This window comes from Lacerta agilis, chromosome 2 (genome assembly GCF_009819535.1).
Source record: "Lacerta agilis isolate rLacAgi1 chromosome 2, rLacAgi1.pri, whole genome shotgun sequence".
Classification (NCBI taxonomy): domain Eukaryota; kingdom Metazoa; phylum Chordata; class Lepidosauria; order Squamata; family Lacertidae; genus Lacerta; species Lacerta agilis.
In genome coordinates, this window is record NC_046313.1 from 81,525,663 (window position 1) to 81,650,532 (window position 124,870).

General features: G+C 43.6%; 2 protein-coding genes across 10 annotated transcripts; one reads left to right on the top strand and one right to left on the bottom strand.

The window, feature by feature from the left end:
• Window positions 1-19,092: 19,092 nt before the first annotated feature.
• On the top strand, window positions 19,093-105,470 carry MGLL (monoglyceride lipase). Of its 9 annotated transcripts, none has more exons than XM_033141046.1 (9): window positions 19,094-19,299; window positions 20,993-21,131; window positions 50,395-50,501; window positions 86,075-86,211; window positions 91,740-91,850; window positions 94,563-94,652; window positions 102,192-102,407; window positions 104,362-104,406; window positions 104,942-105,470. In XM_033141046.1, the coding sequence occupies exons 2-9, from the start codon at window positions 21,007-21,009 to the stop codon at window positions 105,023-105,025; spliced, it is 915 nt and encodes a 304-aa protein (XP_032996937.1). In that variant the 5' UTR covers window positions 19,094-19,299; window positions 20,993-21,006; the 3' UTR covers window positions 105,026-105,470. The 9 variants fall into 9 exon arrangements, with proteins under 9 accessions (XP_032996944.1, XP_032996937.1, XP_032996941.1 ...); XM_033141047.1 differs by lacking the exon at window positions 19,094-19,299 and adding an exon at window positions 19,617-19,817; XM_033141044.1 differs by lacking the exon at window positions 19,094-19,299 and adding an exon at window positions 19,907-20,379.
• Window positions 105,471-117,005: 11,535 nt separating this feature from the next.
• LOC117041828 (testis-expressed protein 11-like) lies at window positions 117,006-119,865 on the bottom strand. The gene has a single exon (XM_033141054.1). The coding sequence runs from the start codon at window positions 119,858-119,860 to the stop codon at window positions 117,101-117,103; it is 2,760 nt and encodes a 919-aa protein (XP_032996945.1). The 5' UTR covers window positions 119,861-119,865; the 3' UTR covers window positions 117,006-117,100.
• Window positions 119,866-124,870: the final 5,005 nt, after the last annotated feature.

The following is a 124,870-nucleotide window of genomic DNA, read 5'->3' on the forward strand; positions in this document are numbered from 1 at the left end:
TCTGTTAATTTTGCCAGTTCTGCATATTCCATTGACGCTGCATGTTTAAAGTGTGCCACCCCCAAGAAACCTGGGAATTTCAGTTTGTTAAGGGGGATGGGAATTGTAGCTCTGTGAGGTATAAACTACAATTCCCAGCATTCTTGTGGTGTGTTTGTGTGCTTTAAATGTTTTTGAATGTATGGTGTGTAGGAGAAACTGTGCTATAACATTAAGAACTCTGCCAGGGAGTTGCATAAAGCTTTGTTTAATAAACCTGTTGTTACTAACTTCAGTGAGGAGCCTTAGTAAAGGTTCCACAGACAATGGCAGCTTCCCTCTCAGCTGCTTTGCTTATGTAACTTTGTACTGACCATGGTGTGTGGGGAGTCTTGAGAATAAGAAAATGTTGGCATGGGGATCAATTTATGACTGAAGATTAAAGAGCTATTCTTAACTGAAGATTAAGCTTTAAAGATCAGCTCTGAGTAAGAAGGAAAACTGAAAAGTTCTTTAGACTTGTGGAATTAGCTATGCAGACATGAAATTTAATTTTTCTCCCTTGGTTCTCAGAGGTACAGATCAAGAATACACCCAATGAGATTAAGGAACCAAATGCATGAAGAGGTTTTAATTTACACCATCCGGATCACTTTTGTTGTGCCACTGAAAATGACTTTCCATATCTAAATTTTGACCTATTTTTAACTAGCAATTTAATAATAATATAGAATGAGGTACTTACACTTTTTCTTTAAAAGGATAAGCAATTCTCATAATATTGAAACATATACTTTTCTTTCTTTTTGCCATTGGTTCACCGTAAACATTTCTCAGAACTGAAATCTGTTTCTTTTTCAAGATTTACCATTCTAACTAGGCTTGTTATCTTAACGGACTCTCAACAATAACTCTTCAGTTGTTTTAGCTCACTGTGTGTCTTGTGTTTTCCTTTTACGCACACACAAAATGAGGTAACGAAAAGGAAAAGGGAAAATATTTGCAGATTTGTCTTTCCTCATGCCAAATTTATATGTCTTACACTGTATTTCATTTTTTAAAAATACCTGTATTTTTTAAAGTAAATAAATAAAAGTTAAAGGTTAAAAGTTAAAGTTAAACCTTTTTTCTTGCTAGAAACTGGATTTATTTATTTGCTAGAAACTAGAAACAACAAAGACTGGGAAATTTAGAGTATTTTGGCACACTCAAGGGTTTATGCCTCAAACTGTTAATGAACCAGTGGTTACATTCTTACTTTACTCAATATATTTGCTTAATCATGCTTCCTTTGGGTGTGAGATGTATTTGGAAATGCTCTTGGAAAGACCGGGATCATGCTCATGCATGCTGAGACTTGGTAGTTGGTTGGACCCTAAATTTTCAAATCCAGCACTTGACTCATTTCAGATACAACATATGTTCCATTAAAAGTTCTCTTTGAAAAGATACAGGATCACCTTCAGGCATTTTGGGAGCTAATGGATGGACACTGAGTTTTCACATCCAATTTTGGCATTGCTTCAGAAGCAATTTACAATATAACACTGTCTCAAAACAAACGTAAGTGATCTGTAGAAAACACAACCTGAAGAAAGAGACAATGCACATACTTTTGTAAACAAATAAAATCTTTAATAAAAATTATTTTAAAAAACTTCTGGAAAACAGCCTAGACTCAGAAAAAGAATCCTGGGAACTTGTTAAGGGGGCTGGGAATTGTAGCTCTTGTGTTCCTAGGGTCTTCAAAGATTTGAGACCCATAAGCAAGTAGTAGCATAAAATTTGCAAATGGTAACCAATGAAGTTGCAGGCCCACATTACTCCTCTTGGAAATCAGCTACGCCGCCTCTCAACATTTATAAACTATGCAATATGGGAAGGTTTCAGCCACATTTTTACCATTGTTGAGGGTTTGTCATCTTTATATTATGCAGATGTTGCCTTAGCAGAAGAAAAGTCCCGCTTCCTGGCTGGGAGAAACAGAAGGGACATAATTATGTTATGATGAGTTGGAAAAGAACGCATAGAAAAATTGGAATGCAAAGCATGATGGATGGTACTTTTGTCAATTGGGAAGGCAGCGTGAGAGAGCCAGGCTGCACAATAATAAACCTTCCTCCACAATTCTGTCCACTTTGGCTGCTGAAATGCGGCAATGTGCCACCCAGCAAAGAATTACAGTTTCTTTCTCTCTCTCTCTCTTTTGTTATATTAGTTATGTGGGGCTTATAAAGTAGGTTATGTTGTCATCATCACCAGTAATAAAAAAGGAAACGAAGCATTAAAAAGGCACTTTTCTGAAAGGCAGGGCTATAAATACTTGAGAGAATTTATATTTATCCATATGAATTTGATATTACAAAGATAATCTGCTTCTTTTGTGGACAAGTGAATAGTATGCTATCCCTGGAGTCTAGGGGGTTTAATTCAAGATTTAGTCTTCATTGGTGGCATGACGACCCTTGCCCCCTTGACAAAGCTACTGCCATTTTCCAGTTCCCAGGCTCCATTTTGGGAGACCACAGATAACGCACAGTTAGTTAATTAGTCCTGCTTATGTATTTTGTTTGTTAACCTATCTTTAGAACATACAGAAATTATGGGCGCATTTTAATGTGTAGTGCTAATTGATGTGACAAAGTTATATTAGAGTATTATCAGAAATAAGAAATAAAACACTGAAATTATTGCTTAACTGCGGCATGCAACAAAATTATCGTTTTTGGTTGGCCCCATGGAGCTTGTCAACTCTCATGCACTGCACACCCTTTATGGCTGCCACAGGGTCTTGCGTAGGAGACACTAACCCAGGGTATTGCTGCCGTAGTGTATGAAGGGCTCAGGAGCCATGCAGTCAGTGCCATACTGATATGCCTTGAAAGAATTACTAGAGAAGTGTGTGGAGCCCTGGTGGGAAATTATACCCAAGCGAAGCAATGAATACATGTATGGGGAAGTGGTCGAGTATCTGCTTTGCATGCCAAAGCTCCCAGGTTCAATTCCCATCATCTCAAGTTGTGGCTCAGAGAGACTTCCTGTCTCAAACTTTGGACAGACACTGCCAGTCAGTTTAGACAATACTGAGCTTGATAAGCCAACAATTGGTTGCTTCCTATGTTGCTATATTTCCTGTGTCACTGTCACAAATAATAATTGGTTTTGCTACTTTTTATACTACACTTTTTCTACCGCCCCTCCCATAAAATGTTAGATATTTATGTGCTATCATCAGTTACTACCTACCCGCCCTTCACCATAATGGCCCAGGGCAAGTTACAACAATGTAGAAACACAATATAAAAATTGGTTTGAACAATTTTCAATCAGAAGTCAAGCAGCTGGTTCTTTCAAAATAGGTGCCAATGGACAAGGTGAAGAGGTACATTTTCAGCATACTCTTATGTAGTTGATGCAGTATTGTGCCTAAATATTCTATTTATTGATTGCCATTTTCACCTCACCCTTGCTCAAAAGGTGCTCTGCATAAAATCACTGAGTAGGTGCCATGGCTGAGGGGAGATATAACCCAGCCTCCACATAAGCTTTGTACAAGCATATCAGGGTGACTGTTGAATAAACAGGGGTCATTACTCTGGAGCAGCTCCCCAGCACTCTTTAACTTAATCGCAAAATTGCCCATAAGCTTCAGAATGTAGAGTGAAAATCTGGTGACATATTGCAGCTTCTCCTGTGGGGGAAAAAGCCTTTAAAACCCCCAACGTTTCCTTCCCACAACTATCTCAACAGCAGGGAAGGCTGGGGCAGCCTGAAAGGGGGGGGGACCCTCCCCTTCTCAAGTTAACAGAGCTGGAATAGCACTTTGCTGTAGAGAAGGAGTTGTGCCATTGTCTCGCTGCTCCACTCACCCACCCAATCTTCCGGAGGATTAACTGCCGGAAGATGGAAAGAAAGCCTGGCCAGAAGGAAGACAATGGCTTGGCTTTTTCTGTGAAACTAGCATGGATGTTCAACAAAACTCTTGTGGGCCTGCCATGCTGCCAATGGCTGGGTCCTTTCGGCTAAAAACATACACAAAATTCAGTGTTGTTTTATCTGCTTATAGAATTAGACTGATAGACAGGGGCGTACCCAGGATCAAAACTAGGGGGGGGCAAGCCATGGTCGCCCCCCCCCCGTTTTCCCAGAGTTGTCGACCTTTTGGCTGGCGGGGTGGCATGACATGGGCCCAGGACTCCCGTGATGCAGGGGGCAATAACCAGAGGCGTAGTAAGGTTAGGTGCAGGGGCGTCTTAAGCATATCCGGCGCCGGAGTACAAAGATCCCTCCGGAGGGCCCCTCCCATTTCCCACATGATACATTCAACACACATTTAAAGCACATGATTTCACCCAGAGAATCCTGGAAACTGTAGCTTCCCACTCACAGAGCTACAGTTCCCAGGATTCTCTAGAGGAAGTCACGTGCTTTAAATGTGTGGTCTACTCTAGAACTGGCGTCAGCGGCTGAACATCTGCTTGACATGCGGAAGGTCCCTGGTTCGGTCCCTGACATATCCAGGTATGCTGGAATAGGACTGCATAAAAATCCCAGAGGGCTGTTGTCAGTCAGTGTAGACACTATGGAGCTAGGTAGGCCAGTGATACAACTCTGGTTAAGTTATCCCTCTATAAAAGTAATATTTCATTTCCTCAGGTCATGTGTCCCTTGTTAAACTGGCAGAAAAGGAGGGGCCCCACCCATTTTTTGCACCTGTCCTGCCCACCACTAGTATGCCACCCCTGAGAAATGGCCCTTCATGGAAAAGGTTACCCATTCCTGGTTTAAACTACCTTTTATGAGTAGCTTCTAGCTTCATTCCAGAATTACAGTATCTGATGTTTACATAAACATTTTGGAAACAGATTTGTCAGGGGTTGGCTTCATAATTTCTCAAACTTTTTGGAGTCCTCTGTCCATAGGAAGCCCAAGTGAGCCAGTAGCATTTGCTCAAGTTTGCTTGGTATTCTTCTTCCTCACTTACTGGAAAATTAAGTGTCTTCCTTGTATTTTTGAAGTAAAAGGTAAAAGGTAAAGGACCCCTGGACAGATTAAGTCCAGTCAATGGCGACTATGGGGTTGTGGCGCTCATCTTGCTCTATAGGCCGAGGGAGCCAGTGTTTGTCCGCAGACAGCTTCCGGGTCATGTGGCCAGCATGACTAAGCCGCTTCTGGCGAACCAGAGCAGTGCACAGAAACACTGTTTACCTATTTAACTACTTGCACTTTGACGTGTTTTCGAACCGCTAGGTTGGCAGGAGCATGAAAAAAAAATGGATTAAGCAAATAAGAGAGCCAGGGAAGTATAGCAGTTAAGAATGTTGGGCTAGGTTGGACCTGAGGGAGGCCCAGGTTCAAATCCCCACTCAGCCAAGAAGCTCATTGCATGACCTTGGACCAGTTGTCCTCTCTCAACCTTGCCAACCTTGCCAAGTTGTTACAAAGATGAAAATAAAATCATGTTTACTTCCTTGGACACCTTGGGGAAAATGGAGGAGTATAAATGTAGTAAATAAAGAAAACAAGCAAGCAAACAAACAAACAAATATGGACTGTGTTACTGGAAAGGTACTTTTCCCCAAGTCAAACCATCTAGCTCAGTACTGCATACACTGACTGGCAGCAGCTCTCCAGTGTTTCAGGCAGGGGAGATTCTTAGCCGTACATGCAGATGCCAGGGAGGAAAACTTGGGTGCAAGGTGTTCTAACCACTTAAGGGGATGACCCTCCCCTTAAGACATAGATACATTGGGAGCCACATTATGCAAAATCAAACTCTTGGTCCATCTAGCTCAGTATTGCCCACACTGACTGGCAGTGGCTCTTCAGGAGTCTTTCCCACTTCCCAGCCCTAACTGGAGATGCCAGAGATTGAACCTGGGACCTTCTGCATCAAAGCAGATGCTCTGCCACAGAGCTATGACTCTGCCCCCTGCTTTATTTGCAGATTAAATAAATAGCTGGAATGTTGGGAATTAGAAAAAATGAAACAACCAGTTATTCCCAGCCTAGCTGGTGGGGGGGGGCACTCCAGCCATGCTTAGGGCCATTTGCCCCTCTACCCGCCTTACCCAACTCCCCCTTCCCTACCTGGCTGACTGGGGAGTGGGCTCCACTCTGCCAAGGGGGGATGCCACAGAGGTTGGCACCCTCTTCCAACAAAGCCAAGTTTGCTCATCTAGTCTTCTCTTGTTTCCCCCACCTGGCATGGACCTGGGCTGGGAGGGATGAGATGGAGCTTTACTTCCCTCCTTCCCCTCCCTCTTTGATTCCAGGTTGTTGGGAGGGGGGTGTTTCCCCCAATGCATTGCCTTTTTAACCCTTCTCTGGCCCCTTCAGCCACAGAATCCTATGAAGGTCACTATGTAGCATCTTGGTCAATGCTGAGGTTCATGGACAGGAATTTTGAAGTCGTTTTTTATATCTTGCAAACCCCGTTCTTCCCTGTTATGCCTTGTTCCTGCCCCGCCACTGTTCCACCCGTTTTGCCTTTTTCCAGGTCCAAAAGGATCTATGAGTTGGCAATTGCCTGAAATGGTCTCCGGCTGTACAGTTTCACAATATGAGTATTTATTATCATCGCCAGCCCACCTTTTATTATTTTCACAATATGAGTATTTATTATCATCGCCAGCCCACCTGGGAAATCCTTCCCAGGAAAGTAACATTTTTAAATGCATTGAGAAATTCATTTTAAAAAATTAAAAAATTCCTTCCAGTAGCACCTTAGAGACCAATTAAGTTTGTTCTTGGTATGAGCTTTCGTGTGCATGCACACTTCTTCAGATACACTGAAAAAGAAGTCACCAGACTTGAATGCAAACTTGATAAAGACTTGAAGGCAGGAAAGTGGAAAACAAAGGGTTAAATGCTGCTGGGCAAAACAGCAACTAAGGAACGGGGAGAAGCCACAACAAGGAGGGTCTTAACAACAAGGTGGTTTTAACACAGCAAAAGGCAGGGAGGGGCTGAACAACAGTAATTGCTAGCGGCAGGTAAAAGGACGCTGCGAAACACCAACCCAGGAGATATTTTTGCTAGCGGTAGAAAAGCAGGGATTTTAAACAGCTCAGAAAAAGGGGGACAGAGGGAAACACCAACTTCAGAGCAGTAAAGTAACTTTAAAAGGGGCGAACCAGAGGAGTTGGGGTGAAGGAATGACAGACAACACAACGCCAGGAACAGGCAAGCCCTCCAAACGTGTTAATATTCCCAGAACAGCGGGAGGGAGGGAGGGAGGGAGGCGTGAGAGGGAAGAGCAAAGCCTGACGCAGGGGCAAAAGCCAGCCCGCCGCTGTGAGCGCGCTCCTCCTTGCCTCCGGGACAGGAGCTGCCTTGGGCAAGGGGGGGGGGCAAAGGGAGGAACTTGGGCGGCAGGGACAGCAGCCTCCTTCTCCGCTCCTCTCCTCCTGCCCCGCTTCTTCCTCAGCCTAAATGGAAGCGCCGGGCAGCCCGGGATGCGGCTCCTCTTGCCCGGCGCCGATCATTTTTGCTTCTGGGGGGGGGGCAGCTGGCTTCTAGGGGGGGGCAGCTGCCCCCTCCTGCCCCCCCTTCGGTACGCCCATGCTGATAGATGTTCTTGCCAGTCCTGGGACTACGTAGTGCAGGCCACGTTACAAATGAAATATGTTTTGAAAAACCGCTGTGGCTAATGAAATGATTGACAGCCTCTCCAGTATTCACAGGGCTCCCACCATGGCAACTGGGGAAATGTCATCAAAGAACAGATCTGTTGAACATGTTGTCTGTATCCACAATGAGGAGATTAAGATCTCCCTCCAGGCACTTCATTTAAGTCCTCCTCTGCTCCAGGAAACGGGTGCTGCTCCCTCTCACAGCAGTTGTGACAGCGGGGCAGAGAGGACTGTGACAGTGACATCAGAGGCGAGTCGAAACCCGTTGATGGGGAAGGAAACAATAAACGGCACATGACAGAGGAGGTTTCTAAGAAGCAAAGGTTGTTCAAAGGTGTCAGTGGATACCCTTGGCAAATGAAGTCATTATTACTCTGCCCTCTAGTGCTCAAAGCTACAGTAAGTATTTGCCTTGTTTCCCTATGCTGTACTAAATGCTCTGTAGCACATCTGTTGTCGTTGTTCAGTCGTTCAGTCGTGTCCGACTCTTCGTGACCCCATGGACCAGAGCACGCCAGGCATGCCTATCTTTCACTGCCTCCCGCAGTTTGGCCAAACTCATGTTAGTAGCTTCGAGAACACTGTCCAACCATCTCATCCTCTGTCGTCCCCTTCTCCTTGTGCCCTCCATCTTTCCCAACATCAGGGTCTTTTCTAGGGAGTCTTCTCTTCTCGTGAGGTGGCCAAAGTACTGGAGCCTCAACTTCAGGATCTGTCCTTCCAGTGAGCACTCAGGGCTGATTTCTTTAAGGATAGATAAGTTTGATCTTTTTGCAGTCCATGGGACTCTCAAGAGTCTCCTCCAGCACCATAATTCAAAAGCATCAATTTTTCGGCGATCAGCCTTCTTTATGGTCCAGCTCTCACTTCCGTACATTACTACTGGGAAAACCATAGCTTTAACTATACGGACCTTTGTCAGCAAGGTGATGTCTCTGCTTTTTAAGATGCTGTCTATATTCCTTTTAAAGTGGTACGTACAGGATTCCCATGCAAATTCAGTTGGGGGCGGGAGGAAATGCAAAGCATATTACCGTATTTTTCCGTGTATAAGACGCCCCCATGTATAAGATGACCCATATTTTTAAAACCAAAATTAAGAAATTAAATTGTTTAGCTTTTTGGGGGGGGGGGTCACTTCCGCCAATCGCTCAACTGCCTGCCTGCCACTGCTAATCGCTTGCCACAGCCACTGCTGATCACACACCTCGCTGGAGTCTCCAGTTGTCTGCCCGCTCACTGCCACCAACAGCCCACCCACCCACTTGCTGCAGCCGCCAATCGCCTGCCCAATTGCCACAGCCAATCGCCAGCAGGCCTTCCCGCAGCCACCAATCACCTGCCCAACTGCTGCTGCCAATCTTCTGCTTGCTGCTGCCATTAATCGCACACACCCCCTCTGCATTCACTATCCGTGTATAAGACGACACCCAATTTTTGCCTTTTTTTAATAAAAAAAGCAAAAAGCATTGTCTGATACACAGAAAAATATGGTGTATCTTCTTGCCCCAGTGTGGTTCCGGCTTCTAAAATATTTATTTATATAAATATAAATATAAATATAAATATAAATATTTAAATGAACATAATTATTTATATTAGACCATTTAGAATGCAATATCAAAGATTCTTCAGAAGTTTATTTTGAACACAACCCACCAAGAAGTCCTCCCGTATAACCCTCATTGAAAGGAGTGGAAGCTACATAAGAGCACATGCTCAACATTGCATAGTTCCTATTATTATTATTATTATTAACCAAAAATCACAGGGCGGTTCCTCTCATAAAAATACAAAATGAGAACACAAAATACATAATAAAGCAAACACAAACCAATAACCCCCCCCCAACACATTTAAAAACCATAGAATGTTAATCAGCCAAAGGTCTGGTTATGGCGAAATGCCTAAATATATGCAATGAAGGTGCCAAGTGAGTTTCCCGGGTGAACTTATTTCACAAGCGGGGAGCCACTGAATCAAAGGCCCATTCTTGTGTTTCCACCCTCCAGATCTCTTGTGTAGGAGGCACACAAAGAAGGGCCTTAGATGATGGGTCCAGGGCTGTTCATATGGAGACAGGTGGTCCTTGTAGTATTGTGGTCCTGAATTGGGATTATGCAATTAAATGGCGATTACGCAAGCAAATTTGGCAGTTAGAGCCACTCCCATTCATTTCGATGGAGCATGCACACAAGGCCTTTCCAGCGGATGGTGTCCTTTAATACAACAAAATATAACATTGGATGGGGGAGATATGATAAACCATTGCCAAAACTTTTACAGGAAGGAAAATATTTATTACAACATATCAATGCTAAAAAAAAAAAAGAATTAGGAAGCTGTGAGAATGCCTTATGGGCATAGTTTGTTTGTTTTTAATGCTTACACGAAGGGTACCATTGTGGCATACTGGCATGAGGCATGGAAAGGACTTGACTGTATGATTCATGCAGTGTATTTGGACAGTGATGCCGATATTTTGTCTCTTATTCCCCTTCTGTTCCTGGCAGTCACAGTGCAAAAGGGAATTGGTTGGATATCAGCACTGGCCACCCAATCTGCACAACCAACTTTCTGACTTCATAAGGGATGGAAATTATGTCTGCTTCAGAGATGCTTTCCATGTGTTCCCCTTGCTTCTGGTTTAGTGCCATAATGATAGTGTGGAACATAGCCATGTAGACATGTCATTAGACCCCCAGTAAGAGCTTTACCATTAGCTTTATTATCTTTAGGGTCAGCTACACCCTGGTAGAGATCCCGTACTACATGTGTTTCTTGCTTAAGTATAAGGCCTTGCTTATTCACTGTATGCTGTAGCCAAGGACCACCCAGCATCTGTTTAAGATAAATGTCACATGCACCTTTGTCAAGGACCACCCAACTGTAGATAAATGCTGCCTGTGCTCATGATTCTTAAAGTGTTAACTAGACTAACTTATGAGGTGTAAGTAGACTTTTTCAAGGCCAGATGCTTTTTAAGGATGCTCTGTCTAGAGCGCCTGTTCACACATCAGCCTCTTCAGAGCCAATACAGATTTGCTCTGTAGCCATTTGTATGTGTTGATTTATAGGAATGATAGGATCCGAGAGTAGCTCCTATCTCTCTACAAGTTGTTTTTTTCTCTAGGAATTAATTATATTATATTATATTATATTATATTATATTATATTATATTATATTATATTATATTTATATTATAATATCCCAGAGACCTTTCTTTGCAAGAATCCAGAGCATCTCATGGACATTCATGGATTCCACATATTTGTGTAGCCTTTGGTATTGAACAAGAGTGAGAGGTAGCAATAACACAAAGAGCCCCTCCAGACACCGTTTTTATTGTGCTTTACCGATGATTTGTGATCACGATGGTAGTGGGCCAATTATATGTGATCCCACCATCAATGCTGTTTATGCCTGCAAAAGTTTTGCAGCAATCATACTACTTCATTTCCAATCAGTGCATTTAAGTTCCTGTTTACATCTTGCATGTTTTTATACCACAAGTGATCCAGTTTATTTTTTTGACCAGCTTCTGTTGTGCTGTAGCACAAGAGTGTCCTTCCAGATGGCAATAATGTGGTAACACTGGCGAATCATTGCAGAACTAATAAAGCCAAATGATGTGCCCATTATAAACCCACCACTAATGCACTGTCATTGCACTGTTGACATGTTGCAGAATATACAGTAACCACAAAAAACCACCAGTCTAGTGTGGCCCAAAATCCAACACAGTGGTTTTCAGTGCTTTTCGACATTATCTTCTGGGGCCAAATCATCTGACGCACACACAAAAATGTGTTTGTGAATATGCAGGGTAGGCTAAATGTTGACATTTTTCCAGCCTGTACCCATGCTTTGTGCTACAGCTCCCGGCATCCATCCTTGGGTATCAAGCATCATATCACTTCCAGAAACCTGGTCCTCTCCTTAATGTCCAATCTCTCCCAGGAGACTGGTTAATGACTTCTCTGCCATTTATAAGCAGGTCACCTGGATCATGTGAGCATTTTGGATGTCCCTTTCTCAAGCCACTTTGCATGTTATTGGAGCGCTCTGTGTGTGGGATTTCCCACACACATGCAAATTCCTCTTGTTCATGCTTCTTTGGCTGCTGTTCTCTCTAGCAGTTTCCTGATACCTTAACTTAGAGACATGGCTCGTTCTTATTGTTTCTTTGTCCTATGAGTATTTCCCAGATTAGACATTAATACTGCTTCTTGCATCATTTTCCCCTACACATCTCCATTGTCATCATCAGTGAAGCAGATCTTCATGCGCCTATTCAGCAGAATTGCAAATGGCTTGGCACATGCATCTGATTAAATCTTCTTCACAAATCAAATTACCCTTCTGCAATTAAAGAGGTTGCTGCAGTGAAGTGGAGCAGAAAGATCTTATAAATTCTATTTACCTGTGGATGCCAAAATGAAGTAATCCTTTGCAAATCCTGCTGGGAATGTGTAGTGGCAGACACAACACTGTCTTCTCACTCCCCACCCCCCACCCCCTTTATGGTCTTTCTCTCTCTCATCAGTCTGTACTTCCCTCACTCATTTCTACTTCTTTCCTCCATTGTTCTCACAACACCTACTATATACGCTGATCTAATTATATGCAGTTGATTTCTTTCCTCTATTAAAAGGAAACCACCACCACCCCAAACACCCCTGGCATCATTTACCCTCTTAACAACACACCAGCCTGGGTTCATTGCATTCATGCAAATGTAGTGGGAGTGAGATGTGCTGTTTGTACGCATGGGGAGTTTGATTCTACACGATGCAGCGCAGCCAGTACAGTTTCTTCCAGCAAAGCACTTAAGCACCTGCCTAACACACACAGAAGACGCAAGTGGTCCCATTTGCATTATACATGCCTTTTAAGTAAATGGCAATGTTGGGTACTTAGCTGGGTTAGGCAGGAGTTCTCTCATATTCAAGTAAGATCACGCTCACAGCAAACCAAGCCCCTTTGATACACACAATACTTTTTCTACAGTTACTCTCTGAATTTGAGAAGGCAGCCACCAAGCCTGATGTACACAGAATCGTACTCTGCCTCCCCCTGTTTTTGCTTCTAGTTAATCCAAATAAATACCATCTCCAAGTTCCAAGCTCACAATTGCTAAAAGCATTTATAATCAGACAGCAGTAATGTGCATTTTATGTGATTGATTGGTTTTTATTTTTAGCTCATCTTTCCTGCAAGGAGCAACTTGGGATGGTGGGCATGGTTCTCTCCCCCCCCCCCCAAGTTGTTATGGGGATTAAATGAGGAATAGGAGAACCATATATTCCACCATAGGCTCCTTGGGAGAAAAGGGTAGGAGATAAATGCAGTGAAGCAAGCAAGCAAGCAAATGTTATATTTGCAACAATCCTGGGGCTCAAACCCACGACCCTGAGCTTAAGAGTTTCATACTTTACCAACTGACATATTCTTTGAAAATAAATCTTTACTTGTCAGGTTGGCAACAGTTGAACAACAAATATTCTTGTATATTCCCATATATGAATACAATGCGTTTCTCTCCCCTGAGTCAAAGAGAGGGTTTAGTCCTTTTGTTTTCAAAACTCCTTCATAGCATGCGTAAGTTATTTATCCATAACTTGACTGTCCTGTCCTGACAAACTCCTCCAGAAAGCGTCTGCTTGAAGTCACCACACTCCCATGTTCTCAGTCAAAGAATCAACTAACAGAATAACCAACCAACTGCCAACTGCCACCTCCTTTCCCCAGAAGAAGAAGAAGAAGAAGAAGAAGAAGAAGAAGAAGAAGAAGAAGAAGAAGAAGAAGAGTTTGGATTTGATATCCTGCTTTTCACTACCCGAAGGAGTCTCAACATTCTCCTTTCCCTTCCTCCCCCATAACAAACACTCTGTGAGGTGAGTGGGGCTGAGAGACTTCAGAGAAGTATGACTAGCCCAAGGTCATCCAGCAGCTGCATGTGGAGGAGCGGAGACGCGAACCCGGTTTCTCAGATAACGAGTCTACCGCTCTTAACCACTACACCACACTGGCTCTCAGTAGCATTTATTCTTTGTGAAATACATTTGCAATGAAAATACAATATGTTACTAACAGTCCAGAGGAAGGTAGCCAGGATAATGATGGCTCTATACACAGGCTTTACTAAGTTGAGAACCTTGGCACTGAGAACACAAAAGAAGTCCCTTGAAACGCTGTGCTATTGTTACAGACTCCTCCACCTCCAAGCATTCATCCCCCTCCTGGGATTTCCCTGGAACACAACCCCCCTGCTTCTTACCCCTCCCCATTGTCGCCCCGCCCTGCCCCCTGCCCTAGTGTGAGCCTGGAGGATGGCGATGGGAAACAGTTGGAAGAGGTGGGTTTGTTAGAAGGTAAAGGGGTGACATGATAGCTTTCTTCAAGAACATAAGAACAGGCCTGCTGGATCAGGTCAGCACCCCATCTAGTCCAGCGTCCTTTTCTCTCAGTGGGCCAACCAGAATTAAACAATTGCATTATGAGGTAAGCAAGCAAAATTACAACATAAATTAAGCACAAGTAATCGTCTTTAGCTAGGATAGAGGTGACTAGCCTTTTGGGGGCCAAGGGTCACATTGACTCATGGTGGACCCTCTGGGAGTTGCACATCAACATGGGTTTTTGAAAGCACACATTTTTGGGGGTGGGAAGAAAAAGCTTTTGGAATAACAGACTCGCAGCAAGCGATCTGTGGGAGTAGACAGTTGTTATTTTAAAGGATAACTTTCGGGAGCCCTTCAGGGACCTCCCAAAATACTTTTAGTATCACAGTGGGGTTACTGTGGGGGCACTCAGGAAAGAAAGAAAAATGGATGGGCTTGGAGAGCCACAAATATACCAGTACCTTTTGGCATCATGGGGTGGGATGGGGGCATGGAAACAGTCTTTTTTTTCCCTTAGCATCATTAAAAAAAAATTGTGGGTGTCTTGCAAACCATACAAACTTTGGGGGCATACGTGGGCCGTGGGTTAGCCATCCCTGTGCTAGGGCTTCAAAGATGGAGAGATGAATATACCTAATGTTGGTTGCCAACTCATCTTTTCAATATGAATATTAAGGGCTATCACACCCGAAGTACCGTATTTTTCGCTCCTGTGATGTACCATTAGAAAGTATTTGCAATACCCAAATATAGCAGTCCATTCCATAGACAGAAATGGAAGGGATTCGAAGTGGGGGGAAAGAAAGGGCTCCAACCCTTCATTACTTGACAGGGAAATTACAAGTTCTTGTAATTGTCTCATGAGTAAGCCTGTGTGTGATATGTGTCCAGGAAATAGGCAAAAAGTATTTATTCCTTGTACATATCTCAGAGGCCAATGTGGCTACTTTTATTTCTTACTTCCTGTTTTGTGGAAGATGATGAGAAAGAGAAGGTGATTTTATTCATGTAGCAAGTATAGCCACTCCCCCCCCTCTCCGCTCCCCGGTGTAATGTAACATTGCCAGAAAGAGGAATGACATTTCCATTATGACTCAATGGAAACTGTCATGTGGTGAACTCCCTTTGGGGAACCAAACCTTTATGTATACCAACAAGCAAACATGACCCTGCTAGAACAATTATATGCAAACATGCCATTTGTTCAAGGCTGCAACTGAAAATGTTGCTGGCTTTAGCATGTGTGCTTCTGCAAAGTCCTTAGCGAGATGCAGCAACGGGGTCGCCTGCCTCTGGCTGCTCCCATAGAGGCAGATCTCCTTGGAATTCTCAGCAAGCAGCCATGGCTTTCCAAGATATCTATATTTTGACATGACCTTGCACAGTTGGGATCCCTTGCTCCTTCACTGTGGAATTTCCTCAGGTGGCCTTTCTTATTTCAGGATCTAAACCAGGATGAACAGCAGACCGCCAGCCAGCTGCTACTCATTAATTTCTCCTACAGTTGTGTCAGAGTAGAAGAGATGTGTCTGCAATGGCATTAATCCAAACTATGCAGAGGGTGATTCTGCATTCCTTGCATAGCCAGGGCTACTGAGGAAGAAATGGGAAATAGGTATCATAGAATTGTAGGGTTGGAAGGGCCCCCGAGGATCATCTAGTGCAACCCCCTGCAATTCAGGAATATGCAAGTGGCCCATAAGAGGATCGAACCCGAGACCTTGGCATTTTATTAGAATACGGGCTAACCTAGGATGTAGGAAGCTGCCATTGTTCCATTTAGCTCAGTCTTGTCTGCATTAACTGGCAGTGGATCTCCAGGGTTTCAGGCACAGATTTTTCCTAGTCTTACCTAGAGACCCCGAGGATTGAGCCTGGGAATGTCTGCATGCAAAGCATGGGTTCTACTATTGAGCTATGGCCCTTTATCCTAACATGGGAGGGTTTTTGTACATATTGGCATGCATTACATTTTCATTTTATTTTCATTTTAGCACTGCAGGTACCAAACATACAGTAAGCAAATAACATCTTCTGTTTAAATGTAAGTCTCGTCCAGGGCACTCTCCACTTCTATTGGTGTGCTGTCTTTTCACTTCCTGCATTTTTCAGCATCAGAGTAGCTTAATTTTGACCTTGGCAGTTGTGTATTCCAGAAGCTCATAAATGGAACCAAACCAAAACCTCCTTACATAATTTTGGGGATGTTCAGAAGGGGTGGGCCTTTACAATTACTTTGGAATGATCTCTGAAGAATTTCCCCAATGGAAGGTGATGGCATGTTAGCCTACTCTGTTGATGTTTTATCTGTGTGGAAAGTTATACTAAACAGAATGTAATTGAACTGTGTTTAGACGTGTCTTGGCAGAATCATATGAGAAAAAGCAAAGGCTGGCTGAATGAGTGTCAATAAACTACAGTTGAATCATGACAAGATGGAGGTGCTGTGGGTATGTCCTGGTTATGTCCAGGGAGATGGTGTTCAGCCTATTTTTTATGAGGTTGCACTCCCCTGACACAGCAAGCTTGCAGTTTAGAAGTGCTCCTGAATCCTCATTTTAATAATGCACATCAGCCTGAAGAATTCTTTACAGCCCAACAGCTTGCTTCTATCATTTCCTTGCTTGTTTTGTGTGAATAATGCTATCCATCTCCTTTGGTTGATATGTATTTCTTCTGCAGAACCAATACATAATAAAGCTCTGATCCCTTTGTTTTGAAAATGTGAGCAGCGGCATTTTGTATTTGTGAAGCATCCTTGAAAACAGACAAGACATTCTGTGGCATCTAAAGGCATTGATTAGCTTTTTGGATTACAGGAAATGGCATAATATGAAGGCAACATTTCAAAATCCCAACAGAGTCTGTTGGGATTAGGAAAATCTGGCGCATGCTCTAAAAGATTCACTTGTTTGACTTGTTTGTTACTATTCCATTAGATCACTTGAGTGATCAAGTGAATCACTTGAGAGAATGTAGATTTCATGAGCCAGAAGTGTTCGGATCCAGCTGGAGCCTTAGGATTTTAGCAGTTCAAAAATCACTGAAATAATGCAGCAGTTTTGAAGCAAAGAGAGAGTCTAGGCCTCATAAGAAGTAGAAGGCAGTGGACTATTTTAAGGGTACAATCTAACAGAAACTGAGCACTTTATATACCACTGTTTTTCATGGGAGAGTTTTAAACATGTACATGAAGCCTTAATTAAATCAAGAAGTAACTTTGGCTCTTAAAGTCAAAGTTAATTGCCATAAATAACTTTTTCACTCAATTTGTTCGTAATAAAGTTCACCTACATTTTTATTATAGTTATCTGACCACAAAGTGCTAAATGCATCCTGAGTTAAATTGCCTGTGTTGGATACTTAGTTTATGTTATTGAACTATTTCTTAATTTATTTTGCAGGGACATAATCAGTACATTCTGAGACCCAGCCAGATGGGCGGGGTACAAATAATAAATTATTATTATTATTATTATTATTATTATTATTATTATTATTATTATAGGTCCAATTGGATATATATTGTATTGTGTTTTAAAATAGGCTGCACTGAACAATGAGCACAACTCATAAAGGATGCTCACTGTATTCTACAAGGACTTCACTTTCTAGGATGAAGAGCAATGCTTTAAAGAAAATGGCATCTCCCATTGCATCTGTTATGCCAACGTGGTGCCCTTCAGGTATTCTGGATTAAAACTCCCATTAGCCCCAGCTAGCCAGATGGTTGGGGATGGACGGTGGGAGCTGTAGTCCCAAGCACCTATATCTTGGGATTATATGTTCTGAGGTTGAAGTTTGTGATTTGAATGTATATTTATTTATTAACGACACTTGTATGCCACCATATAACATAAAAATTTCTGGGCGACTCCCTGGGCTTTTAATTTTTTTAGTGGACTCAGAGACCATTAATAGTAGCAGCATTTAAGCAGCCTTTGTACACTGTATTCTACATAGATCAACTCAATAATTCTGAATAGTATATCAGAACAAGCATATGAAGCTACTTTCATGTAGCTGGATTTTTGGTCCTTTAACTACCTGTAACAACTGGCTTGCTGTTTTTTCTTTTGTATGCCATGCATAACCTCACCATTATTATTATTATTATTATTATTAATTATTATTATACACATTACAGCCCTGGGGCTGAGGTCACCTAAAGTGTTTATCGCTGAGGCAGCATTTGAACAGGAAACTTTCCAAAGCTTACACTCATACTCCATACAATTCTGACTATCCTCTACAGTCAGGCCCATGTATTCAGAATGCAAAACAAAACGAAGCTTAAATATTCAGAGTCCCTAATCCTGGAAGGGTGAATAAAGAAGCGATTTTATTCACGCATGTTGTATATAACATTAACCAAATTTTCATCTTCCTCATAACTTGAAAACTATAAAGGCATGGGGGGGGGAATTCACACGTGACTTTGACATGTGAGCCAATCCAGTGCAGCAATTTTAATCAAAATCTTAAATGTTGTAGTGAAGTTGTTAAAAAAAAAACACATACCAAAAAACACACACGTAGTGACCTGTCGTAGGGCAACCCCCGTGAAGATGATAACAATGGTTGCCCAGGCCTTGTTGCTGGTAGCGAAGAGCCCCGCCATTACAGTTCAAGCTGCAGCCCCCACCTCCCAAAAAAGCTTCTGGGTCCGCCACCGAGAGGGGCCCAGGCCTTCTGCCCTCAGAACCACCGCCAAGTGGCACCACCTGTCCACTGGCAGCAGCAGCCTTCCTCGCTTTACCCCTCGGGCGGAGGTGCTTGGTAGGTATGCGGAGGTGGAGGCCTTATTAGTTCCTCCTCGAGAGGCGCCACCAAGGAGGAATAGCAACAAGCTGCCCTCCTTGACACCTGGTCTGTACCCAACAAGGCGATGCCCTAAGATTCTGGGTTAGCCGGTGCGGGGGAGGAGGAGGAAGAAGGGCTCTGCCCACGCGCCCCAGGGGAGTCACCCGGCCCCAGGCGTGGCAAAGCAGGCCAGGTCTCCCGCGCGTGGCCACCAGTGAGAAGATCTCTCGCAGCAAGGCGCGGGGGAGGTGGGGAAGAGCTCCTTCTGACACCGCCGCTCCTCCTCCTCCTCCCCCTGTGCGCCTGCCTGCCCTACCAGAAAGGGAAGGCGTTTATTTCCTCGGCCTTAGAATAAACCCCTCGGGCGCCTCCGCCGCTTTGTAAGGTCTACCTGCCTGCGAACGGAGCGAGCGGCTCCGCGCCTGGCACCACCCCCGGCAAGCGGCAACCCGGCGAGCGCGGCGCGTCTCGGCACCTGGTAACGAAGCCCTCTCCCCTCGCCCGCCAGTCACAATCCCCGCCTCCATCGCCAGCCGCCGCGAAAGGCAACGCGCGCGCCTCGGCGGAGTTGCGGATCGTGTCCTCTCGCGGCGGGCGCCTGCTTGGATCCGAATCTGCTCCTTGCTCGCTGCCGCTCCGCACACGGGCTTATTTAGAAAGCGGATCTCCCCGTTGCCTTTCCTAAAGCCCTAAAACACACAAGCGGAGGGCGTATGGGGGGGGGGGCGAGGTTGCTTGCTTTTCAAATGCAGTAACCCGGTGGCTCTAATACCCGGGGTGTTTGGAGCAGATCTTGCGGAAAGGTCTGGGCAGGAGGGACCCCAGGAATTTTCCAACCGGGGTCGCAGCAGTAAAGACATCTCTCTCCTCCCCCTTCCATCTCTTCCCTTTCCCTGCTTCCCTCGACCTCGTATTGGCAGCAAAGTTTGAAAGCAACCTGCAGCCGGCCCCGCCTGGGAACTTTCAGTTTAACCGGTCCATGGCTGAATGTTCAAGGTGCCTTTGATGTTTGTGTACGAGCGCGTGTGCGTGTGCTAGTGGAGAGAGAGCAAGAGAGCAGCTTCTGGGAAACGGGACTGTTGCTTGCTTGCTTGCTTGCTTGCTTCCCCCCCCCCCGCTACACTTTATCACCCACCTTCTTCCTCCCACCAGCCCACACGCGCGATTTGCTTAAGAAGAACGGCGCGGGGTGGGGGAGTGTTGAAATTAGCAAGAAGTGGTAAATTGATTAAGACCAGTTTCCTCCTGCGAGAGAGAGCGCGAGAGAGCGATTGCAAAGAGGAGCACGGGAGGGGGAAGAGCTAGAGCGAGAACCGTTCGCAGGCAGCCCAGCCCCTGTAGAGCACAGGAGCTTGCAAAGGAGGGGTGGGAAGTGAGCATTGCTGCTGGTAGCGGCTCAGTTAGCTGCCGTTTGCAACGGCGAAGAATTGATCTAGCCACTAGCGGGGTGCTGGTTGTTAGGCGGGGTGTTTCTGCGGCTCCTCGGCGACGTGCAAAGCGCTCTCCTTGATTGCATTTGACTTGCAATGCCGGCAAACCGTGCACAGGATGAAATCAGGTTTGTTACGACGTTCTGTATGGGGTTTTCTTTTACCCTCCCTTCCCTCACATGTCAGAAAGGATCATAGCAACGAGGCAGTGTCAGTCACCTCATCACAGTGTCTCTTGTGCCGTTCTTTGGAGATATGTGTGTTGTTGTTGTTTTTTAAAAAAGAGAGATGATGAATCTTTTATGCAGCTGGCTTCTTGTATCCATACAGGAGCTTCACAATTTGCACTTGATTGCAGCTAAAATCTTTTTTGTGTGTGTAAGATCTGCTTCCCTAAACTGATGGAAAATAAACACAGATGGGAGATGAGGAGGAGGGGGGGAACTACAAGCCATAATGAGGCAGTGTGGTTGGGTGCTCTTTCTCCTTTCTACCCTTTGAGCATTTTCTTCCTGCAAAAAGAAAATGTGAGTCTTCGGTCTGCAGAGCAGTTGCGTGGAGCAGAAGAAATCCGACCTATGTTTGTGCATCTTTGGAAAGTGGAAGAGGTTTACTTGGATAGTGCAAGTTGATTTATGGATTACTCTCTTCCGTGTATGGTATTCATAGATTCCTTTGCATGCAGACTCTTTCCAGCAATTATGCTTAAAAGTGTGTATTTCCTTTTTCCACACCTTGTAGGTCACTCTTCTAGAATGCCAGAGGAAAGTTCCCCACGGAAGACTCCCCAGAATGTCCCATATCGGGACCTTCCTCATTTGGTCAACGCTGATGGGCAGTACCTTTTCTGCAGATACTGGAAGCCATCCACCCCACCAAGGTGAGCGCTGCAAAGTGGAGCATTTCTTGTGTGTGAATAAATAAGACACCTTTCATTCAGCTTCACTTCTGTTTGTTCTGCTGTACAGAGAGTAGCACAAAGAATGTGCTCTTCGTCAAACAGATCCTTGCCCCAAGCAACTTCACTGCAAAGGCTGTAACACCCTTGATCCTTCAGTGTTTGTGATGGAGTAATGTTGCATGTTGAAATATTGCACTAATATAACTATTGGTAAGCCCATCTTGAGTAAGGAATTGCATGCTGCTGCGGTAAGGGAGGAGCTGTCTATTAATCATTCAACCTCCTACTCATTAGAATAGGCCTTAAAAGCAACTCACATGAGTAAGGCTTGGAAGATTGGGGCAGTTCTGTTTCTTAACCCAGCAAAACCAAATGCCGTGAGAAAAACCAACATGTAAATAAATATGTTAATCAAACACTGTTGCGTTTCAGAGCTGTGCGAAGGTTCAGGTTGCTCAGTCCTTCCCAATATTTTAGGGCAAGTAAGTAAAAACTTCAGAGCCAAGTTAAAATGGTTATACATCTCAGTTCAATGGCAAGGGTGCCCACATGTTGCATGATTATTTACTTTTCCTAATGGTAGCTGTGTACTGAGATGACTCTTTAGCTTTGCCATAGGGTTCTACTGGAACTCAAGAGCCCTGAAGATATGTTCAAATAGTAGTCAAAATTACCAAATAATCAGTCATTAGATAATCCCCTTTTCATAATCCCCTACAGAATAATGACTTTTTGGATATGGTTCTTCAGGAAGCATGAATATTGCATTCTAGATGGACTTGTCATGTGGATTTTCCTCATTTTTGTTATTTCTGTCCTTTTTCTCTATTGAAGCTGGCTTGTTGAATATAAATGCCAGCTCTAGCAATGGAGGAGAGTTACATATAGAAAAGAGTGAGACTATTGTTCTGCTCTTTGTCTTTTCTGCAGGCCAACAGGATAAGCTCTGTTTATTTTTGCATTGCAAGGCAAGAAAACATATTTGGAAAATGGTTACCCAAGGAACAGTAGGGAATTCAGCTTTCCTGTCTCTGGATTTTGTAGCTATCCAACTACAGTAGTAAAGCTTTGCATGATGTGACACCTGGCTGAAGAAAGGAACATAAAACTTCCATATTGTTTAAGAGCAATGATCCATCTTCTAGACTATGAACTTGTCTCCAGCAGCACTCCTAGAAAATGGGAAGAGCAGCAATGGGGCAAGCACGAAGTAATTGATCTTCTAGGTGATCTTTCCCATTAGCTTTTGAACCTATGAGGGTCATTGGCTAGTGTTTTCCTGTGAGCTTAAGAGAGAGGTTACAAGGCTCAGTGGACTATTGATCTGACAGTGGACATTTTATGTTTCTCCTGCCTTCAGTTATTTAGCATATAAAACTTGTGAACTGCTGAAGTTTGGGGATACTAAAGCAGTTCTTTGAATAAAAAGGACTCTCCTGATTCTTCTCATAAGCTGCTGTCTTTAGTGCATTGTATGCCATATCATTCATGAAAAGCATCTATTAGCGTAATTTTGTCATCGTTCAAGGCCTACCTTAAGCTTTCAACCTTTCACCTAGAACAAAACCTGTAGAATCCTTGTGCTTTGTTGTTTACAACATGGAGAAGCCACCCTCCGAAATAGTACTCTTGTATCATTTCAAATGAATTGCTTTAGTAGCTTGCACCTGAGCTTCTTTTGTTTTTGCAACTTGTAAGTCATTTTAGAGGCTATATCCTAAGTCCTCCCAGGGTCAGTGGACAAACCTTACAAGATTTGGAGTTGTCTGTAAAGCATCTACGTTGGCCAGACTTTAACTACATGATCCATGCGGCAGCTCTCCCAAACCTGAGGGTAACTTACTGGCACTGCTTGCAACAGGAGTTCTGGCATCATCCTTAAAGATTTCCTCTACTGAACAAATTCAGAATCAAAACAAGCTTCTTCTGTGAAACCAGCCTGTCACGTATTATAATGCTAATTAATCATTAACTGCCCACAGTGTTCTTCAGTGAGTTGCAGAATTGCGTTCCCCTTTCATGTTTAATTTCTTAGCAAATTAGTGGTGCTCACATGAGGCTTTGATCAAGAAATGAAAGGATGGCAAAGCAGTGAAAGTTAGAACTTGGCATTTTGTTCCTCCTGGTAGCTTGGTGTCTGCACACACTAAGTGGTTAATTGAGAGCAAGATTGCCCTAGTTTTGTGACAACAAAGTAAGCAGGATCAGGGCTGCTCACTTACAAGTGGCTCTTAAGTGTGTGGAGCCGTTTATTTTTTAGCCTCTGATGTATTGTGGGGTATGTGTGAGAGAGGGGGAAATTGTAGGTTGCTGAATAATAATTTATCAGCTGCATCCCGACTTTCATGGGACAGTCTTGAAATACTAGGATAATTGGAGAAAACGCATTCCTGGACACTTTCTGAAGCATCCTTTATTTCCCTGCTTCTTCTTTAGAAGCACTACGGCTTTTGTCTAATTATTAATGATAAACTATAATAATACTGAGGAGCCTTGGGTCGTTTTACTGTTCTGTTAATCTGATGAGGGTTCAAACCCAGAAGGAAGACAGTATTATTTTGTGACTGTTTTGTTTTGTTTGTTTGTTTTACCTTGATCCTATTGAGTATAGGGTTGGACTAAGTGTTCATGAGAAAAAACTCTAGAACTTGCTAGGTAGGTTTCAGAACATTTTTCTGTGACATGACAGCTTTTGAATCTTTAAAGCGGCACTTGCTTCACACATACATCTCCCCTTGTGAATATAAAATGAGAAAGCCACCACATGTCAACTTCCCCAACTTGACACACATACATAGAAATGTTAAGTCTCATGAAGTTTAGGATAGAATTCCATGTAGTGTTACGGCAAGTGTTCCAGTGGTGCAAGGATTTTTCCTTGCACAAGAGAATGCTCTCCCTCTTTCCCCTCCTGCGTTCCTCAAATCTGTTTTCTGGGGGTTCCCCAAACCTCTGGAGCAAAGGGAAGAAAGGAGAGGAAGGGAAGTGATATACTGGGTGCAAGGTGCAGGTGAATATGTCTGGATCTGTGCGGAATTGTGTTTCATCCAGTTGGTCCACGTGCCTGTGGCCTGTCTTGAGTGAAATGCTGACTTACTACCTGTACCTCCCCATCTCCCACTATATGAAGTATACAAACCCAGGAGGCAACAATCACAGTGAAAAATACAACTTTGCTTTGAAGGTGGTGATCACCAGGCCGTAGGCTCTAAGGTAGACTAGAAGTTTTCACTTAGGATGTGGGTGTGGTTTTTTGCTTTCACTGCTCAGGTATATTGACAGGGCGATGCAGATGTCTTTCCAATTGTAGAAGCTGTTCAACTTGTTGGACTAGATTTGTGGGAAATATGTCAAAATCCTTTTGAAATGTTTACGTTGCAGTCTGTTTGGTGTGTAATCTGGGTTGGTTCATTTAGCCCTGTTTCATTTCTCATAATGAGAGAAACACTGTTGGTTTTAATTAAAGCAGCGCACAAATCGCTCTCAGGAAAGTAGGTACAATTATCCAATATAATTGAAGCTATAACTACACAGTGAAATAACAAGTTTGAGGTAGTTCAGCATGTTTTGGAAGTTCAGGTAATCATTAATGCAGAAAATAGTAAACTCTTCCTAGGGGTGGCTGGATTGAGGGGGAGGAAAAAGCACACTCCCTTACTATAGGTTTTTCAATATTAGTTAAGCCTAGTAATTTCCAATAAAGGCTTAGAAAACCCCTCGCTTGCCACATGTAGGGAAATATACACCTCACATTACAATAAAATACCTCTTCTCCCCCTCTCCCGTTCATCTTGTTGCATTTGGTATTCTGGTCTTCCAGAAAATCAGGTCAAATCAGTTAGGCACTTCATAAATAGCTACAGTTTTTGGTGACTGTTTATGACTCCATAAAATCGTCTGAGTCTCCTGAGTTAAAAAACTATGCATACTTTTTCTGAAAATATGGGCCAGCCGCTTTTCATGTTTAATCCCCTAACTGAATCATATATAGTACAGTTTTTAAAAAAAGTCTTTGGGAAATGATTTTCCCTTTGAACACAAGCACACACCATTCAAGGTAGAGGCCTACTCTGGGCCTTTGGCTTTTAGCTTCAGGTGTAGTAGTAGAGCAACTGAGCAAATTTCCATTTCTTATGTCAGACATGGAAACCAACCACCAGGCATTGGAGTGAATCATTGTGTAAGGGCTCATTGGTCATTCTAAAGAAGCAAAGGCCAATATCCTTTTTTGACCTAAGCTTTTGAAGTATTGTACTTGACAGCTATTGATATTTGGAAGTATTCCTTTTTTTGCCATTGTTTCCATTGTTTACCTTGTTCACCCTGAAACCCTTATTTCTTCTAACTGGGTTAGGCTTCTTTTACTATTTATTATTGTCTGTTCAGGTTTCTAGCCCCTAAGTGTTTGATACGCAGGGTTAGGGAGAGCACCGTTTAATCCTCCTGTGTTGTGACGTTGCTGTCTTACACTGTTTTGCTTGCTGAGCAGTAAGAATAATAATTTCATTATTTATATGCCGTACAATCTGACTAGGTTGCCCCAGCCACTCTGGGTGGCTCCCAACAAAATATTAAAACACAATAAAACATCAACTTGATATATGACATTTTATTGTACGTGTGTGTGTGTGTGTGTGTTTCATAGAATCATTTGTTTGTGTTTGCATGCGTGTTTAATCTCTTTGGGGGACTTTGGTTTTAAAAAGCAGTATATAAATAAATGGTAATAACAATATAACCACTTCCGTAGTCAGAGGAGAAGAGTGTGCTGTTGATACTTTGAAGGCCGTGCATTGCACTTAGGGCAGTGCCTGAACTCACCTGGTGAATTGTCCGTCAAAAGAGACTACCCATTTCTTATGTAACTTGCTTATGTTATTAGAGAAAGGGGTCTTTTTAAACATACGATCTTTGAATAGCTACTGTCTGCCTGACGTTTCTGCGGGTAAATGAGCAATTTCTGGTTCGCCTACAAATCTCTTGTAAAGATAACTGTCTTTCCTTCAGACCTAAAGCCAGGGGGTGGTGGCAGCATTTAGGAGGGTAGGATTGGCTCCTGGCCCAACACGTCCCAATGAGTTCAATGGGACTTGCTCCCTATTAAGTGTAGATAGGGTTGCTATCTGAGTATCCCTTGTCTCCTACCATCTATTAATTGAAGATGAGATAATGAGCTTGTGTTGGATCAATGCCAGTGTTAGTGAAGCCTTGAAAATAGGGAGATACAAAAGGTTTTTAGCATCTGGAAAGACCAAGGTGTTTACATATGCTGTTATTTATTATTCAATCCAGTTAGATTTCTTCCTAATGTGTTTAATCTGAAATACTGTAGTATACTATGTAAAATTGTTGTGATAGGCTACTAACATGAGTTTGGCCAAACTGCGAGAGGCAGTGAAGGATAGGCGTGCCTGGCGTACTCTGGGTCCATGGGGTCACGAAAGAGTCGGACACGACTGAACGACACTGAACAACAAACAACAAGTTATGTGTTTTGGGAGTAGTACATAATTGCAGGCAGGGGGAGACTTAGCACTGGCAATCAGCACCCCAATCCATCTATATCTCAATGTCATGAGTAGCTTTCAGTCTTCCTTCTTTCCCAGGGAGTCATCTTATCTATTCAGCTCCTCGCAGTGTTGCTGCATTCCTCTGCACCATGGCGACTGCCTTGTTAATTTTCACTGGGACACCCTTTATGATGTTTTTCCTCACGATGGAAAAAAACCCCAGCTTCAAAATAAGAAGATATTTTTTAAAAAAATACAGAAGTCCTGCTTCTCATCTCACTGTTGATGCTCAAACAGGCCTCATTAGTGCGATAATTTTTTTCCAGTTGCCACAAGAATGCTCCATAAAAACAAATCTGTCTTTGTTTTGCAGTGGGAAAACCCATGAAAGAAGGCAACAAGCTGGGTCCATGAATCATGGTTAATGGCACCATGAAGATGACTTGGAACACAGGTCTCTAGCATGACAGACACTGGGAAGTGGGGGAATCCTTGCAGGCAGTCTCCACTTACGGATGCTTCTGCAGGGGCTGTGTCTTCATGATCACAGAAATCACCCCAGGACCAAACGTCAGTCATATAGAATGGTTTGTCTAGAACCATGATCAGATGTAGCAGTTTCGTTTTTTAAATTGTCTTCCCCCCCCACCCCAAAAAAATGCCCCGACAGATGGTATATGTAATGATATGGCATCATTCTCACTGGGCCCTTGTAAGGAAGAAATAATGCTAATGATTGCTGACTGAAGCAGTGGCAATTTTGTTGTTGTTAAGAAAAGAAAGGAAAAGAAAAGAAAAGAAAGAAAAAGAAAAGAAAAGACAAAGAAAGAAAAGTGATCACTAGACTAGAATCTTCTGCTTCACCTTCTTTTCTAAAGCTAACCACCCCCCCCAAATAATAATAATAATAGTCACATTTCTATACCACCTTGTTCTGAGGATCACAGAGCAGTTTACAATAAAAAAGCAAAGCTGCTTATGCAAGCTGCTGCCATTCAGTGTAGACAGTACAGTGGTACCTAGGGTTACATACGCTTCAGGTTACAGACTCCGATAACCCAGAAATAATGCTTCAGGTTAAGAATTTTGCTTCAGGATAAGAACAGAAATTGTGCTCTGGCGGCGCAGCAGCAGTGGGAGGTCCCATTAGCTAAAGTGGTGCTTCAGGTTAATAACAGTTTCAGGTTAAGAACGGACCTCCAGAACGAATTAAGTACTTAACCAGAGGTACCACTGTACTGAGCTGGCTGGACCAATGGGCTGACTCAGTACAAGGCAGCTTCCTGGGTTCCTAATGGAAAACTGGTTAGAAACAAAAAAGATGCAGCCCTTTTTTCTGCCTTTCACTCGGCAAGAATGCCAAACAAGCATCTGGTGGAAATTTTGACCTAGTGCCTTCTTATTTGCTTTATTTGTTTATTATTTGCTTACAGTATTTATAGGTTGTCCTATAACAAAGCTGTCATAGTGGCTAGCAAGAAATAAAACATTTTAAAATTAATCAGCAATGAAACTTGATGTAAAGCTTGGTCCTGATCTGGCTCCCTCCCCACCAGGTATTCGTTAACAATAAAATAAAACTAAAGGCTTGCAGAACTTCATGCTTAGTGTGGCCCTTAGATTTCTGTCCCCATGGAGAACGCTCGCAAAGGGACCTCATACAAGTGGAGGGACAAAGGGCTGGGAACAGGTCCTACTTTCTCCTGCCTTTTCTGTATCCACCCACTGTGAGTGTTTGTAGTTCTCAGCTTGTCTCTTTACTAATAAGGAAAGCAGCAATCCTTTGTGGGCACAGTGTTACAGGGGTTGAACAGGGAAGACGGAGGTGACTATATATAGTGTAGATTTTCAGATGCAGATACCTTTTTTTTTTTTTTAAGGACCAAATCCCAAATAAAAGATACAAGCTAGAGGCTGATTTCCCAGCAAGGGGGAAATGAACAGCCCACATACAAAAAGAGCTGAACTTCAGTAAATTTTCCTCTAGGAAGGTTTGCTGCCAAGTGACTCCAAATGTTACTTCCACTTTTCGGCTGGAAATTACTGCATGATGATACTGATCAAGTAATTGAAGGAAATGTACCACATTTTAAGTATAGGCCAAGAGCTCATGCTTGCTTGGGGTTTGTCCTAATACTTGTAGTAAATCCATTTGTAGAAAGATTTTGCACTCCGTTAATGCATATAGATGGTGACAGCCAGATAAGGAGAAGGTGCCAGATGAAAACAAATTGCATGGTTTAAAGATAAGAATGATTAGTAACCTCTTTTAAAGAAAGTCCCTGATCTAGTGAAATACAGAGGTGAGTACTATATATCTCTTAAGTTTTTCCCCCGCGGTTCGGAGGCTCCAAGGGTGCAAAATATGGTCCTTTCTAAAAATGGTGAGCAAATGTAATTTTCCGGTCTGTCAGTGCTTTTAGCCAGTTTGTGGGCTGCAAGGGAATATTTTAATAACGTTCCTCCGTTGTTATTCAGTGCAAGGTTTTAGACTTGTCTGTCAAACCTGTGCAGAGACATAGTTTCTTCGTTGTGCCATGCCAAAAGGGGAAAAAGGTATTGGGGAAGCAGTAAGTAATTAAACTTTAGAGAGATCAGTATCTCACTGACCTAGTACAGTGGTACCTCGGGTTAAGAACTTAATTTGTTTTGGAGGTCTGTTCTTAACCTGAAACTGTTCTTAACCTGAGGCACCACTTTAGCTAATGGGGCCTCCCGCTGCTGCCATGCCACTGCCGCACAATTTCTGTTCTCATCCTGAAGCAGAGTTCTTAACCTGAGATACTATTTCTGGGTTAGCGGGGTCTGTAACCTGAAACGTCTGTAACCCAAGGTACCACTGTAGTACATATGGAATAGTTAAACTTCAAATTAAGAATTCTGCTTTGTGCTGTCCATTTATAAACAATAGATGACAGGTCAGCATTGAATTTAGAAAGGCCATGCATTTATAAAATCCTTTGGATTGTAAACAAGCATGTTTTTATCTTTACTATGAGAGCCTCCAGACACAAAGGGTAACATGCTTACCTATGATGGGTGCAGTGCTGTCGGAATACGTTTCACGGATCCGCCATGGATTCATATTTATTTGGTTATTTTGTGAGTTTTTCGAGGTCTACTTTTGGTATAATTGCGCGCAAAAGCGAAAGTGAAAGCATGAATGAATAGTGTGGTTCACTTATGAGATTAATCCGCCTTTATTTTATAGTTCCGGTTATGTTCAAAGTTGTTAATGAGCGTTAAACTTGCTTCCCGCCTTTTTGGAGGGCAGCAACAGTAATGTTATTGGTTGAGGCATTAATGATGATGTCACGTTTGTTCCCTAATAAAAGGCAGAGGCACCCCGCTTAGGCACGTTCGTTCGTGCTTTCGTTTCGCTTTAGTTGGGTTTTAGTTGAAGTCAAGTTTAGTTTAAGGGATTAGGAGCGGGCTGGACGGGTTGGATGGGTTTTTCTTTAGTTAGAGTTAGATCGCGGAAGATTATTCGGTTTTAGTTTCAGATAGGTTCTTTTAGGTTAGCCTAGGGTTAGGCCCGCGGAAGATATTTCGGTTTTAGTTTATTTAGTTAGCCTCGCGGAAGATTGGGCGCGCAGGGTCTTTAAGCTTAGGAGAACTTAGCTTAGGGGACGAGCCTACGCGGGTTCTGCCGAAGCCACTAAAGATACAACCGGTGTCTGTCTTCCTTTGGGGTTAAAGGGGGAGTAAAGTAAAATTTTTAATTTCTTTAATTTGGTCCGTCTATTCAGAGTAGGTATATATTTTATTTCACGAGGCAACTTTTCATTAAAGAAGGCACTTAGGAACCTCACACACATCAGAGTCTTCAATTGGCTTACTCATCATCCTTCAGACTGTGAGGCTTGGCCGGCGACGTGCTCAAAAGCACGCGGAACGCTGGCCGCCTTTTCCCCGCAATGGTACCCGTGCATAAACCAGTCCAAGGCCGGTGCCCGAGGAGCTCCAGCACCCAAACCCCGACAAGTGGTGCCCTCTCTGAGGCAAAGCGTAGTCGAAAGTCGCTTCCACGAAGACCTCCGGTTAAAGAGGCAACATATCGGAAGTGCTCGGAAACAGACATTGAGAGGTGAGTATAACGGCCCGGTTTATCCAGGATTTCGTTGCAGTAGCGCGAATCCACCGCTTGCCAAAGTACTGTAAATAGAAATTGCGCGCGTGTATTTGCCCCAAGGGTCCCCGGGTTAGAGCGGCAAGGAGTTTAGTGTAAGCCTACGGGCAGGGTAAGGTCTTCCCAAAGCCTACGGGTGGGAAGGGTTCTGGCAAAAGCCTACGGGTGCCAGGTTTTCGGTCAAAGCCTACGGGTAGGGCCGGTGTCTCCCGAAAAAGCCTACGGGGGGGAGGGAAAGGTTTCTCTGGCTAAAGCTACGGTTGCCAGTTGTTTCGGTCAAAGCCTACGGGTAGGGCCGGTAGCCCCCTAGTAGAAGCCACGGGTGGGGGTGGAGGTTTTCTGGCTAAAGCCTACGGTGCCAGGTTTTTCGGTCAAAGCCACGGGTAGGGACCGTGGTCCCCTAGTAGAAGCCTACGGGTGGGGGAGGAAAAGTTTTGGAAAAGTGCTAAAAATGGGCTCCTCACTCTCAACTGCTCAAGTTAAATTTTGTGAAGATTTATTGTACCTTTTGAAAAGAAATGGTCACCCTGTCTCTGAATCAGAAGTAGAGCTTTTAGTTAAAACTATTGGGGAAATCTGCCCTGTGGTCCCTAAGGAGGGAACGAAAGATTTAGCTTCATGGGAAAGGATCGGGTTAGAATTTATGGCCAACCCGAAAATCGGAATTCCTGTACAATTAGTATGGAGCAAAGTAAGAAACGCTTTCAACAAATCGCTCCAGAAATGTTTTGCTTAATGGAACAGTGAATTTAGGAAATACTGCTTTTAATAGTGCCCCCTGTGCTGCCGCTTGCGGTTGTGCCATTTTCGGCCCCCTCGCAGCAGCCAGTTCAGGCCCCGTTGTCGTACACGCACTCGCCCTTGTCCAATTTGTCGTTGCCAGATTCATTGCCGCCTGTGCCGGTGCAGCAGACGCCGTCGGCCTTTCAAGCCCCGCCGCGGACTGCCCCAACCGCCAGTCGCTCAGCAGTCATCGCAGGCCTTTTACCAGCCAGCGGATCTCAAGTCAGCAGCAGCCGCGGGACCTCGCTCCAAGCAACGGTCCCGCTTCCTCCATCGCAAGCCGCGCTTTTGCCAGCGATCCAGCAGCAGCAGCAGCAAGCAGCCTTTTTGCCAGCAAACCCTGCTGCCCTGCAGGCCGCGCTCAAGCCAGCAGCTCCAGTTTTGCAGCAAGCTGATTTCAATCAACAGCAATCCAAGCTTCAATGCAAGCAGCACAACAGCAATTTACCAACCCTTCAGCACCTCCGATGCCAATGCAGATTCCAAGACAAGAACAAAGCCAAACAATGATGATCCAGATGCAAGGACTTGCAGTACAAAGCCAACAACCTTATGCTCCACTCCAAGTCAGCATCTTGTCTTCATACCAACTTCAAGTCAGCCATCTTGTCTTCATCCAACTTCAAGTCAGCCATCTTGTCTTCATCCAACTTCAAGTCAGCCATCTTGTCTTCATAGTCAGCCAATCTTCAAGGCATCAGATGTCAAAAACTCTTTAGCGCCATCTAGTGGCTCATCACTTGGAAAGCATCAGAAGATTTAAACTCACTGATGCCACCTACAGATCCAACAGCAATGCAACCATCTGCAGAACTCAAGCTTTGGAAGCAACTTTGGGACAAATAGACTTTAGTGCTGATCCAATGCACATCTTTCCAGTGATTCGTGCCAATGGAGGACAACCTGCAAGATATCAAGCCATTCCTTTTGAAACACTACGTGAATTGCGAAAAGCCATACGCGAAAATGGACTTCAAGCTCCTTATACTAGAAGTTACTTGAAGGACTGTCCACTAGTAGACTTCTGCCATCTGATTGGAAGTTGATACTTCGCACCTTCCTGTCGCCTACAGATGCTCTTCTGTGCCTGCAAGAGTGGAAAGAAGTAAGCAGCCAGACGTGCAACGCCACTCGCCACAGAAGATATGCTCACAGGATCAGGACATTACTCCAATCTCAATCAACAGCTAGCCATACCTGATGCTGCACTCGTCACCATAGCAGACATCGTAGTCAAAGCTTGGCGCAGATTACCCAATCGCACAGATGCCAGCTCAGTATCAGGATTCGCTGCAGTTAGGCAAGGTCCAAAAGAGCCTTATGGGGACTTCGTGGATCGCCTGATTGTTGCAGTGGAACGCCAGATAGAAGATCGTCATGCCAGAAACATGCTGACAAAACAACTTGCCTTTGAAAATGCCAATGATGACTGCAAGAATGCCCTAACAGCAGTTGCAGCTCGTCCAGATGCCACATTGACTGAGATGCTACGCGTCTGCCAGAATGTTGGTACCCACTCCTACAAAGCACAGCTCTTGGCAGCTGCGGTACAGATGCCACGTCAAGACAGCTCTACGCCAGTCAAGAAGTGCTATGGGTGTGGAGGCGATGGGCATTTCAGGTCGCAGTGCACAGCAACACCAAGGCCTTCTGCCAAGCCACCAGAGAGATGTCCCATCTGTCAAAAAGGATTTCATTGGGCGAACGATTGTCGTTTGAATCCACAAAATACATCACCTACCTCATCTCCAGTTCAGGGAAACGGTTTCTGCGGGCCGCGCCCGGCCCCCGGTAAACAATAGGGTGCAAGCTCAAGAACATCATGAAGGTCAACCATCCCAGAAAGGTGAACAACGCTACTCCTTATCCAGGTCATCAGGAAAAAAGAGTGATCCAGAGAGATATCTACTCTTCAGATGTCCAGAGAAAAGATGTGACCTCATCAAACATTCAGGTTCCAGAGGTTTCATCATCTGCCTTACCTATTCAAAGGGTTCCAGTAGGAGAACACAGCATTCAGTTCACCTTCTGCTAACCGCCCTTCAGTTCCTGCCTGATGTAACCCCCGCTTCACAACAAGCAATCACAGTCAAGTCTCTGATCGCAGAATTGCCTTCAACGTTGATGAAAACATTCTACTGAGGTCAACCTCGCAGCACCTGAGCTTTACTCACCTTTGAGTCAAGGTCAATCTGTCATTGAAGGACATTTGCCCTTGATGAAACAGCAATATCCAGGTAGCAACCCAGCTGATGATCACTTTCCATGTGGCCAAAGAATGCAAGTGAGTGAGACAGCTCCCTCTTGTGGAAGCTTAACAATCACTCCAGTAACAATGGTCCACACCTTTTGTGTCGCCTCCAGCTTTTAAGCTCAGCCCGCCCACAAACCAAACAATTATCCATGAACAACAACTTCGACTGCCTTGTGTCAAAGAAGAAGTTCCATCTCTGCCAGTTTGAGGCACGACTGACTGAATGCCAACAGGTTCAACAGCCATCAGCAACTCTTACCAACGGAAGAACCTCAAGTTTGCCAACTCAACGCAAAGCAGCTTCAAAGTTGCCAACTTCAGCAGTGCAAAAAACCTGAATGCCAAAAAGATGTCTTACACAACACTGCCAATGAAGAACAAGAAGCTTCTTCTGTCCCAGGTCTATACACTCTTCTTAACAGAGGACTGTTACTTTTCAAATCCAATGGTTTGGCTCAGCAATTGCCAACATCCATTCGTGGTCCATTCCCAGACACTTCAATTTGCCTTATTCTGCCTAGGATGGATCGCCTCCCTGCCACAGTCACACTGACTGCAGGGCCTAGTTCGAATCACAGATTCATCGCAGTTGCTGATTCCAGGATTTTCAACTGTTCCTTGTGTCCTAACAAAAGGTTTAGAAATTGCCAGACTCTATTTGCTTACTTTCTACGCCTACAGCTCCTGTAGACTCCTTTACCTCCTCAGGCAGCCAATGGCGCTAATCAAGATTACAGAAGAACGCCCTCATCTCGTCTTAGAAATGGGTGGACGAAAGATCAAGGGTCTTCTTGATACAGGCGCAGACGTCACAGTGATTGCCAGAAAAGATTGGCCTGACCAGTGGGCAACGACTGTCACCCAGGAAGTCTTCGGAGTCGGAGGTTTCGAACCCGCCCACCAGAGCGTACATCCGATTACCTTCCAGTCAGACTCAGGCTCCATGGTGCAGCTCCGTCCACTTGTTATGGATGTGCCTATCACCCTTTGGGGTAGAGACTTATTGTCTAAAGCAAGAACTGTTGTCCATACGCATTTTTGATGTGGGCCTTTGCATCAGCGCCAGTACATGCTCTTCCACTCACATGGAAGGAAGGACCCCTGTATGGGTCGACCAATGGGCGCTGACGTCAGAAAAGCTCGCTGCAGCAGAGGCCCTAATCAAAGAGCTGCTACACCAGGATCGTGTGCAACCCTCTAATAGCCCTTGGAACACTCCAATCTTCGTCATCAAGAAGAAAAGTGGAAAATGGCGTTTGCTTCAAGACCTGAGAAAGCATCAACGAAAGAATTGTTCCAATGGGTCCCCTTCAATGTGGACTTCCTAACCCTAACCTCATTCCTAGAAACCATCAGCTTGCAATCATCGATCTCAAAGATTGTTTCTTTACCATCCCACTGGCACCTGCAGATCAAGAAAAGTTCGCTTTCACTCTACCTGTGTTAAATAACACCAGACCAGCTTCCAGATACTCTTGGAAGGTACTCCCTCAAGGAATGGTGAATTCACCGACTCTCTGCCAGAACTTTGTGGATAAAGCATTACAGCCTTTCAGAGCACAATATCCAGCCTTATAAGGTTTGTCATTACATGGATGACATCTTGATCCATGGAGAAAAGGTCTCAGAGCATCATATTGAGCATCTTACGCGCATCCTGAACTCTTTTGGGCTTTGTATTGCCCCAGAAAAGGTACAGCGCACTGCTCCATTTCATTACTTGGGTCACAGACTGCTTCAAGATACAGCCCTGCCAGAGATGCCGAGCATAGTCATTCCAGAATCCTTACCTTAACACAATTGCAGCATCTCTTGGGACAGATAAACTGGGCTCGAAGTCTCTAGCAGTCCAACATCTGAACTCTCGCCATGTTTTCTGCTCTTAAGGGACATACATCTCCTCAGATGTTATTCCATGCACCTCTGAGATGCGTCTTGCTTTACAAGGGGTAAACACAAAACTGCACCAAATAGCTGTAGATCGTGTGCCAACAGCTAACTGCGCTCTTTCATGTGCTATCTTCACTACACCAAGATTGCCGACAGCAGCCTTATACGTTCCGGATACTTCCTCAAAGGTGGCAATCGTGGAGTGGATTCATCTTTCGCACACGCCTCAAAGGAATGTGTACCCAGTATGGACGCTGTTGCTGATCTCCTTGTTAAGTGCAGAGGCCGTGCAATTCGCCTGAGTGGAAATGATCTGCTTTCCATCTACCTTCCTTTCTCTCAAGAACAAGTGCTAACTTGATTCAGTTTTCAGATAGTTTCCAGATTGCTATTGCAGATTTTGTCGGTTTCATTCTTGTATAATCCTCCTAAGGACAAAAGATTCACTTTGTTGCAACAAGTAATTATCACCTTTCATCCATGTTGGTGCTTCAACCCTATTCCCACTGCAAAAACTCTGTTCACAGATGGCTCCTCTTCCTATGGTGTCCTTGCATGGCGGGAGGATGGACAATGGAAAACTGTGTTTACAGAGAAACAACTTTCAGCACAAAGATCGGAAACTGGCAGCAGTGATTCTCGCTTTCAAACTTTCACTACAGAAGCATTCAACCTCGTTGTAGATTCTCAGTATGTATATAGACTGTTATCATCGCTTCCAGTTGCTTATCTGTCTCCGTCCATGGACGAAAATCTCTTTAATTTGTTCGCGCAGCTTCAAGAACTATTACAGAAACGTTCATTTCCCTTTTTTGCTGCACATTTGCGCTCTCATTCTAACCTTCCAGGATTCCTGGTGGAAGGAAATGCAGTAGCAGACGCTGCCCTCAGGACTCTAGCTTTCTCCTTGTTCGACAATCCTGTGACAAGCCATGAAACTTTCCACCAATCAGCAAAGGTTCTACACAAGACCTTCAACATTCCAATGTCACAAGCAAGGGACATTATTTCATGCTGCCCTTCGTGCTCCAAGTCTCCTATCTGCTTGCCATTTGATGCTGTAAATCCTCGAGGTACGGAGGCGAATCAGCTGTGGCAGATGGATGTGACACATGTCCCAGCCCTTGCTCCAATGTCTAAGCTGCATGTCACAGTGGACACCTTTTCAGGTTTCATTTGGGCTACAGCACTGAAGGGAGAAACTGCGAGGCACGTCATACAGCACTGCATGAGAACCTTTGCCGTTATGGGAAAACCTCAAGCCATTAAAACAGATAATGGTCCGGCCTATGCTTCTCAGGCCTTTAGTGACTTTTGTGTGCAGTGGAACATTTCCCTATCTCATGGGATTCCGTTTAATTCGACAGGCCAAGCTCTCATTGAAAGGAACACACCTCACTTTCAAAACTCTGCTCCATAAACAGACTGCAGGACGTCACCTTCCAGCTTCGGAGATCCCTTTGGCAGTTGCAAAGGTGCTGTTCACCTTAAATTTTCTTCTCTTCCCACATAACAACCTCATTCCCCAGTGGATCTCCACTTCAAGAAAGAAGAACAGCTTCCTCGACCTTTGGTCTCTTATCGCCTCTTGCCTGACATCGAATGGCGAGGACCAGTTTCCACTTATCACTTGGGGTCGTGGGTATGCTGCAGTTGCCCTTGAAGAAAAGGCTGTTTGGGTGCCTGCCAGGTGGTGTGCGCCCTTGGAGAGCTAAGGAACCAAGTTGAGAATATCCACCTCGTTGTTGACTGCACTAGTTTCCAGTGTCAAATGCAGCAACTCTTCAACTATCCTACTGCCTAGGCCTTTTGTTTGCCTCTGGGCGGCCTCTGGTTCCTGGCTGCCTGGATTTGTTCCAGTTACTCTCTTACCCGCATTCACTAGCAGATCACCTTGATTTGCTTGCTTAAACCTCCTTTCTTCTACAGGTATCGTTGTTTCTTAAGAACTTTATGTTTCAGAACTTTCTGAGCTCCATGAACTTTTCCTGAGTTCCAGGACTATTTCGTCTACATGGTCGTGTGTAGTCGGAGAAGAAGACGACCGGCAAACTCATTCATCGTCTTCATCCTCCTCTCCAACACCATTTTGCAGTTCTAAACCTGTCTTATACTTTATATTGTACTTGTAAAAAAATTGCATATTTACCTTTGTATGCTTCTTGAATATCCGCCTCGCATGTTACATGTGTTTTCCTTATAGCTTGGTAATTAATGATATGGATGTTTATATATACAAAGCTTTTCTTAGATAAAGCCTCGTTATACATGTCATGACCTAATCCATATATCATTACTAAAAAAAGAAAAAAAGGAAAATAATAAGATACCTCCTAATTCATGACATCCTATTCCGAATCCCTTAATCATATCAGTCACTTTATTATCTGATCCTTTACGCCTATTACACAATATCTCCCTTTATTCCTTCTATCCATTTGTCTATCAGTTATTATTCTATCCTTCTCCCTTGTGACTTCCACTTGTCCTCCTCCCAGATTCCATTTAACACTTCTTTATACTACACTAATATTCATTGTAATCTTCCATTTCTTCACCATTCCATTAACACTTTTCCTTTTAATCCCGATACAGAATGTCTAAAAATGGAGCCAGCACTTCACAGTGGGGCATTGCTTTTTGATGTATTCTCCAAATTTTCCCCAGTCTTGTTGGAATTTTTGATCATTGTGTCCTCTAATTTTATCTGTTAATTTAGCCAGATCAATATAGTTGAATAATTTTTCTTGCCATTCTTTAATTCCCGGCAGATCTTTCTTTTTCCAATATTGAGCTATTAAAGTTCTGGCCGCGGCAGTGGCATAATGAAAAAGTTTTACATCCTGTTTATTTATTTCTCCATTCAGAATTCCCAATAGAAGTGCTTCGGGGTTTTTCTTTATATTGTATTTCATCATTTTTTTAATTTCCTCTAAGACCTGGTCAAAAATTTTGAATCACCTCACAGTGCCACCACATATGTATAAAGGTCCCCACTTCCTTTTGGCACTTCCAACAAGAGTTGCTCTTCCTTTATATTTCTATGTATTTTACTTGGCGTCATGTACCACCTGTAGAACATCTTAATTAGGTTTTCCCTGATCCCTTGTGCCGCCGTAATTTCCACGATTCTTTCCACAGCCCTTCCCATTTTTCAAGTTCCGATTGTCTTCCCTAGATCTTTTGCCCACTTGATCATGGTTTCCTTGACCATCTCATCTTTGACTTCCCACTCCAGTAATACATTATACATATTAGATATTAGTTTACATCTATCTGCAAGAGGTGTTTTTCTAATAAGGAAGGTTCATTAAGAATCCTTTTTGCATCTTGTCCTTATTAAATTTGCTATTTATTTGGTGGTATTGTATCCATCCAGTTAAGAGGTGTTTGATGTCGTTATATTCTTTTATCTTCAAGTTTCCATCCCGCTGTTCTGTTAGTTCTTTGTATGTGCCCCAATGTCCTTTTGAATTATTTTTTTAATTGTGATTATTTCAATTGGGGATATCCATTTAGGTGTTTTGGGTTCTTTTCTGAAAGCTTTTCTGAATGGTTTCCATTTAGAGTGTCACCAATTTTGATGATATGGAAATGTTTATGTAGGTCTAAAACATTGTCTTTGTGCAGTTCTAGTCATAGACATATTCATGCATATATGTTTTATTTCAATGATCCTAAATCTCCTCGTTGTGCTTGCAAAAGTTGTAATTCAAATGTGGTAACATTATATACTTTATTTGAAATGATTTCCTTTGGTCAAAGTATTGGTCATTCTCGGATTTGTTCAAGATATATGTCAAGTCTGGTGGCGTCCTACCCTCTTGGTACCCCTTTTTCTTTGAAAAAATCCCCCTCTATATGCTACCTTTGGCAGTAAACCAGGTTCCCAGCTTTTCCCTTTCACCTTGTTTCCTGCTGTTCATGGGAGACCCTTATGTAGCTGGTTTAAATCCCATCTCGTTTTGCTGGAAACCCTTGCGTAGATGGCTTAAATCCTTCTCATGGCTGGGAGACCTTTACTTGGGTGGTTTAAATCCCAACTCACGGCTGGAAAGCCGTTACTTAGGTGGCTTAAATCCCCTCTCTGGAATCGGACCCTAGTTCCCCGTTACCTGTGGTCGCTGTGGTAAGTCCAGAATCTAAAGTTCCCTCGATTCTGTAGCCTCAGAGCCACAACCCTTTCCGTTACCTTATCCATTTTTCCTCAGTTTTCCAAATAAAAATAAAAAAAAATGGGGGAGGGGTCTGGGTAGGCTATGTAGCCCCAGCTCTAGTTATATTTTAATTTTGGGTCCCGGATCGGGACCTCTCTTATGTTTGGGCAGTCGTTATCCGTTATTTTTAATTTTGGACCTGTATCAGGTCCTCTCTTGTGTTTGGGGAGTAATTTGTTGTTTTACGCTGCACGCGAAAATATATATGCTTATGAGGCGATTTGTTGTGTTACATTACATATTGAAGTATTTATATATGCCTAAAAGGTTTACAGTGTATCGGATCGATCACTTTTTATGTTCGGCTAGTGGTTTGTTATTTTCATGACTTTGTTGCTACATTATTGTACAAGTATTTCCTCCTATGAAGGGATGGATGTTGATGGTATTGCTGGTGTTTATATCACAGTCTTGATGTAGACTTTGGCGTGGACACTGTCGGCATTGTCGACGTTTGCCTTTTCATGTCAAGGCTTATATCAAAACAAATGGTAATGTTTGTGTCAGATAAATGCTTATGATATCTCTAACCTTCTTTTTTATATAACTAAATCAAAATAATTTAATTTAAAACAAAAAAAGAAAGATGATATGTCGGAATACGTTTCACGGATCCGCCATGGATTCATATTTATTTGGTTATTTTGTGAGTTTTTCGAGGTCTACTTTTGGTATAATTGCGCGCAAAAGCGAAAGTGAAAGCATGAATGAATAGTGTGGTTCACTTATGAGATTAATCCGCCTTTATTTTATAGTTCCGGTTATGTTCAAAGTTGTTAATGAGCGTTAAACTTGCTTCCCGCCTTTTTGGAGGGCAGCAACAGTAATGTTATTGGTTGAGGCATTAATGATGATGTCACGTTTGTTCCCTAATAAAAGGCAGAGGCACCCCGCTTAGGCACGTTCGTTCGTGCATTCTTTCCGTTTCGCTTTAGTTGGGTTTTAGTTGAAGTCAAGTTTAGTTTAAGGGATTAGGAGCGGGCTGGACGGGTTGGATGGGTTTTTCTTTAGTTAGAGTTAGATCGCGGAAGATTATTCGGTTTTAGTTTCAGATAGGTTCTTTTAGGTTAGCCTAGGGTTAGGCCCGCGGAAGATATTTCGGTTTTAGTTTATTTAGTTAGCCTCGCGGAAGATTGGGCGCGCAGGGTCTTTAAGCTTAGGAGAACTTAGCTTAGGGGACGAGCCTACGCGGGTTCTGCCGAAGCCACTAAAGATACAACCGGTGTCTGTCTTCCTTTGGGGTTAAAGGGGGGAGTAAAGTAAAATTTTTAATTTCTTTAATTTGGTCCGTCTATTCAGAGTCAGGGTATATATTTTATTTCACGAGGCAACTTTTCATTAAAGAAGGCAATTAGGAACTCACACACCATCAGAGTCTTCAATTGGCTTACTCATCATCCTTCAGACTGTGAGGCTTGGCCGGCGACCGTGCTCAAAAGCACGCGGAACGCTGGCCGCTTTCCCCGCAACTGGTACCTCGTGCATAACCAGTCCAAGGCCGTGCACGAGGAGCTCCAGCACCCAAACCCCGACACAGTGCCATTGCACTCTGGGCGGCTCACAGCATATATCAGAACATAATAAAAACATCAATTCTTAAAAACTTCCCTAAATAGGGCTGCCTTCAGATGTCTTCTAAAATTCAGATAGTTATTTATTTCCTTGACATCTGAAGGGAGGGCGTTCCACAGGGAGGGTGTCACTACCGAGAAGGCCCTCTGCCTGGTTCCCTGTAACCTCACTTCTCGTGGTGAGGGAACCACCAGAAGGCCCTCGGCGCTGGACCTTAGTGTCCGGGCTGGACAATGGGGGTGGAGACACTCCTTTAAGAATACTGGGCCGAGGCAGCTGCAAGTAAATTCCCTTATTCCGAATAGGATTCCTCGCAATAAAAGGGAAAAGTTGACAGCTATGCCTAAGAGTCTTGATTTTTGCTGCTATTATTAACCTGGATAGAATTCTCAAAGCTATTGGAGAGTAAATAAAACAATATTAGAAACAAGAGAGACAAAAATATGATCTAGTTCAACACCCTGTACCAAGCAGAACCACCCCTTCTCAGATCAGCGTGTTCAATCCACAGTATGCTGCAGGCAGAGACAGAAGTATCACAGAAAGCTTCTTCCAGAGCATGTGGTGGCTGCAGAATGCTCAACAGGTACAAGTAAAATCCCCCTCCCAACATTTTGCTGTACCTTATTTACAGGCCTTCCTTCTCCCACTTCAGCTTCTGCCATTTCCTGCACACACATCCTTCTCTGTTGTCCTTCCTCGTGTTTAAGGGAGACCCTGGAAAGCCTAAGAACAACAGTCTTGGGTCAGACTGAGGACGCATCTAGTGCATCCTGGCTGTAAGCCAATCCCTGTGGCATCACATCGTTCTTTAGCCTTGGTGGGACTAGTAAAAACAAGCAGAAATTATACCATGTTTGCAGATGGAGAGCTGTACATTCATAGACAAAGACCATGCAGTAGGAAAGTTTTGGGAAGGGCGGCAGCTCAGTGGTGGAGCTCAGGCTTTGCATGCGAAGTTTCCTGGGATCAGTCCCTTGCACCTCCAAACTAGACTGCTTGGAGCAGCTCACAGAACTGAACTATTTAGACCGATGCTCTGACTAGGTATAAGGTAGTTTTCCACATCTACACTGTATGATGGGTGTGGGGACCCCTTGGCCCTCCACATGTTGCAGAACTACAACTCCCATCAGCCCCAGCAAGCATGGCCACTCACCAGGGATGATGGGGACTGTAGTTCAGCAACATCTGGAGGGGCAAAGGTTTGCTGCTGTATGATAGACATGGCATAACGGCTACAGTCCACATAGCAGGAGCAGGGAACCTGGTGCTCTACAGATGACGTTGGACTACAGTCCCATCATCTCTGGCCACTCTGCCGACTGGCTTGTGAGAATTGGAGTCCAACAACATCTGGGACGTTCCCCATTCACAGTACCTGCCATAGAATCATAGAATTGTGGAGTTGGAAGGAACCACGAGGGTCATATAGTCCAACCCCGTGTCATGTAGGGTTAGGCTGCGAACATGTACTTTTAATTTATGTCAGTAAGATGTACATGTGCAGAAAATTCACAACTAAGCGTGTTTCCCCCCTGAAATTTTAACAACGCTGTGTGCGCATCCTTCCACATATTTCCCATTTTAAATTACTGGGATATATATGCATATAACTGTGGTAGTATAATCATTACTATTACTTCCATAATTACTGTCATTTTCACCACTGCATCCTCATTGTAAAGAAGCTGTAGGATACAGCACAGGCAGGGTTAAAATTAGATGAGTTCATAGGATGTTGAGGCTTCTGCGCAGTGCCTTTTTAAATGTGCTATAATTTTTCTGCCTTCGATGAAAGAGAACACCCATAAAGCACAGCTCTCCTATAAATGAATAACAGCTTGAGGCTTATGTGAGAGTCGTTATTTTGGCATTGTTGTAGGTGTGCATGTATGTTTTGGTTCAGCAGTTGCCAGCTATGCTACAAATGAGGATTGATTTCCTTTTCTGTTTTCAGTTTGGGTGCAGAAATGAATTCCAATGTTCCCTGATTTTTGATCACATATTTGGGGACTTCTCCCATCTCACTGGCTGCTTGGTCTAGCTTAGTTCTGCCCATCTATTGGAAACTCTTAGTGCTCTTAGTTTCCCCTCCTAGAATAATGAACATAGGGTAAAAGGTTACAGAATTGTTTGTGTAACCTCAGTGCAGTGCTCCATGTCAAGAACCAGTTTAAGATAATACAGTATTCATCTGTTTGTTTGTTCAATTTGCATTCCTCCCTTCATCAGTTCCATTGAACCAAGGGCGTATTACATCTTAACACACTGTAAAATAACAAAACAATTATAAAATTGCAGCTCACCATCGCTAGTAGGCAGTGGAGTGTTTACTCAGTTCCCCCTGCTGTGCCCAAAAACCTGGGCAAAAGGGTGTGTTTTTTGGCAGTGCCAAAAATCAGCAACAATTATTTCTGCCTTATCTCAAGGTGGAGGGGATACCATGACTGAATTGTTGCCTCAGACATGGTCTTCTCTTGCGCCGTTATGCCATGGGCCTCCCTTCGCAGTAGGTCAGAAGGGACCGTGAGACATCCAGCTCAGGAAATCCATTTTCTTTTGGACACTTAACTCTCTCCATTTCTGCCTGATATGCATGCAGCCATTGTTAACCCTTTAAAAGTAATCTGTGCTGAAGATCTGAGAGAATTTCAAGTAAATAATTATACATGCATACACTATGATACCACTAGCAGTTTGAACCTAAATACAGTTATGTAAAAATAAAGTCCTACTGAATTTGACAAATTTATTGTTCTGACAAAGATCTTAACAAATCTACTTTTGGTATGTATGTATGTATGTATATATGTATGTATATACCGTGCTACCTTGGTTTACGAACTTAATCCTCTCTGGAAGTCCGTTCTCAAACCAAAGCATTCTTAACCCAAGGCGTGCTTTCCCATAGCAGTGGGGGACTCAGTTTACAAATGGAACACACTCAATAGGAAGGGGAACGTTCTGCTTCTAAGGCAAAGTTCACAAACCAAAACACCTACTTCCAGGTTGGCAGCATTCTTAATCCAAGTTGTTCATAAACGAAGTTGTTCTTAAACCAAGGCACCACTGTATATATTTATTTAACAGGATTTCCATACTGTTCAATCATCAAAGCCTCTAAGTGGTTTACATAAATTTTTAAGTGTTTTACATAATTTAGGTATCTTTAAAAATATTATTCTGCTGTGGATAGCCCAATTTATTTGTCAGGTTTTAAGGATTGTTGATCAGACGAGTTAACTGTAAATCAGCTGTGGACTAACATAGCATCTAGCATAAGCAAGATTAACTGCCAAATCTGTTGCACCCTTTAAAACAACGTGAAACCATGACTCAGCCCTTAAAGCACATGTTCTTCTAACAGTTGACTTAGCAGAATTGTTGTATGTTGTATTTCAGAGTTAATTTTTTAATGTTACTTTTCACGTGTCAGAATATGCACATATACAGGGTGAGTCTTTTAAAAGAGGCCCTGTGGAACATGTGTACTCTGTATCCACGGGGCATCTTTTAAAGGACTCACCCTGTATATGTACGTCTGTTAAATATGGAAGGCTGAATGAAAGGAACGTGTTTTTAAGACCCCGGGCTTATGCTTCTCTGTGACACTAAAGTATTTCCTCATGTCATACCCCCTTTCTCAGCAGAGTCGCAGAATGTAGCTGGGCAGTCAGTGCTGAAATACAGGTTTTTCATACATTAGCGTGCTTATTCTCTATGCAGTTTTAAAAGGCACAACTGCCTTTCTCTTTGGAAAGAAATCAATACTTGAAATTTGATTCATGTCACATAGGATTTCAAGATTGTGATTCGGCTGTACCACTGTGGGAAACATTCAGTATTTATGGCCACATACATTGCTGGTTTATGTAGTGCTAAAGCTGTTTTATGGCCCCAGATACCACTAGTTCATATTTACTAAGCTGTTCATACTGCTTTAAGTTAGCTCTGGAAAACTCCAGACTTGGAGAAATACGAATGCAGAGGTAGAAAAAAAAATTGATCTTGGGTAGTCCCATACTCGAGATATTATGAATCTTGCACTTTGCTATGCACAGTTGAACCTCTTAATTCAATAAGATTTAGCTTAAGCTGTAGCTGGGTACAGGATGGCTGCCTGAATATGTCACATCTCAATTGGAAGCATTCCACTTTTTCCAGCTGCAAGTAATTTTGAAGCCTGCCCTACCTCCCTTTACCAGTTTTTCAGAATCTCAGATGTTTATCCCTTTGTCCTTCTGCACTCTCACTCCAGGTAGACAGATAGTGCTTTATTGACTGTATGGTGCCTTTCACAGTGAGCAGAGTTTGAAATGCATAGTCCAGCTATTTGGAGCTGAGCAGCTCTGTGATCTGGGCAATTGGGAATGCTAAATAGAAAGATGTCGTATCGCCCATTTTCTTTAACAAATCATTATTGGGAAATTTTGGTTTGTGGCTTTTGTTTAGGAAAGCTTGTAATTTGAGCCTGAGCTCCTATTCAGATGTTGACATAGCAATCTGGTTGCTACTGCAGAACTGTTCCACTGTGGCTGGTTCCCACACAATGTAAGGAATAGCCAATAACGTGTAGATTCTTCCCACAACAATGTCATCCCTCCATCCTTGCTGATGTAGAAGGTGCTCGCATGACTCGGTGGGACAATGTGATCAAAATACACATTTATTGGCTTGGGAGCCAATAGGAAGTGAGAATCTCTGAGCTCACAATCTTGCCTTAAAGAATTGGGTCCAGATTGGCTTCTGCAGAGAACCCACACTCTCACAAGTTACAATGCGAGTTTGCTTCAGAGTCAATCCCCAGTTTCTATTAGCTGATTTCCACACACACACCCCAACATCATCTTTCTGTAGGGATTTAAATTTCAAGTGTTCACTCTGCGTGTGTCAGCAGTGCTATTTTAAAACTGGTCTAGTTATTGCGCTGAAACCTTTCAAGTAAAAGAGGTTCTGTAATTTTCCTCACACACCCTAACATATTCATAAGCTTAAATGATAAGCGCTCTGGCCTAGCACGGCCCCCTTCCCACCAACAGACTAGTTCATTAATATCCCTGTTCTAGGCATGGATTGTGCACATATATTGTTAGAAAGGGATCAAAAGGAAAACAATCATTATTATAATAATACATGCATATCAGTCTATGCTATGGCTGGAGGATAGTTGCCATCAGCTATGAAATTTAAATGAAACCTCCAGAAACAGAGGCATTATAAATTGCTGAGGGCAAACACTTGGTGAGTGGCGAGGAAAGGGACTGTTGCCTTCATGTCCTACTTTTAAGCTTCTCAGAGGTATTTCCGTAACGTTTATGGACTAAAAAAACGATAGCAAATCCTGCTTTGTATTTGCTTGTGTTGTTTCCATTCCTGACTTCAGATGAAAGTGCAAATGGTGGCAATTTCGCTTCCCATTGGAATGCTTCAACATGCATACTCTTGTCTTAGGAGGAGTTATTAAGGTGAATTAAGCATCCTTATTATTTCTTCTGGAGAATATTTGAATTATCCCTGATAAATAGAGTGGTATATAAATTCAATTAATAAGAATAAGAATAATAGTTTCTACACAATCCAGTTCTTCCGACAGAATCCTGTGGGCGACAGCGATGGAAAAAGGTGAATGCCATGCTAGGGATCATTAGGAAATGGACTGCCAGTAAACCTGCCAATATCATAACACAGTTATGGAAATCTCTGGTGTGACTGCATTTAGAATGCTGTGCGTAGTTCCGATTGCCTCAGCTCAGAAAGGATATTGTAGAATAAGAAAAGGCTCAGAAAAGCGCAATCAAATTGATCAAGAGAGAGGCAGCAACTCTCCTGTGAGGAAGTATTTCAGCATTTGGGTTTTTTTTTTGTTTTAGTTTAGAGAAAAGGCAACTAAGAAGGGGACATGATAAAGGTGTATAAAAGCACATGTGGTGTGGTAAAAAGGCATTGAGAAAAGCTTTTCTATCCTTGAATGTTGGAGTATTCAGGACAAACAAATTAAATTACTTCTTCACGCAGTGGATAGTTAAACTATGGAATTTGCTTCCACGAAGGGTAGTGGTGGTCACCAAGGTTTTAAATGAGGATTAGACAAATTCATGGAGGATAGAGCTGTCAATGACTGCAAGCCATAATCACTATGTTCTACCTCCATGGTCAAAAGCAGCATGTCCCCGAATGCCAGTTGCTGGGGATGCAGGTGCGTAGAGTCCCATTGCACTCACATCCTTTTTTCAGACTCTCTAGTCTATAGGAACCTGCTTGGCCACTGTGAGAACAGGATGTTGGACTAGGTGGGCCTTAGCCCTGATCCAGCAAGGCTGTTCTTATGTAATTCACTTAGGTTTGTGTAGGTTCACCACCTAACTTAAGGATCCGTGTTAATATTTTGGATAGCCTGATAGAATTTTTAAAACTTCCTCTCTTTCAGTTTAGGAACTTTTCTGCCTGGTTCCCTATGTGAAATTGTTGATTCCCATAGGGAACTGGCAAGTTACAAGCCAAGTATAAGTGCACTTGGCAAGGCTTTAAGACAGCCAATTTTTTTATTGCTCCCTTCTCTTTGGCCTATAGCAGTGGGTTGAACTGCCAACCATCTCTCTTAGTGCTGTGGGTAAAAAATACCTGTTGATTTTGCCAGATCTGTTGCAAGAGTGCCAAGAACAAGCCCAGCCAGCTCCCTATCCACCCCCAGTGATTTGGCAATCTGAAAATTGCACCACAAGGTGACTCTCCCTCCTTTCCCTTTTTAGTGTTACAGTAAGTCCTCAAGATAGAGTGTTATTAGTGGTGGTGATGGGGAGAGATAGAAAACTCACAATTATACCATTGTGGGGATCCTTTCTCACACTAAGCCAAGCACCACTTAATTGTATTGCTTATTTGAAATTCTGACAACCGCGTCATCTTGCTGCTAATACTACAGCCATGGTGTGTTATATAAAACACCTGTGCGATGTTAGTCACGTTGCTTGGTTCAGCAGAATGCCGTCCTACTCACTTGCTCAAACTTAGGCATGTTGTTGGCATATCAGTCATAAATCCATTTACTCCATTGGATTCAGTGGAATTTGTTTCCAAGCCAGCATGCTTAAAACTGCAGTCTTTAGGATTTGCTGACTCCTGGCCACGTTTGTTGTTTTAATCCAGTTTGTAGAAATTGCAGGTCATTCATGCAGAGCCAGTTTTCAGCTGTGCAGAGAGCTATTTTGGCTCTGTTATTTATATGAGGGGTTTTTTTGGGGGGGTTTTTTTTAAAGGATGTGCAAGAGAAGCCTTTCATGCTGCCTATGCTGGTTTCTTCTTGGAACGTGTCAATTTCAGAGTTTCTTGCTAACAGAATTGTAGCATCTGGAGATGAAAATAACTGCAAAAGAAGCACTGTGGTTATTGGGGTCTTGCAGTGTCCAAACGATGGGTGTGTTTCTTTGGCTGTTCTGTAGGCCTGAGCAGTCATGATGAACACAGCCCAGCAGTGGCCTGAGAGGTGCTTAGCAACTGCCTGTTGTTGTTTTTAAAGTCTTGGGCATGCCTAACAAAAAACTCAGGAGCCACCAAATGTGGCTAGTGGTCTGCATTCAGTTTGGTGGGTAACAAACTGTGCAGGCCTGCTTTATAGTGTTTACATTTCCCCAGATGTTTCGAATGGATGGAGGGCTACTGTACTGCAGCAACCAATGAAAAGAGAAAATTAAGTTTGTGATCAGTAAGCTCTCATGAGTCATGAAGCAGTTGTGTCACCACTCAGGGAAATTTTAACAACCATTTCCAATACACTAATATCCCCTGTGGGGTCAAGATACCCAAGAGGGTGGTGTTTTTGAATACTTTGGGATGTAACAGATTTCTTAAATCCACTTCGATCTGGATTCAGGCCCGAGTGTGGCACTAAAGCTGCTGTGTTTGCACCAGTGGGTTAACTCCTTTGGGAGAAAGATGGGGGAACATAACCCTGTTGATTCTCCTTGCCCTCTCAGCGGTTTTTGATACTGTGAACCATGGAATTTTGCTTGTTCTCTTAGCAATTTTTGTCTACGGTGTCATCCTGGACTGGTTCTGTGGCTAACATGGGCATGGTAACATAGTGATTCTGTTCCTACCTGTGGGGTTGGTTTCAGAAAGAAGCAGCATGGTTCTGTCTTACCTCTCATCTACCACTCTATGCTTTTTAATGAAGCAGTTTTGGCAGACCATCAAAGGGTTTGGAGTGGGGCATCATCAGCATGCTAAGCTCAGTGTACATTCAGCTCTGTTTCTCTGTCATTGGAGGCAGGTGAGGCTGGGCAAGTGCTGAACCAATGTTCAGTAGTCGGCTGGATGAGGGCCAATAAACATGAGGGGCTGCACTTAAAAGGCTATGGGCAGAATTCAGCTAATGAATCCTGTCAGCGGAAGCCCACGCAAATCCTTCTTGTGCAATAGGACGTTCCCCTCTTTCCCCGGGTGATCCTCAAACACCCTGAATTTGACTCACAGTGGGTCAGGAGAGCCCCTAAAACAGCATGTTGGGGGAGATGAGGGGATCTTTCCATCCAGCAAACTGAAATGTAATAACAGAACGATCGGCTTAATTCCATTCCATCCTATATCTCCAGTTCCTACATGCCATGTTATCAGTTGCATTTATGTTATGTATAATTTTAATTTGTAAACTGTCTTGAGATGGATTGTAATAGGCAGTATTAATATTTTTATATATGAATAAATAAATCAGGAGGCAGGAGGAGAGCCCCTGATTATGATCTCAGTAAATGGATGGGCTGGTATGGAAGAAGGCAGTCCAGTAATTATCTGGGTCCCAGGGCTTTAAATGCTTCAAAACAGCATTTGTAAATAACAATACTGAAGCTTTTAAATCTTGCTCTTTCTACTTTGATGCTCCATTTAGGGGCCTGGTGTTCGTTGCTCACGGTGCTGGAGAACACTGCTGTCGCTATGATGACTTGGCCCAGATGTTGACGGGAATCAACTTTTTTGTATTTGCCCATGACCATGGTGAGTGCCATTGAAAGAACTGTGTGCGGTTGAGATAGCAAAAGGCATGAAGTAAAATGCTCTTCGGTGCTTAGAAACAGAGACAGTGAATTAATTCTAAGCAATGGTAAGACAGCTGATGTGGCTCCACCCATCTGCATTATTTTGTCTGAGTGCCAAATGAATGTGTAATGCAGTTGCTTACACCCAAAATGTTGAGATCATCAAATATGAGGATTGATTGGAATGCTGTTTACATTGTAACCTTGACTTGAGATTGTGTGTGTGTGTGGTGGGGAGGGAGGGTGAAATAAGGAGAACGTGTTCTAGTAACATTGGTGCTCAAGCAATGTGGTCCCAGAGTATGAAGGCACATGAGGTCACTGAAACTAGGGAGGTCTAGGTCTGGTCAGTGCCTGACCAGGTAACCAACTGGGAACCACATGTACAGTGCCTTGGCTTCCATGACAGGAGAAAGATGAGATATAAACACAACAAAAAAGTTTTGGTGTATTACACACTTGGGTTCTTTAGCTTAGATATGAAGGTTTCAGTTTTTGTTGAATTTTGCCCTTCATTCTGGTTGCCTCTGCTATACCATAATTCCAACTATTCTGGGAATTATGGGGACATCTGTGGAAGGAAAATGTTTATGTTTTTGTTGTAAGGACATGCGAAGAGCCATGCTGGATCATACCGAAGTTCCACCTAATCCAGCATCCTGTTTTTCATAGGCAGCAGTCAGAGTCCTCTTCTGGGAATCTCACAAGCAGGGCATCTCCCTGGTTATTGCTCTCCAGTAACTACAGTTCAGAGGCATATTGCTTCTGGACCTTGGAGATTCCATAGCATTGCCATGGCCAATAACCATTGTTAGAACTGTCCTTGCTTGGATCTATCCTCCATGAAATAGACCTATCCTTGTCCTTAAAATGCATTGTAGCCCTCAGTTGCATAAAAGCCTTTCTGAGTAGCTTAGATGCAGTGGGAAGGAAACTTTGAAGAAACAGAAGGATCTTTCTCCTGAGCAGAAGTGGGCCTTCTTCAGGCCTGCCAAGTCTACTTTGTTTTTACTACAACCCCAAGATCTACCTATAAGAGCCAGGGGCAAATTCCATACAGTTTGAATTAAAGCACAGGGTGTCTGTCTTCACACACATTTGAAGTCTAAAATTTTCTTTTCAGTACAGAAAGGAGCTCATAATCCTGTCACACACAAGTCCACTCCTGGTTGGCTTTCTTCATTTCAGCAGTGCAGTTTAGGCAGTGGTGGGGAACAACTTTATTGCTTCCATTGTTAAACAGTTTAGAGTCAGAGACCTTTGCCAATCTGCCAGAAAATTCTGCTTTCCTGTCTGTCCCCACTTGCTATGAAGCCATCTTGTCTTCAAGAAAACAAAACAAAACTTTGTAAAACTTTTAGATGTTTCTCTCCTCCCCCCGCCCCATCCCAAGTGACAATATTATTAAGGATTTTCTTCCACACACCCAAATTTTGCTTCCTTCCAAAGGCAGAACAAAGTTCTTCCATTTGACTTGTTAATTAGAACAGGCAATTGAGGACAAGTGGGTTAGAGCCAACATCTGTAGTGTGCTCTCCCATTTTAAATTCACACAAGAAGAGTGACCCTACTTCACTTTGCTCCATTTGCTCCATTCTCTCCACCCTCCCAACACTTAATTTTTTTCTGACAGACCCCACTGTTTTCTGGGAAAATTCTCATCTGTTTCTGCAGGTTTAAGGAAGGCACATGGATTGCCATGTCCCCATGTTTGTCTTCCCAAGAAACCCCAATTATTTCATTAGGCAGCCTTATGCTGAAGCCATGCAGCTTGAGCAATTAAGTTCATAATTCCCCCTAATGACCATCTGGGAGTGTGCACTTGAGCTGCATCCAGGGTTGAATATATCTCTTCTTCCCCCACCCAACCCATGTTAATGACACTTAATGGTGGCTATTATGCTTTGAAAGGTACACACATTCTGTTTCCTGATCCATCAGGAACCTACAGGGAGAAATGCCTTGCAAAGCCTTTGTTTGGTCTCTGCTACTCTTTTGTCTCTCACTACAAGAAGAGCAAGGCATGAGGGCTGCATTGTAGGGTTTTGCCACTGCATATATTGTCCATTCATCTCTTCAGTCACAAGGACTTGAAACTTGCTTGATTTAGTTTTTATTCTCTGGTATTTGCAAGACTCTGGCAATATTCAGTCAATCGTACAAAGAGATTTTTCAAGCCTCAGAGCTCTTCATGGAGACCAGAAATGGACAGTGACTGAGGGCCAAACTCAAAAACACACACAGAGAGATTAATGTAGCCCAGCCACAACCCCCAAGAAAACTGCAAACAAGCTAGGAAATGAAATGTTTGTAAAATGAACTTCTCAGATGTTGCACAACTAAATATATAACATTTTATAGTCACACAAAAAATAAGTACCTTCTTGTGGAACCAAATGGAGGGGAGGAGCGATGGCACACACCTGGCCTCCTGTGCCTTTTCAGCAAGGACGGGTGGTGGAGAGGTTGGCATTGTGCGAATACACTGGCTGCTAATCTGGTGAGCCCCCTGGTGTGTCCACAGTGCTGACCTCCCCATTTACTTGCCCCTCTTCCTTCTGGTATGCTGTAGTGATGCTGCTGCTGGAAAGCAAAGTGTGTTCCTCCTGTCCTGCTGGCTGCCTGCCTTAATATATGAAGCATTGACAAATAGGTATGCTAATGTATGACAAACACCAATGTATAGCAAATACTAGTTAATCTATAACAAATACCAAACATGTTTTGACCAAGCATATAAGCATTTCTCTCTTTGTCCATTGTTCATACATCAAGGTTCGTACATGTTTGCAGTTACAAAGCTTAATATATTTAGTTGCACGGTATTTGAGGAGTTCTTTTTCATACAGTTCGTTTCCCAACTTGAGGGCCAAACTGCACATTATGCTAAAAGTATTTTTTTAAACTAACATGGCTAGAAAAGAATCAGCCATGGGGGTGAATTGGGACCATGGCATAGGTGGGAGAGGGCTCAGCTCTTCTTGCAGTTTTCCTGTCAAAAGTCACCCCCCCCCAAAGGTGTAACACCTGGGGGAACAAATAGGCGCTTTGGGGTGTGATTTCCATCCCAGAAAAAACAGCAACATGAAAACCCTCTGCACCATGTTGTTGTAAAGAAAGTAATGTGGCCAGTTTTATGATATACCATATTGGCCTGAATATAAGCCACACTTTCCCCCCAAATTCTGACCGTGAAAAGTTAAAGTGCGGCTTATATTCATGACCTTACGGTATGCAGCCAGGAGCACAGCGAAGTAGCGCCCACCCCATGCGTAATTCTCCATCCCCTCCCCTAAGGCCGGGAAGGGGAAAGGTTGCCAGCAACACAGCGCGGCTCCCCACCCCAACCCCCGGATGCAGCCAGGAGCAGCGAGGAAGGGAGCAACTTATATTTGGGTTTTTTTCTTTTCCCCCTCCAATTTTAAAGCTGCAGCTTATATTTGGGTCCTGCTTATATTCGGGCCAATACGGTACTAAGGACTGTAAATCAGCTTTTATGTTATTGTACTGGAAGTTCTGTACTGTATTGTTGTTTGTGTGTGTCCTTCCTTTCCATTAGCTGTATTTTTAAGATTCATTTCAAAATAGAATTATGGTACACAAAATGTATTATTTGGCCCTGGCCTTGTTTAGTCTATTAATGGAGACAACTCTTGTGAAAATAATAATAATAATAATAATAATAATAATAATAATAATATCATCTTGAACAGGTTCTCAGTGAAGCTGATGCTGAGGTATCTGACCTAGTTTGTCAGGAGCTGGCAACAGCCACCTGTCAAACTCCTTGTTTCACTATGCAGTAACTCATTGTATGCCCATGCTAACCTCTTACATTGTTCAGCTGTTCACATCATGCCCAATAGGTTATCAGAAGGTGATGAAAGTTCATACTAATGAGAGATCCAAAATCTATTCATGGAATATAGTCCATGGTAGGCCTTTCGTGATGTTAGATAAAAGGGCATTGTATGGATGGATTTCCAACGTTTTTGCGCCTGCACAATTGATAATATTTGTAGCTCGAAAGAAGAGCTGCTGAGTTGCTTGTCAGGCCACGTGTGACTTTAGGGGAAGGACTGTAAGTTAGTGGCAGAACATATACTTTGTACTCAAAACACCCCACGTTCAACCCCACCATCTCCAGGAATGACTGGGAGGAGATGCAACAACTGGAGGATGTGGGACCATTTGTTCTGTGTCTTTGTGAAGGTGTTGAAATATGTGTATACCAGTATTCTGGGCTGGGACCATAACAATTGTAAGTGTCTTACCATGTTGACTGGGCCTGCTGGGTGTATCACTACTTTGATTGGCTGCATCCACGTAGGTTACAAATGTTTTGGCTCCTGTGGAGTTCTGCTGTGTGAAACCAATTTCATGCCTTCTAAATGGGAACTGTAGACATGCTTGCACCCAGGCCATTTGTTTTGAGTGCCAGGTCTTCAGAAGCCTTCATCCTTTGAGTTTGGGGCTGTAGTTAGTACTCTACATTTTGTGCTTTTGGTTCTTCATCTTCTTCAGTTTGAGACACATACACCCCCAGGATGTATAGTATATGTTTAAACCCAAAAGAGATGAGTGCTTCGGAGGAAATACTTCAGAGAAAATGGCACATCTGGAAACTGTGGAGGGTGCAGAATAGAAGCAAAGAGGCTTCTGTGGCACTGCATGATGAGGGCTGTGCTCCCTCCGTATCTCTTGAATGTCTTTTATGCTGGAGAATAATGAATAGCTTTTTTAGCCACAGATGCTTTAAAAACACACACTCAAAAATCCCTTTGAGTTTCCAAAATAATCCATTAACAGTTTGCACCTGGTAAAGCTATTCCATTCAGTTAGATTATGTGAGTCAGAACACATTATCAAGGCATTAGAGTCTTGGAGATGTTTTTGGATGTGTCACCAAAGGGTTCTGTGTAGTAACATCGCCCCACCCCCCCACCCCATATTGAAAAGTCATGCAGAGGAAAGTGGATCAAGATTGCTTCATTTTGTCACGTATGTGCTTCACAGTATTTTTAGATTTATTTTAAAACACACGGATACAACTAGGAGGAACCACTGTTTTCTTCACTTGTGCAGTATTTTATAATGTGCTTTCCCAATATCTGGGTTTCTTTCGAGGTTCACTGCAGTCGGCAAAGTTAATGTTGCCTGGATGACATTGTTCCTCACTTCCATATGTTCAAATATTTGGATTTATTTGAAGTTGAGCCTTAAGTGTGAATTTATTCATTGTTTCTTTTCTACATTCTTGCAGTCCTTACATGACTGATCTAGTCTCTTAATATTCTTTCACAGTTTGAGGGCTGGTTTTATACAAAGGCGTGTAAGTGGTGCATTTCATGAGAGGCAACAAGAGGAAGGGGGGAGTAGGGGCCATTTTGAGCTAGAGGTCGGAGGGACAAGGGTTAAGCTGTTCATCTCAAGCTCAAGGCCTCCTGAGACTGCTTTTGGTCTGATTATTAATCACTCTGAAAGATAAGGGTGATTTGGGAGAAACCTCAAATGGTTTGATTGAGGCTATTTTCTGCTGTATGCTCATGGGGGTGGTAGAGAGTTGATGAAAGACCCCAGGTGAGAGATAGGGAAATACTGGTGTCCTAGGTTGAGAGGTTGGGAGGAGAAAGGAAAGATATCAGGTGAGAGCTGGGGGGGGGGGCTACTCTCTTCTTTGGGAGGTAAGGGCTAAAAATTCATTTTAAGAGAAGACTCCATATTCTACTTATTTTATTTGTATTTTTTAGCCACTATTTTATTGTATTATAAAACAACTTTAATAGGGATCTCATTGATGAAACAACAACAAGATGTGTATGCCCAGGGAACGATACACATTAACTGTGTATCCTTTCTTGTTTGTCCACTGTGGGCAATGCTTATCAATTTTGACTGGATAATTGATTTCAGTAACCTTGTAGCCTGCTTCACAACTTTGAAAACTTCCGAATTGGAAACAAGCATTTTAAAAACAAATAATGTGGTTTTCTCTCAGCTATCGGCAGCTGCTCCTTCATGACAGCCACATGGAATTTAGCGTTGTGAAAGGCCCAGCATCTGTTTGGCTCTTAATAATAGCAGGTAATCAATAATGAAACATAACCAGATGCTTCTTGGCTCCTTCTCATGAAGGGGTCTGGCCATGGGGTGTTAAAATGCCAGAAGTTTCCATCAAGTGGGAAGATGCTGTCGTATGTGTCCATTCCTAACAGCTCCCTTTAGAGCAGGGGTGAGGGAACTCCTTAGACCAAGAGACCAAATGTGGCTTCCAGGCCTCTTTCCCCCCTGGCCTTTGGGATTCTCCTCATGTTTCACCTTTTCCCCAGACCACAACCCTCACTGGCCCTTCTTTGCTCCCTCCTTGATAATTTTTACCTAGTGACTCCTGGCTGCCTGGAGAAAGGAGAGAAAGGGCTGTGTGAGTGTGTGTGTAGAACTGTACAAAGTGCAAATTTTACATTTGTTGTCCTGCCCACTTTTGCCTCTGGCCTCATCTCCCACTGCCATGTGGCCCCTCAAAGGTTGCCCAAGGGAAAGGGCTGAAAAAGATTCCTCATCCTTGGTTTAGACGTTGATCCTGAGGTGCTTCATCTATTCAAGGCTGAGCAAAAAAATAGATGGGGCAGGCCAGGCTTTGCAGCATTGCATATTCCTTTACAATACTGAGGACCAGAAGATAAATGTTGTTTTCCATTCGCTTGTAAGGTCAGATCAAAGGAAAAAGGAAAGGCTGTTTCTTTCCTATTATTCAGAAGTCTTTTAAGATGTTTGCGACTGAAGTGCACATTTCTTTCCTCCTGAGAGTCCCCATTCTAACCATGGTGTTTTGCATTCCCCAGGAAAGAGCCCTGTCATTAACAAAGGCTTTACTGTTCTGTTCTGTTTCATGAAAAGCAGGAGCAGTAGGAATTGTACATTTTAAAATATTTGGGATTCTTCTGCAGGGGCAGGGTTTTGATCTCAAGGCCTTTCAAGGTCCATTGTTGCAGAAAGCAGAGAAACCTTTTAGTGGTGTATGCTGGTGTGCAGCATTTGAAAGGGATGATTTACAAGAAGAAATTGAAATGGAGTACGTTTGTTCTTGTTGGGGGTGAGGGGAAGGAAAGAAGTATGGCTAGATATGCTGTTACTGAAGAGTTTTTGGAGAGATTTGTTTCTGGTATAGTGGGGTTGGTTTGTGGCAAAAAAAAGGAAAGGAAAGGAAAGTGGGGAAAAGAAGATAATTGTGTCCAAAAATGTTATAGGAAAGACATTGTCTAGTAGTTTCCCAGTAGAGTTGGTTCTCCGCTGTCCAGAACTCATTCATCCAAGAAGGCATTCATTAAAGCACACTGTTGTTTTTTAATCCAGGAGTAATTAATCCAAAATAAACATTTTCCTCTGGTTCTCTTTGTACATGCTAAGTGTGAGGTGGTCTACCTGCCGCAAGTTCCTTGAGAATTATAATGGTGGGTGAGGAATGAGCACATGGGGCAACTGTGCCATTGAATGAAGGCAACCTCTTAGCATTAAAATCAAATAAACTAAGGGTACAACAGAATGAACATTGTGGGCAATAGCTTTGTGCCCCAGTTGGCTCCTTATTGTCAAACCCTTTCAGCTAAATTCCCCATCTAAACAAAAGTGTAGTAAGGCATGAATCTTTCTAGAGGCCTAGTTAGCATAGCTGTGTTGCTTGTACATAATAAAATATATAGAATACAATGAGATGACGCCTATTCCTTCCATTGTTGACCACAGAAATCCATGTGCTCATTCAGTCATTGCAGCCCTGCTACTTATGTGAACTTAAGTTCACATAACTTCTTAACAGACCAAAGACCTGTCTAGTGCAGCATTCTGTTCCCCCAGTCGCCAACTTTTGGAAAGCCCACAAGCAAGATACAAGTACTATAGTCCTTGCTGTGATAACTCTCTTGATTCTGGAGGTAGCCATCATGACTTGTAACTACTGATAGGTTCATCTTCCATGAATGTATCTAATCCACTTTCAAAGCTGCCCAATTTGAGGGCAGTCACCACAAAGTGACATTGTGAATTCCATAGTTTAACTATGTGCTGTGTGAAGAGGTATTTCCATTTGTCTGTCCTAAATCTCCCACTTTTCAGTTTTATTGAGCAGTACTTTTAATTCTTGGCTTAGCTCAGGAAAATCTGACCATCTCCAGCTTCACAGACCTTGCTTGGTTTTGTATATACTACTGGCGGCAGCTGCTGTTCTTATATCCTGCAAGCTCTGATTGAATTGCATTGCACAGAACCCATTAAGGAAACCAGACCTTTGGTCCTTTGGATTAGATGTTGCAAACACCATCATAAAAAGGTGAAGATACAAAATTACCATTCAAATTAGACGTGCTCTGACCTTCCTCTACATCTTTTTACGATCTTTGGGGCTAGATGGGGATGCTAAGACATGACTAAAGCCTTGTTTCATGCCCTGCATCACAGCAGGGTGGATTAATGAAGTAATAATGTTATCCTCAGTTCCTACAGCTATTAGGAATTCAGAACAGGAAGCTCCTAAACCTAAGCTGTAGTAATTAGAATATTTTACCAGCAACGAAAGCTTTTAGATAGGTAATTTCACAAGCATCTTGGTTGTTTTATGGGAGCTCTGGAAGCTGTGATGACCTATTGGGAATTCTCACCCGCATCTCATCTACCTTCATGAAGAAGCAGGGGGTAGGAGGAGAAGCAATTATAAACATTCCCCTTCTTCTGAGGCTGATGACAGAGCGGGGGATCAGAAATAATTTCAACCACCAATCTACTATGTCACCTGGGGGGGGGACACATAATCCCCATCCCCACCCTAATCAATCTTTTAACTTCTGAAATGAGATTGGGCCATTAAACTGCCAATGATTATGTTTTTCCTCCCCACCCCAACCCTTTTAAAGTCTTCATTTTCACCTTCCAGCCAAAGCATTTCAAAGGACACTTCTTTATGTTGCATTGCACTGTATAATACATTTCCTGCCAAGAAGAGCTAGAGACAGAAGGTCCCTCTACAATAACCAGGAACAAAATCCCATGAAAGGCTAGCAGATGACTCTACAGATTGCAGATAACTTGGTTGTGGTTTTCCAAACAATTTCACAAATTCAAGCACTCAAGTTATGATCACTCAGCAAAGCTCTGATACCTACTCGAGCTTGGGTGTTAAATCTAAAGAGAGAGCAGTATTCAGCTGCCACAGAAGTTCCCACTTATGCAGCTGGACTTTCCCCCCTCTCCTTCCACCACACCACCCCCAAATCTGCTCTAGGCAGTTGTGGGAACCCTTAGAATAGATTTAGCAAGCAGGGGGGGGGGAGTCCATTGTGGAAGCAGAAATCCTTGCAACTGGCAAAATGCCTGGTTTCATGCCCAGTTTTTGCACCCCAGTTGGAGGTAACTCTTGTTACAGTAGTTCCACTCCTACATGCAAGGTTGCTACCAGAAAGTAGTACTTCAGGATTGTTGCTTGGCTTCGTGGCTTTAGGGCTGTTGGGTTCCACAAAGCTCCATTCTGCCCCTAAGCTATTTAACATCTATATGAAACTATTGAGCACTGCCATCTGGCGATTTGGAGCATGGCACCATCAGTTCTACCCAATGCTTCCCCCCCAAAAAATGTTTCAGGGTACTCTCATTTTGACTTAAGAAAATCAGCATTTTTTTAGTTCAAATTGGGAAAAATAAATACAGTAATTGGACAAAAGTACAAAGGTTCACAAAATGTTTAGGGGTGTGTGTACCCCCAGAAAAAAGCCACAGGTTCTACCTCTCCATTTCATCAGAATCCAGAGAGGCTTTGAAGAGGTTGGGCAGGTGTCTGGAGGCTGTGATGGATTGGATGGGGCACAACAAACCGAGGCTGAATCCTGATAAGACAGAAGTACTATGGTTGATTGGTTTACGGATTTGGGAAATACAGTAGATGCACAACCTGTTCTGGGAGGGGATACACTTTTCCTGAAGGAACAGCTTCATAATTTGGAAGTATTCCTGGATTCCAATTTTTCACGGGAGTATCAAATGGCTTCTTTGACTAGGAGTGCTTATGCGCACCTTAGGTGGATTCTCCAACTATGGCCATTCCTGGGACCAAGCTAACCTGGCCTCAGTTGTCCATGTTCTGGTGACCTCCTGTTTGGTTTCCTGTAATACACTGTATGTGACGCTGCCCTTGAAGATGATCTGGAGGCTGCAGCTAGTGCAAGATACGGCTGCTAGGTTGGTAAGTGGGGCAGCCCAATGGGACCATGTGTCACCAGCCCTGAAGGCACTGCAGTGGCTGCTAGTGAGCCTTAATTCAAGGTGTTAGTACTAGCAAACAAAGCCCTAAATGGCTTGGGACCCAAGTACCTAAAAAGGCGCCTTCCCCAGTATCAACCATCCCAGATCCTGTGATCAGCAAGTGAGGTGTACTTGGTGATGCCACCACTGACATGGACCCATGACAGGGGCTTTTCAGTGGTAGTTCCTCGTTTGTGGAATGTCCTCCCTGGTGAGGTGAGCCTACCTCCCTCAGTATTAACTTTCAGGAAGAGCTTGAAAACACTGCTGTTTACCCAGGCATTTGAGATCACTGCATGAGACGGTGTTTTGACTGTAACTGTTTTACACTTTCCAGCTGCAACTGTTTTTAAGAGTGCTTTTTAAAAGTTGCTTCATTGAGAGGGTGTGATATTAATTAATTAAGGCTACATTGAATACAACCCAGATTGTAAGGGAAGGGATAGCTAAATTGGCCTCACTTCTGTCCAGCCCAATGCAGAATAGATTTGTGGACCCATTGACACAATAAAACTGCAGGTAATACGAAGTAAGAACTTCTAACGACTTCCCTGCGTCCTTTTAAACATTAAGTGCCTTGATTTCAAAATTCAGTCTGCTGCTCAAAAGGCAGCCAGCAGGAAGAGCGTAGGATGGCTGAGGGCCAAACTACACATGACTTCAGTTGTGCAGGTCTCCTTTTAAGTGCAAGTCTCTTGGTTTATTTACATGAATTGCCAGCACAATGACTCTGATCTGTTTTGGGACCCTAGCATTGAAGTCTTTAGTCCTTGCTATGGACTTAGTCCAGGTTGGGCCTCCCACAGTTTTGATTTGCATAGAGAAAAAAGCTCCTACTGAATCAAATTGAGGTCCCACCCCCCCTTCAGTGCAAATTGCAGGTGCAAAGGGCCTGTTCAGGATCAGTTCCACAAAAGAGGTAAAGAGTTAAAGCCCATGCACCCCATCCAGGTGTACCAGTCTGGATCAGGACCCCCACTCTGGTAATTTTTGTGAAAGTAAAATAAACCCCCTGCACTTAAAAAGCAGCTACACAGTTCAGGTGACACAGAGTTATGGCCCTGAATTTGCTACAGCAGCTGAAATGAAGAGGCCGACTGGTATGGAATGCAGTTGGAACGACTTCTCTCAGTCAACATGGATGGGAGCAGCCTTCAAACGTAAAGCTAGGGGAGAGCCAGCATAAGATGCATTTTGATCAAGACACAACATTTAAACGAAGAAGACTTTGTTGGCAGTTTGTCAAGAGCCTCAGGCTGTACCTCGCAAACTTCAAAAGGAGACCCTTTGGGCTTTTCCTTTGGAGAATGTCAAGCAGATGACAGCCACCCTTGTCTTTGGAGTACGTCTTTGTGATTCCACAGTGGTGTGCCTCTGTCCTGACCCCGGGTATTTTTCCATCCCCCTTTTTTCCAGTTACAGGGAAGTTGAATGTTGTTGGTTCTTCACTTTGCCCAGTGAAAGAAGCTGCATTAGTCTTGGAGGCAAAATCACCTGCAGTTTCTTCCGCTCTGAAAGATGCATCCTACACAGACAAGTGTGCCTTTTTCTCACTGTGTGTAATGCTCCCAGGAGGCTCAATGGAGCAACATTGTCAAGCCAAGAAACAGCTGGACCACACAGAACTAAAAATAAAAAGACAATGAAGCTGCACATACAGCCTGTGCAGCTGACTATGGAATGAATTCTCCAAAGACATTGAAGCTAGGAGTATTGACTTACTCGGCATGTCTTAGCTCCCCTCCATTATTTTTGGCACCAAGCTGAGTATTTAGTCCAAGTTCCCAGCTGTAACTACTGGATCAAGCAAGCCTTTTATCCTCTCACCTAACTTAGAGAATGTATGGATTTTTGACATACTCCCACCTACCATTTGACATTTCAGAGATGAAAATAGGAATACTCCTAGAACATGTAAAAGATGGATGCAGAGGATTGATGGCCTAGGAAGAAAGAGTCAGTATTTGGATGTCATTCATTCCACATTTTCAAGTGGACTAACATAGTTCACAGTTACAAATGGTCTGGAAGAAAATTCATAATCAGATTGTGCACCTTGAATTTGTATGCTGGTGTTTTGATTTATTTAAAAAAAGGGGGAATGCGGAGAAAAGCACACAAAATGCTTATGTTAAGGAGGAAATGCATGCAAAAAATGTAGAGGAAAGTGCATGCAGGTCCTGCTGACCACATGCTTGCTGTCCAAAAATTCAGTCATCTGCAGGGAAAGAATTACTGTATGCCGGAACCTTGATATACACTGCAGATTCAGATATCCAAACCACCAACCTCCATAATTCCTTGTTTGTTTGTGCCTCACTGGTCAGTGACATCCATTTTCAGGCAAAAACCACAGAGAGAGGGAGTGGGGAGCAAGTCCCACATTAGAAATATTTCCATAGGAAATACCAGTAATGGAAATCGTGGGCTTGTTATATGAACAATTTCCAGGGAACACCTTGTGTTTAGTAAGCGGGACTTGTGTGTGCTAACAAAAACTCCTACATTTAAAACTCACCTCCTCCCCATGGTTAAAAAAAAACACCAAAGAAAATGGGATGGAATGGATCTAGGATTGAAGACATATGGAGCTGAAATAGGCTGATCCATCCATCCTCTGCTCTGAGCACATCTATCAGTGTGCCTTCATGCTTGGACGAATTCTTCTCCCTAAAAGGAGTGCTATTGTGAGATTCTGGTTTGGAAGTGATAAATGGGCAATATTCCAAAATGAGAAAAGAGCTCCTGTAATACTTCTTACTTTCAGAATAAATGTAATCAAATAGAATGGACAAAACAAAATAAAAAATTCCTTCCAGTAGCAGCTTAGAGACCAACTAAGTTTGTTCTTGGTATGAACTTTCGTGTGCATGCACACTTCTTCAGATAAAGCTATCTGAAGAAGTGTGCATGCACAAAAAGCTCATACCAAGAACAAACTTAGAATGGCACATCTATCATTCAAAGAAAATACATTTTGATCAGCACAAACACTTTATTATGCCAGCAGGGTAAAAAAGGAGCCAGCACCTCAAGAAATTCAAGAACAACAAGATGGGAAACAATCTAATTTATTCTGTTGTTATAAAATAATTGAAACAATAACATTGGTTATCCCCAGGATGCCTATAAGGAAATCATTGCTGACATGAGCAAATGGTGGTCTGTTGGAATGGATACGTCCACATTAAAGTTAGGTCCAAAGCTTCTTTTTATTGCTGCAACTGCTATATATTGGGAAGCATCTGGAAAGGTTGTTTCAAACTCAGGTACCGCAGATTAGATTTTTGCTGAGGGTTGCAGTCTGTTTCAGATTGGTGCCATCCCTCTCTTCCTGCATTTTGGAATACACAAAGAAGGAACTGTTGTTTGGGCATGGTGGGCTTCTTCACACAGAAGCGCCCAAGATGGCTAAATCAGGGTTCATAACCAGGTGTGCAACTTTTCCGCTTGAATTTATTGTTTGGGTAGATGGAATCCCAGTGTGCCTTGAACTTGCACCCTTGCTTCTTATTTCAAGTCACTATGTGCTTGCTGTTAATTTTGCTTACTGCTGCATTGTTGGCACAATCAGGTATCTCAAAGTGAAAAAGAAATGTGTCCAGAGTGCCCTAATTCAGTGTTTTTCAACCACTGTTCCGCGGCACACTAGTGTGCCGCGAGATGTTGCCTGGTGTGCCGTGGGAAAAATTGAAAAATTACTTTATATATAGTCAATATAGGCACAGAGTTAAAAAAATTTAACATTTTCTAATGGTGGTGTGCCTCGTGATTTTTTTCATGAAACAAGTGTGCCTTTGCCCAAAAAAGGTTGAAAAACACTGCTCTAATTAATCTGGGAATCTTATTTTTGCAATTGACTCACATCAGTCTTTGGTTAAACTCCTGGAATGTGTTAAGAAAACAAGTTAGTACATTAGTTGATATCATCAGTTTCCCCCTGAAATAATAGTGTAGGTAAGCCCACTGTGATTTGTCTTAATTTAGGTTATATTGTGGAAGTATCATTCAAATTATCTTAAGGTGCATGCCGTGCGTGTGTGCATGCGTGTGCGCAAGCAAGCAAGGCATTTAAGTCCTCGGGCTGTATTCCCCAAAGGAGCAGGCTGGCCTTTTTGTTCTCCAAAGACTTGCGGAAAAAATTACCCCACTCCATATAAACTCTCATTTGTGTAAAATGCTCAGAGCATTTCAAGTTGAGATATAATGGGGCTACCATACATATCTGGGATCATCCATCAGAAATAGTGTACAGGTGGAATTTCCAAAAATTGCAAAAATGTCTGAGATGTTGTATGTCGGAAGCGTTTATTATTTGGCAAATTTCCTTTAGAAAATTGCAAAAAGGATTATTATTATTATTATTATTTATTTATGCCCCAGCCACTCTGGGCGGCTTCCAACAAAATATTAAAATACAGTAGTCTATTAAACATTAAAAGCGTCCCTAAACAGGACTGCCTTCAGATGTCTTCTAAAAGTCTGGTAGTTGTTGTTCTTGTTGACATCTGGTCGGAGGGCGTTCCACAGGGTGGGTGCCACTACTGAGAAGGCCCTCTGCCTGGTTCCCTGTAACTTGGCTTCTCACAGCAAGGGAACCGCCAGAAGGCCCTCGGCACTGGACCCCAGAGTCCGGGCAGAAAGATGGGGGTGGAGACGCTCCTTCAGGTATACTGGACCGAGGCCATTTAGAGCTTTAAAGGTCAGCACCAACAGTTTGAATTGTGCTTGGAAACATACTGGGAGCCAATGTAGGTCTTTCAAGACCAGTGTTATGTGGTCTCGGTGGCTGCTCCCAGTCACCAGTCTAGCTACCACATTCTGGATTAGTTTTAGTTTCCGGGTTACCTTCAAAGGTAACCCCACATAGAGCACATTGCAGTAGTCCAAGCAAGAGATAACCAGAGCATGCACCACTCTGGCGAGACTGTCCGCAGGCAGGTAGGGTCTCAGCCTGTGTACCAGATGGAGCTGGTAAACAGCTGCCCTGGACACAGAATTGACCTGTGCCTCCATGGACTGCTGCAAGTCCAAAATGACTCCCAGGCTGCGCACCTAGTCCTTCCGAGGCACAATTACCCCATTCAGCACCACAGAGTCCTCCACACCTGCCTGCCTCCTGTCCACCAAAAACAGTAATGTGTCAGGATTTTCAATTTTTGAAATATGGCAACTCTAGATCTGATCAACCCATGGATTTATTAGATTGGTGACATTTTTCATTGACTATACATTAATCCACACATGCTCATTGGTTATTTCTCCGGCCACATCTGTAAGATCAGTACTCAAGTTTCCAGGTAAAGTTTCTTTAAAAGGGAGTTATCCCAAACTGGGAGGCAGGCACATAAAATGTACTAGTCTGTTCCTTCTCAATCTCTGATCATGTGACCAAGTTGAAGTTACAGTGCAGTGCTAAAGTTCTCATCCCACAGTAACACATGTGCAAGTCCTCGCATGACCATCAAGTGTGTGAAGTGTCCCTTCACTCACAATAGTATTCAAATTTTGCCACAAGAGTAATGGAGCAGTGATTGAAATAACTCTGTAAACACGCCCAAAAGGGAAAGTAGGTTTACTGGCCATCATTCACTATATTTTTCTGACCCTGCTCTTGTCCTTATTTTTAGAGGTGAAGGGATTTTTTAAAAAAAACCAAGGAAGGAGAAGGATTACAGGGACTCCTGCTGAAGCCTTTAAGATGCCAAAGAGAGAAGCTTTGGGAGAAATGTTTTTCTTTTTGACACTCGGTCCTGACAGGGTTGGTTCTTGGCCCAGTCAATGCATACTCTGGGAGAAAGGATCTCCCTAGGGAAAGCTCACCTCCCACATTAAGACCTGCTGCTTCACCAAGAGCCCCAAGGGATATACTTGCCTCATGGAATTTTTATTATTTTCTCTTTTTTTGCTGTTCTTTTAATTCAGTTTCCAGTCACTTCTGTTTCACAGAACAGCCAAGAGTGGGTCTGCTGTGAAGCTGGCCTGCTTCAACCACAGCGGTAGAGGAAAGAAATGACAGGTTGTTAGTTCTGGCTAGGCTCCTAGTGTATTTTATAATTATTCTGCAGGCATGCGTATTGGGGAAGAGGATTGTTCTATGAGGTAAACTCATCATCAGCTGTTAGTTGGCCAGAGTCACCCGTTCTGTTGGCTCTTGCATTACAGCACCCTGAAGGTGTTGTTTCAGACACCAGTAAATCTGGAATGGAAACAAAAATGAGGCAGGGTGGGGAGGTTTTGAAAGGCATAAAGCTTTTCTGCGGCTGTTCTGTGAGCACAGTTCCCTAGTTGCCAGTGTCAAAGTCAAGAGAGGTACATAAGGATGTTGGAGACTGCGGGCGGTAACAGAACTGAACCCTCCCCAATTTATCCTCACAGCAACTCTGTGAGGTAGGTTAGGCTGAGAGTGAGTGGCTGGCCCCAGGACACCAAGTGCGAATGGGTATTTGGACCCTGGTCTCCCAGGTCTTAGTGTACCGGTAATACTCTAAACAATACACCACACTCACTCTCTACCTAATTTGTACAGGTACTTCCTTAACCGATAAGGAAGCCAAATTGCAGCTAGACTTAGAAATTCACACTTCTCCAAATCTCGTGAAGTGGTTTTCCGCACAAAAATGCTCTTATTAGGGAAACAATTTACAGAACATAATATAAATGGGGAAATTGCTTGCTGAAATGCATATATTAGGGGGGAAATGCATACAAAAAGACATGTATTAGGAGAAATCAGCACAAAAAATGCATATGGCTTTGTGTGACTTTTTAAAAGGAAAAAAAAATCAATTTGATGCAGAAAGGGGCCTAACTGAACTTAAGTTGAAAAAATTGGGAAACTGGAAGAAACTAAAATCAACCAATTTATCCATCCCTTCTCTGGATATACACCTTTGACAGTGCAATCCTACCTTCTGGTTGTGCGTGTCTGGTGAAAGCAACCTGAGACATAGCAACCCTGTTCTGCTCCTGCAGGTGTGGCTTCTCCCACTTGGGTGTGGGATTTTTAAGAGTAAAAATAAGTTGATGTTTTAATGTGCATGATGTTTATTGGTGTGACACCATGCTGTAGATTTGGAACATTTTTGTAAAAAACCTAACCAAAACACACCTGCCGTGTGTAAGTAGCATGCGTATTTTCTTCAGTACTGGCTTGCTAACCGAATCCCTGATTATAGGGATGATCTGCCTATCTCCTGACTTTGCGTTTATTCTAGTCAGTTTCACCTTTGCTTGACTGTACCAAACAAGGTTATTGTAATCAAGGCTGTCCCCGAGTTGTGCTTGCCGAATCCTAGTAAAACATTGCAACCTAGCATAGTTATTTGGAAGATGATCAGCACTTTGTAAAATGCTTGCAAAGGAGGTCAGCTATCTTGCACAGTATGTGAATTGCAAATTACTATGGTTACGATCCAGAAAGTTAAGCAGTTTTGCATTCTATTTCAGTGGATTTATTTTACACCCATAGGCTTGAAAGTGCTTAACTGGATGAATTGCACCCTAGGCAGCCACTGTCATCATTACTGCTGTTTACTGCCCTGGGAATCTGTTGACGGGTAGGGTACAATATTGTAAACAAATATACTGATTTTAAACATTTTTATTCCACCTTTGGAGATTTATATATACCGGTATCTATTATAGCCAAGGCAGCTCACTCACACACACACACACACACACACACACACACACAACACCTTACAAATGCTTTGCTTAGATCCAGTGAGAGTCTTTCAAGGTCCTTAGTAAATGTTTTCTAGAATTTGAACAGCTAACATCAAGACTCCTTATCAGTTGAATCCTTTGCCTGTCTACTCAAAAGTAACTGCCGTTGAGTTCAATGGGGCTCACTCACAGGTAAGTGTGTATAGAATTGCAGCCTTTATTTATCTATTTGTAGAACCTTTATATACCATTCTTAATGCATATCCTAGGGTGGTTCACACAAAAATACAATGTATTTTATTTTTATTGTGAAACTACCACTGCATACGTATGAAGTAAAATACAAAAGACATGAAAAGCACTTAAAAATGACAAAGCGAGCTACACAGCAGCTTTTAAAAAATATTTAAAACGTTTAAAGCCCAGGGGAATAAAAAAATCTTATACCTGGCACCTAAAATGTAACGAAAAAGGCGCCAGCCATGCTTCTTTATAACCAGGTTGCCACAGTTTAAAATGCCCTCTCCTTGGTTAACGCCATAACACTTCCACAATGAACAGGTATGGTTGTGAGATCTTCGTTACTTTGAGGAGGGAAGCAGAGGAACCCTCCCTTTCTTTCACTTGGTAGGCATTTGTTAATATAGTGCTGGGGAATCAAAGGAGCTCCCCAAATAAGTGCCCACAGATCCTTGTGGCTACTGGCTTTAAGATCAGTATCTCTTGAATGCTTGCTTCCTTGCTCCGCAGAAATGAACCACACACGTTCACCGATCAGTTGCCTTTCCTTCTTGTATGTGGCATAGGTAAGCTGATACCTTTTATTTGGCAACAAAAGTAGGTCAAGTTAAAGTTTCACTTTACTGGCTGCATAGCTCATTCTTCAACACCTGCGCCTTCTGTAGGTGAAGCACGATCTTCTTGATTCCGTTTTAAAAGACACGTTGCTTTGAAAGCATGTGTCTTCTTTCGCAGAAGCATGTCAGGTGCATGTTGTGCAGCCAGACACTGAATTTAAATTCAGCAGCCTTCATTTGATTATTTGCAGAAAGCTCAGGTATTCCACATAGGAAACCCGGAAGCTGCCTTATACTGTGTCAGGTCCGTTGGTCCAACTAGCTCTGTACTGCCTGCGTTAACTGGCAGCCACTCTCTAGAGTTTTGGGCAGGAGCTCCTTCCTACTTAACATAATGGTGAGTCACAAATTTCCCTATTGCATATTAATTGATACAAAATGGTTTTGACAGGCAGGGCAAAGCTGAAACAGAGCCCTTGGTGATACTTTCAATAGGTTGTCAATCATTCACACCAGAGAGCAGGAAAAAGAAAATTTGACTTTCACCCACGCTGGGGTCACCCAGAGCAACTCCACTGAAGTGCCACCAGGAGTAGATGCTGACTCGTTTATCAAATGTCAGTAGATCCATGTTGGTAAAGCACAGTTTACCCCCCCCCCCGAACTACAATTCCCAGCACCCTTCACAAATAACAGTTCCCATTATTCCTTTTGGGGGGGGGTGTTTTATATGTATGATGTGGGTGTGACTTAATTTGCAAGAGTGGACAGGAGGACATTCATTAGATGGGATGACTCCTCCCACAATTTCCATTTTTTTCTTGAGAACAAGGAAGTGACCACAACTATTTTGTGCGAGCCTTAAGTTGTAAAGGCCTGCTGCAGAAAGTGAGTCTGCAACCAAATGTTTTTGTGAGAATTAGAAGAAGGCAGGTAAAAGGGGTGGGGGGTTTAGCATCACAAGAATGTTCCTACTGTACACTAGAGGTTATTATGTTGTTTTAATAATGGCCAGGTGAGGCCTGATGTGAAGGAAAATGGCTGTAGCTCAGTGGCAAAAGATGTACTCTATATGCATATCCCACTATATCCAATCCCTAACATTTCCAAGTAGGGCTGGAACTGCTAGCTAAAGTCCTGCAGAGTCACTTCTAGTCAGTATAGAAAAACTAAGCTGGATGTACCAGTTGTCTGATTCACTATAAGGCAGCTTTTCATGTTCCTATGGTATGTGAATAAGTAGATCTTCCTTGACTTCAGTTTAGCTAGGGACCCGTGGGTTAGAGTTTTGGGATTTTTGAAAAAGGGCATTTGAGAGACTGGGGCTTGTGTATTGGTGCTCAGTAATATAAATTTGCATAATCTCCCATCTGTTGGGTACATCTGGCTGTACACAGTTAAATCTGAAAATGTTGGGAGGGAAATAAACGGATTATCTAAAATATTGTGCCAAGATTGTGGCCTACCCTTCTTCAGAAGATTTAATCCTTTAGGAGTACCACAGTAAATGCAGAAGTGTGAATCTGAGTCCCCCCCTTGTTTTACTGTTTATGAGGACCGTGTTTTTCCATAGCAACAGCATTTCATTAGTGTGATCAGCTAACTGATTTCTATATAGTTTACGTGCCAAGAATGTCTGATTAGAAAGGTTGCTTATTATTTTTCTATTAGGCAGTTGTTAGTGGTTGCTGACACCTAACACATCTTGGTGCATTGTCATTTTGAGGAAACCAGGTGATGTGCAATCTAGTAAACCTGTGATGAGTTAAGCTAAGCACAACCTGCAGAACTCTTGCTCTGCAGGAGGTAGGAAAAAAATGACCAGCTGTGAAATGGGACGATTTTGAAGAGAGAATGAGCCAAAACTGTTGAACATGTGCTGAACCTCTTTCTATCAGTGAAATTAATGGCAGATCCTGCAGTTCAGAAGAGTTATCTCAGAGACAGTAGGATGCATCAGATCTCCCACTTTGAGAAAGCTCTGGCCTCCGAGAGATTGACCCAGTGTCAGATTTCTGCTCCCTGACAATCCTGGCCTGTTGATGTCAGAATTCCACCATTAGTATAGCCCAAAAGAGAGTGTTTTGTGGGTGGCATGCCTCAGTGGGATTGGAGAAAGGCCTGGCTCTAAAAGGATCCATTGCCTTTCCTAGTTGTCCAACATACGGTACCCTCAAACCAAGGAACAAGCTACTTCAGTCCTGGAGCTAGTAAAGTTTCTTACCTTTTGTTTCCTCCTATTGGAAACAGGTTTTTGGAAAGGACAGAAGAGTACAAGAACAGTTTTCAGTTACCACCCCCTGGGAAGTTTTACTCCCCCCCTCCCTGTTTCCTTGGAGTAACCTCCATTGAACTCAGTGGGGCTTACGTCTGAGTAGACTTGCATTTAAAAAAAGGGGTGGGGTGGGCTAGCCAACATGGTGCTCTCCAGATATTGATGGACTGCAGTTCCCACTAACACCAGCCAATATAACCAATGTTAACAGATGGTGAGAGGTGTACTTCAGCAACATATAGAGGGCACTGTGTTGGCTACCCCTGGTAAAAAGTGTTCAGCTTTTGGTTAAAGGTCTTTATCATCTGAAGTTTTTGGTGATGTAAGTACATTGGTTTGCAAACCTGTCGCCATAGTATTAAAGCAACTACTTAGCATTTGCCTGCTTTCTACCCACATTTGAAATTTGCAGCATTTTTTTAAAAAGCTCCTAGCCCTGTTTAAAAAGAAAGCTTTGGTATTTTAACATTTGCTTTCTTATTACGATGACATATATCCCATCCCATTAAAAGGATTTTGCCTCCCACCTCAGACATTTCTATTATTAAATTACTTAAGACGATTCATCTCTGACTGTGCAAATTATATTTTTGATTTGTGTGTGTGTTTAAGAGAGAGAGAGAATTTGAAAACCAGTCGAGAGCTTTGTGCATGCTCTAGTGTACACAAGAAGCTCTTGCACAAGAGGCATCTTTCATAACAGCAGTGGATGGGATAGTTTGGTACATTTGTCCCTTTGTGCACACAGAGCTGTCTCCTGCATTGAAATAAATGCCATTATAATTTAGTATAAGTGTTGTAAGTACAGAGAATGAGGGCTAAGAGATATCTCATGCTTTGATCTTTTTCTTTTTTAATCAAAGGCCAGAATTTTAAGGTCAAAGATTCCGCCATACCAGCAGATCACACACAGAGATGTAGGGAATGTGCTATTTTTGACAAGCACACAGAGCGTAGCAAAGAGAAGCTGAAGTGGGAGCTTTGGTTAGGAGACAATGGAAGTTAGTTTAGCAGCTGAGCCAGTGTGGCTAGGCAATGCTCAGATGCAGACACAGGGCTCAATTCACAAAGAAAGTGTGCTGAATATATTGGTAGTCAAAGGACAGGCTTTTCCCAGTATCTGGATCAGGCAAAATCTTCCACCCACATGTATCTTACACAGCCATGGTTTTCCATTGCACTGCCGCTTCATATTAGTTGAAGCGTACTCTCCTGTACTCTCCCAATGCCTACGGAGGATGAATCTGTGTCCCACTCAAGTTTGTCTATTTTAAGTCAATTGGTCAGGGATTGTACTCTTTTCCAGGTTCTGTAGCACCTAGCACAATGTTGATATCAAATTAATGATTAAAAGTGGCAGGAACAATTTTTAAAATAGTAAAAATATTATTCCCCTGTTTAATCCATACCTCTATTGTTCTCCCATTCCTCTGAGCACTCTTGGATGAGACTGATTTTCTAGATCCACAACTAGCGGGGCTCAGGCCTGAATATGGAAATGAGACTCCCTTGGTTGACCTGAATTTTGTTGAGTGTGATCCTATTGGTTTTCATTGTCATCTCAGTGTCTTTCAATTCCATTGGCCATTATATCTGTCTGGTCTGATGGGAAAAAAGGAAGTGCCAACTGAGCTGGAGTGGATTTGGATACAAAGGCTGTGCTTGGAAAATCCTATGTCAGCTTATTAAGCCAAGACATTGGCAAATCTTTTGACTAAACATGTGGTCCTCGGCTGCCTCTTTCAACGTGATTCTCAATTAAGCCATGGTTGGAAGTGAATTAGCAAATCCTGGTTTGTGGCATCTAATGATTGGGTGAGAAGCCTGAATTGGCAAACCATGGTTATTTCAGTTTCTCTTCCTGAGGACAGCAGTAGACCTGTAAATCACATTGCTGAACAGACCAGAAATGAAAGTAGACAAGGATCTCTAAGCCCAAGTTAGTCTAATTCATTTGGAACAGTGTTAGAAACTGATATATGAAAGCTAGGAGCTAAAGTGCACCTTAAACCTAGGTTATGGACTCAACAACAAAATGTCTAGGCACCATTTTTTGATAACAAGAATACAAAGCTGAAAATATTATGTTCATTTTTCACATGGTCTGTTCCTTCCCCTGCCCACCCCCCTAATATTCTTAAGAGGGTCTCTTCTCCAGTCTTCAGAGAATAGCTGGAAGTGGGGAGGCAGAAAGGGGTCCTCTTTTCCTTCCACTCTGCAGTTTTAATCTGAAATCTTAGGCGCAGTAGTGCGCCTAGAGCTCAGAAACTGCTCGCACTAATGAAATTCCTTGTCATAAAATGCACCTAGAATAATGGGAGTTTCGAACACTGATTTGTAGCTCAAACTATGGTTGGGGCTTTAAACTACAGCTAGCACAAACTGTTGTGATTGACTTAAGCAAGAGTTTTAAGGCACACAAAACTCAGAAGATACTTTTGAAATATCATGCAACCATTATAAGATAAAGCAATCTACTGGGAACTATAGCTCCTCTCTCTATATTTTTTAAGCCAGCTGCATTTATTCAACGTACTGGGTGAATGGCAGCTGTATTGGCTGGTCATGACAGGGGAAGTGTTTTGAGAAGAATTTTTCATTTAAAAAGAATGCAAAATACCAAGGATGACAAAGGAGTCATCAAAGGAAGTCTGTGCTCCAGTTCTCTCACAAGGCCTACTCTCTGCTCCTGCTAGAAAACAGAGGGTTCTTTCAAGTCAAATAAGAATTCTGTGTTTTCTCTGGCACCAACATTATTTGAAACTCATACTTTGATTCTGCATAAACAGAACATGAGAAGGTACTCCGACGTCCCTCTGCAGAAAACCCCCTCCTTTCTCCCTTGACCAACAGGTCTTACTTAAGCTTAGTAACACTTTTTGAATTGAAACCAGTTAAATGGGTTATATAGAACTCATGAGCAGAGTGAACTGGAAATGGATGAGTTTTGTTGAAAAGGAAAGGAACTGTTCCAGCTAAGCAAGCTGTCATTTGGGACTTAATAGCATGTGCTGCTGTAAAGCACAGCTGCATGGGTGCCCTCAGTGCTCATGGTGTGAAAACACATGGTGTGATCAGCAAATAAACCACCACCACCACCAAATGCTCTGGCACTGTGCTTCAGCTGTTTCTAAAACTCTTGAGTTATTAAAGGTAAATCCTGTGTCTCTACTTCAGCCTCTTCCCCCCCCCAACTGTCCAATGATCTTAGTTAAAAACAACAGAGACATAATGGTATGTATCATCTCTTTAAAACCTGAGACATGTTGCCAGAATGAAGATTTTGTGTAAAGGGAAAGCTGTCACAGTGGTGCTCATAACAGAATAGCACCATGTTCAACATCTTGAAGCTCTGAAATTGGTGGGAAGGTGGGAAGCACCAGGGGCTGGGGTAGGGGCCAAGTGCAGTTCTCCATAGGTCTCTCTATATGTCACTCAGGGCTCTCCTCAGGCCATGTCCCTCCCCATACCACATCCACTTTTCCCAGGCCACACCCTCACGGTGTCTGTCCCATACCATCAAGTGCTTCTTGCTTGTCCCTGAACTGTGGTAGTGGTTCTTTCATGCCCAGGTAGAGGATGGAGAGGGGAGATTGTCTAGAACCCTCTCACATTTGGGTAGCATAGCTGTCAACCTTTCCCTTTTTGCAGGAAATTCCCTTATTATAGCAGTGGGGAACAGCAGGGAGGGTTGACAGCTATGTTGGGTAGTTGCAATTCAGCTTACTGGACAGAGGTCACAACTGTTGTTCTGACCACCTTTTCCTCTGATCCTGCCCAGCGCTGGAATGTGGGCCCTGGAAAGTTGCACACAAGGGAATGCCTCCCTCAGACCGAAAAATGTTCCCCACCCATTCTCTAAAATAACTATGCGCTAAAATTATTTCAGTCAGTGGTGTTTATCTACATTATTGCAGTGACTAGAATGAGACATTAGCAATATAAAAATCCCGAAGACTTTTCCTCATAGGAGGCTCTGGCAAATGATCTGGACCTTCTGGGGACCAATTTTCCGAATTAAACTGTAACAGTGCACCTGTTCCAGCAAATGATGTTAAGAAACCTGGTTCTTTTAGAGAGCATTGCAACTAAGTTCACAAAGCTTACTAGCACATTAAGAAAAAATGGCCAGGCTACCTGTCCACATGTAGTCACATCGTTGACCTGAAAGAAATGGAGAACAAGTTATTGTGATGTGGGTTTTCCTTATCGGCTTCTGATATAAAGTGGATGCTCGGGTTGCGGACATGATCCGTGCGGGAGGCATGTTCGCAACCCCAGCGTTCGCAACCCACAGCGCCGCATCTGCACGGGTCGCAATTTGGCACTCATGTCCAAAGCACCGAAACCCGGAAGTAACCTGTTCCAGTACTTCGGGGTTTGGCACGGTGCACAACCCGAAATCGCACAACCTGAAGCGGCTGCAACCCGAGGTATGACTGTATAAGGACCTTAAATTGTGTACAGTGAAAGTATCATCCCTAGCTAACAGTGGTCAGGGATTGTGGGAATTGTAGTCCCAAGACAGCTGAAGGGCCAAGTTTGGCCATGCCTGTTCTAAAGCAAGAGACACTGCTTTCAGGTATTCAGATGTCTCTTTTCATTCTTTTGATGAGCAGCTTGAGGCTACAGAGAGGGGAAAGAAAGGGGTAGTCCCATTATTGGCCATTCCCCAGACAACCTGTTGATTATTTCTGGCTATAGATCCTTGCAACTCAAGCCTAGGTCTCTCTCTCTCTTGGCTGCAGTCAGATCTGGTCTTGGCAGCTGACCAGGCAGCTTCCTTATCCACCTGTTTACAGCTTCCCAACATGCTTGTACCAGCCTCCTTTGATCAGATTCCTCATCTTAACCCCTGCCTGCAACCAGCTCTTCCTCTCTATGGACCTTCTGTATTGTTTCTCTGCCAACCTGCCTCCTAACCCCTGCCTGAGGTGCTCTGGTGCTCCTGCTCCCGCTTCCAATCCTGCCAGGACATGTACCTTCTGCTCTCCACATACATGGCTGCCTGTCGCCCAGCGTTGACTAGTCTGCATGTAAGAAGTCTCTGATCTCTCTTCAGGAAACTCATTATATTCAGTGAACCTGAAACATCCTGGATAGATTTTGTTCTTATGCTGCCTATTAGCAAAGGGAAGAGGCAATAATAGTTCGTTCATGAAGAATTGTGAAAACGTCACATGGCTTTCCTATGCATTCCTGTTGAGGACTCATTGTGCAAAAAAGGAGCATGTATGTGAGCTCCCGTTGCTCGGTCCCAGCTCCTGCCCACCTAGCAGTTCGAAGGCATGTCAAGTGCAAGTAGATAAATAGGTACCACTCCGGCGGAAGGGTAAACAGCGTATCCGTGTGCTGCTCTGGTTCACCAAAAGCGGCTTAGTCATGCTGGCCGCATGACCTGGAAGCTGTACGCCGGCTCCCTCGGCCAGTAACGTGAGATGAGCACCGCAACCCCAGAGTCTGACATGACTGGACCTAATGGTCAGGGGTCCCTTTACCTTTACCTTTACCTTTATGCCTTTAGCCAGATGAGGTTGCCTATATTGGCGTGATGCAAGGCAAAAGATGCCTTCATCTGCCCCAGCTGCAACAAAACATCTCTCTCCTGTATTGGTCTCTACAGCCACAGAAGGCGCTTTAACTCTCCAGTGGTTTGACTTCACCCCTGAAGGTGTGCTCTTCCATTGTTTCCCGAGACAGAGGGATGCCAACCTATATAACTTACAATGTTTTCCAACCGAAAGGCTTACTTTTGACATGATCCCCATGCATGTGCATGGATGGTAGAATAAGCCATCCAGGAAGCATTCTTGGAGAATGGTTATACACTAATTGGATCAATCCAGGAATCTAGCCTCCGCTGAAAAGCCAGTGCATGAGCAAGCTCTGAGGACATTCTGAGAAGAAGAAGAAGAAGAAGAAGAAGAAGAAGAAGAAATCATGAGTTGTGCATTTAGCAGAGCCATTCAAAATGCAAAATACTAACCTCAGGGATATGGTTTGCTGTTCTGCAGCCTTTCTGTTGCCCCTGACTCTGTTCACTGAAATAATTTGGTGTGGTTTCCCCCCGCTCAGTTCTGTGGTACTGCTGCTGTTAACAGGTGAACCTCGTCAAGAATGTATCACTCAGTCTGTTTCCTTTAAACAGGTTTTGTAGAGACTGCTGGTGAAAAAAGGTCATTTATGAAAATATTAGCAGGAGTTGCATATCTGATTCCCCAAGTCTGAATTTGGCCCCCAGCACTGATAGAAGCAGAGGCATGTCATTTTTCTTACTGAGCTGTTCTATCTGATGGGAATTAATGTTCCTTCTAACATTGGGGGTCATTTTGTTTAGCGCTGGAGGGGAGGGGGGAACCCCTTGCAGTGGATTTACCAGATGAGAGATTTTCTGCTGCACAGCAATAAGGCAGAAATAATTTTAGCCTAGAAAATTGCCTCTTTCCAATTATTCTTCCCACCCCTCCCTCCCAAGACAACAAAACAATAATGTAAGTGTTGTGCAGGCAATAGTCTAAAAATATCTCTGCTCTCCAAAAATGTGAGCCTGGTGGGAGGAGATCCTTCTCAATATGTTGTACTGTGTGAGGCGGGAAAAGAAAAGTAATCTTGCGAACACTGAAAAGAAATGGATGTTGATCGTGCTGGAAACAAAAAGATTGTGTGTTCCAGCCAAGCGACATCAGTAATATAAAAAGTAGAACTGATACACGCTTTTGCAGAAAATAGAAGATGAGCTCAGCCAATGGTGACTGCAAGTGAAAGCCAGCCTTTGCTAGTTTCCAGCAGCAACAGCCATAGTGTGGTTGGTTTTCACCAGTGCCTGTGCAGTTCAGCTTCGGCACACTGACCCTAAATGTGGCTTAGAAGTAGCATGCTGAAAGTCACACAAATTGGAGAATTCTTAGGACTGCCCTTGCCACAGGCTGACAACTGAACATTGCCATGGGCAGGCCTCTGGGTTTGCAATGAATGGGGAGTGGTTTGGATGCATCCAGGTTGTAGATTAATCTGTTGCTTTTTCAGTGCTGTAGTGCAGTGTTTTTCAACCTTTTTTGGGTAAAGGCACACTTGTTTCATGAAAAAAATCACGAGGCACACCACCATTAGAAAATGTTAAAAAATTTAACTCTGTGCCTATATTGACTATATATAAAGTCATTTTTCAATTTTTCCCACGGCACACCAGGCAACATCTCGCGGCACACTAGTGTGCCGCGGAACAGTGGTTGAAAAACACTGCTGTAGTGCATTTTAGAGCCTGCAGGCTGGATACCATTTTTCAAAGCCCCAGAACACCCCCATACTCAAAGCTTGAAGTCAACCATGCACTGCACTGCCCATTCTGACCTTGCAAAAGTTTCAACCAACCAAATGGACTGCCGGGGGGCTAGAACAGGGGGAAACACCTTTCAGAGGCATGTTAGTCTGTTGCAGTGAAACCATGAAAGAGTCTTCCATCTACACAATGCACTAATTAATGCATCAGACCCACTAAAATGATAGCTATGTGTACATTTATGTAGCTCTGCACATGGGAAGAATGAAACCACCCATTGCCTAAGCTGCTCCAGCACAACATGCAAAAGTTGAAGCTTCAACACGTAAAACAGTTCCCAGTACTAAACCAGATCTGATCCACTTGTCTCTAAAAATAAGCTATAACCACTTAGTGAGTCTGTTCTCTGGCTGCTCTGAAGGTGCAGATTATTCACCTTCTATCCAAAGTTGACACAGCAGCACTGATGGGTAGGATTGCTTCCTGGTATGGAACTAGGGTGGATCCGTCCCCAGATTCTTGGCGCCAAATGCTAGATCCCCACCGCTGTCAGATTGGTGTTTATTTTTTAAAATAGTGTTTGTTAAAGAGGGAAAGCAATACAGAAATTGTGGTTTGCTTGTTTTTAAAAACTAAACAGCTGCACGTAGACTAAGGCTTTTTAAAGCTCTTCTGCTCAGTGTTAAAAAATGTTTCCCAGATTGATGTTGCATGTGTCCTTGTGTATGTGCTTACTTGAGGTGCTTCCTGTGCTCTGTAAGAACAATGTTGACTTTGCATGTCCAAAAGGATGCGAGCCCTCGAATTTCCAGATGTTGAAGAGGTGCCCCGCCCTTGGGATTTCCTCCTTCTTGGGTACAATGGTTGAATTAGCTGTGTTGCTTGTTCCTTGAATAATTAAATGCCATGTATTTTATTAAATCCAGTGTTTCATGTACAAGCTCCACTCCCTTCCTAAAAACCCGTTCTTGATTTACGTGCTTTTATTCTGTGGGGAATTCTTCTGACGTGGTCTAAAATAAATGTGTACAGAACTGATCCAGCTGAAACCAGTGGCTAAGTTTCCATACATCCTTCCCTTCCCATGAACTTCAGCTACCCCAAGCTCTTCCTGCACCCATCAATGTGTATGTGTTCCATATAGTTCATTGTCATTGTAACTCCAAGGAAGATGCATTCTTGTTTATCCAGACTTCTCATTATCCAAATATTTTGCATGGCTCCCAGGCCATCCAGGAAAGAGAGGTCATGCCGTACATATTCATTTTCCCTCTTTATTTAAACTTGAAGTAAACATCTGTATAAACAGAGGACAGATGGGAATGGGAAGGCTTGTTTGCTGGGTAGAAGACTAAACTAAAATGCCCCCTTTCCCACCTCTGGTCTAGCCACTTCTTTTGCTGAACCCCTGCTTTCTCCGGATTGACAAAATATTTCTTTACCTTTCAGAGATGTCAGATGACCTGAAAATCACAATTAGCCACTATTATTTACCATTAGGAAGTAATGGTGAAATACACTCTTCAATTATCTTGAGTTTTGTTTTGTTTTTTAAATAAAGGCTCTCTTGGAAACCAAAGGCAAATAATATGTTCCCTGGCTATGTGGCTTGGATATTCATTTCAAGGATCCAGAACCTAATAGGAGCTTGAGAAGAAACCTGTCTGATTGGAGCAAAATCTTTGTTGCTAACAGTGGCCAGCTAGATGCTTTAAGGAAACCTACAGGCCACAAGCAGGGCACAAAGCCCCCCCCCCCAAAAAAACCTTCCCCATTGTATGCCTTCAGCACCTGAAAGTAGGGATATTGGAGAATTCTGCATGAGGTGGAATATCGTAATGACGATGTGATTGTTATAATTTATGTAATTAGTTACATAAGTTACCGTATATACCCGAGTATAAGTCGACCCGAATATAAACCGAGGCACCTAATTTTCCTACAAAAACCTGGGAAAGCTTATTGACTCGAGTATAAGCCGGTTCACCTTTGCCGCTGTGGAGGAGGAGGAGGAACGAGCAGCCCAAAAGCAGCCCTTTGGGCTGCTCCTTCCTCTTCCTCCTTTGCCAAGTTTGCATTTATGAGAGCAGTTCAGGAATGGAACAAGCTGCCTGGGGAGAGTAAAGAACCACCATTCTTGTACACTTCTTAAGGAATGGTTGACTGGGGAGAGCGGGTGGCGGCACGAGCGGAGAGAAAGGGCTTCTTTCTCGCCACCCCCACCACCCGCCTCACTCGAGTATAAGCCGAGGGCAGCTTTTTCAGCACAAAAAATGTGCTGAAAAACTAGGCTTATACTCAAGTATATATGGTACATAATTTTGCCACAGCGGACTGCGAGATGAATAAGGTCCTTTTGGGTGAAAGATGAACTGCAGCGGAATGGAAACATTGCTGCATGCTACAGGGAGGAATGGAAAATGCTGCCTTCTTGCATCCCTGTCTTGAAGTCACATTGCCCCTGAACGTGAAGATTCCCTGTAGGCACCACAGAATCCTGTCCACCAGGAACTTCTCAATTCCCTTTGCACCAGCTCTTGCATGCCACAGTCCCTCTCCCTAGGCCACTTTGGTCACCAACCCTGCTCTGCACCCACCTCAAGTGCTTTGGCCTGGGTGGAATGGGTTGTGTCACTGAATTGTGATACTGTCTTTCTTGCTAGGATGGAGGTGTGTGTGTGTGTGTGTGTAAACCTCTTTTTTAAAAAAATCTCTTACCTTTGTGTGGCTGGAGCGTAACCTGTTGTCCAAAGGTAAGAATCACAGCTGTAGCTCCACCCCCATTTTGCTTCTGGCCCCACCCACAACATGACAGTTGCCTCCACCCCAGAAGGTTGCTGATGGGGGAATGCAGCCCGTGGGGTGACAAAGGTTCCCCACCCCTGGTTTATTAGAATATCAACAGTAAGGTAAAAAAAATAAATGTAAAGGTAAATGACCCTGAACGGTTAAGTCCAGTCAAAGGTGACTGTGGGGTGCGGTGCGGCACTCCTCTCGCTTTTCAGGCCAAGGGAGCTGGCGTTTGTCCACAATAACAACAGTAGCAATCTATGCAACTGGAGAAGTGTAAACACTAGAGAGCGGGGAGAGGACTGCTTACTTTAAAAGGAATTAGGAGAGATGAAGCTGAGGCTTCTGAATCCAGTGGGCAATGGAATAATCTGTCAAGTGGTGCAGTAGAAGGATCATCATCTGGTGTATGTAATTAAACTAAGGGAGAGAAGAAACAATGCTAGCAATTATCTCTTTTCTCAAAAAGAATCTCGGAGGAAACAGGAGAGCTGAGTTACGTGTCCAAGTAATCCTAGGAAACTGGATGAAAGTCCACAGCCTCTGCATACCAAGATACTGGAGTGTTATTGTAGCAGCTCCCTCTGAACTTGAAAGTTGCTGAAATGAGATTGAATTCACTACTTACAAAGCTGTCAAGGAGGCCTGCTGTGAAGTGTGTCAGAATAAAGAACTGCACATGGCAGCTTCATCTTTCTGAGGGATCGTTCAGGTGTTAAGTTTTGCTCTCCCTAGCCTTTTTGTTATTCTGATTATTACTGAGGTCAGACCACGATCCCACCACAGACCACAGCACCATGTTTAATGGGTGCCTTTAGAAAATGGTCTCAGTTATCTAAAAAAATGTTTTTAAAATCCTGAATGCTCACAGATTCTTGGGGTGACAGACTTTGAGACTCAAATGACACGTTCTGGAGCGCCAGTGATGTGGAAGTTGCTGCTGGTGAGCTCCTCCTGACTTCTATTCAACCAAGGCAGATCAGTTAGGTTAAGAAAGCAGCCCAAAGTGACAAGCAAACTGACCTTTGTTTATTCCAGGGTTCTGGGGGTGAAGGAGAGCAATGAGGAAATGAGGCTGGGTCTTTTTCCTTTTCAGCTACAATCCATTTGGGCACAACGGGCTAGTATGTTTTGAAAAACTGTTTGCAAGGCTGCCTCATTAATGTGTAGGAAGACCTGTGTGGTTGTTGGTTTCGAGCCAAACCAAGGGCAGATCTATGTAAAAAATATGTTTGCTTGCTTGCTTGCTTGCTTGTTTCTCCACTCAGTATGACCCAGAATCCATATGGCACAGCTGCCAACCCTCTGCATTTCTGTGATTTCCACCTCTATTCTGATCCTAAGTAAACAAAATAAGATACCAAGTTGTGTGTTAATTGGCCCACGAGACTTAAAGAGTCAAGCAAAGTGCCCAATACATTATCTGTTTTGAGGAGTTGGAATGGTACATTGCAGAACTTCTGTTTTTAAACATATTAAAAATTCACCTGCTTCCCTTCCCCCAGCCAATGCTCTTGCTTCCTACAAATCTGTCGATAATGTAAAGCTGTCTAATGAGCCTGAATTAGTGTTTTAATAGGAAGGCCTTTGCTGTGTCTGTTTTCGAATTCATTTTGAGTGAGATCTCGCTAGATGGAGGTGCCAGAACTGAGGAAGCACTCGCAGAATTTGTATGAGCAGATCTAGATAAAAAGCCTGCGGTGCAGCAAGAGAAACACTTTATACCAAATGTTCCTCTGATGAGTGACAGAAGTCTCTCAATGATCTGAATTCTTCCTCCTCTCCCAGCTTGGCTATTCAGCATTTTCCCCTTTGGGAATTAGAGCTACAATGAAGGAGCTGTAATATTGGCTCAGTGATATGGCACCAGCCCACCTATTCAGATCAGTTTATCATCAGTGCTTATTGCTGCTCTAGTTCTGTTCCTCAAGGGATAATTACAAATTTCAATAGTCCAGTGCCACAAACAATCCTTATCTGGCAAGAGATGGGTAGTGGGGGAGGCTAATAATTATTTTTTCTATTTTTAAGAGCAATGGGCTATATTCCTACAATTTGCAATCAGTTCTCATTCAGGCTGTGATCATAAGAAGACCCCTGCTGGATCCATCCAGAGTCCTTCCAGTCCAGTATCATGTTGCACGTAGTAGCAAATCAGATGCCTCTGAAAAGCCCAGAAAAGGGATCAAAAAGCCTTTTGCCACTGTTTCGTCCCAGCAATGGAGGTGCTTTCAGCTGTTATGGCTAATAGCTGTTGATATACATATCTTCCATTAATTTGTCTAATCTCCTTTAAAAGCAACCATAGATAGTAGCCAGCCCTGCATCTTGCTGCAAATAATTCTGTAATTCGGTTTCACATTCACATGTCATGCTAAAACCAGAGATGGAAAACGTTTTTTAGCCCAAGGGCCACATTCCCTCCTAGGCAACCTTCCAGGGGCCACATGCCAGCTGTGTATGGAGCCATGGGCAAAAGTGGGCGGAGCAACAGATGTTAAATTTGCCTTTGTGCAGGAAGGCTAGTTTCTACAAAGCCCCTTCTGTTGTTCTTTTTACCAAGCAAGAAGCACTGTTTCCCATCCCTCTCTTAATAATCTATAGTATGAAATCTGAATTTTTCACTGCTGCCACATACACAGTTTCCTCCAAGATTACCTAAGAGCATAAGAAAGCAAAGACTTTTCTGGACTTGCCGCCTCTTCTCACAGATGACTATGGGAAGCCCACAGCCAGGACCTGAGCACAACCCACTTGTGATTCCAAGCAGCTGGCATTCATTTGCACACTGCCTCCAATAGCGAAAATAGGACATAGCCAACATGGCTCATAGCCACTGATATCCTCCATGAATTTGCCCAAACCCCTTTTAAAGGCATCCAAATTCAGACCCCTTCAGTGCACATGTGAAATTAGAGTTTTTTGCCCCACCATGCACCTCTGCATAGTTACTTACACTCATGCTTCCAAATAGTTATCAGGAGATTTGTAACTTTTAATATATCAGTTAATCTTTTAGGGAGCTATTGAGTTTTTATATAATTGGGTAGGGAAGGAATGGGTTCAAGAAGAAGAGAATTAAGGCACATGGACTGCCTAAGGATCAAAATATATGCTACTTTAACTGTAATGACCAGTGTAGAAGGGGCTAATTTTCAATGGGACCACAGCATGTCGACAGTGGAGATTTCATCCTTCCCTCCCAGTCCTGATCCCAATGAAAATCACCCCGTGCAACAATTAGCATGAGAGAAAAAGCTGCCTCCCGTTCGTGCCAATGGGAAATGTTCTTTCTAATACTAATTGTAGTGCAGGGGGTGATTTTCATTTGGACTGGGAATGAGAAGGAAGGGTTAAACCGCCCCGCCCCACATGCTGTGGTCCTGATGAAAGTTGACTTAGCCTTGCCATCACTGTGCCAGATATTGCATTTAAAACAACAAAACAAAACAGATGTGACTGCTAGCCATGCAATTAAATTAATGTCTGTTTTTGGCTCCTAGATTCCCCAAAGATGATTTCTGAATGTCTGATGAGGGCATAAAATTTCCTTGCTGAAAAGTAATAGACAAAATTCGGAAATGTCATTTTTTTCTCTTTCCCCTGCATCTCATCCGCATTTCCAACCCCTCTAAAGTTAGAGTCTAACCCTGAAATTTACAGTAAGAGCTGGTGTGTCTCCTTCCCAGCTTCTGTTGCTCATGCATTTCCTCTTTCTCTGCGCTGTGGATGCCACCCTTTTGATCATTTCCTTAACTGTCAGCCATTTCCTTCACTCACTCCAGTATCCAGGTTTGGATCAAGACATCTGCTGCCTTTGAATCAGAAATGCCTTTTTAGCTGCTCCCAGCACAATCAACATCTCTTTTCAAGCTGAATGCTTTAGACACTGGCAGCGCATAGTTGGGTGCCAATAATCTTTGTGTAATTCCTGGAAAATTTCTTTCTGTGTGCGTTCATATGCAAGGTATTTGTGTAGTCATGATAACTGACAGACATTCTGGCAGGCTGCCAGTCAATGAGTCCCCCACTCTGTGCATCTTTGGGCAGATGCATCCCCAAGCTAACAAGGAAGAGCCACTCACAGGAGCACATTCTGGAGGGCAGCTGAATCCAGGTCCCCAACACTGAAAGCGAACAGAGCTAGCTATCCAGGCAAGAGTGTGTGGGCAGATCTGTTTGCATGCAGCAGCATTACTTGGGTCCAGGCCACGGTGGTTTAGCCTTATGTTTACATCTTCATATGATTACAGCTAACCAGAAAGATGTTTTTGCCATTGGTCGTCCCAGACAATGCACAAGAGCTCTTTGCACATCTCAAGCACCCCCCTTCTCTCTCCATTGAATTTCAGATATGATGCTGCCTCAAGCATCCTTACATTAAAGGTGTTGAATATTTTTGATGTAGCAGGTCACTTTTCCTTTCCCCTCCACAGTTGGCCATGGGCAGAGTGAAGGAGACCGTATGGTTGTGTCAGACTTCCATGTGTTTGTCAGAGACAGCTTGCAACACATTGACCTCATGAAGAAAGACCACCCAGGCCTCCCTGTGTTCCTTCTAGGGCACTCCATGGTAAGCAGTCCTGCTCTATCCCTCCTTAATGGACTCTCAGCTTCCTACCAAGGAGCAGAGGACACTTTTCCCCACTCTGGTCTTTTCTATTTCCCTACCCCTTTTTCTTCGTTTTATGTTCATTTTACATGGATAATTGCTAAAAGCAGTAATTGCACCCATAGAGTTACTTGCAAACAGGAATGACCATGAGGGATGGGGGTCACACTCACACACACGGCACTCCCAACTCTTATTTATCTTTGGGCTCCAAAGAGCAAACAGATCTTCCAGAAATGTAAGACAGTTGTAAAACACAAGGTGCATTTGGGATATTGTGCTACCCTGTAAATTTTCTCAGCCTCACTATGGCCCCCAGTCTTTCCCCAACATTGCCAAGCCAATAACTCTCTCTCTCTCTCTCTCTCTCTCTCTCTCTCTCTCTCACACACACCCACACCCACACACACACACACACACACCAAGTTGAGTTAAGGTGATTCCCCTCTTACTGTTGTTGGTCAATACATTTCTCTATGTACAACTCAAGGACCGTAGTCAGTGTAACAGTGGAGAACCAGTGTGGTTACTAAACAAGCCACTTTGGTGAGCTTTTTGTGGTGAGAAGCTGTGAGAGGCAAAGAGAAAGAGAACCCACATGACTTGCCACAATATGGCCAAGGTTTGAGAGACTAATCAAGCTTAGGGTTGAGGTAGTAAGTAGGGAAGACACAGCTTTTCCAAAGCTAGGTATGTTTTATTTCTTGTTAGTTTTGTTCTCTGTCCCTTACTCCATTAATTACTATTAATGGTTAAAGGATGAGGAACTGAAGTAAGCCCATTGCCTTCTGGGATGTCCCACTCTATGCAGACTTGTGGCTTTCCCATTCAATTTCTTCTCAGGCACTCTGAAATGTTGGGTAGGCACAGATTCCTTTCTCCACAGATGGTTTTGATTAACTGTAAATCAGATGGCAGTTAAAGGAGCAGAAACTACCTAGTAAAAGTCTATTGGGTCCTAGAAGAGCTAGCCTACACTAGGGAAAAGCTATGGTCAGAGAGATTCAGCACCAAGAGAAGACAAGTGGAAAAAGCATGTGACTGATAATGTGGCACTTTGAGCCAGAGTTATGTGTTGTCTTTGTTCACATACCATGCAAGCATGGAAGTTCATAGTAGACACATAATAAGGACAAAGCTAACTCCCCCAGGTGCTTAGTCCCTGTGATTGCAGAGATAAGCTAGAGATAAGCTAAAAAGGTTGTGGATAATGCCTCAAGAAAACTTCAGAAACCAAAGTAAATGCTGAGCAAGACTACTTGTGATCTCGGAATGGGGGCTTCAGTATAACTCAGCATAGCTCCCTCTGCCATTTAACAAAAGAAGCATGAATTATGCAAAATAAGCGAATATATACAAATATGCACAATTTACTCATAACTCCGAATTCTGCTTTCCTTGGTGGAGACTTTTTGTTACCTTATTTGCATGAATGGGAATAATGAGTTTTAAAACACAGAATATGCACAGCCCTCATAGGAGCTTAGTTCAATTATTATTGTGTATATAAGCAAAACATAAAAAGGATCAGGGATGCAAATACAAAAGGTAGTCTGTTTGAGCCACTTGCCAGACACTTCAGAGGAATGGTATGCCAGTACAGTATAGGGCTCTAGAGCATGCAGTGCAACAACAGAGCCGTCTCATCTATTAGGGCTGGTGGCGCGGCGCGGCGCGCCAGGGCGCAATGGCCTGGAGGGCGCCTCCGTCCTCCAGCCCCGCTGGCAGCGCCTGCCGGCAGCGCCCTCTGACTCCCGTCAAGGGAGCTGGCCGGCCACGCCACGCCCTCTGGCTGCCCAGCAGAGCACAGGAGCACAGCTCTGCGCGCCCTTCCAGCGCTTCCAGGACGGGAGGCGAGGGCGGCCGGCTTGCGCTCCCGCGCGCAGCCGGGTGGCGCGGCGCAGCCGGGTAGCTCGCGCTCCGCGCGCAGCCGGCCGCCCACCCACCCAATGGAGCACAAGCTGCCCAGCCGCGCCACCCGGCTGCGCCGCGCCATCCGGATGCGCGCGGGAGCGCGAGCCGGCCGCCCTCGCCTCCCGTCCCGGAAGCGCTGGAAGGGCGCGCAGAGCCCCGCGCCGCTCCAGCGCCACGCCCCTCATCCCCCGCTCGCCCACCCCCCTCCCAAGGGGCGGCAAGCGCGGGAGGGAGGCGGCGGAGAGGCGGCATGGCGGGGGCGCCGGAGGGATAGCCGCGCCAGGGCGGCAGATCCCCTTAAGACGGCTCTGTGCAACAACTTTCATTACGGGGAAAGTTATTTACCTGCAGTGTTGCATTTACTTGCCAAGCAAACCCAGACTTCTGACCTCTGAGCCAGATGCCATGGCATAAAGCTGGCCCTGGCTCTCTCCTTGCTATGTAATTGCCTTTGCTTGGCACAGCTAAGCAAGGGCTGGAGGCAGCTATCAGCACTGCAGGAGTGCCAGTGTCCACTCTTGCATCAATAGTAGGAATGGGATAGTTATTCAGTGTGTTGTTCCTTTCTATAGAGTGGCAACCAGTAGGATCAGCTCATTAGTTAAGGCCCCTGGAAGATCTTCTAAGCCAATATGATGCCCCCTCCTTTTATCTAGCATTACTACCATGCTGTTAGCCGTCCCCATATCCCACGGCATTATGCTTCAGAGACTTACCACGTGAAAAGTGCATTACCTATTGTTAGGTTTAAAAAGAAAATACTGAGTCAGGATTAGTGGATGCAGTTTTGCAACCGGGGAAATCTGAAACATGAACTCCCCTAGTTCTAAAAGCCTCACTCACCTTTGAACAGGACCCCTGTTAATTAATTCAGTTGAATTTGCCTTGGGAAACAGAGACGACTACAAATCCCATGCTCCCTGGAAGGAAAATGAAAACTTTGAACATGCCCAGGACCATCATTTTTGGTTCAGTAGGGGCTAGGCAGCCTTCTCCTGTTTCTAGAAAGACTTTTCTTTGTTTGGAATGGGTAGTAGCAGAATTCAGCACACAAAAATAATTAATTTATAGTTTCTGAGTGTTTCCAAGGAAAGCTCAAAGCAAAACAAAAATGATTTTTGAGACAAGATGAGGGAGTTCACCCGTCGCTAGTCCAAATGCGACCGACTTGAAGGAAGATGTTTGGTTTGAAGCTCATTGCATACCTTTAAAGGCAAATTGACCGTAGCAATAGTCTGATTCCTAAATCCTCATCGAAATGAAGTCTTACATAGTCTTCTTGTCGTTTCTACATGTAAACAGGATTATGACTCTCCAGCTCCATAGAATTTCACCATGGCAATTAATTGTTTGTAATCCCTACTGAGCACTCCCTGTTTATTGGTGCCTTTGTGATCCAAGATAGCCTTGCCATTTGATTAGTTGAAACAATGTTGTTAAAAGACTGGTCAAATATTAGCCAACAATACTCAAGTATTTAAAGCCTTAGTTTAGTCTCTAATTGCAAAAGCCCCTGTCTCCAAGAAGGTTCCAGAGTCCAGTCCTTCACAGGATTTTTAAAGACCACCATACTAGGCCTTCCTGTCCACAGCAAATGTAAAGGACTCTCTCTCTGTTGAGCCTAGCTCCCTTCCTAGGTGTTTGTGGCCTGTGCTGCTGTGGTGAAAACTCGCATATGTGTGCTTCACGCTTCTTCCTAAACTTTGTGTTTCAGTTCAGACATGCTTTTATTATTTGTACCCCGCCCACCTGACTGGGTTGCCCCAGCCACTCAGCAGTGGTGGCAGTAGGGTTGCCAGGTGTCCACTATTTGAGTGGACAGTCCACTTATTCACATTATGTTCACTATTTTTTTTCACAAAATAGTGGACATTTTTATTCAAAAGCTTTATGATGAAATGGTATTTTAATACGTGTTAAAATGTTTGTAAGAAAATATATAATTTAATTTAATTTCACCTACCCACCCACCCTGCTTGTCCACTATTTTTTGGAAGCAGACCTGGCAACCCTAGGTGGCAGTAGGCGGCAAGGATAACTGGGCGGTAAGAATAACTAGGCCAAAATGTTTCAGCCTTAGTTCTCATAGATACCTCATATGCATGAGGGAAAGGTAGGTGTTGCGACTGAGAGCTGTGCTCTGAATGCCAAGGTATCTACAGGCCATTCACACATCAATTTGCCTGCTCCATGCGAGGCAGCCAGTCAGAGCCCCCACTCAAGTAAGGGCGCCCTACACACACACACACACACACACACACAAGAATTTAAGAAGTGCTGTGCTGGATCAGACCAATGACTCATCTAGTCCAGCATCCTGTTCTCACAGTGGCCAACCAGATGCCTGTGGGAAGCTCACAAGCAGGACACGAGTGCGGCACCGTCCCCCCCATTTGAGCTCTCAAGCAACTGGCATTCAAAGGCATACTGCTTCTGATACTGATACCGGAGGTTGTGTACAGCCATTGTGACCCTGAGCTGCAGCTTTCTTCTGGAGGAGGGAAACCCCCCCCCCCGAAAGTTTTAAGAAATGTTTGAATGTCAGAAAACAGTTAGCTTTGGCTGGTGTGTGTGTTTAATAGTCGAGGTTTTACTCAGTGTCTAGCTGCACAACTCTCCTATTAATTCACTTTTCTCTTTGTCTTTTGTTGGTATCCTAGGTTTTTTTGGGCCAGCCTGTTTTTTCTGCCATCTGCATGGCTCCTTAACTCACCTTGTCTTTCTCGATGACATACAACCATCTCATGCCCCTTTGGTTGTGTCAGTTCTTCCCCCATATTTTTTACCTTTATATGCACATCAGAGGCATCTTTCCTTTCCACACCACCAGGACAACCATACTCTTACTTCTTGCACCTTGTTGCCCCACCCCAATTACTGTTTTAAATTTTGGTAGGTGGGTGGGTAGTAAATAAAGTAGTTTGCTGTTCTCATTTCTCTCTGCTAAACTATGTATAACTTGAGATTTATATATGGATGAGCTTGAGCTTGATGTAACTATCACAGAATAGCCGTGTGCAGATTGACAGGATGTCTTCTTTCATATAAGGTAATTGTGCTTCTGAGTGTTGCAGTGGCTGCAGCAGCATTGGAACCCCCTTTGAAGCACAAAAATTGGTCTCTTGAGATTGGCAGGTGAATCACACCTGTGATACATGTTATAAAAATTGAGATTGCCAGCTTCACAGGCACTGTGATCCCATGTTGGCACTTCAAAAATTTTTGTTGTCAATTGAACTCAGTGGCATGTGAGGATGAAGCTCTTATCTAAAATTATTTTGTTGTTGTGTGTAGAAGGAAATTCAAGTTAACTACTTTGGCTCAATTGTAGCTCATCACTAGAGCAAATCGACAAGATTCCTAGGTACAGTAACAGACCTTGTTACTGCACTTGCCTATAAAATACTTAGAATCCCACTTTCCTCTATTGGGATTAATATTCCTGCATTGTGGGGGGCAGGGTTGGACTAGATGGCCCTTGGTGTCCCTTTCAGGTCTACATTCCTGTGAGTCTATAATACTCATTGCAATTGCCAGTGTTTTCACTCAAAATATTGCTTGCTTTTTCATTTCAGGGAGGAGCCATCTCCATCCTCACCGCGTGCGAAAGACCAAATGACTTTTCAGGCATGGTATTAATTTCTCCTCTAGTAGTTGCAAGCCCAGATGTAGCAACACCGATCAAGGTAAAAATACAGGCATTAAATTAATTTCCAACACACTAGCTAAATGTCAGCTGAGCTTCACACAGTCTCCAGCGAGTAGCTCTTTTTCCCCCACCATCCTTCCTCTGTACATGTCGATTTGCACTAAAAAAAAGAAAAGGAGGAAAGGATTGATTTAAGGTCCTTATTAATTTTAGATGAATTTCAGAGGAAAATTCATGGTCACTACAAAGACTGTGGGCCTAAATATGAGTTGGAAACATGTGAATAGCAAAATCCCAGTGGCTGCCTTTTAAGAAAGCCCATGAGACAGCATTAAGAGAGTGAGATCTGGAGCAGAGAAACCTGCAAAGACCTAACAATTGGCTTTTGCTTTCACTTTACCTCTACAATTCCCCCCTCCCTAGCTTTTTCCATATTCTAGGTTCATGTTTACCTTTCTAAAGTCACTATGAGTGGAAGGACACTTGACACTTATAATTCTGCCTAATGACATATATTTTCAATTGAGGTGGCTTATGTGATTAGTGGGCTTTCTTGGGAGGCGAGGTTCAACCTGGTTTGCTTTAGCTTCATAGGTTTAGTTTCAGTATTACACAGCAAGCAATTTTGAATTTGCTTGCATTTAAGTGGATGGGGGGGGGATGCCCTGAGATTGGAAAAGTAGCCTCCATCCCTATAGCCAGTCCCATCATCTGTTAATGATAAGCATGGGAGCATGCATACAGTTGATGCTCTATTCAGACTTTATAATGGTAAAATTTAGATTTTTAGAATGGGGACGAATCCTAATCTTCATTATTTATATCAGCGGAATTCAGCTAAGTTTTACTCAGAGAAGATCTATTGAAATGTATGTCCCTAACTTGGACATATTTGTTAGTCTACTCTGAATAAAACATACTTGAATCCCACCTTATTTGTCTTGTTAAGAGTGCATGCAATGCATTTATATGTACCACCATCTAGATCAGGGTTTCCCAAACTTTGGGTCTCCAGCTGTTTTTGGACCACAACTCCCATCATTCTTAGTTAGCAGGACCAGTGCTCGGGGATGATGGGAATTGTAGTCCAAAAACAGCAGAAGACCCAAGTTTGAGAAACCCTGATGTAGATGGAGATGCACCATAATAAGTTAAATCTACCAACCACAACTCCTGGCAGAAGACACTGTGCAAGAACACTGCTCAGATGAGTTCATTAGCTTTTCCTCAGATATTTTATCTATTAAGGTACTTGTTACACAAAGCAGTTTAATTAAAAGCCTGTTGTTTCACTGACTCTTAGTATCTCCCCCCAGGAAGCCAGGACATCTCACCTCCTCAGTCCAGTGCTAGGAACTAAGCCCCTAGACCAAACACACAAGGCAGAGTATAAGTAGTGGTGCACAAACAAAGCACAAGGTCACATTCAAGTCATATATTTAAAGCACTCTTATACATCTTTAATAGTCATGACAGCCCCCCCCCCCAAAAAAAGAATACTGGGAACTGTAGTTCATTAAGGGTGATAGGAAATATAGCTCTGTGAGGGGGTCCCCTAACATGTAGAAATATGTGCATTAGTGCCAGTGGAAAAGTGAACTTTTCCAAGTGACTTGGAAGTTCCAGGACCACATTTGCATTTCTGGAGAATACATTTATGTCCTTAAATCTCTCTCTTGGCCCATGTGCTAAATGGAGCTCATGATGCTTTGGTACAAAAGGAGTGTTCCATGGCAATGGCATTTGCAATGCCTGTAAATGCCTCTGAAATCTGTGACTGCTTTGATATTTGGTATCTTGGAGAAACTCTTCATTTCATCCTTTTTATCTTTGCTCTAATACAGCATAATTTCCCAATCCATAGCAACTCTGATGAAGGAGGATGAGAGAATGTTATGTCACTGGGTGTATTTAATGGATTTGTACTTTAGCAAGGTCACACGGTTCATTTTATACTTTGCAGGAAAGTATCTCTGGATACAGTATTTGACATTCAAAGAGACTATAAAACAAAGGCCCAGCTATTTGTTTTCTTGGTTGTCAACATTTCCAAGCAATCACCACTTAATTAGAAGGTAATTTTCAAAAGATCAGAGGAGAATTTTAAATATTGGGCTTGATTGCAAAATGCTTTTAGTGGGAGAAAGAAATACATTTTCCTTCTCTTCTGTGGGCATTTTTATGCTCTGGAAGTTCAGACCTTTTGCATTTAACTCCCAGAGAGCAGGTATGCCTGCACATTTGTTCTTGTTTATTTGTGACCCCCTAGAGAATGTGCTTCGCAGAAAGAGTTGCAGCCTAGGCAAATACTGGGTGGATTGCACAGGCGACAATTTGCATTGTAAAAGACTGAAATTAGAAGTAAACGGTGATGAGACAAAATTGGGCTGCATTGAAAAGTGAAATGCTGCCTCAGTATTAGCCTCTTCAGCAAGGACTCTCTCCCTGCTTATTTTGGTGCCAGGAAGAAATGCAGGAGTCCTGAAGCTGGACAAAGATGTGTTGAGAAACACTGCCTGTTGCATCATGCTTGTCCTTGTAAATGGCCGTGGGAACTTTTCCTGCCTTTTTAATGCATTTGTACTAGAGCTGTTAGTTGGCACTTAAGACCAGATCCTCAGCTGGAATATAACATTGATATGGTGGTACAGCAACAGAGAACCTCAAACCATTTCTGCCACCTGCCAGTCTGGCTCCTGCAATTCTTTTCTTTGCTGTCCAAGTTACTAACTACATTCATCTCCCTCAGGTTTTTGCAGCTAAAATACTTAACTTAGTTCTGCCAAACCTGTCCCTGGGATCTATCGACCCAAACGTTGTTTCCCGGAATAAGAAAGAGGTGAGAACTTTATTGCTCTTGCAAATCATTGCGGTGTCTGTTCTTGTTCCCTATTCTTGTCCGTTTGTTCTTGCCTCAGCAGTTTGACTGAACTACAGGTGCCAAGTTGCATCTTGGTGCAAACTGATGAAATGCCCTTGGAAAAGGGATGGGACCTTGTCTCTTATAGACAATGAGAGAATTTCATACGGCATTTAGGAGAAAATTTAATCCGGCCTGAAATGACTTAATCCTCAAATGTTTTGCATCAGTATTGTGAAGCAGGGAAAATTCATTCTGTCATTCTGTGTCCCTGTTCTTCATTTTAATATGGAGGCAAATGGGTTGACTTCATAGTTGCCATGATGCACCAGTGGTGGAGGCTGCCCAATAGTAAGTAGACCTTGCATTTTGCAGTAGCTTTGTAGACAAGCAGCTCCATGCTGTTTACAGACATTTCCTGAAGCACAGGATGCAAACCTGCATCTGCAGCCACTAGTAAAACCAGAGATGTCCACAGCAGCTTTGGCATCAAAACGGTAACAAATAAAAATGTACTGGTTCTTTAAAGAACACAATCATGGGCAGGCATACAGGGAGGGGGGAATGAATGTAAGCAGAGCCTGGCAAAGGATTGCTAGACGGGGTTGTAGTTCATTGTAAAGATCAACTGAACTGACAGGAAATGGCACTCTGGGATTTTGAAAAAAGCAGGAGACTGTAGCATGTTAGTGAACACATATTCCTACCAGCTCAGATTTCTCTCAGATGCACCGTAAATATATTTAATGCTGCTAACTTGCTAGGTAAGCTGCATTGCAATGATTAATACATGCTGATGGAGCTCTCACCCTGGAAATGCTAAGAAGGTGTCTGACAGCAAAGTGCAAACAAGATGCCAGCAATGCAGCAAGGTTAAAATGCTTTTTGGCACATCCAGCCTGTTGTAGTCAACAGAGTCAACACCACTTGTACTTAACAGAGAGATCCACACATAGCAGCTTAAAGGAGGATTGGGTGCATGTGGCTAAGTAATTGAGCACATGCTCTGCATTTAAGGTCCCAGGTTTTTAATGCTGTATTTTCAGTTGTTGTAACCCAACTTGGGAACTTATGGTGAAGGGCAGATGATAAATTGAAATAATAGTAATAGCAGTAGCAATAACAGAGAGCCCAGGTAACTGCGATGCAAAAATGCCCAAGGTGAGCCAAAGCTGATCTCTGACTCCAAAGTTTGTCCATCTCTGCAATGTGCCCCAGAACTTCCGAGCAATTTGAAAACATTGTCATGTCTGCTGACATTGGGTTACTTCTGAAAAATGACCTGTCTGTAGTTTGACAGAAATAAATCCCCAGCATTTTTTTGTCACCTACACTCAAAACCTGCAGAATACAAGTTTAGATTGTACTGGGAACAGCCACTATTTACATGCTGCACGTTTTCATCTGCCAGACCAATTTCTAGTCTCTATAAATATCATTGGGATGTCCTCCAAGAATTTCCTGACTTGTTTGTGTTCATAGCAGTTTGGTTTTGCAAACCGGGAACTGAAATGTAAATGGTGGATTTGAGACATTTTGATTAAAAAAAAAAATTCTTGCTTGTTAAATCTGATGCAAAACTCCAGATGTGTTGGGGTGCAATTTCAAAAGAAAGCAAGGCTGTCACCATAATCTAAAATGTGTTTGATGCGAAGGCTGTGTTGCTATAGGTTTATACTTTTTTGGAGGGTGTGTGTGGCTTGCCTGCCTTAAAAACCAATAGCCACTCAATCTAGCTCTAGTTGAACAATCCCTAGTGGTCCCATATTATGATGTGCATCTCCATTTGCATTAAGATACATCCAGCTGGTTCAGTGGACCTGAGTGATCATTACAAAGCAGATGGGAATCCAGAATCCAACCTTCTCCCACACAGCAGTCTTCCCCTCCCAATCTCTGTAAAGGTCATTAAACCAAATTTTAGGGCTGAAGAACTGTATCAGGAAAGGATCAGGATATTAGGAGGAATTCAACATAGCGCTAAGGAGATCACTCCGTTGGTGCAAGCATTTGTGCTTACCTGATGAAGAAAGCTTTCCCCCTGCACCCTGTTCTGGGGGTTCTCCTGGCCGCAACCCCTGAGCCAGTTTGCGGGGAGGAGATGGGGGAAGCCCCGTTTCACTAGCAGTAAGTATTCCTTCTCTGTGGTTCCGCTAACAGGACTGGTTAGATGAACCCAGGCAATAGTTTCTGTGCTGGAAACTTAGGAGGGGGTTGCAAGCATCATGCTTACTCTGCAGTATCATAACAACTCACAGTGTTCCAGACAGTGAGGTCTGTTGTGTTTTCTTCTTTGTTTTGCTTTACTGTACTTACTTAACCACTTTTCTACCATAGTTTTTATTTATTTATTTATTTTCATTTATATCCTGCCCTGCCTCCCAAAGGAGCCCAGGGAAACAAGCACATCCACAGTTGTTGTTTTTTAAAAAAAGAAGCATCCTAAAATAGTTGAAAAACGGTTTTGATTAAAAAGACAGTTGTGGTTAAAACCTTTATTTCTTCCAGTGATCTCAGGGTTGCTAGGGACAGTATTTTTCAGCCACTGAATGCCTGGGTAAACAGGAATGCTTTCAAATAAGTACACATTTATTTATCTTACCACTTACATCAAAGATTAATTTAGTGATAACATGGTGTGGGATTGCCACTGATTACATGCTAGAAGGGGCACTTCCTTTTCCCTGGATCACAGAGCAAATTCAAGAGCCAGCGGCATATTACTACTGCTGCTATTGCTTCATTTATAGCTGCATTTAATAATAATAATAATAATAATCATGAGGTTTGCATAAAATTAGTATAATTTACTATATGTTTTAGGAACTTGTTTGTTCATTATGCATTTGAAAATGTGTTTGGAAATAGGATATTATATCCAAATTTTGCATGATGGCTGCTGATATTGAACAACAGGTTTTTGTCTATTTTCGGATAAAGTTGGTCACCATTTTGACTCATGATGTCATTCCAGGGCTTGTGGTTTCTTGCTCCTGTCAAGGCACTGCCAGGAGTGAGGGAGGAGTAAAATTGGGGGGGGGGGTGAGCAGCATATAGTAGCTCACAGCTAGTTTGTGTTGAACAACAGCTAGACGTTAACTATGGTTTTATTTAATGGATGGGTGAATTATTACATTTGTATCCCACTATTCCTTTAAGCAGCTCAAGGTGGTATACATAGTTCTCCCCCTCCCATTTTATCCTCACAACAACCCTGTGTGGTAGGTTAGGAGATGTGACTGTGATCGGCCCAAGGTCACCCAGTGAGCTTCACAGCCGAGTGGGGATTTCAGCCAGGTCTGACACTTTAAGCACTACACCACACTGGTTTAAGGTCACGTGTGAACCACACCTTTGACTCCATCCTGTTTACTAACATTAGAAGGAAAACACAGGCGACACAAGCATTTAAGGGAAACTGACAGGCATTGAGGAGCATCCATTTTGGAAAGAATCATCTCTGCCCATTCTTCCTCTATCCCAGGGGTCTGCAACCTTTAAGAGCCACTTGGACCCGTTTCCGAAGAGAAAAAAAAAACTGGGAGCCGCAAAACCATTGCGGCCCACAAAAATATAAATACCCAGAAGCTCATAGCACAATTTAGACAGGTAATGAAGAGCAGGTAATGAAGGCAAAATGGCAAAATATCACGAAACACCCCCCCCCCCAGCCAAACAACAAGCACTGTATTAAAGGAACCGTCCGAACGCCTGACGCTGCAGGGGCAAATCTAGAAGGGGAAATCCAACCCCCCAGAATACTTCCACCCCATGAACAGCACAAAAACCTCTTTCCCCCTTCTCTCATTGCACACACTTTGTAAACCAAGAAAATCTTTTTTTAAAAAAAAACAATTTGGGAATCCAGTTGCGGTGAGGTAATAGCCCAGCTATTAAAGAACAATGTAGCTAATTCCAAGGCAACTGAATAACAAAGAGGCCAGCGATTAAGCTACAGTGCCTGGGGAAAAAAAGTCAAAGGGCAATTCTAAAATGCAGCAGGGTGACTTTTAAAACATGAAGTTTTTTACCCACCAAAAATGGTGACCTCCAATATGTCCCCAAACCACTGCCCAACACGGATGCAAGTACAGGCTCCAAGCACTATAAACACCCAGAAGCTCATAGCACAATTTAGACAGGTAATGAAGAGCAGGTAATGAAGGCAAAATGGCAAAATATCACGAAACGCTCCCCCCCCCCCAGCCAAACAACAAGCACTGTATTAAAGGAACTGTCTGAACGCCTGACGCTGCAGGGGCAAATCTAGAAGGTGAAATCCAACCCCCCAGAATACTTCCGCCCCATGAACAGCACAAATGCAACCCTAACAGTTTAGCAAACTTATGCAAAAGCACACAGCATTCACACTGCCCCAATCACTATTGGCCAGCAGAGGGGCTGGGCAAGGCAGCTGAGAGGGGCTGAAGCAGGGGGCTGATCACGTCCCCCCTGCAGGCGCGGGAAAACATTCCTTCAGAATGGATAAAACCCTTCTTTCAGTCCATGGGACTCCCGCTTCTAGGGGGCAGGGGGCTTCTAGGGGGGGCGCTGCCCCCTCCTGCCCCCCATCGGTACACCCATGCTCGGGCCCCTTTCGCCACGCTGCTTAAGGGAAGTCTCCTGCGCGCCCCCAAAACAGAGCCCGGGACCGGTCGTCCCCGGAGCTTTTTCCCGCGCCCATCTCATCCCGTTGGGCCGCCCTTAGCTGAACAGCCGGGCTTCCTTTTCCTTCCCAGACTGCCACGTGTCCTGGAGCCGGGCCCTTCCACTTTTTAAAAAGAGGGCTTCCCCCTTGCCCGCCGCCCGCCGCCGCTGGCCCAGCCCGCAGCTGCCTCCTTACCTCGTCAAGTCGTCACGCCTCGTCGAATCGCAGCAGCCAGCAGCTCCACCAGCAGCAGCCAAACACAAGCGCCGGGACAGGCGCCAAGTAGGGAAGCTGCTGCGGTCTGCTGCTGCGCCTTCGCTGGCACGAAACGAGGCACGCATGAGCAGCACAGCCGCCGGCAAGGTAGAGAAGTGGGTGGGTGCAGGCGGGCCAGCAGCGCGGCGCAGCACCCCCTACATTTCGGCGCTAAACGCACCGGCCCTGCCCGGAGCCGCAGCAAAGGTGCAAAAGAGCCGCAGGTTGCAGACCCCCGCTCTATCCTTTCATAGAGATATACCCCATTCTACGTGGTCACATCAGGTGCCCTGATCACTAACATCCCAGCAAAAGTTGGATAGTTAAAAAAAAAACCCTCTCCTGCATTAGGATTAAAAAATTAAAGCATAAAACAAGGTTAGGAAGAAAAAACAAAGAAAATCCCATTAGGCTATCTGCTGGCATTTGTGGCTTTGCATATGAGGGTGGCGAAGGTGGTACGTCATATGAATTTATCTACATTATTTTATTCTGCGGTAAGAGGACGTCTGTCACTCCGCCCACCCACTCCTTTGTGACTTTTCTCCCCCCAATAATTCTTTATCTGTTGCTTTTTCGTTGGGGAAGCAGCTTGAGGTTGGGCTGCCTGCACGTGGTGCTGTGTCACAGCACCAAACAAACAACTTGGCAGCTTTTAGTCTGCAGCCAGTTGCTAAGTAGCAGGAGCAACCCAGCACTTCTGTTTAAATTGGAGGAGAAAAGTCAAATTGGCCCGGGTGAAAATGTCAGAGCACACCCAGGTGCTGGGAAAGGGAGTTGGCAAAATTGCATTCACTCGCCTCAGTTGTTCTGTTAGCCATCTCTTTTTTCTTCTTCTTCCCCGAAAGCACATTAAACAGGAAGCCAGACCTTTCTAAAGCAAGGTTTCTCCTGAGCAGAAATGGGAGGAGGACAGTGAAGAGGCAATGGAATAGATGCCTTGATTCATACTTGTTTGCAACAAAGTTGTCCCATTGGTGAGGCACTTAGGGACTTCCACCTGTACAGAAGGATTTCCTTCCCCTCTTCGCTTCCCCAATCCAGGCAAACAAAATCTGTGATGGGTTTCCCCAAAACCTTCCCAGGTACCCTTTAGGCACAGGGACACAACCCAGTGTTTCTAAGAAAAAAAAATATTTTCATAGGAGAAATAGAGGCACAGGATGACTGTGCCCCACATTTCCCCAACAACACTTTTGCACTCAAGCTGTGTTTCAGTGTTTGACTAGAAAGCATAGTAAAGGTAAAGGGACCACTAACCATTAGGTCCAGTCGCGGATGACTCTGGGGTTGCGGCGCTCACCTTGCTTTATTAGCCGAGGGAGCCGGCATACAGCTTCCGGATCATGTGGCCAGCATGACTAAGCTGCTTCTGGTGAACCAGAGCAGCGCACAGAAACACCGTTTACCTTGCCATCAGAGCAGTACCTATTTATCTACTTGCACTTTGACGTGCTTTCAAACTGCTAGGTTGGCAGGAGCAGGGACCAAGCAATGGGAGCTCACCCCGTCACAGGGATTCAAACTGCTGGCCTTCTGATTGGCAAGCCCTAGGCTCTGTAGTTTAACCCACAGCGCCACCCGCGTCCCTTCTAGAAAGCATATCTGCCTTTAAAAAAAAATCAAAGCAACCACCCCAAACCAACAAGAAACTGAACTTCCGGCACATGGAGCATCTCCCATGAGTATTGAGCAAAGTCCATTTCAGAAAAACTATGTTACCTGCTATTCATACTTACTATTTACACAGCTGCGGAGATCAGCACTGCCAGGCAGTTTCCAGTAGCCTGAACCCTCAGGAGGGCCCACCACGTACCCCATGTGCTGGCTTCAGCCACCCTGCTCCTCTCATTGCTGGTCCACTGGTTTTCCTTTGCCCAGGGCTTGAGCCCAGGTGGCTGTGGCTGGCAGCCGCCATTTTAATTATCCCACAATGCTTTTGGGGCTCCAAGACTGTGCTGCTTTAGTGCAATAGTACATGGAGCTCCAGAGGCATTGTGGGGGAATTAAAACGATAGATGGTGGCATTTGCTGGCTAAACTGGCTTTTAATTTTTGCTGCTGCTGTGCCTGCCTCCTATTGTCCAAGAAAGAGGAGGGCCCCCTGCTGTGTCAAGGGCCACTACAGGGAGTGGGGGCAGCAGGAGCCCCACCAGACTCAGTGGTGGCCCTCCACCACTGCTACCAATTGAGGAAAGAAGGAGCTAATCTCACAGCAGAGTCCATGGAAGAATTCTGTAACGAGTCAAAAGAGAAAGGAGGTTGATGCTCTCTTACTGTTAATATAATTGAAGTAGCACTATGTCCTGCTTAATATTGAAATACTTTGGAATTGAGATGCTTATTGATACTTTGTGTTGATTTTTCAAAAACCGAATTGTATTGTTTTTGTTGCTGTGTATTATGACCTGCTTTGAACGTGGTTTTCTGTAGAAGGCAGCATATAAATTAAAACCTCTCATGTGACTGCAGTCAAAATTGGGAACCTTTGTGGAGGCTTCACCACATGAGAAGAAGGTGTCTGTCTGTTAAAATGTGCTGCCTTTAAAGCAAGTATCCATTGAGGAGTTGGTTAAGCCATAAAATGTTCATTAAATGTCCCTTTTATTTCAACAGGTTGACTCTTACACCACAGACCCGCTAGTTTACCATGGCGGCATGAAAGTCTCCTTCGTCATCCAGTTGCTGAATGCCATTGCCAAAATAGAGCGTGCGCTCCCCAAACTGACTCTTCCGATGCTGGTGCTCCATGGTTCACCTGACAAACTCTGCGATATCAAAGGCTCTTATTTGCTGATGGATACGGCACCAAGCCAGGATAAAACTCTCAAGGTTATCTTGACTTTTTTGTAGGATTAAGGGATCAGTGTTTACTGCTTGGCAGTTCGATTGGGCTCCTTTCCGACTGATGTGAGGCACTGTAGAGGAAAACCTCACCTGGGGGAGAGGCATGTGTCAACTTCTCTATCTTCCACAGGCTGATATGAGTTAAATTCTGAGGCAATACTTAAGTAGGCCTAAGCACATTTATTTGGAAATAAATACCATTGGACGCCACCCAACCACCGTATTTTTCGCTCCATAAGACACACTTTTTTCCTCCTAAAAAGTAAGGGGAAATATCTGTGCGTCTTATGGAGCGAATGGTGGTCCCTGGAGCTGAATTTCCCGGGGGCCAAAAGCAGATCGTGCTTTTTATTTTACAAAGAGAAAGGGGGATGTTGAAAGGACCCCGCTCAGCAGCTGATCAGCAAGAGATTGGGAGAGAGCTAAGAGTCCCGGCTCCCTTTCGGCCCCGCCCCCTTGCCCAGGCCTCCTTTGTTGAATGTGCTGCAGAGGGAGGTTGTTTGTTTCCCCAGCGACATGTGACTGGCTGATTAGATTATCTGTCTGGAAACGGTAGAAATGGCTCCATTTCCTTAAGATTTTTCAGAAATGTGAGTTGAACCCCATAAAAATGGGGGTTTTCCTCTTTGCTTTTCCCCCTTTGCAAAAAAAGCTGCAAAACTTTTAACTGACCCTCAAAAATACAGGGCTTTTCCCTTTGCAAAAAAAAGCTGCAAAACTTTTAGCTGATCCTCAAAAAAACAGGGCTTTTAGAGGAGGAAGAGCAGGGAAAAAATTGTTTCTTGTTTCCTCCTCTAAAAACAAGGTGCGCCCTATGGTCTGGTGTGTCCTATGGAGTGAAAAATACAGTAACTTAGAGTATACCTGCTAAAATTAATGAACCCCAGTTAGCCGTGTCCATTAATTTCACTGGGTCTATTCTGAGTAGGGTGAACATTCTATTGATTTCAGCCGGAACACAAGGAAGTTAACATGTAGAGGTAGCAATTGGTACAACAGGCTAGCCAGCTCTTCCTTGATGCTGTTAGTAATGGGAAGCATGTGCAGAAAAACAAAAACGGGGAGTGCAACACCTACTAGGATTTCACAACCATAAAATATTTAAATTACACTTAATTTTTATTCATTAGATGTTTGAGTGAACATCTGCTCTAGCAATAGGAGAGTAAACAAAAAAAGAGGGATAGAGTGTATTTTTATCAGGTGTTGATGAGCAGCTTGAAACAAGCTGCCTTTCGAGCCATTTTGAAGTATTTATGAAGAATTACTGTGCATGCAGTGTAGTTTTGTACAAAAGGGATGGTACATGCTGACATTCGGCACCTGCTTTCAATCCATGGTTACAAACAGTAGTTAAGATCAGTTGAAGAAGGGAGAGATATGGAGTTTCTTTTTCAATCTCTGTTTGGTTTTGTGACGCTAGCATTACCACTCTGTGTGCATCGGAGCATTAGGGGAAAGATGACTTGTTAATACATGTTTAAGTGCTAGTCTAAAGTGCAGTTCTATTTTAGCAGATCACAGGTGCCCACAGTTGCTTGCAGGATGTGAAGGGTGTTACTGTAAGCTTGTGGAGTTCATTCATATACAACACAGTGCCTGTTGTGCAATCCTAATCCCCACCCTTGCTGTTGATGGTGGTGAGAGCAGGGGTTTAGGATGGCACATAGTGTCCTCTTCTCTGAATCTCCACTGGCAGAGAGGAGTCATGGGTGCCAGTGGTGGTGGGTTAACCTTTGCCCTGGCAGACAGGAAGCCACCACTGTCAGTAGGCAGCAGAAAGCCCCCAAATGGGTTGTTTTGATGCATGGTGCCAACATCTTTGGATACATTGGGTCATATTCAACCAGGTTTTACTCAGAGAAGACCCATTGAAATTGATGGGTCTACATAGCTATGGCTTTGTGCCTTTAACCATGCCTGTTCATTCTCTTTGCAGGTGTATGACGAGGCTTATCATGCCCTCCACAAAGAGCTTCCTGAGGTGACTGCATCTGTCCTTAAGGAAATACAGTCATGGATTAGTCAGAAACTCTCAGCAGCTGAAGAAGCCCGTCGCTCTTAAAGAAAAGCTGGCTTGAGACCTTCTTAAATGGTTGTTGGGCTATTCCAGGAAGATATTTTTTCCTTTTCTGTTTTTTACAACCTCTTTTCGGGGGCAAAAATGTTTCTCTTAAAGGGACTCCTGAAATATGTTATTTTTAAACAGACATTTCCTGTGGCGTTGTGGGGAGGGGGGGGGTTGCCACGCAGCCATTTAAAGGGCGCTTTCTTCCCAGCAGAAAGAGCTACGGGAATGTTGTATCAGTACAGACTTCCTGGCTGGGGGTGCTGCTTTAAGGGACTTCCTTGAATCCCCCTCAAAGCCCACAACACTCTCTAAACATGTTCTTTGTTGTCCAGGGAGTTCCTGAGGTGCTGAGGTATTTTTTCTCCATTTTTTAATATTGCAATAATCTTCGGAATGTTTTAAAAAATAATTGGCATCTTCCATGTCATTCAGTTTCTACTCTTGCCAGGTGACAATTCCTCCCTCCTCTACTTCCAAGGCTACAAAACAGACCCAAAGGGAAATGTTGTTTGTCAGATGGAGATGGAGCTAGGAAGGAAGTTAGGCTGCTGGCGAAGTCTCTTCCTGTGTGAATTCAGGCCATGACAGTGTTTAGATTTAGGATCAGGCCAGGCTGAAAGGGCCTCTCAGCCCTCAGGGCTTCGAGAACAAGGAGGAGTCCAGCAGGCCACAGGAACAGTGCAAACAGCACTCTAGATGTAGCGCCGTTTAATGATCAGCCCCAGAAATGACGCCACTGAGGAACAGGACTAACATAGAGGTCTACAAGCCTTAAGGCGTAGACTCTTAAGCACGCAAAAGAGATGCTGATGTTGTTACTTCTGCTTCCAGAAACCAAATCCTTCTTCTGTGCAAGAACTGTAATCTGTAAATACACGTAGGGGCTGCTTTTCTTGTTATTTGTGTTAACTGATAACTTAAGATGTAAAGTCAAAAGTTATATTTTAAAAAAAATATTAAATATAATATATAATGTCTCTATAGGTCGTTCAGAGGTTTCTAGAGGAGGAGAAGGAGGAACAGAGTATAGAGTGAAGGCAGGGGATGTTGCTTCTGCAACGTGTGTCCCTTTAGGGGATTTCCAGGCAGCACAAGTTTAACTCTGCCATGTTGCAATATGAATGCAGTTGCCACTTGAAAACCAGGGAGTAGCCACCTGTTGCTTTTCCACAGTTCTCACACTCCTATTCCTCCTTTTAATTAGGATGGACCAGACAGAAACAGCTTGCCTTTGGGGGTAGGGTAGTGTTTGTCTCCCCATTCTTTTATTCTATCCATGTTTGGAAGGAAATAAGGGGAAGGAGTGAAAGAAAGAAGCCAAAGTAATGGAAGAGAAATAAGGGGAAGGAGTGAAAGAAAGAAGCCAAAGTAATGGAAGAGTCGGGGACAGGAGGCGATTGTAAAAATTACTGGATTCTCAGAGTCCGTGGTATGTGGGGGCCCTGGAAGCTTGACTAGCATAGTAGGGCTAACATTTTTTTGGCAATACTTATTTGAGGAGGGGGAAATGGGCAGCGCTAAGAATTGAAAAGAGCCACCCGTTGGGTGAGAGTGCTTGTTGCATATGAAAAAAAGATTGGGATCTGTGTCGAGGGGTGAGGAAATGGATAAAATGGTACACATCTCTGAGGGAGGGGATTTGAGAGCAAGACAGTTATGTGGAATCTCTTTATCTCAACAACCTTGGGGTATTAGCTTTCACTGGGACTAGCTGCTTGGCCAGCCCAGATCCATCTGCACCAGGAAAATATGAAGGAGCAGCCCATGGCTAGTCAAAAACAGCTATCCAACAGTGCTTTCAGGCAGCCCAAAATTGCCATGTTTGTTGAAAGGCTGTGTAAAAGTGCTCCTCCTCCACCCTAACCAGTGTGAGGATTATGAGGTGCCTGCCAACTTTGCTTTGCAGCAAAATTCTTCTATTTATTACTGTTTCCCCCTCTAGAATAACACAGTCAGCACTGTTGAGCTAGTCTCCTGTTAAAGTGACTTGGAAAGAGAATCAGTTTAAAAGTTTTCCATTGGGGTGCCTACCATGATCTTTCTACAAGAGTGCCAGTCCTTCTTTTACCATGCATTTCTGCTCTAGAGGGGTATGGATAGTGGATAGGACTTTATATAATAGATGCCCAGCAGGAGTTTGAACTCTCTTCACCTGCTGGTCTTTCAGCTTTGCACTGGGGGCGAACAACACAGCATTCCCCGCTGTTGAGATTTTTCAGCTGGACCAGTAGTCTGTATTGCAAAACCACCTAGATTATGACAGTTTCACTTCCCACCTCCAAAGCCAGTTCCTTTTGGGAACTGTGAAAGAGAACTTTGTGTAATAACAAACAGCCCCCGAATCTAACTTTAATTAGCTCTGATCTGTTCTCTAATAAGGGTGTGAATGGCAGAAGCTTAACACATCACAAGACCTCAGCAAGAGAAGCACTGTAGGAGTAACAGTCGCCTGGTTTGCACAGACTTTTGCAACTCCTAGCAGTTCATCCAGATAAAAAAAAAAAGCTGCCTTTTGTTATAGAATTAATTGTCACCATTTCAGGGTGCTTAAAACTTCCTTTGACAGGCCCCTCAATTAATTATTGGTTGCGGATATTTCACATCACAGAGGACTGGCCCTACCATAAGAGCTCAGCTGACTGAACCAGTGCAGCTGTAGTTGTGGCCTGTGGGTTACTAAAATGGAGACTGGGCTGTGGGAGAATTATTTCAGCGGCAAAAGCCCAGTGAATTAGATACACTGTTGTTCTTCTAGCTTCATAATAGGCTTATTTTCCCATTCCACGAGCTGAGGGAACAGGCAATATTGCAAGGGTGGTGACTTGCTAAGGTGAATGCCCTTGCATTTATAAGCTTTAAAAAAACACACACACACAATCAGGTAAGCTGCATGGATAAGCAACAGTTGGCACAGAAGTAGAAAATGCACATTGCACATTAAAATGGCAATCAAGGTGGAGAGTATTCCAAAGATGTGCATGTTAGCTTAATTCTTCACCTATTCAAGTCAACTGGGAGTTCAGCCACAGTGTGAGAAATCTAGGTCAGTGCTGGCTGCCTCGGAGGAGAAGTGCTTTTTTGCATTTAACTCCTACACACATGAGCTGGCCTCTATTGTATACATGCCCAGAAGAGGTTCTAAGTTCAGTGCCTTTGAATAAATTTGTCCAGAGAAAGCCTGCTGTAACTCCTGAGCTTTGAAGCAATAGATAAAGAAGAGTCAGAACAGACTTCCCAAACCTGGTGCCCTCCAGATGTTTTGAACTATACTCCCCATCCCCCTGACAATTGCCAATGGTGGCTGGGACTGGTGGGAGTAGCTGGGTTGCAACCACATCTTGAGGATCACAGGTTGGAGACAAGTGGATTGGAAACTATTCAATTGTCAAAAGTCATGCATAGGTTTGAAAAACCAGACACTTACTTATTGGGAAAGCGATAACTACTGTTACTGGGAAGGTGATAGCGAATGTTCATTCATTTTGCTAAGGACTATGCATTTGGGGAAATGCAACCAGGAAAGTGAGTTAGGGAGGTTATGTTCCTTTAAGAGCAAATAGAAGCTGGCCACCTTCGCATAGGCCTATTGAGCTTCAGTCTGCCATGGAGCTTTTAAAAGAATAGAACTAACTGCTTAAGTATTGCTTTCACAAAAAAGGGAGGGACAATTTAAATAATACTCATTTGCTAGATGTTGGGGAATTCGAAAAAAGATTTATATTCCTGCTGGGGTAGAATAAACAACAGTTTGTAAACTGAATTGTGCTGGATCAACACCAGTGAAGGCTCTAAAACAAAAAATAATTTCTGCTGTAGTTAAACCTGTCAAGTCTAAGCTTGCTCATGCTGGGAAATTGGACTTCTGCAGTGTTCTATAGAAAGCAACTTGGTGAGCAACCACAGCTGGCAGCCAGGGGCAGCATTTGGATCTGGGGAGCCTGTTGTGGGAAAAAAAGGGCAGAGCCACAGGCTGCATTATGGCCATAGCTGTGGCCTCTTGCACCTGCCCTGATAAAAAAAGAGAGAGAAATTGTAGTGGTGATCTTCAGGAGCTTGCCTTGCTAATCTACATTAAACCAGCTGAAGCTCCTTGGGGCTGCCCTACCTCAGGCCTGCACAACCTGTGACCCACCATACTGACTACAATCTAGCCTGTAGTCTGCAAAGTTTTCTGCTTTTACAATCCTAGACATGCAGCAAAAGTGGGAGTCTTACAGAGTCTCAGACATTGGTGAGTGAGTTGTTGCTCGGCTTGGCAGATGACAAATTGCAGAGGCCTGCCCTACCTTAAAATCCCAAACTAGAGTTCACCAGAAGCATCCACAATTTTAACTTGTTTGATGCATGCAGTTTCTGGAGAGCAAAGTTCTCCAGAACTTGTATCAGCTTCCAGACTGCTGTGCTGGGGACCAACAGGGAGTTTCCCCCCTTTGAGAACTTAGTTCCTTTATGACAGAGCAATAGTTGTGTGTAACTAATGTATATAACCGCCATCATATGCACCCGACGTGGCATGACAACCAGCCTTCCCATAACATGTCTGGCACAACGTTTTATAATGAGCCTGCTCTTTTTATATCAGTCACCTTACCACTTTGATGACATTATCTTACCAAGATAACTTATTTTTCCAAGTAATTCCTGTGCCACTGTTTCTGCTTGTTTCATTTGTGCTCCAACTCACACAGTACTAGACACTCAACATACATACACACTTGAAATGCCTGTATTTACAGCGAGGAGAATGTGTACAACTTAGATACTTTTGAGAGAAAAAGAAAAATAATATGTATATGAACACTAATAATAAAGATATGTTTTTTGAGTATGGCATGATTGAGAGCATTTATATCTACCCAATTATATCAAGAGCTACAGAGGTGTTTGGTTGTTTCTCTTTTGTAAACAACAACAGTGCTTTTACCCGGTTAATATTTGATAAATAGACCAGCTATCTCATTAACCGGAGGGGAGTAAGGGACATTCTGCAAATGATAATTCAAGTCTTTACTACACTCTAAAGACTGGGGCCTTTGGGAATGCAAACTCAGGTTAGAACAGGATGTACTGGCACATGCTCACTCTCTTTGTTGATGGCACTGGATTGTGTCAGCGAGGGCTTTTTGTCTTCCCCTGCAATACAAAGCCATTTTGAAGTGCAGGCTGGGAACCCCGCATGGATGAAGACTATAGCATACACTTTCACATGGTTGAAAAGAAAGAGCATGGGCACAAAGAATAAATGCTAAAATGCCATTGATTGCTCATATAAATGTTTACTCATTTTCCCCTTGTGGGCTTCCCACAGGCACCTGATTGGCCACTGTGAGAACAGAATGCTGGAGTAGATGGGCCAGCAGACTCTTCTAAGCTTATTAGACCTCCCATGTCTCCAATATGGCACCTTCATTGAGTATACCTGCCCCTCCTTCACTTTGCACCATCACTTCACCCTCTGTCCAGCTTCTGAAATGCACGTACACTTCCCATGATACTTCGTTGCTCTTAAATGCCTGTGTTCTTAAGCCATTTCATTTCCAGCCTGAGGGAACAAGGCCCACAGTACACAAGAGCTTAGAATCCCAATTATATCCTTTTAAGCTGTTTTAGGGCCTCTCCAAATGGATGTGTGTGTGTTTTTAGTGTGTGTATTCTGCAACGTCACTGGTGAATTAATCAGTGGTGGATTTATACTGGACCACCCGCACATTCCACTTTTTTTTTTTTTACTTTACTGTACTGAATTATTGCCTTTGGGAGGGGCACTATAAAGCACAACAAAAGTGGGACAAAAACAACCACAACCATTGAACATTATGGAAAGTTACGAGCATTATGAAAAGTTTCAGCAGGAAGCCACGGGACATACTCCCAATTACAAAAAAAAGCAATATGTCCACTCCAAAACTTTTCCAGGCACAGTGTGGAAAAAAGGATCACGTATAACCATCCCAATACTGGTATTTGCACAGATCCACCATGAATGCACATTAAAAATGACATCTGGAGAAGCCCTTAGGAGGCTTCTTGCAGTCTACATCCTTGGAAACGCTGAACCTCGAACAGCTAATAAAACCTGTTACCAATAAGAGGTGCAAGATAGAACCCCCTTGGCCCCCCCCCCCCGCTGCGCTAGGGACCCTCGCCCTTAATACCTAATGTTTATTTTTCCTAGCATTGGCTGACATTTGCTTTTAAATATCTCAGCCAGCCATCATATATCTTCAGTAACAAAGGCAACCACCTGTGCTCTAAGAAAATCTCATCATCTGCCACATTTTTGCATCTGCTATCTCCTATCGGGAATCCATCCTAATATATTTTTTTTTACTGTTTTTTTTGCTGGGGTTGTTGAGCTGGGAGGCTGTGAGCCAAGTGTTTTCAGAGAGAGCTTCAAGCTGCCAAGGCAACAGTTCAGTTCCACTGTAAGGTGAAGGGGGGGGAGGGGAACTGGAATATCCAAGGAAATTAATTGGGTGGGGTTTTATGACAAGTAGACAGCAGAATGCAAACATAGCTAGAAGATCAAGCCAACCCTGCAGGAGGCCAACATTTAGAGCAAATGGTGCTTGCAGTTTTAACTATTTCTCTGTACTCTGAAGGTTTAGTACTTCATAAGTAGGTGTGAGAGACTCATCATTTTGCATGCTGCTCAGGGCAGATGAAAGTCTACTACAGCCAGGTATTGGCCCATCCAGTGGGACACTTGCTGCCTGGACACGTACTTTCCTCTGGTGGAATTAATGCAAGGAAGCAGGCAACAATTTGGGGGATGATTTGGGGAGTGAGTTTTGGAGGCAGCACAGACTCCATCAAGAACAAGAAAGTAAAACACTTAAGGAGGGAACTGCAGACCTCAGTTCCAAATTCCCAGCCCTGTGGGGACGAGATCCAGGTGTCTAAACATATAGCAACAGCTTCATTGCACTGTCAATCATCCACAAGAATGAAGTCAAGAATGCAGCTTTTCTCTTGAGAGCAAACAAGTATGGGGTGCAGTACCAGGTGACTGCTGCACCTGGGCATAAGGTGACAAGCTTGCAAACAATGGTGATCAGAGGTGTCTCAAGGTACAAACTGGAACTGTGGGCTTGTCCACATTACGTAGTCCAAGTGAAACTTGATTTGACCAGTGGCTAACCTGCTGTGTCCATCCTGAAAGCATCTCAGGCTCCTGATAATGATGTACAAGTTTACAAAGCTGCGGGGCTATGGCTTCACGCCAACTTTTGGACAGGAGGAAGAATTCTGGCCTCATACGTTACAAATCCATGAACATTTCCTACTCGAACACCTTCAGTCTGTTTTGTACTATCTGCACTCTCAGAGCACCTAGAAGACCTGGGTGGGTTAACAGGCTTCTGAAGAGCAGTGGCCCACTTATACCAGTGATTCTTTGACAGATTTCAGGTGGACATAACCTATTTCCATGACGAAGAGAAAAGGAGTGTTCCAAAGCACTACTATCAAATGGTCCTCCCTTGACAAAAACATGTGCACTAGAGTTAGTGGATGCCTCATACTCTCCACTATACAATGTTGTCTCCATCTCTGAGATTTTGGTGATATGAGGTGGAAATTGGTTTCCTTATCAACATGATGTGGAATTGTCCAGTTGCAAGCCATTTTGGGGGTGATGTTTCCCTGGTAATGATTAATTTAGCTTTCCTGAAAGGCATATCAAAGATATGCATGTTTTGTTGAAGTATAACCCCACTATTTGGAATTTACCATGGGGCCATGACCTATTGGCCATACACTCAGCCAAACACATTGTATTTTAACACTGGAAGACAACGTCATTGCCCTGTATACAATGATGGATTAATGATTTGCACTCCCTGTCCTCATCTGAACTGGCCGTGTATAAACATGAGCACGAAGAAGATAAATATGGGAACATTTGGTCAGCTGTGTTTTTTTTAGACTTCTGCATCCTATTTGGTGGTCCAGTATATTTGGGTTTATATGGTCAAAGCACCTTAAATCATCTTTTCCATGTCCTCCTTCCCTATTTTCACTCAATTCTTTTTGGTGTTTGTTTGAATATTATTTTCACAATGGCAATTTATTTATTTATTTTACAAAAGAATGTGACACTGCACCTGAACTAATGCCGAATAGGATATCACAAGAGCTATTTATTGGATGATCTGGGTTCTCTCTGTGTCTTTTCCTCTGGTGGTGTTGGCCATTTGCCATAGCACAGGAAGGGTACAAAGCAAAGGTACAGTTTGGTTCACTGGGGCGTTTATTTATTAAGGTTTATGAAACTGCTTGTCCTTCTATGCATTTGACCATGATACTTGAGTATCAAAGACAAATTCAAGCCTCTTCACACTGTATGCTTGCCCTATAATAGATTGCAAAGCAGAGCCTGCATTCAGCACAGAAGTAGGTGATCTTAATGCCACTTCTTTTAATGGGAGTTTAAATGCACACAATTGTGCAGTGTACTGTGGCTAATGTGTGTAAAACATGCACAAATATTGGGTGGAGGGAACAATGTTGAGAAGTAAAGCCACCTGACCACCCCACACCTGAAGCCAATTCTACAAAAGCTGAATTGATGTTGGCAAACCACTTCTATTAAGTCCTCTGGGTTTTTCTAACTCAGGTCTTTTTCTCCTGTCTGGAACCGGTATTACTGTTATTCCAGAAATGTCAGATGTGGAATTGAGAATGAAGCATGGAATCCAACATTTCCATCAGCATCTAATCAGATGCAGGCTGCAACGTGTTAAGGTAGTATGTTTCATTTCACTTTAAGCCAGAATTACAAATGTTGCTGTTTATCATTGGATAAATCAGTTTGAGTACAACTCACAGAACAGCTTTGAGATGAAGACAGCATGACCTAGATCTTGTCAGGAATTTCTTGCACTGCAAAGAATGTTTTGATGAAGTCATTTTAAGGTCTGCCCACCAGCACCACATGCTTACTAAAGCAAATAGCCTAGTCCCCTTCAGGTATCCTTTGTTTCCGCGTACTTCCAAGTTGCACTTCAGTAACAACTGTGCATGTGCAGATCTCTCAATTTCAGTTTTTCCTCCGTTTCTCATTTTCCCATTCTTAAGTTCAGTTCCCCATATTTCCACACCTGTTCATGATTTTTTTAGACATCTTTAGCATTTTAGTGCAAAGGTCTTGTAAAAGGCATTATGCTGGCCTGCGACGGTACTAAAATTTATACCTCTCCTAAAAGGCACATTTTTGCAAAGCAACTTCTTGTATTTTGTGTGTCATTTTTCACAAATATATGCATTTTGTGCACACTTTTCCCCCTGGCATATGCATTTTGAACACATTATTTGGCTGGAGATCTGCATTGCAGAATTCATATAAGCGTGAACTTCAAAGAATGGTTGTGTTTTGCTTCAAGTATTGTTTCGGAAGGTGTGAGTTAGGTAGATTTGTCTTTAAATGTGAACATACTCAATTTCCCCCCTCCCTAGTGACAATCTCAGAAGTACAATTATGCTTTCTTATAAAGCTGGTAAGAGACAGCTAATGGCATGGTCTTCTGTGCGGTGTTGACATAATCCGAAAGGGGAAAGATTTTGTGCATGGTAGCACAAATATTCCACCTATATGCCTGACAGTTTTCAAACAAGTTCAGAACCTTTATATCAGCACCACAAACATTACACTATTTTCCATAAGAACAAAGCATTGCCCAACTGGATCAGACCAATGAACCATCTAGTCCAATGCTGCCTCTAGCAACAGGCAGCCAGATGGTCTAGGAAGCCCACCTGCAGAGCATGATCCTGCCTTATTTGTTCTCAGCATCTGGTAATGAGAGGCCAGTAGCAATTGAATACAAAATTTCAACTTTTAGCTGTCATGGTTAATACACATTGATTGGCCTACTTCTTATGATTTTTTTAAAAAGCCGTTTAAACTAGCAGCCGTTATCAAATTGTGAGGGGGAGGAATCCCCCCTCTAAACTGGCTATTGATCCATTTAATTAGATGGTCCAAGTTCTAGCATTATGAGATAAATCTGTATTTCTTCAATCCATCCTCACTATTCTCAATCTTGTAGCAAGCTCGTCAGAACGTCAAGCATTATAAGATCCACTTAAACCTTCCCCACACAAGGAAGATGTTTCATCTCCAACTTGATTGTTCTGGATGTTCTTTTATACCTTTTCTCTGCTTTGTTATTTTTTTAAGGTAGGTTTTAAACTGCGCACCAAATATTTTGATCCTGAAATTCATTTTTTGCCAATTTTTTAAAAATTGATTTTCCATAATTTTAACAATGTCACCAAATGAATACAAACTCAATACAAATTTAAAAACCCACCCCAGATGCATTTTAGTACATCTCAATAATTGTATGGAGAGTTGGAAATGGGAAGCGTAGCTAAAAGAAAAGTTGGTTTGTGTGTCAAAAAACAACTAATTTAACAAAAAATAAAATAACAATTAGTTACTAGCAGCTCTAAAGAAACAAAAGCCCTGTAGATCAAGGAACAATAACCACCTTCACACCTCTAAGAACAAAGCAGAGACAGTAAATACAGTGGCACCTCTTGTTACAGACACTTCAGGTTACAGACTCTGCTAACCTAGAAATAGTACCTCAGGTTAAGAACTTTACCTCAGGATAAGAACAGAAATCGCATGCTGGCAGCATGGCAGGCGCCATTAGCTAAAGGCAACTCAGGTTAAGAACAGTGTCAGGTTAAGAACGGATCTCCAGAATGAATTAAGTTCTTAACCCGAGGTACCACTGTATGGCTGCCATAGGTTGAGGGTGAGCTAGAAGCCCTGAGCCTAGAAACAGCTGCAGAAAATCTGCAGGTGCAGCTTTTCCCAGCAATACATCTCCATGATGAGAAAAGTGCCACCCTTTTTGTAGCATTTAAAGGCCCAGGATGTCTTTGTTAATTAACAGGATTGCGGGCCTACTTGATCAGCGCATTATTATTTTTGTTCTGTCCTGCTCACCCTAGCACAGGTGGCTCCTTTTGTCCATCCCTTATTGAAGCACGCTCATTATAAAGCCCCCTCAAAGGGAAGAAGGAGGGACATGGGAAACAAACTCTTGAAAGGATGTGAAGCATCCACTTCGTTCCCCACCACCACCTGTGCACACGTGAGAGCTTCCCAGAGCAGAGCTTCCTGAAGTGCCTGCATGTGTGTGTGTGCATGCGCGCGCACACACACACAGAGAGACATGCACACACACATGTGCAGAAGCAGCACAGAAGGGAGAAGGATGGAACCATTTGATCCAGGAATTTCCAGTCCTTTATATAGAGCAGGGTGGGGGGAGCTCTTTTGCTGGAAAGAATAAGAAGGGCACAAGCTGCTTAATTTATTTCCACATAAGCTTCCGATTCCATTCACAGGAGCAATCCTGTTGTAAACAAATGAGGTTCCTCCAAGGTTAATGGTTTGCAAGGTGCTGCCTTCAATTCGTGATAAACCAGCGCAGGCTTTTTGCACTGCTAGGTTTGCTGCACACACGGGCATAGCAGCGGCTGAGGAGGTGCTATACTGGCTTTCTGCTCCCAACATTTGCTTGCCCCCCCCCCTTTTAAAAATTGCTGTTTGAGAGAGCTCTCTGTTTGACAGAAGTGCAAAGGCGCTGCTGACAGGACACCCAGACAGCCGACGTTTTCACAGGGCTGTGGCAAAAGAGCCATTCCCGCCTGGCAGCTGTTTAGTGAGGCTCCCTTCCTGGGAAGCTTCCTCTCCATGCAAGGCCCTGTGGGGGACATCTGCATGCCTCACAGACAAGATGCCCCAATAGGTGCCTTCGAAGCAGCTGGGGGCAAAGGCTTGAAGAGAGCAAAGCTGTTTCTTTGGTATCACTTGATATGTCCACTCCACTTCACTGTGGGGCGGGGTTGCGGTGGACCACATATATTAAGTAAAATAGAAACATTGCCACCCAACCCCACCCGCACTCACCTCTCCCCCCTTTTCTTCCTAATGTCTCAACAAATGAAACTGATCTGTAAAAAATGTTACTTGAAAAAAGAGAGAGAGAGATTCCACATACTTTTGTAAACCAAGAAAATCTTTAATAAAAATACATTTAAAAAAACAAAACTACTACAACACTAGCATAGCTTTGAAGGACTTACACATTAATTTGCAGAGTTAGCCTGGCCACTCTAGTTGTCAATGGCAGAGTGGCTGTAGCATGCAGGGGACCTTAGTTTACACAGCTAGACACTTTGAGTGCCCTAGGAATAATGCATGAATGTTTCAGCACTGGGTAACACAGTGAGTGTAGCCATCACAACACACTAATGGGGCACCTGTCAGTGCTGCTCAGGGTGTGTTTAGTAAATATAGGGGTGGGAGAACTTTCCAACCTCCATAAATTTGTTGAACAAAAACTCCCTCCCTTCAACTACAACCATGGGCCCTGCTGCTGGGAGTCCCATCCCCCTGCCATTGCAACTGCTGGACTATTTTATTCATTGTACAACCCCACTCCAGACACACATCTCTGACAAATCTCGCATAACATAACACAAAATTATCTCGCATAACGTAACACAAAATTATCTGGCTTGGGCAACAAAATGACTGGTAAGTTGAGTACAGCACCAGCTGCCTTTGCTGTGGACCTGATTGCTGTCACTTATTTGGAGAGGGTCCTTTTGCTCCTGGAAGTTTGTCCAGCAATACTTGGTAAAAGCCGGTCATCTTTCTCCTGTAGCTGCTACATATATCTCTCAGATGATTCAAGAAGAACATTGCTACACGACACCATTGCTCAGCTTTATGATATCTGCCTAAAGAGTTGTAGTATACTCCTATGTTCCAAGCTCTAACCATGAGCCAGAATATTTCTGCATCTGGATAACTGGGCCGCAGCACCATGCTATCCAAAGTCTTCAGAGCTTCTTCAAAATAGGCCTGTGACTCCGCCAGTGCATATACATCTGCTCCAGCCACATCAGATGGCAGAGAAAGCTGAATCAAGTTATGTATACATTTGCTGAAAGTGAGTGTATCAAAGGGTTCACTTTTGCTAACAATAGTCAAAACCTTTCTGAGGGCCTTCTTGGCGAGTGAAGGGTAGTAAGCTGGTGGCTCCATGGCCAGCGAGGCAATTGTTTCCAGTGTCTTAATATCAATATTGGGCCTTTGCAACATTTCATCCAGAAGACTGTTTACTCTCGGGTCGTTGAGTTTCGCCCTTGCTTCAAACTCATAAAGCAGAAGTAATATATCTGCTGGGTCTTCAGGAAGGTTGCCAATTTCCTTCAGATACATCCCGATATCCCAACAAGTCTCTATGTGTCGGAGGGCCTCCATCAGTAGTTCATTCTGGTCAGTAGAGCTGCTCCGTCCTATTTCAAGACCAATGGCAGCAGCCATAAGCAGGCATAATCTCTGGTCAAGCAGAACTGTTTTCTCAGAAGGACAAAGCCGAGAGAACTTGAATGAAATTAGAAATAAATCCTTTGTTAGTCTTAGGCAGCTCCCGGACAGGGCAGCAAAGGTCCAAGCAATCTTCCTGAACCACTGAACTTCACTGACTCTTGTTTCCAATGTTGTCGTGTCCTTTCCGAATTCTTCATCATATCTATAGTATGCTGCAGTCAAGTATTTTAGAAGGTTCTCCAAATCAGCAGTTATCTCCTCTGCGGCTTTTCCTGTGATTTCATACATTATAAGTGGAACCAAACACTTAAAATTTGCAGCTATTAGTCCACAGTCGTCCAAGTGCAGAGATAAACACTCCAAGGCCTTTATAGCTGCACAATGTTGCTTATTCTCTAAAGCAAACTGGGCAGCTAATTTCAGGAGGCTAGCCAAACTTTGTTCTGGCATCCAGGTCTTTGAATCTGGATCTGTTACTGCCTTCTCCATTTCATCAATCGCATCGGAAGCTGCTTCCATATCATTCTCTAGGATGGCAATTTTATAAAAATAAAAATAAGTGAATATGCAGTTGGGATGGTGCCTCTCTGCTCTCTTCAATGCCTCCTTAGCCTTGAGAGGCTCTTTCAAGCTAAGAAAGCAAGCAGCCATATTCCTTTCCAAACTTGCAATGTTCTTGTCTATTTGTCCACTTGAGTAGAGTTTGAATGAGTAAGTGTACCACTGAAGGGCTTCATAATACTTTTCTTCCTTATAGTACTTGGCAGCTCTATCCCACAGAACATGGTGCAAGTGGTCCAGTGTTTCAGGATACAGACACTTTCCTTGGTTGTGGTCTGCAATAACACCTTCAATCATATTTTGGGCAAGCGAATCATTCATTCTCTGTATCAGGAGTTCAATATGAAGAAGAATGACGTTGCCAACATCCGGGAATCCTTTAAACTTCTCAGCAACTGAGTCCAAAAAGCCTAGCGCAATGGTCTGCCTCTCATGCTCCAGAAGCAGTTTTGCTACATCCACAAAAAAATATAGAGGAAACTCATGATGCAGAAGTTCAGTAATAGCTGTGCCAAGTTCTGCATCTAGCACATCACCTTTCAGGAGAATTCTAATTTTCAAGAACAAACCAGCTGGATGCAAATCTTCCTCATTAGCCATGTTGACAGCCATGAGAGCTTTGTATTCATGATCTCTGTTCCCCCAATCCATATAGACAGTACTTAGTAACCGCAGTATTTTAGCCTGCATTTCTTGTCCATTGGAGTATTTCCTATCCATCTTTCCAATTTCGTAACTCTGGCGGAGCCAAAAGGAGCTCTCTTCATATCTCTTCAGTGTGTAGTGATCCACACCAAAGTTATAGCACAGGCGGGAGAGGTAACAGGTCTCTTGTGGCAGCCTCGTCAGGAAGTTTTTGCACTGAAGAACACATGTGACTGCTTTCTGATGATTCCCTTGAGCAACTGCCGATTCAGCTTGGAAAGAGAGAATTCTGAACACGCCTTTCTCTATATTGGATTTGTGTTCACAAATATCAGTCTCTCTAGTACTCCTCTTATTCAGCAGGGCATAGAGTTTTTCCAGACTATTCAAAGCAATCTCAAAGAATTCATTGGCAAGATCAGATTTTCCAACATCCACATAGCCTTTCCCAGTCTTTATAGCCATCAAAATCTGCCTCCGCACTATCTCCTCAGAAGGATCATCTCCTTCACAGAACTTCATCAGTTTGCAGGCTACATGGAGCAACTGAACTTTCTGCACACCAGCCATAACACAGTTTTTATTTCTTGCCATGGTCCAATTCCATAAACTGAGTGCAGTTTCTTCAACCTTGACCTTCTGAATATTGGTAATGTGTCCTTTAGTCACTATCTCTGTCTGTCTGAGCAGAATGTCTACATCCACTAAAATCTCTTTTTTCATCAGTTCTTCGATTTGCTCTTTTATTTCCATAACTGGGTCAATCTTGTCCATTTCTTCCACGTAGAAAAACGGCTCCATGGTAAACCAGCCCCTTCTCACTCCTCCAACCAACAATGTGCTGACCAAACCCCTGCTGCTGGGAGTTGCAGTCTGACAATATATGGTGGGCTGCAGGTTCCACTCCCCTGAGTTAGCAGATATATAGTAGAAGAGTGTCCTGGTCCCTTGGCCTACTTGGCAGCAAGTCAGTGTGCTGAGTCCAAAATCTGAGGGTCAATCCACACAAGCGAAGTCCAAAGGTCAGGAAACAAGGTTCAGGGTCAATCCAAGTAGCCGAGTCTGAAGTTCTACAGTCAAGATACAGTCCAGAGTCAAACCCAAAGTACAGTCCCGTAGAGGTCCAGGAGCATCCAAGTCAAGGTCCCTCAAAATGGGTAGTTGAGCAGACACAACACTGAAGTGCTCTGCTTCCCTCTTGCACTTTGCCTGCTGATTGCAGCACCTGGGCCTGATGAGGCATGTGACCCTCACCTGTTCCGAACCTACTCCAGCTGAGGAATCACACACCTCCTTCCAGAGCTAGCAAGCCTCACCTGGCCAGCTAGGGAGCTGGGATGTGGGCCCTTGCCTGCTTTTGCCTCCTAGAGTGTACTGTGTTTCCCTGAAAATAAGACATAGTCTTAAAATAAGCCGTAGCAGGATTTATAAGCATTTGCGAAAGATAAGCCGTACCCCGAAAATAAGCCATAGCAGTTTTGGAAGGCGCCAAGGAAGAGGCGAGGCTGGAGCTCTGAGGCCTAGAGACCTAGGTCGACCTCAGCGGATAAGGTAGGCCTGGGCCTGCGGCCTTCTCCCCACCACCACCACATGGCCCTGTTGGACTGTGGGGGAGGGGGAGGAATGCTTTGGGATCCTCTTTAGAAGAGAATCCCTTCCTTTAAAATATTTGAATAAATTATTAAACGTGCCAGGCAGCCTTGGGCGGCCTGGCACCCCTCCCGATGGCCTGATGGTTGGGGGGGGGGAGGCCTTTACGAGCACCTCTTTTGCTCCCGGCGGCGGCATGGGCCGTGAGGGGGGGCGCCGCTTCATGCGGCCTGGCCCCTTCCTCGAACGGGATGACTTAATTATATTTGAACAAATGTAGATTGCTGTACCATACTGACGTAATAAAAATAGCACATCCCCTGAAAATAAGCCATATTGTGTGTTCTTGAGGAAAAATAAATATAAGACAGTATCTTATTTGGGGGAAAACACAGATTACCTACTGCTCTCTGCTCTTCAGAGTCCACCCTGTTTGTGGAGACAGGGGCCTGTCTGACTCTAGTGATGGGCCCTTGCTGCTCTGGTTCCTGTGCACTGACCCCCACCCCCTCATCATCCTCCATTACCCCGTGAGTACTTCCTACACCAACCTCTCCTTCCCCATCTCCAGCTTTCCCCGGTGTGTCCCAGTCCCGGCTACACCTCTCGCCAGGATCCTCCTCCTCCTCCCCATAGTCCTGCCAGTTCATGTTACGGAGCATTTTAGTCAGTAGGTATAACTTTCCTCAATCCTGCAGGACAAATTGCACCTGCTGAAATTCTGCCTTGTACCCCCCAGCCATTAGGCAGAGAGAGATGCTTAATTGCTTCGGCTAGAAATGTTGTCATCGTTATTATTGTTTTAAATGTTTTGCAAGCACTGTGAGCTGTGCTGGAGACAATGTAAATGCATAGCATACTTGCATAACATTCAAGAAACAAGTTGCCTGAATAATCTATGAGCATCTCCAATATGGACCTTTGGCAGCAGAAGATTCCCATAAACATGAATGTGTATTGTAGACAGAGCTGGCCATGCCATTAGGCCCTGCGAGGCAGCTGCCTCGGGCAGAATAATTTGAACACCATTACAGGACAGAAAACTGTCATGTGTTATTATGTTGCTTTTACCAAAGGCAACGGAGAAGAGGTGGGAAGGCTGTCATTTGGACAGTCCCCCTTAGGCACTGAAATGTTAAGGTCTAGTCAAAAATGCTTGAGTACGTGTACGTACAGATATCATTCAGCTACTTTCTGAGCATAGTCTGCTCTGGCAAAACTAAATTGCATAAGGAACACAAGAAGCTGCCTTTTACTGAACTAGACCATTGGTGTATTTAGCTCAGTACTGACTGACATGGGGAGTGCGGGTCTCTCCCATTCCTACCTGGAGATGTTGCAGATTGCACCTGGACCCCTTTGCATGCAAAGTATATACTCTACCTCTGAGGCATGGCAATGCAATTTGAAATGTGCAAAGATCCATAGGCATAGTGTCAAGTTATAAAGGAAATGGTCCCTAGGTGTATGAATGGAATTGCCCGGTGCTATTTACAGATTGTGGCTCTGTGTTCATACCAGCAATAGGCAGATTCCCCTGTTACGATTCACTTTTGCATGTTTTGAACCCTAATTCCATTGTTTCTGCATAAATCTATGGTTAAAAACACTTATCAAAATCTAAACATTTTTATTATGTATCTAAATGTGATTTTCTTTCCCCAAACTATGCAAGTGTGCATTTTTAGGCTGAGAACAGTCACAACATCCCAAGGTATGCAAAACCCATTATTCTGATCTGCACATTAGTGAGCAAGCTAAACTGGGCATGGAATGCTTTCGGATATTTCAAAGAACTCTGATAATTTAGGTAAACAACAACAAAAGTCCCACAAAGCTTCATGTTTAGACTGGGATGGGGAGTCTTTTTGGCTCTGTGGGCCAAATTTGGTAGGTTGGGTGGTCAGTCACTTGACATCACAATGAAGTCGCGGCTTCAGATCACCATACAGGACTTTAAAGCTCTGTGGGGTTTTTTTAAAGCACCTGAGGCTTCCACTTTCCCTTACCAGTGCACAGCTGGAGTTCACTTTAAGGCTGCTGATGGTGAATTTGCAGCAGTGTCTCTACTTGCCATCATGTGGGGCAGCAGGGCATGGTTTGGAGAAAACCATTTGGTGGGCCAAGTTCGGCGTATGGGCCCAGAGGTTCCCTACACTAGCTTTTTAGATTATCCTCAAAGGCTGACATTCAGCTTAAATAAGTTGGGAGGAAAGGGGGTACTTGGACTGAACTGAAATAATTCAACTTTTTATTTCCTTTGCTTCAAAGGATATAGCAACAGCAGGGCAGAAACAGACATCTGAATGTGAGGAGGTGGAATTAAAAACATTCATGCTACAATAATAAATTGACAGGGCAATGGTCAAGGCTGTTTTTTTAAAAACTATTGCGATGGCTGCTGAGTTCTGTACAGACTACCATTCAAAATTTCTGCATTCTGGAAACATAGATTGCATCTTGTGCAAATTAGAATGATGTACTTTATCAACCTAGCAGTTCGAAAGCATGTCAAAGTGCAAGTAGATATATAGGTACCGCTCCGGCGGGAAGGTAAACGGCATTTCCGTGCGCTGCTCTGGTTCACCCGAAGCAGCTTAGTCATGCTGGCCACATGACCTAGAAGCTGTACACTGGCTCCCTCGGCCAGTAAAGCGAGATGAGCGCCGCAACCCCAGAGTCATCCGCGACTGGACCTAACGGTCAGGGGTACCTTTACCTTTACTTTATTTTCATATTTACTCTGTAGAGTCAAGAAGGGGTTGAACATCTATTTTTTTCAGATGGAAGGATGGTGGTGAAGGGCACTGCGAGGCAGTGGCAGTGGCAAACACACAGCACTGCAATTCTCAGGACTACAAAGGTCTCTTTCTATAATTACTGGTCTCCATTCTGATTTCCAAGCCCATCTTTCTTGAACGCTTCTCTTTGCAGCTATGAGGATTTGCAACTTTTAAATGAAAATGTGAGATTATTTGGGAGTCAGCTTGTAATAGACCAGAAATGCATATTCTGCCCATGTGGTCATAACACATCATGCAGAGGTTAGTATATCTCCCAAACATTAGATGTCCTTGGCTATTTAAACAAGCTTCAAACATTTTTTTTCATATAGGAGGCTGTAATCCCTCTGCAATGAGCTTCTCTAGTTGAGGTGTGAAATATATCAGTTTATCTTGTGAAAGTGAATCCCACAGAGTTGTGCAAATTACTTAAGCTTGACAGGTTGCTCTAGCAGCTAACATTACAAGTGGGGAGAAAAGAATCTACACCCAAATTTCTGGACCAAAATTTACCTAACTCAATGTCAGTTGGAAAAGAGTTATATGAACACTTTGCCCTCAGGTCATTTTAGACTAAGTGGTCTTATTACAGAGGCTATATTATATCACTTTAAGCCACTTCATCTAGATGAGCGATTTGCATGAAGCAACTTACAGTGTAGATCATTGTAATTATGCTTCTCTACAAAACAAAAAAAGAAGTATAGTTCCAAGAACAAAAACCACTGGATGCAAATGGCGAGTACTTACTTACACAAGGGGCTTCCCACATGGATCAGTTTGGAAGCTGGGTAAATGCCTTTCTTCTGGAGAGTCAGTAGAGAACTGGAATATATATATATATATATATATATATATATATATATATATATATTTTGTGTGTGTGTGTGTGTGTGTGTGTGTGTGTGGGTTAAACCACAGAGCCTAGGGCTTGCTGATCAGAAGGTTGGCGGTTTGAATCCTCGTGACAGGGTGAGCTCCCCTTGCTCGGTCCCAGCTCCTGCCTACCTAGCAATTCAAAAGCATGTCAAAAGTGCAAGTAGATAAATAGGTACTGCTCTGGCAGGAAGGTAAACGGCGTTTCCATGTGCTGCTCTGGTTCACCAGAAGCAGCTTAGTCATGCTGGCCACATGACCCGGAAGCTGTACGCTGGGTCCCTCGGCCAGTAACGCGAGATGAGGGTGCAACCCCAGAGTCATCCGCGACTGGACCTAACGGTCAGGGGTACCTTTACCTTCACCTTTACTACTTTCAGGGTTATGCAATGTTGCAGTAGATTCCTCCAAAATTCCCACCTGGCATCTCACATCGCAGCTGAACTGTGAATGGTGGAGCCATGTGATGTGTGCTCATTTTCATATTCAGATGAGGATAAGCTTTTTGAAAGAATGCCACCCCAAAGGAGTGTCTATTGCTCTGGCCAGGGTGAGAAACATT

Bases quoted from the DNA above. Each gene is read 5' to 3' on its own strand.
- MGLL (XM_033141044.1), top strand. The intron at 86,212-91,739 runs GTAAGCAGTCCT...TTTTCATTTCAG, and splicing joins TCCTTCTAGGGCACTCCATG to GGAGGAGCCATCTCCATCCT. The intron at 91,851-94,562 runs GTAAAAATACAG...CATCTCCCTCAG, and splicing joins ATGTAGCAACACCGATCAAG to GTTTTTGCAGCTAAAATACT.
- LOC117041828 (XM_033141054.1), bottom strand. From the start codon at position 119,860: ATGGAGCCGTTTTTCTACGTGGAAGAAATGGACAAGATTGACCCAGTT.